Here is a 144179-nt window from a genome sequence, read left to right as displayed (position 1 = left end):
AGCAACCAATGAACCCAAATGTCAGCTACTGTAATTCAATATCAAAATATTAAAATGCTGAGAGCCACCAGTATGACTTAAATAATAAAACCAAAGACATTTCTTTAAAAAGCTGTAATTCTTACTTGAAAAATGCTCAATTACTCTAATTGTATAATTAGAGAATTGGTGGAACGGTTATTTAAAGTCTTGTGTACTTTATGTGCAAGACGATGCTGATACTTGGCGTCTGGAGGGTATTGTTGTTGGATGTGAGTTGGTTTGTTTTTTGTTTTTGTTTTTGGGGGTTTTTTTGGTAATAAAATGAAACTTTGGCAAATATAACTGGCTTTACGGTTGAAACCAGAACCTTGCCTGTTTCAAAGTCTGCACAGATCATTTCCTTTCAAAATACTTGCTTTAAATAGGCCTTGACTAAATTTGATGAGCCAATCTGAATTACACGATCCTTGCCCCGGCCCTGTTCTCTTTGATAGCTTCTGCTGATTAAAATTGCTCAGAATAGCACAATTTCCAGAAACATTAGTGAGGTGAGGGCCCCATAATGACTGCAGCAAGAGACGCTTGTGTGTTCCTTTTTTGTCCTGAAACCCTGTCATTATTGTAAGTCTCCAGAAAGTCCATGAGATGAATGCTAACATTATGGTGGTTAGCATGCCTTTGGTTTCTTAACTCCATGTAATGAGTCTGTTTATATCTCTATTGTACAAAAAAGAAAGAAGGCTAAATCACTGGGTTGGTTAATTCTTTTTCCAGCAAGCCCTCTCCAAATGCTGGTCAAACCTTCTGCCTAACAAGTCTTGTAACATCCGCTCTGCGTGGATTATAGGGTAACATCAGAGAAATAAAAGGTTTGGGTTGCATCTGCACTGCAGAAATAATGCAGTTTGTCATCACTTTCATTGTCATGCCTCAGTGCTATCGAAATTTGGAATTTGTAGTCTGTCGTGGCACCAGAGCTTTCTGAAAGGGAAGGCTAAATATCTCACAAAACTAGAAATCACAGAATTCCATAGCACTGAGCCATGGCAGTTAAAGCAGTGCCAAACTGCATTATTTCTGCAGTGCAGACACAGACGCCATTGGTACTTTTGCACATGTAGCATACTATATAGTTATAGTTTCACGTGCACAATCTGATCCAGTAATGGACTGTATCAGAAAACAGGAATCAAGGAGGTATCCAGCATTAGAGAAAGTTTGTTCTACAGCCGTGGTGCAATTGATGTAAACACCCTGCTTTCTGGTGCAACTGTACATTCCTTGTCTTCCGCTGGCACTTGAAGAGGAGCTTGAGAAGGTTATTAAAGTTGAGGTCCAGCTCAGTCCTATCAGGATGGAGGATATTGGAGGCAGGAATGGATACAATAGTCAAAAATATTTGACAAATGGTCAGAAAACCTTTTTGCATCAAGGAGCCCTGGCAAGAAGAAGCTTGGACTGATGAGAATCTTCGCAGTTTGGGAGTTAGTCTGTGCAAAATTTACATGTGGTTGTTTAATATGAGGATGGATCTCCCTTAGTATTTAAGCAAAGCCAAAAAACCCAAACACCAAACTCTGTAGTAACTTGATCTGTAAAGAGTTAAATATTAGAACCTCGGGCTACAATTAGACTCTGTCCCTTGGACATTTCTTTGCTCTTCTCCTCAGTTTCACTTCTCTTCTCCTCCCAGCCAGAAATAAAAAAAGCATACTTGTTTGCCTGTAGTAAAAAAGTAAGTTTGTTTATTCTGCAGTTATGATGATGAATAGAGCAGGACAAGGATGCTTGCAGCTAAAGGGTGAAAGAAAGAGATAATTTAAAATGGTTTTGGGGAGATCTACCAGAGTTACCCTTCAATTTGCTTGTTTGTTTTAAGACTCTTTATGTTGGCATTTTTCCCCTTCTTTTTCTTCAGTACTTAACGGCATAATATGAAACAGCCCAAGAGGAATAGAAACAGTAAATGCTACTGGGCATCTAGGCTTTAATTCAGGCCTCATTTCTAATTTGCCTAATGCATGCAACTCATGAGACTTTTTCTGGGTTTTGGGGCACTGAAATCAAACTAGCAATGATTTTTTCCCCAAAAAATCCAATTGTTTTCTAAAATCAGTCCTCCATATATAATCACTTTCCCTCCAAATAGCTCTTAAAGACGTTATACAAGGACATACGTGTTTATTGTACTCCCCAACATAAACATAAACATACAGAATTTCTTCACAACAAACTGGTGTGGTAAATGAGGATGTTAACTGACCCATAACCTGTTATGTTTATAGACAGGTACATATCTGAACCCAAGTCTTTCCAGTTTTATTTTACTCTAACTAGTACACTGGTTTGCTTCCAGAAACGCAGATTATAGGACAAGAGATTTGGAGTCTCTTGTAATATCTAAACGGTGGGTTGAACGGTATTATTTAGGTAGACCTCCCAAAAGGAACCTAAAATAGAGGAAGAGAAATGAAGAAAATTGAACTAAAAAAGGCAAATAAAGGATTTAACATGATTAGTAAGCTTAGAAAACTGACTTGATAGAAAGGCAGGACCAGGGTGGATAGAATAGAGTTGGTGGATCCTGAAACAAGAGCACTTGACTCTGCCTCCTTTTGTTGCAATTCTCCACTTATAATTATTGAATATGTATCTAGTTGAAGGAAACAAGATTCTTCTATATCTGTGTTTCCTGCAGTAAAAATATTAATTCATAATGTATTGATGTCACATGAGTGCCTAAGCATCCTAAAGCCAAGTGCCAAAGGTACCCATGTCAAGTGTATGTTCCTTGCTTTTGAGGCATCTTTTGTTTCTTTCAGCTCTTACAATGTGGAGCTATTGCATTTACTTTGATTCTGGCCTAATAATAAACTATATGGCATAAAGGTTATCTCAGTGTGGTGTGATGTGCTTTTATTTTTAATCATTTTAAAAATTATTTTCAATTATTTAATGTTTTAACTATGGATTTTTTGAAATACAATTGTTTGTTTTATTGTTATTTTTTAAACTTTTGTAAATTATAGTTTTTTGTGGGTTTTTCGGCCTATGTGGCCATGTTCTAGAAGAGTTTATTCCTGACGTTTCGCCAGCATCTGCGCCATCTGTGAAGATGCCAGCCACAGATGCTGGTGAAACGTCAGGAATAAACTCTTCTAGGACATGGCCACATAGCCCTAAAAACCCACAAAAAACTATGGATGCTGGCCATGAAAGCCTTCCACTTCACAGTTTGTTTTAACTGAGCATTGTTTTAAATCATTGTAAACTGCTTTCAATTCCACACCAGGAGAAAGGTGGTATATAATTTAAACAGATAGATAGATGATGGATAGACATAGGCTTGCTTAGGAAGTTGGGTCAAAGTGAAAAATTAGATCTGGCAGAAGCACATGTGCCAGCAACACTGCTTTACTTCATAGAATGCAATGACTATTTTCTCCTTGCTATGCCCCCCATAAACCCTTGTTTGTTCATGACAATCTGGCTTCAGAGATTATTGCATTGTATTTTATTCCCACACTAGACACGGGATGTAAATGCACAGGGACGGATTCCATAGCACAGCTCCATCCCTGAGTAGTACTCATCCCATATCCGACCTCTCAAACCTTTTGAAGAATGGAAAGCCCAGATCGGGTACAAGGTGAGTACTGCCCAGGGATGGAGCTATGCAATAGAATCAGTCCCTGTATATTTACATCCCATGCCTGGTGCAAGAATAAAAGCCAGTGCAATAATCTCATCCATCTTTCAAATAAATCCTGAAATCTTAAATGCAGTCTCCACTGTTATTTTATGCCTAGCACTGCAGTTAGATTACAGGGTACTATATGCTGTCACCCTTCTTTCCCCAGTTAACAACTTTCGCCGCTAATATGTTGACTGAGATGGGAAATAAAGTTAGAATTCAATTATAAAAGTTAATTCTAGAAAAAAGAATTCTGTGTTTGAAGTATCAGCTCGGTGGAAAAGAAAATTTATTTCAAGAGACACCATCACCTTCCAGGACCTCCACTGAGCCCTCCGATCACTTTGGCGTACCGCTAAACATTGCTCTTACCTCCTCCTTTAATAGAGGCAAACTCTGGATTCTGACTTGAAATAGGTTATTTCATCTGAGTTGGCTTTAAGTTGGCCCACAGAGTGACAAGAGAATAGAGCTTGCAGTCAGTGCTAATGACAAGTGCAACATTTTTATAGACTAAAGGTCGAGCAATGAATTTCAATTATGGAGTGTCAAGATGCCCAAATGTAGGTACCCGATAACAAGCCTAAAGCTTCAAGCTCCTGCAGATTCCTTCTCAGAATTTCAATAATGCTCTTAGCCCATAGCACATTTTTCATTCCTTTTCTTTTTCCCTTAAAAAAAAAAAAAGCAAGCAAAAAGATATTTTCTTTCCTATAAGAAAATCCATTTTGGTTTCCCTTCAGGTAGAATGGTATAACAAGTAAATGAACCATGCTTTTGAGGACATTGCAGACATCCAATGGGTTCCACCCCCTTGCGCATTCTTTTCCTCTTTGACAAGACAACAAACACCAATATCTCCTTATAGCCCTTTTGAAAGAATCTTTATTGTTACTGACATGAAGGGACAACGCTACAGATAAGCTGTAAGGTAGAACCTGGAAAATTACCTTTAAAAAGGTACAGTTAATTAGTGACAAGTCTCCAAAGAATAAGTTACTGTAGGGTACTGTGATTTTTAAGTGGCATCTTGCTTTCCTGTTTCTCAAAAGTAACTAAAACTATTGCCTTTTCAGTTACCACTGGTACAAAGATGGACTTCTTGATGGCTTATTTGCTTGCTGCTGTGGCAGATCACCTCTCCTGGAGGACTTTTCCCTGCTTGAGACTGCTCCCTCCAGAACCAGGCTCCTGACACCCAGCCAGTTGTACAGCAAAGTATACAACTTTGGAAGGGGATAAAATCTGAGTGCCTGCTATGGTGGGCCAAAGGGGAAGGTTGCCCCTTTGGGTCGAGCTGTTTTGGGGGAGAATGAGGGGAAGGGCTCCGTGGGGAAGGGAGGGGATGGGTGCATTGGGATGTATATAACCTTTAAATAACCTGCCTGCCAGTGATAGCAAAATGTTTGACAAGATAGGCATGGGAGAGGAAGCAGCCCAAGGAGCAAACATTGCAACATCAATGGGTGATATGGCATGAGGAGTCAGCACTGTTACTGGGGGGGTCACTGAGGTTGATGTCATCTGGGGAGTAAACTACATTTTTTGCCACTTCTGTTCCACTGTAGGTTTATAAAAGTGTTGTTGAGTATTTGGACTAGAAATTGGTACAAACTAAGGCGCTTGCTAGACAGGCCCTATGGGGCACCGTCGTCACGTGCGAAGGGCGGCACTTTCAGACGCCCTCGCCCCTCGCATGTGACAAGGGCATCAAAATGGTGGCCCCTGTACATACAGGGGCCATCATTTTGACGTGATGGATGCCTAACGTCCGCACGTCTCAGCGCCTTTATGATGCCGCAAGTGCGCCATTGGCGCCTTGCAGCATCACAACAGCACCACACAAAGAACCCGCTTTTTGCAGGTTCTTTTTGCTGTGTGAGGGAGCCATGCAACAAACTAGGGCAGTGGCAGACCGCCTTTTTGGGTGGTCTGTATCCTGCCTACGTCAAAGAAAATAAGTATTCAAAACTGCAGAATTTCAATGGCCGCATGCTTTCAAATCTCCAGCAATGAAATCAGTATCAGCTCTCATGAAAGAATGTGCTTTAAAGACCATACACAAATGGGACTGAACTCCTACAGAAGAAATGTTTGTTTTCTCTCCAACACTGGCAAGGCTGCAATGACCAAGAATTGTTTTTTAAAATGTGCCCTAGACTATGAGATTGTCAAAATTCATTCTGAAATCGTGGATGGATGATACTGAATTCACCGCAATATTCTGAGAGAAAGAGGAAAACTTTTCCATATTTGATTTCTATAAAACATGGATAGATATATAACATGCCCCCCTTTATTAATCTATTTTATAACCTAAGCCACACATCTTTAATTTTTCAGCATATGGGAATTTGCCACATTTCCCTTGAACATTTTGGTTGCCCTTTCCGCATTTGGCAATACTCTTTTAGTAGTGTCAAGATGGTCTGTTAGAAATATTCCCAGTAAATTTTGGAAGTCTGAAGTTTATCTCCCATAGTATTTGACCCATCATTTGTACATCCAGATATACTGCATATCCATTTCTCTATATTCAGATATGAAAATGCAAAACCCATGGCTAGTAACAGGTAATATTTTGAAGATATTTAAAGTAAGTTAAGGAGGATGAAAAGGGGGGGGGAATAAAAGTGGGAATTGTATGTGTGTGGTAGTAGGAGGAGTAGTTAGTGGGGGAAGCAAAGAGTAACAGCAGGGAACATTACATTTTTGTTTGCAAAGACAAGCTGAACACAAAAAGATATAACTGGAGGTTATGAAGATGACGTTAGGAGATGAGCTTAAATTCTGTTGAGTTGCAAAAGATTATTCCGACATCTGTGTTTCTTTTGAGGTTTTTTGGCAGAAGTCTTCTAGAAAATGGAAAACTTATGCATACATTTCACCCTCAAACATCTGTGCATTGATTTATCAAAATAGCTTCTTTAAAGAGGATGGAGTTTTGAAAGTGTTTATGTCTTTGCTTTATTATTTTTAATGCAGCCAAAGGGTCACTTGTTAGTTTCACCTTTTGGAGGGATTCTTTCCACTTGCTGTATATGCGTAAGCTCCATGATGTAATGAAGGTTGCATTTTGCCATAAACTGAATGGCTTATCCAGGTCAGATATATATTCATGTTTTCCATTTAGGACAGACTAAGCACATAATATGTGAGGAAAGATGTGATTTTAGAGGAAACATGACTCAATTTCTGTTGTGATCTCTACATATTTGCAACAATTTTCTTACTGATCTCTGTTCTTCTTTTACATGTTCAAGATCTCCTTTAGCTTGTACGGATTGTAGTTCAATTTATGTGCCCTCATCCAACCTATTAATGACACCAGGGACTGATTTAGAAGCAGAATTGGGATCATTTCATTGGGTATAGATGGAACAAATAGAGTTGAGCATCATCGACTTCCTACAGGCACTGAATCCCAAAGGATCTCTCCCAGTGACCATGTTTACAGTTTAAATAGCATGCGGGACCAAACCAATATGAAAACACTGTATGTCCTGTTCCTGATGTAGATCACCTATCAGGGTGAACATAGCCATTCCCTGTCCCACCACCAGAAGTGAAGCCAGATGGAAATTTTTCTAGATCAGTGGTTGCTAAATGTTGCTTTCCAGATGTTGCTGGGCTTAGTCTGTCAGAGGTTCCAGCCTATAAGGCCAATGGTTAGAAATTTTGGGACTTGTAGTACAGTACCTTCTAACACAGGCTTGGTAACACTGATCTAAATGAACTATTTCAATTAGAGATTCCTAGCACTGAGATGCTGCTACATAGTCCCCAAAAGGTGCAAATAGCAGACCTTTCCTGAGGCTACAGGATGAAGGCACTTCAAAGGGAATGGTATGGCTTTTGTAAAAAAAAAATCAATTTCTCTCTAGAACTGGTTTTGAGGAAAGTTATGTATTTCACATGGCAAAATTTGATTTAGCACTGGAGAGGAAGAAGCTGATTCGCAAAGTGCTGTTATTTGAATTGGTGATTTTTGTACAGTTAAGAATTGAGAATTCAAAGACAGACATATATCTACCCAGACAGCACCATTTGGGAATCCAATAAAACACACCGTTAGATACTGTATGCGGACATTAATCACAGTAGATCAAATCATGAGATGTTCATCCAAGCAGCATCCTACTGCAATTGAGATACAATGTGAATGAAGATCTCTTTGAATATATATAAACTTGAATCAATTTAGCATCTCTGTACCAAATTTCTAAAAGCTCCATTTTTTTTCCACCCAGGGATTAGTTGCAATGCTTATTGAATCATGTTGAAATCCCAATGATATGAAACTACATTTACACCAGTCAATGTGAGTTATTTGAACGGAAAGACTGACAACCCTTCTCCATCTCCTGCAAAAATAGAAAGCATTGTGGCAGTAGTTATGATACTTCTGTACAAACACTGCTACATTATCTTTTCTTATTTACTGTCATTTATAGTGCTTCCTCAAATTGGGTCACATAGGAGTGCTCTTACTAAAATATAGATATGCAACATCCACAGCATTCCCTTCATTGAAGGTATAAAGGTAAAGGTAGTCCCTTGAGATGAGGGGGCAGTGCTCATCTCCATTATTAAGCCAAAGAGCCAGCGTTGTCCAAGGATTACTCCAGTGGTCATATGGCCAGCATGACTGCATCAAATGCTGTTATCCTCCCACCAATGTGGTACCTATCCATCTACTTGCATTTGCATGCTTTCAAGCTGCTAGGTTGGCAGAAGCTGGGTGACAGGAGCCCACTCCATCATGCAGCACTCAGGCTTGGAACTACCAGCCTTCTAATCCAAAAGCTTGCAAACTGTCTGTTTAATGATCTGCTCTTGAATCTTTCCTGGTATTGATGCCAAGCTGACTGGGTGGTAATTCTTTGGCTCTTCTTTTTTCCCTTTTTGAAGATTGGGCAACATCTTTTTGATCTGCCCTCCTCAAATCTCTTTGGACTTCTCCTGTTCTCCAGAATTCTCAAAGATTATTGCCAGTAGTTCTGAAATTACATTTGCCAGTTCTTTGAATACTCTTAGATGTACTTCATCTGGCCTTGGAGATGAGTTCATTTAGATTAATCAGGTATTCCTGGACTACGTCTTTATTTATTTGTGATGGATTTCCCCTACTCTTCTCCATTTTCCTCAGGCTTTTCCTTTTATGAGAAGACTGAGGCAAAGAAGGTGTTGAGTAGTTGTGCCTTTTCTCTGTCTTCTGTTTGCATTTCTCCATCTTCTTCTGACAGCGACCCTACCATCATTCCTCCTTCTTCCTTTCACTACGACCTTTCCAGCAAACCTGACCTCAATCTGTGCTTTAGCTTCTCTGACTATCTCCTACAGGTGCTTTTGTTTGAATTCCTCTTGGGTGATTTCCCTCTTTTTCCATTTCTTATACACATCCCTTTGAATACTTAGCTCAGTAAGAAAACTGAGTACCACTGTACCACACTGCTAATGCAGAGCCAGTGCGGTTGGAGCATTAGACTCTGGAGACTAGGGGTCAAATCTCTGCTTAGCAATGAAAATCCACTGGAGGACCTTGGGTAAAGTACATAATAACAAGATCATGCATTGGATACCATGATTTTTAATGTCAATTTTAATTTCCATTCCTATTTCTTTAGCTCAGAAATGTGCAGAGTGCACACTAACTGTGTGTTCAGACAAACAGCAGTTCATAAAACTGTGTGCTAAGATGCAGTACCATTGACTTGCCTTTCTAACTGAAGCAGGAGAGGGATAACCTTTTGGCTTTTAGGATTGAAGAAGACTGGCACAGAACTGGCTAAATACAAATCAGGTAGTACTATTTAGGGCCCCTCAATTGGTTCCACTGGTAACGCTGATCCATAGGATCAAGTTTGCAATCTGTTATGTACACTGAAAAACAAATTACCTACTTTTATGTGTACAAAGACCTTTCCAGTGATTAAATGTTTACATGTGAAGTTTCAGGAGTCTCTCAGGGATGCTTCATCTACAAGGTTTCTTTCTTGTTCTGTCTGAAATGGGATTTAGAGGCTCTTAATAGAATTTAGATGGCCTTAATATAACTATATATGCAAACTTTCTTTTGATTTATTATATGGATTTCCAGTTGAATTTTTATGTGACATTAGATCTACCCTGCGGGACTTGTTCAGTTCTGATTGGGTAATGTACATTTCCAATGGAGATTAAGCACAAATGAGCTTGAAATTGATTTATTATAATAAGTGAAATTGAGGTCAGAAGTCTTCATTTGCTTTTTTAATTTTAACCAACTTCATCAGATGAAGGGTTCTGTAATATTTTGCCAGCAAAGAACAAAAGAAAACCAAGGGTACATTTCTCAGTTACACACAGGGAATTAAATATGGGATATTGTTTCAATCTCACATGATTCTTTGTGCAAAAGAGGACTGCAGAAAAGAATAACACCATCATAATTACATCTTTGTAGAAATGTTGCAGTGTTCAACACAACTGGATTTTCCAAATTTTGAACCTCCACAAATAAGGTAATAGACCAATTGGATGGATCTCTAATGGATATTAGCATTGTAAAGAAACATTGCAGATATTAAAACATTTAATTTAAAAATACAGTGGACCCTTGTTATACGCTGAGGTTTGGTTCCAAGATCCCCCATGGATAACAAAATCCATGGATGCTCAAGTCCCATTAAATATAATGACAAAATGCAAAACGCTGTCCCTTATTTTAAAAAATGGAAAATCAAGGTTTGATATTTGAAATTTATACTTTCTTGAACATCTTCAAATTGTGGGTGCTTGAATCTGAATTTTAAAAAATCCATGTATAAGAAGAGCGGACTGCATTTCTTGGAAAGAATTTTGTTATTGTTCTTGTTGTATGCCTTCAAGTTTCTTCCAATGTAAGGTGACCCTATCTCGGGGTTTTCTGAGGCTCAAAGGTCGTCCAATCGTTTTTCATGGCCAAGCAGGGATTCAAACTCTGGGCTCCATCCACATTACAAAAATAATCTGGGATGAATCCTTGTTGGTCACACACATCCCAAATGCAATCAATGCATTTGTGAACACAATACAAAATTGGAACAACATGCCAGTATGCATCAGCGCGGCAATCTATGTCTCCTCAGGACAAAAAAAAAATGAGTATGAATGCCCCTAGTCTCCAGACTCCAAGTCCAATGCTCCTCAGAGTTAGTCAGCATTTGCTTTTCTGAGATACTTCCACCCATTCCTTCTGGCCTAGTCCTGTTGAGCAAGAGAGGATTAATTTCATCAATCTCCTTAATATTTTAAATACTTGAAAACCATTAGCATATCTATCTTTAGTACAGTGCACCCGCGTCATACATGGGTACCTTTTACAAAGCTTTCAGTTTATGCTGAAAGCCACATGACAGGAGAGAAATGGCGCATGTGCCGCGCTGCACACCGTGCCATGTGCCATGCATGAGCCTCATTATTTTCAATGGGGGTCAAGCATACGTACAATTTGCCTTATGCAGAGGAGTCCGGAATGGATTCCTGCGTAAGGCAAGGGCGCACTGTATTCAGTCCAGTTTAAATATATCCAGTTCTTTCAACCATTTCCGAAAAGACTGTTTCCAGTCCTTCAGTAAATTGGTCACCATCTTCTGAACATTTGAGCTTCTTAATGTAACTCTTATAATTTTATGTCCTGAGCACAATATAAGTCTTCTTAGATGAGAAATTCCACAATCAGTTTGCTTTGATTGGAAAGGCAGGGTGGAACTTTACTCACTTCATAAACAGAAACAGCCTGAGAAAAGATGGATTTCGGACCAAATCTATCAATTTAACTTTTAAAAGTAATGCATGGAAGAAGTTATCTGAACACTACCTTATGCTTCCTTTCAATGAGCTTTTGCAATCAATACACTCATCCAGGTTTGGACACTAAGAAATATAAGCTGCATAAGGGGGTGCGGAGTAGTGGAATAGAGTCCTTAATCTATATAGTGAAGTTTTAAAGGGTTTCAGATTATTTTTAGTAACACCCACAAAAGTTAGGCCAAAAAAAAGCCAAAGTAATTTAGATCCAATCTCTTTTCAAAAATGAAACGAACAGAAGTTTTATTAAAAGGAAATGAAGAGGAAATTGAACTTTCATATTTCATGGTGAAATTGTGATGACAGAAAACAATATTCATTGATAGAAAGTTTAGGCAATACTTATTTATATATCCTTTCTGCTATTATTCAGATGGACTCTTTTACAATAGAAGCCAGGATGTTTTCAGTATTGTGGACTTGAAGGGGATTTTATTGTCACATAATGCAATAATACAATTTCTGATATCCCTTGTTTTGAATGGAAGAACTAATTGAAAACCATCAATAGAAGTTGTCGGGGTACCATTTTCTGAAAACAATTTTTATCACAATATGTTAAAGTATTTATATTATTTATGTCTTTGTTTGTTCTGTATAGTAAATTGACAGCAGTTTTTGCTATAGTCCCATGTACCTGGAGCAAGTCTAATTGAACGTAATAAAACTCACCTATGAGTAACATACACAGAGTTGCATTTGACTTACTTGGGAGGAACATCTGTTGAAAATAATTATACTCAACCTCTGAATGGAAATGCATGTTGTTGTTGTGGTTGTTGTTAACTGTTGTTGGGAGCTTAGGTGAACAAAACAGTAATTTTCCCTGAAAAGCCCTAGCAAGATACAGATTTATATGTATACGGCAAAGAACCCTTAATCCCTTAACAATAAGAGAGGGATTAAAACAGAGTCTAGGGTCATAATACAGCTAGTGGAATGCACTCCTCCACAATTTAATGGCTCATCATATCTTGAACCAGGCAGTAAACTGAACTGAAGCTAACATTACTGATACTGTTTATAGTCACATGGACATCACCAAAAGCTCATTGAAGCAGGAACACTTTGCTTCATTCACAGGCAAACATCCATGCTCAATTATACCATAGAATCAAGATATCTGGCACCTTTCATTTTGTCGAAAGGAATCTGATTTTAAAAATCTGCATCTGCTTGAAACCTAGCCATCCATAAAGGACATATGAAACTTTCTGGTCTCATGTCACTTTGCTTTTTAATAATATTTTCTATTTTCCCAAGCATTTTCTAACTCGGAAGAAATTTTTAAGTCATGTGTTTTACGATAATGGTATATATTATGGCCAACCATGAGTCTTAGCCTCAAAAAGTAATGTGTGTTAGGAAAAGAGAATTATTGTAGGAATGAGTAGAATCATTGAATCATAGAATCGTAGAGTTGGAAGAGACCGCTAGGGCCATCCAGACCAACTTCCTGCCATGCAGGAAATCTAAATCAAACCATCTCCTGATGGAACAGTATGAGATGGAAATGTTTGAGAGTTACTGGAAATTTACCTATAGCACCACTGGTGTGCTGCAGATGTTGTGGATCCATGGATGGCTCCCTCTTTTCTAAAGCTTCTTCATCTTCCACAACAGCCACTTTTATAACATCGCTCCATAAGGGTGCTAGGGATATGGAGAGAGAAGGGAAATACAATGATTATTCCTTACACCATCATCCCAGTGTAAATGCTGCACTTTCTTTGTCAATCTCAAGAAAGGGAGTGTGTTACCCTGGGCAATGCAAGTATGATGTTGCTCAATAACTCACTGCCTCAGGACCTGGAATGAGTCCATGCCTGAACTTATTCTTCAACAGGCAGTTACAAACCATTCATTTTACAAAAGACCTTCTCTTGCCTTTGGGGTGTTCTCCTTGAGGGAGAAGTGCTATGAAGTGTCATGATGAGCATCTTCTTTTCAAGACTAACTACTACTCCATTTCATATTTTGCTACTATGATAAAAATTAGTACCAATCCCTTAGATATGACCAAGAAAAATATGTCTGGCTTTAAAACACACATCAAATATGCACACACACTCTCTCTCCCTAGCTCCCAAAGCAACACTTTTCCTCAGTATCTTATTTATTTCACAATAGCTTTTGACAAAATTGCATAATAAATCTCAGTACTTAGGGGGAAAGGGAAGGAGGTACAATTACATGTGAGAGAAGTTTTGCAGTTATGCAAAATGGATGTGTTTCCTGAGTTGGAGGATGCCATGCATCACTGGAGAAAACACAAGGAAAGTTATATTCTTTTGGTGTAATGTCTCAGTCTGTAGCCAAGTCATAATTTAAAATCTTGGGTGACCGAATGTCATACTGTATTTCCTTGTTTAGGTACCCTTGTAAATATTTATCATTTATTCCCTTTCATCTGAGCAATAGGAAGAAACTTGGAATAATCCAGTTATTTTAACAAGCATGAATATATTTAAGAGTGAATTACACAGAGAGAACTGTTTTTACCTCTATCTACTGTTCCACTTAGCAAGTCTAAATTCATAATTTGGCATGGATGTTCTTCTGAACACTACAGAGCTTACGTTTGATTTTTGTTTTTCCCCTGCTGGCTTGGATAAAGCCTATTCTTGAAGGTTAGTATCTAGCACTTAGGGATTCATATTCAATGTAGCCATATAGGTTAAAATAAATAGGTTAAAAGTCAGTAAAAGGGCCCTTACTTAATTCATTTGCAGATCTCTGGCCTTGTTATTTTGGAGTTGGTGGCTAAAACAGCATTTTCTGAAAATAATTTCTTTGTTGGGAATCGATCCCAAGTTCCATATAATCTTTGAAAACTCCCACTTTGCCTCCTTAGCCAGAAACTTCTTAGGCAGCATGCTGGGAAATACATTTTAAAAAGACCACCCAGCTGCTTTGGTCTATAGAACTGCTCAGTAGTTCTATTTTGTCTGCTAGAATATTTGATTGCATTTTTAAGGGATCAAAAGAGAGGTGTTACAGATCAGGTTCCATTGCTTAAGTGTTTGCATACTGTCCCCAGTTTACAGCTGCTATTATGATTGGCTTTGGAACCATGATTCATGTGGTTGCAGTATGTGAACATTTGGCAAAGGGGAAATCCCAGAGAGATGAATAGTGGGAAATTCAGTCCTAAGAGAGCAACTGATGAATTTTCATCCATCACTGGAATGTGCTTGTGGCTATGAAGCCTCACTGTACATAGTTCATGTCTGATTGTGAACAACTTTTCTCATGCTTTGGAAATGGTTATTTGCTATGTATACGTTCCAAGTTTTTCTAATTCCTCTTCAAATTTGACTGAAAGAACTTGAGATTTTAAATAACTGAATCAGGAGAAAGTGACAGCTTAAATAATACAGGCAGGAGGGTATTATTATTATTATTATTATTATTATTATTATTATTATTATTATTATATTTATTTATTTATTTATTTATTTATTGCCCGCCCAATCACAAGGAATCCAGGCGGGTTACAACAGTAAAAATAAAGATAATAAAATAAAATACAATAAATAAATAAAATACAATAAAATTATTATTATTATTATTATTATTATTATTATTATTATTATTTCATCTTTCTCCCAGAACTAGAACTCAAGGCAAGTTTCAATCTTTAAAAAAATACAGCTAAAATACTCAGAAATACTGACAATATTAAAATAATTTATGTTGCACTTAAAAATATGAAATGCAATTAAATGGAAAAAGGGAATTCAAACAATTCCATCAAGAATAGTCCCAACTATAACATTACGTCTGTAGTTATTGATCATTTCCAAGAATCTGCATAGGTATCAGAATTAGTTAGACTGCGGAGGCTCCTTGGTGACACATAATTCTTCACTTTCAAGCCAACTATTATTGCCTTTGAGTACAGCTGGGCAGATCTGCCAAGCTTGATTTCTCTCAGGTTTTCATTTTTATACTGCTCTAAGTTCGTTGCATTCTGGTTTCTCATTAGGATGATTTTTTTAAGACTACATGAATATGCATGTATGCACATTTCCAAACTATGCATGATTTGCATGTGTTCCCTTGTTGTTTGGTCTACTTCCTGTCCTGCTAATGCTTTTGATGCCCTCCATTATGTGTTTCATTAGATTAGCTTTAGTTCTTAGTTTCATCTTGTTTGAAATCGCTGCATTTTATCTTTATGGAAGGATGAATTTAAAAATGCATTAAATAGAAACAAGTAATAAGGGCGACCAATATGAGTGACCACTGTGGACATTTCTGTGGTCATTTCATTTCCAGTCTTCCTTTCCCCACTAGATGGCTGGGATTTTTTGGCTATGTACTGTTTCCTTGAGTAGAGGATTGCAGGATTTTTCAGTGTCCAAGGTGAAACCACCTCAGACAGAAATAAGTGCTGTAGTGTGAAGTCCAAAGGCTTTCATGGCCGGCATCCATAGTTTTTTGTGGTTTTTTTAGGCTATGTGGCCATGTTCTAGAAGAGTTTATTCCTGACTTTTCACCAGCATTTATGGCCGGCATCTTCAGAGAATGAATGAATTTCTCTGAAGATGCTAACCATAGATGCTGGCGAAACGTCAGGAATAAACTCTTCTAGAACATGGCCACATAGCCCGAAAAAAACCCACAAAAAACTATATAACTGCAGTAGTGATTGCCATGCAATACTCAGCATTTGTAGTATTTATTTCATAGAATCATAGAATCATAGAGTTGGAAGAGACTGCAAGAGCCATCCAGTCCAACCCCCTGCCATGCAGGAAATCACAATCAAAGCATCCCCGACAGATGGCCATCCAGCCTCTGCTTAAAGCCCTCCAAGGAAGGAGACTCCACTACACTCTGAGGAAGGAGTGTGTTCCACTGTCGAACAGCCCTTACTGTCAAGAAGTTCCTCCTAATGTTGAGGTGGAATCTCCTTTCCTGCAGCTTGCATCCATTGTTCTGTGTTCTAGTCTCTGGAGCAGCAGAAAATAAGCTTGCTCCCTCCTTCAATTATTTAAACAGGGCTATCATATTACCTCTTAACCTTCTCTTCTCCAGGCTAAACATCCCCAGCTCCCTAAGTCGTTCCTCATAGGGCTTCATGGTTTCCAGACCCTTCACTATTTTAGTCGTCCTCCTTTGGACACGCTCCAGTTCTTAAGGACAAAAGATCAATATGGGATGGAACCAGCACCTCTCTGTCATTTTAGGATGTTGTATTGGCTTAAGAAAATGGTCTCGGTTCAGCTTTTGGAGCCTTCCTCACCTTTCGTGTGCCAATCCTTCCAGTACCTCTGTTTCATTTATGCACTTGCCATACAATCCTCCCACCCCCAGCTGCTCTCTTTTCCCGAGTGAGAATAGATGCATCACACACAAAAGAGCAGATGTCTCCGTGAGTTAGAATTAGAGAAACTGTACTGAATGGAATATATTTGTTCTGGGAAAAATCTGCTCTCTTCTGCTGATACTTATCACTCTTATTAACAGTATCCACTGTGGTACATGATGTGTGAACACTATAGAATATGACATCTAAACAATTTGATTTTCATGCAAATGAGCTGAAAACCAAAGAGAAAAACCAACCAGCACAAATTAATTATTCTTCTCCCCCATCTTACCCTTTTCATTCCCCTCCCACTCTGTTCTCATATCTCCTCTCCCTTTTTATTAGAAGGAGCAAGGGAGAGATCACATCAACGGTTTATGCTGATTTATTTACAGGATGGCCATTTTGTTAACTTGACAATAAGCACTGATAAAATGAAGTGAGTTACTATAAACTCTAATCTGAAATAGTTACAATGCACCTCCTTTTCTTTTTATCTCATGCAGTGAGCCAAAATCTGTTTAGGTTGATAAGAAAATGCTATTTATCTTGGTGTTTTGACATTGCATTGTGAAATATGCTCTTGTTGTTGTGTGCCTTCAAGTTGTTGCTGACTTATGGTGACTCTAAGGAAAACCTATCACACGGTTTTCTGGGGCTGAGAGTGTGTGAGTCACCCTGATCTCCAGAGTCATAGACCAATGCTCAAGCCACTGTACCATACTGGTTCTCTGAAATATACAGTGCGTACCGCCACCACATACATGAGCCCCATTGGATTGATTGATTGGATACATGAGCCCCATTGCTTTCAATGGGGCTCAAGCATACACTTTTTTGCGCAGGGGGCTCCGGAGTGGATCCCCCGCATAAAAAAAGGACGCTCTGTACATTTGTATAAAAATCCCAAATATTTCTATTTCTATTTCTTTTAAAGTTGACATGGCTTTCATTTTATACAAATAACCATCATTTATTCAAGTTTAAGCACCAACATAGCTTTATTCAAATTTAAGTACCAACATTCCTTTAATGCTTTTTTCTGTGCAAAACGACCATGTGTGAAATTTACGCAGAACAGTTCCTGAACTGTGAATAAGCTTCAAAAACGGCATGATTTTGAAAAACCTGTCTTGCAACAGGAAGAAAATTGTGAACATTACGCATTGTTTCCTTCAGGAAGAAATATAGTTTCAAAGGATTAGTTACAAGAATTATTTTTTTTAAAAAAAGACTCTTCTGGAGAAAACACAAAAGTACTGGAGTTGGTTTTTTGTGGGTTTTTCAGGCTGTGTGGCCATATTCTAGAAGAGTTTATTCCTGACTTCTTCTATTCATCTTCTCTAAAGAAGCCAGCCACTGATGCTGGCGAAACATCAGGAAGAAACTCTTCTAGAACATGGCCACACAGCTTGAAAAACCCACAAACAACGATAGATGCCGGCCATGAAAACCCTCGACTTCATATTTGTACAGCCTTTCTAGTGCTGTTTTGTATATGATGAAATGTCCACTTTCGTTGTCCATCCCCTCAACATTCCCATTGAGCTGCATTAGCCTCTGGAGGACTGCAGAGGCTGAAATCAGTTTGTCCGTTGAAAAGTAATGCCCAAATATATTTACACAAACAGTGCATTTGAAAACTGTCTCTAAGCATGGCTTCAAAACTGATTCAATGACCATTAATCATAGGTCTTTTCAACAGCAGTGCAGAAAGCAAAATTAAATATTCTACAGCCATGGTTGAGTCACTTCTCAACTGAGCTGGAGTTATTTGTGTTTCAGAACTAATTGCCCTAAAATTATCACAAAATGTAAGACTCTTACAGTGCAAGCTTATGCATGTCTACTCAAATGTAAGTCTCAGCGAGGTTAACACCCAAGTAAGCAGGTATAGAATTGCCGCCTAAGCCATTTGTATAATTATTGGTTATCATCCTGGCCTTCTGTTCAAGTTTAATGCCAAATTGTACTTGCCAAGCTACCTGGATAATCTACAAACAAGAAAGAAAATTGGTAAAACAAAAATATTCATTGCCTGAGAACGTTAATATTTGCTGTCTCGCTCATTCGTGGCATATTTCCATGTTTTGAGTTTAAAATTATTTTGTCACAAGGATGCACTTTAGTTGATAAATTATCTCAATATTTGCTGGGTTATTAAATCCCAGATACTCAGGAAAGTGCTGGGAAAATGGCTATCTAAAATTAATAGGACTGTACTTTTTCTTGGCCCCGTCTCTACCACTTCTTTATTACTATCTTTACAACTAAGGTAATACAGCTAGCGGTAACAATACTTAATAAAAATGCTTACTCCTTAGTAAAAACAGCAAATATCGCCATAGTTTGATGCATGAAAAGATTATACTACTGCTGTTATTATTAATTCATAACAACAAGGACCAAGTTGCAGCAGCCACTCTTATGGGACAAACAGCCAGCAATGGAGTTGGTGTCACCCTCTCTGAGCACATGAACATTAATAGAGCATGATGTAAAATAGCAAATGAATGTTTTAATACAGATTCATGAGTAATAATTATGACAACAACAAAGAAAATTGAATGTATGTACAAAGGATGTCAGTATTCTAGCATGCAGAAAGTAAGAGATGCCCAAAGTCTGTGAGAAATGTTGGTAAAACTCTTCTTGGCTGTCTCGAAATTCCTTTAATGTTCTTGTTCTTGCCAACTGAGAAGCCATCCGAATTCATTCTCAGTTTCATTTCATGTGACATTTTAGTGGAAAGCCTTGCAGATGTATTTTTGGGTTTCATGCATAGCAAGATATGATGAGAAAAAAATAAAGGAGGGGAAGAAAGTGAACAATAATACAATGCGATTATTGGGGTTTCAAATTGAGAAATCTTTCATCTCTTTGAGGCATGACTGCTGCACTCTTTTTCAAATCTCTGAGATACTTTAATAGTACCTGATGCTTTTTTAGAAGCATCTATGAGCACCTTAAGTAAGCCTTTTTTTTTCTGTCCCTGAGAATGTTAGACCCTTTCTCATTATTAGAATGTGATCCTCAATTTCTAGTCTTTGCTGCCTCTTTTATTTCACTTTTTATTTCCTATGGACCCTAGTATGGAGATACAATAATTTTCTAATAATAATCATTTGTTACAGTAATCCACTGCATTTTCAAAAAAATTGTCGGACCTTTTCTCTCAGATATTATGGCCATCCCTGCTTTACATATGCTTGAACCACCTGAAGCTGATAATCTTCCTTTGTTGCCTCGTGTATTCAATCTATCCGGATGCGAGACTAATGTGCTCACGTCATAAACTACTCTCTAACCTTCCATAAAATCCTCCTCCCTTAAGAGAGATTCTATAGTAGCCCATACATAAATTTGCCTAGATTATATATATATATATATCACATTGAGCTGATATCTCTGAAGCTTTGGAGACAAGTGGGCAGGAGCACTGCCTATCGTTTGTGTTTGTATTTTAAAATTTCCTCCAAAGGCTTATGATCAGTCTGAACTAAGAAATCATTACCAAACACATACTGGTGAAACTTCTCCATAGCCTATACAACAGCAACCAATTCCTTCTCAGTTTGGGCATAATTTTACTCTGTTGAGCTAAGTTATCTTGAAGCACAGGACACTGGTTTGTTGTCCTGAAGCAGTCCTGTGTTGTTGTCCTGTGTTCCTAAGCCATCTTTCAGTGCCTCAGCTTGGACAAGAACTGGTTTCACCACATCAAAATATTGCATGGCACAACTGTTGCTTCTGATTTCCTGCCATCCATTGAAAAAAATTACATTTTTAAAAACAAATTTCTTAGTGGTGCTGTCAACTCTGTCTCCCAAGAAATATATTTTGCTGGAGGCTGTACTGATCCTAAAAATCTGAGCACGCCTTGTCCGTCTTGAGGCAGCTTCATTTCCTGAATGGCCTTAACTTTCTCATTGTCTGGTTGAACTCCTTCATCAATCGCTATGTGATCCACGTACTTTGCAGTGTCGATCTTAAACTGAATATTTTCTTTATAACATCTGATGTTCTTAGCATGTGCTGTTTCCATAACCTGATGTAAAATCTCATCCTGTTGCTCAATTGTCTCTGCTGCTTTGAACACATCATTGGCACACATGTTATATGCCCAAAAGTTTCCTGATTTTTTTTTGTTGTTGAAAAGCTTCACTTGCAAATTTAAACCCAAATGGTAGATGATTAAAACAATACCGCCCCTGGGGCATACTGAATGGACATAATTTGATGAAGATTTGTCCAGTTTCACATTCCAATAGCCATCTCTCTCATCTATAATTGTAAAGATGTTCTTTCCAGATAAAGTGACTCAAAACTTCCTCTACTGTAGGAATGGTATAATATTGTCTCCAAACTGCTTTATTAAGATCTCATGGATCAAGGCATAAAAGCAAAATCTCATTTTTTCCCCTCTGCAATGACAAGGTTACACCACCCAGTCTACAGGGTCTACAACTGTAGATATAACACCTTCATTTTTCATCTGATACAAAGTATTATTTAATCTGTAGTATATTGTAAAAGGCACTCTAGGACATCCCTGAATCACAGGAACCACTGCAGGGAGTGGCATCACTAAGAGATATGGGGAGATTGGGCCACATCAGGTGAAACAGAAGAAGAGATACTCCTGGTGGGGTCCTTCTCCTGCTGTGGGAGATGCAGTGATTTGGCCAGCACCTGCCTCTTCTTCTTCGCTGCCATGGCTCTGTATTTTTTAGACTGTAAGATGCTTTGGGTCACAATCTTGGAAGAAAAGTGGGGCAACAACAACAACAATTTGTCCAAGAGATCAAGGTATAAGTGAGGTTTGATAATCGTGGTCCAAAACACACTGCAGAAATAATCCAATTTGGATTACCTCTTGAAATGCCCTGGCTCAATGCTGGGCAATTCTGGGAACTCTAGTTTTGTGAGACATTTAGCATTCTCTGTCAGAGAGCTCCGGTGCCACAAGAAACTACAATTCCCAGGATCCCCTAGTACTGAGCCAGGGTAGTTAAAGCAGTGTCAAACAGGATTATTTCTGCAATGTGTTTTGGACCTGTCTTCCTCCAGATATCATTAGACATCGTGTTGTTTTGAGTTTGGTTTGGTTTTGACTGGGCAAAGGGACAAATGAGGTTTGACAACTGTGTTCCTCCAGATATTATTAGACATTGTATCCAGGGAGTAGCTGTGTTGTTTTGTTTTCATTTTCCTGATGATATCTGGAGGGACACAGTTGTCAAACTGTGGATCACCATCTATTGGAAGTGTTTTGATTCTGTCTTCCTGCATGGCAGGGGGTCAGATTGGATAGTCTTTGTGATCTCTTCTTACTCTAGGATTCTAGGATTCATCACAATGATGACCACCAACAGTACTATATTACTTTTGATTAATTGCTAACTTTACGAAAACCAAAAGGCATGTCTTTTGTAAAAATAGAATGTTAACTTTCTTTTTAAAAAATGTAGGGCAGCTAAAGAATAGGAGAGCAGTTGTAGCCGCCTAATTGAGAGAGTATTATTTTTAGTCTCTCCAAAGGACCAGTGGCAAGAAAACAATTAGGAGCTTTCGTCAAGTTAATTAATTTTTACTAAGTGTAGTAATCTCAGAGGGTTTGGTTCACCAGAGGAAATGCTAATTAAAAACTCTGATTCTTTGCAAGTCTAATAAGAAATACTAGCTCTGGTAGTGGATGAAACTTTTGCATAAGTGGTATTAAAAGACTCATTCATAGGATAGACATAGAAGGAAATCTCCTCTTTGAGAATGTCAGTTTGGAAAACCTTTGCCCTTTTGCCCCTTTGTCATAACAGTCAAAGAAGTTACTATTTTATAGTGGTTGACTCTGAGTGAATTAATTATTAGAAACTGGAAAGAGATAACATACTACCTAAAGTATTGAAACTGGTTTAACTGGAGACACTTGGGATCCTAGCCCTTATAAACTTCAGTTAAAAGGGTGAAAGTAGGGCAAAGTGTTAGTGACCAGATACCTTTTGATGTTGGGAGGTGGAATCAACCTAAATCTTAGAAAGGCTTCATCATCGCTTGTATCACACACCAACAAGGCTGCAGTATTTACTTCCTAGTTTGGTTCTCAGAAGATTTAAGGCTGAAATCTAAGCCAAATGTGGTCTTAGTAACATGTTTAGAATCTGCTGCCTGAGTAATATTGCACCTCTATTCCAGAATGACAGAGCTAGGTTGTCAAAAAAACCCAACAACAACTCTGCTTTTCCAAGACCTGAATAGAGCAGCTGATGATATTAGAAGCTCTTAGAAGTCTTGTTCATAAGATCACTATCTGGCAGCAAATAACAAGTTTTGGAGTGACACTACGTCAGTGGCCTTATAGGAAATGAAACCGTCAGTTGAACTTAGCAGCCTTCAACTGTCTGGGTACCATTTACTGCCATGAGGTGAGACTAACTTCCCAGGAACCCTTCAGATCTACTTCTTATATTGCTTGACCTGTTGCCCTAGTAGCTCTCACTCCATCAGGATGGTTTAAGAAAGCACCTTTAGTGAAAATTGATGCTACCCAGTAAAGTCCAAGACTGTTCTTTTGAGCAGTTGAGCAAAACTGTTGGAGAGAGTTATGACCACTTCGGAACTACGAATACTTATAGAGCAAGTTGTTTCTATATTCGAAAACTAGTAATAAATTTGAGCCAAACACGACAGACTCTTCAAACAATAAATTACAGTAATGCATTAATGTGCATTTTCTTGATTCTCTCCTTTCACTGTTTTAATCAGTTTCAGATAACATGACCTAAAATTCACCTCCATTAATCCATTTAAATTCTATAATAGAGAGGCGGGCATTCAATAAAATAATTAGTCAGCCTTCAATATACGCATCCAGAAATTTCAGTCGTGGCTGGAGTTTCAGTTCAGAGCATAATAATCAATTCATTTTGTAAACTGTGGCTTAATTGCAAAGTGTAAGGTCTTCAAGATATTCCAGTCATTACATACCTGTGTGGTCATGTTTGCGCAAAGTATGAGCAACATTCCCTGGGATCCTGTTCAGTAGATACAAGATTGTTGTGTGGTTCAAGTCATTTCACCCGTATCATGGGGCTCATGATCTAGTTAATGCTGGGGATTTGCATTTATGGCTGTGAATGATCAACCATGACCACAGAAACCTAATTTTGCAGATCAACCGTACCCCGATAAAAGTGTTTCCAAGGGGCTGGAGATCAGTGTGTTGGGAAACTGCCTGCAGCCCTCTCCCATTTGGAGCACTGGCACATAGTTATGTTGGTGATGTAGGATTTCAGACTGAAGAGCTTATTTAGATTTTGTATTTTTGCTCCTTTTAAGGTTGCCCAAAGTATGCTGATACTAATAGATTCTCAGTCACACCAGATGGTCTCATTTCTATTAGTGCATATGTCCTGAGCTGACTATCAGAGGGAGACACAAGGCCCAAAAGTTGGACTTTTTTTTTCAAGAAAGAAACTTCTGAAAAACTTTAAATGAGTTTTAAAAATATCTATAAAGCCAGGATATATGGCAATAGCAACTACATAGTATTTATTGTAAGGGTGTTAAAATTGCTCCCTTCTCATTATTATCTACATGTGAATCCTGATAGTATGATTGAATCCAGCCCTACTTACCATATATTATTTCCATATCCTTTTGTTCATTCTTATGAAATCATTTTCTGAAATGAGGTATTCTGAATGAAGCATATTTCATTTTAAAACTACACATAATTTATAAAGAATTTTTAAGGGACAACTCCACTCCAAAGGACCCGTAATGGTTTTATAATGTTTCTTTTGTCAAGAAATATCCCATAAAAAGAGAGAGAGAGAGGAAATTCGTGCCAGGATGGAAATGAAACTGAATAACTTCTCAGTTTTCATGTCACTCCAGCATTTAATCACTCCAGTCACTCGGGGAAGGGACCGTAGTTAAACAGTAAAGTAAATGCAGAAGGTCCTATGTCCATTCCTTGGAATCTCCAGTAAAAAGGCCTGCTTCTCTTTTAAAGGGCACTGCATTTAATTGTGTGGGATTAGACCACACTACTAGAGATTGGTAAAATTATGCTTTGGATACAGAAAGTGAAGGAGTTTCTCTCCATCTCCTATAAGACTAGATCTGAGATCATCCAATCAAACTGATTGGCAGAAGGTTTAGAAAACACAGAAGGAAATACTCCTTTGCACATTATAGACGCAGCTGCTGTGGGATAGCAGTAGCTTGGATAAACACCCAGAAGACAATAGAATTCAGAAATCAGGCCTGCAAAAAATTGTTAAAACGTTAATGACTGTCATCCTGTAGCATAGACCAATTCAAACAATTATTGAATGGTGGCTGAATACATGGGTAAATACCACTGACTGGATGGGTCTGCTCCAGTTAGGATGAACAGCATGACATAAGCATATGAGTGATGCACCATGTGCTTCAGGGCACACCAATGCACACCAGTCCATAAGTATTCATAATGTTCATGTAAACTGCACACAGTATACATTAGTGCCAAATGCACAGTTCAGCTTCTTCAGCCTCAAACTGATTATGGCTGTTTTACCTTGGACCAAAATGCCTGGACAAATTGTTTCCATGGAGGAATTTACTCATGTTTAAGATAACAACAGCCCTTGCCTATTTCTCCTCATAAAATACTGAAAATTACACCACAAGTGTATGTGTTCCTTTTGGCTGGCCCTGTATCCAAGCCTCTTGCTTTATCACTAGCCATTACATTTGCTACTCAGATGGTTACTACAACTCCTCAACTGCATTGCCCAAGGGAATAGTGTTGCACTCAGGTGCAACATATTATATTGCTGTCTTCCATGGCAAGTGGGAAATCTGGCCATAGGTGTAAATAGAAGAAATATGTTTCCTGCTTTGCACTATATATAGCATTGCATAGATGCATGAAGGTTAAAGCCCTTCAGGTACTCATAAAAATTCAATGGTAGTAGCAGTTTTTATAAGAAAATGCTATGCCAAAAATGGCAAGTAGTGGAAGGACATTTGCAAAATACATTTCAGACCATTGGGTAACTATATTCATACTGGAAGTATTTAAACAGAGACTCCTTCATATGTGGCCAACCAGCAGCAAAGAAACAAGTGGTCCTTAGGGATCTTCCCTTTTTGTACTGCAGAGTGAGGTGTATATGGATTGTATATGGAGAGACTACCAGTCTGCACTCTCTGTATAGTTCTAACAAAGCCTAACCAGAACCATGAAGCCCAGAGCTTTTCACCTGTGACTGGAAACATTAAGCAACAACTAGAGTGTGTTTGTCCAGTTTCACCAGCACTGCATAGCATCAGTAGTTCCTAAACGTGAAGAAGCACTATGGTTGCCACCTAAGCATATGTTACCATGCCATTCCTATATTGACAGGTCTGGAAAGCCATGGGAATCATAAAATCACTGAATATTAGTTGGAACCACAAGAGTCACCCAGTCCAATCCCCTGCCATGCAGAAATACACAGCTAAAATATTCCTGGAAATGCCCATTCAACTTCTGTTTAAAGACCTCCAAAGAAGTAGGGTCCACCACTCTTGGAGGCAATCAATTCCACTATTGAACAGCTCTTACAGTTCTTCTGTGACTGAAGTCAAGCCTCATCAGTCCTGTAACACCATAAGCTGTGTATGCAGAGCATGTGGGTCACAAATTCATGTACGTTGTCACCAGCAATGTTTGCCTTTGGGACGAGGGATAGCATTGATTGCCAAAAATAGAAAAGAAAGAAGAAGGATGTATGCTCCTATAACATGTGAGGGATCTCATGAACAAAGGTTGGTCAGTAATGGTCCATGCTGATAACCTGTTGGAAGGGACAAGACATTGCAATCCATTAGATTGCACATTGTGGACTGACTTTTATTTTAAACAAGATAATTTTCTGCATAGTAGGAGGTTAGCCCTTGAGGTCTTCCAACTGTAGGATTCTATGACTCTATTCAATAGACAGTAGTAGACTCAAATAGCTTTGGCTGCTACTTGGATGGTGGGCTGCCTAGGTTCTGTAGGCTATATTTCAGAGGAAAGAGAATCACGTTTGAGTATTCCTTGCCTAAGAAAATGCTATGAAATCCATGAGATCACCATAAGTCAACATACAACTTGAAGGCACATATACAAAGACATAAACACAGACTGTATAAGGCTAGAGTCTGGTATAAAACACATTTCTATCATCGTGGCTCATGTAAGGTTTGTGTGCAACACATTACTGGCTTCTGAGACTTCTCTAATGTTTTTTTCATACTTTCAGGCTGAATAAACAGGGAAGGCAGATTCAGATTCTAAATATGTCTGTGCAAGAAAAAGGAAATTGTCACTGCTTTTAGGTGGCCAGCTTATATTTCTCCTCTTTCGGTGGTTATCATTTGTTTTAATGATGTCACCGAAGCCCTTGGGGTTGCATCTACAGCATCATAACGCCATCCATTAATCCAGTTTATTAGGGAGAAATAAAAGTGCTGCAACGCTGCCTCTCCTGTAAACTGAAATTGCATATTTCAGTCTTTCAGCTTCTGAGACATAAATATTTAATTCTCAATCGAGTCATCAGTCAGGTGAGTTGATCTATGAAAAGTTATCGCTCCATCAAAAAGCTTCCTCCAGCTACTTCCAGATGTATTAAGGGTATACAGAAGGCTTCTAAGGAGCTGATGTCAGAACAGGTCTGTTGATTAATGGGTCCCTAGGATATTCTGACACCTTTGTATGGATTGGAGAGATAAGAGACAGCAAGACCCTGCCAGAGTGCATTGCTTTATAGAAGTGAGCCAAAAGGTTAGAAGCATTGTAGAATTCCAGAGAGAAACATTAGACACAGAGTTTTCTCTGGGGCAGGATAATGGACTGCAAAGGCTAGTAAGAGAGTGAAAGATCATTTTGTAGTGCTCAAGCAAAAACCAGAGACAAGACAGATGATGCTAAAGGGTGAGAGGAAAAACAAGAACAAAGAATCCACAGAGAAATGAAGCTTTAACATATATCAGGAATGGGAGAGGCTTCCCCAAACTAGCTGAGAGTGGGCCTTAATCTATTAATGGAGCAAAGATAGTTATAAATAACTTAGCTTTGCAATTGTAAAAGATAGCAATTGGCCCTCCATCACTTAATAGACTTCACTCTTGTAAACACAAAAGCAGTCATTTGTGCTAGATTCTCCTTGGCCTGTTACAGACTGCCAAAATAAAGCTGCTTCGGGTCTCTTTGGAGGTATGCTATTTAAATGATGCATGGGTCCTAAGAGTCCGGAGGTCGCACCAAAGCCACACTCCATTCCTAAGCACTGGAGTGCAGCTTTGGTGCAGCTTCCGGATTCTTAGGATGCATGCATCATTTAAACAGCATACCTCCAAAGAGACCCGAAGCAGCTTTATTTTGGCAGTCTGTAACAGGCCCTTGTTTCATTTACTGGTAACAAGAGCACAGGGATAAAGCATGCATGCCTAAGGTCTCAAATACATTCCCCATATATCCAGGCAGGTCTAGGAAGAACTTCTAGCTGAAATCCCAAAGAGCCACTCTCAGACAGTAGAACTGTAGAATTTCTGCTAGCTAACTTATACACATGCCCTTGAAGAAATATATTCAGGTCTTGATTTGACTGTAACAACAATTTATTACAGCATAGAGCCAGTATAAAAATACCATAGTGACCAAATATCCATGTAGACACAATACAATGTCCATACATAACAGCGAGGGATCAAGAATGGCATAAAACTCTCTGCCATGTGTCAACTGAGAAGAGGATTTGGGGGATTATAGAAATGTTACAAAAAGATTTCTTTAGCATAATCGTTTAAGTATCAATTAACAAGAATATCCACCCATTTTGATTTGATAAAAAAAAATAGAAACTTGCACCACAGCCGCTAAGCACATGCTCCCATTTATATATAAAACATCTTTGGTCAGTAGATAACTTTGGAGAATTTAGTTGTAATTCATTGTTGTTGTTGTGTGTCTTCAAGTCATTTCTGCCTTATGGTACCCGTAAGTGAACCCATCATGGGAGTTTCCGAGGCTGAGAGTGTGTGACTTACCCATTGTGTAATTCATACCTACCTCAAATCAAGCACACACACTCACACACACACGAAAAAGACATTCATGTTGCCAAAGGAGATGTTCCCAATATGAGTAAGGTGTAACATAATCATATGACAGATCTATTTGCAATCATTTTTATTAACACATTGATCTTTACATACTCCATAAGAAACCATATGGGCTGCAGAACACAGCAACAGTTTGTCAAGCAGAACCTTTTAGTAGTACTGTACCTAACTTGGGAAGAATATCTATCCATGCTGGAACAAAATTGGCACAAGAAACCTGAAGCTTCAGCCACCTCCTTGTTGCTAAAAGAGCCACCAAGATTAGCAGTATCCAAGTGTTAGCATTTTCCAGGTTTCGTTTTAGAACAAAATGTTCATCTAATATGTTGGCCTACCAGTTCTTGAGGATGGAAAACAGATGGTCTGCAGTCAGTTTCATCAAGGATCTAAATTAAACCTACTGGCTTATTCTTACTTGAATGAATGAAAGTTGAATAATATGTACTGGCAACCTGTAAAGCTCCTATGATTTTTGGCAGTCTAAGAGTGGCGCATTAAATCTACATATGGCCAACTGCTTCTGTGTGCAGTTCCACTGATTTCAAAGGGGTGATCATAGAGATGAGTTTCATCTATTAAGCTCATAACTTTTTAAAAAATATATTCAAAAATCAAACAAAAAAGTAGCAGCGATAACAACATCGCAGCGTTATGCATATGAATGTCAGAAAAGAGCACCTTAAAATGTTGCTATGTCAATTAAAAGAGAATGAGATTTTTAAAAATGTGAATGACCTATAAAACACTACAAAACATATTAAAAATATTACCAGAGAATATCACAGCTATTGACTTTTCATATAAGAGAAGCTATCGTTCATTGTGCATGCTTCTGATTAATGATGATTAATGGTGTTATGGGTGCTATGATAATTGAATATGGAGGCTGGAAAATTGAGCAGGCTTTAGTTGATAGAAGAAACGAATCCCAAGGATTTATGGTGTCATAGAGTCATAGAAACATTGAATTAGAAGGGGCTTCATGAGCCATCTAGATCAATCTCCACCTAAAACATTCAGAGCAGGTAGCTGTTTAACTTTGATCTTGTGGGAGAGGTGGGATGATTATTATTATTATTATTATTATTATTATTATTGAAAATGTCCAGAGTGGCAGACCCCACCATCCCTCTAGATAATTGAGTCCATTGCTGATCAATGATGACCTAGTTAATGGGATGGAAGTGGCAGGACTTTTAGGTGAGAGTGACTGTGTTTTACTGAAGTTTGTTATACAATGGAGAGGTAAAGCCAAGCATAGTCAGCATTCTAGATTTTAAGAAAACTGATTTTGGTTATCTTAGGGAAATACTGGGGATTGATCCCATGGTAGGGAAAAGGTAAGAAAGTTCGTGATAGACTGGAGTGTCTTGAAAGTGAAATATTGAAGGCACAATTTCCAACAGTTTCAACGAGGAGGAAAAATGAGACGTGTCTACAGAAGTCAGGATGGATGTCTGAAGACCTTTTGTCTGAGCTAAGATTTAAGAGGCACATGGACAAGAAATTGAAAAGAGGAAATATCACCAAAGAGAAATTCAAGCCAACACCCAGCATGTCAGAAAAGATAAAATACAGAACTAGCTCAAGTTTGCTAGACAGGTTAAAAACAATAAAAAGGCTTTTGGTTGTTGTTGTTGTTATGTCTATAGCAGAAGGAAGATCAAGGAAATGATAGGGCTGCTGCATGGAGAAGATGATGAAATGCTACCAAGGTACAGTGAAAAGGCAGATCTACTTAACTCCCCCCGCCCCCTTGGTCTTCTAAAAAAGAGAATAGCGTTCAGCCTGGGAAAAAAGAAGCATATGATGCAGTGGGCAAAATGCAGTACACAATAGATAAAGAGGCAGTACAGGAATACCTGACTACTCTAAATGAATTCTAGTCTCCAGGGCCTAATGAAATATATCCAAGATATTAAAAGAACTGCCAGAAGTAATCTCAGAACCACTGGCAATAATCATGGAGAAATCCTGAAGAATATATGTCTTGTTTTGCCCTTGGGAAGCAAACCAGAAGGCTCAGAGATTTTAAGGAGAGAGAATGTGGCCAAGCTCATCCAAACATCAACTGAGAAACAGAGGTAGTCAAGTCCAGTCCAAGTTTTTTACTGGTCAGTCTTGGTTCCACTGCTATTCAACATCTTTATCAGTGATTTGGATGATGGAATAGAGGGCATGCTTATCAAAGGTTCAGATGGCACTAAATTAGGAGGAGTAACTAATGCCCTTTCTGTGGTGCAGAAAGTTGCCACTTCAAATCGTCCAAGCCATTGTATCCTCCATCACCTTGTGCAGATGTGAGAGCTGGAGTATGAAGAAAGCCAACAGAAAGAAAATCAACTCATTTGAGATATGGTTCTGAAGAAGAATGCTGAGGATACTGTGGATGGCCACAAAGACAAATAAATGGGTTCTAGAACAGATCTAATTTGAACTCTCTGGAATCAAACATGATGAAACTGAGGCTGCCATACTTTGGCCATATGAGAAGGCATGAATCATTAGAAAAGACTATAATGCTAGGAAAGTTAGAGAGGAGCAGAAAGAAAGGGAGACTGCATGCCAGATAAGTTGACTCAAAAGACTATAATGCTAGGAAAGTTAGAGAGGAGCAGAAAGAAAGGGAGACTGCATGCCACATAAGTTGACTCAATGAGAGGCCAGAGGCCTGGGCCTGTAGGATCTAAGCAGAGCGGTTGAGGATAGGGAGGTTTGGAGATGTCTCATCCACAGGGTCGTCATGAGTCGAGGCCAATATTAGGGCAGTTAACAACAACAAAGTATAGTCCTACCACAATGTTGTATTTATTTATTTCTCTATTTATTTTTACCCAAATGCTCTTAAGTCGTCCACACTGATCACTCTTGTGGATTTCTGTATTAGTGAATTTGTCTTTGACATGTAATATTGCTCTTTCTCCTTTGCTCCACATCTATTCTTTTTGAATATTCCCTTCAATTGTAATATTCCAATCATGGGAGCCATCCATTATACCTAGAAGTCAAATTTACCTTCCTGCACTAGGACTTCAAGCCCATCTTGTTTCTTTCCCAAACTCTGTCTGTTGGTGTACATACAGTTGAAGCTTTGTTTGTTCTAACTTATTAATTTACTATCCGTTTGTCTGACAGTCTGGTGCTTAACCCTTGACAGATGGACTATTTTTCAATCAAAGCACTTTGAATCTATTATCTTGTCACATCTTGGTCCGTGTATGTAAGAATCCAACCACAGCATATACCTTTAATTTTCCCACTTTAAACTTAATCTCTCCCCAGTACAGCTAGTACGAGTGCTTTAGCTCTCTGGTTACATTTAGTAGCAAAATCAGGCATAGCTCTTCTTGTGATCTCCAGATTCACTTTCAGCTAATTGTAAAATTCTGTTTTTCCCCCAGAACACTTTAAGGTGATCTCTCCAATAAGAGTTGACAGGCTGTCGTTTGGATGTAGTTAGCATGTTACTTAAGTGGTGGGAAAGAGCTCACAGTAAATAATGTATCTGATAAATGTGGCTTCATTTTCTCACAGATGTACAATACGATGTGACAAAAGAGCTAAGCACAGCAAAGGAGGACATGGATGACACAGTAGAGATGTGTGCTAATGAAGCTGTTATCGGTCCTCATCGACTGCAGTGTCACATATTTACATTATAAAAGAAGAAGAAGCAGAAGAAGAAGGGAAGGAGGGAAGGAAATCCAGCCACATCACTGAAGTTTATAATGACTTCATAATACTTTCAGCAAGAATCAGGCCATTTTCATATTATGAACCCATTCAATTCTTCCAGTGAAATTCTAATATAAAGTAAAGGAGATCAACATCTGGCCTTTCATATGCTATTGGACTACAAATCCACTACGCAGCCATTGGTGATGGATGACAGACAATGCAGTCCAAGAATATTTTAGAAATGAGATAGAACATTTCAGTCCCTATATAATCACACATATTGGTTTGGAGTACCGTATTATTTGTTGGAGGAATTGCACGTCTACATTGGCCACATAGAGTGGGGGTGCCGAAAAGCTCTCAGACCAACCGACATCCCAAAATCTCTGCATAATTCTTCTTCTCCACTGACAAGATGCTGGTCTTAATGTCAACATGGGTGTTGAATCTGCAGTTCAAGATCTCATGCATTTTTGTGTGTTAATTAATTATAATCAAGTTTGTCTCACCTATAGTAGAAGAAATTAGGTTTCTACGAAGATAAAAATGCAATTAACTTGCATAATGAGGTCAGTGTGTTTCTATTAAGGTTTGAGAACTTCAAAAATGCTTTGTAAAATCTGCCTTCATCATTTGAAGGTTTACGTAGTCATAAAAAAGAGTAAAATAATTGGAATTTATAGAAACAGAATGCTTATTCATTACAGAGTCTACACAACAACTTTCATGATCCCACTGAGCTTGTTCCTTTCTTGTTGCAGATGAATTATGCTGTATCATAATTTATTTTGGAGTAATGCAAACCAACTTTCACTATTTTTTGTTCTCAAATGACAGAAAAGCCTTGTAACAAAATGCGGTCATGGGGAATGCTTCTCTTCAGGATTCCAACCAGTTAGTAAGACATACCCTTTATCTAGAATGATCAATTCCATTTCCTCACTGCTGGCTTTCCATTCCACAATGAAGTCCAAACAGTGCTCTGCAGCGTTCAAAACTAAGAATTTTGGAGGTTGTTTGGTGGCTGCCATCACACTTAGAGAATGCACCCCCCCCAAAAAAAAAAAAAAATCTAGTTTGCATCTATTGGTATACTTCTAAAGACTCTGAAACTACTGTCCAATGTGGAATTAGTTTGATTGGTTACACAATGATCCATGCCTGGATAAAGAGTTATTTATTAACATATAAAATAGGGTGGGGAATGACCCGCCACAGGATACCTAGCTATCATGTAAGTCGCATTCTTCCAAGAGGCCAGAAATACCTTTCATAAAATATGAAATACAATAGCAGAGGAATTTGTAGCCCAGACAATAGAGATGCTACTATGCAAAGGTGTTAGAATCAGAGAATCGTAGAGATGAATAGACTGCAAGGGCCATCCAGTCCAACTCCCTGCTGAGTAAAGATACAAATCCAAGCATTCCTAACAGATTTTTAAAAACCTCTAAAGGGGGAGAGTCCAAAACACTCAAAGGCAGCATATTCCACTATTGAACATTTCTTATCATTAAGTTCTTCCTAATGTTTAGTTGGAACCTCATTTCCTGTAGCTTGAATCCATTCGTCTGCATCCTAGTCTCTGGAATAGCAGAAAATATGCTCAGTATAGCATCCCTTCAAATATTTAAACACTGCTGAACCTTCTCTTCTCCGGCTAAACATACAGAATACCTCCTTCTACAACATTCGTGGAAAGTATAAATTCTGGTCTTTACAGGGATTAGAAAAGTTTATGTCACTTGTAGAATCTTGATTTATAAGTAGTATTATGCTTGCTCAGTCGTAAAGCCATTTCTCAAGGACTGTATGATTGACAAGAGGTAAGACTTATGCACATAGCATGACTTTGTTTAGAAGAAGAAATGAATCTAGTGCATACTCATACAGAGCATCAGTGTATCGCTTAAAGATCAACTTCAAACTCATTTTAACCAATGATACATTAGCTATAAATGTATAATATTACCAGCTATTAAAAACCAAGTTGGTAGTTATAAGTACAGAGGTATAATATAAAGCCCAGTAATGCAAATTAGGCATTAGAAACAATGTTTTCCTCTCATAGTTTAATAAAACAAACAGGAATGTAAAAAAGAGTCCTTTTTATTTCAAAGTCTGCTTCATATACTGAAGCACATATTAAAGCAACAGTACAATGCTCATAAAATATAAGTGTGATGTAACATTTCTTACATGTCAGAATACTGATATTTGTATGTATACTAAAAATAAGAATTTTAAAATTGTACAAATAGATACATTTAAAAATGACATAGAAATAGGGCGCCTCCCACTTTAACAAGACAGAGTTTTATATCTGGCACGTATTAGATTAAGATGAAAGTATAAGCAAAAAGATTTACAAGAGTCAGCAGAAACGAGTCGGATGCTCAAGAGACATTATAATTGTACATTGTCCTGTACATACATCATATGTGTTTAAGCTGGCTGAATATTATATATTTCAAGTTTAAAAATGCACTACATAGGGAGTGTCCATAGTTTAAGGCGAAATTACAGCTCAGAACTGTTATTTTTTTCTAATTTGTGGAAGCTTCTTTGACATAAAAGACTTAGTTTTTCATAATACATAAAAAGATTGCCTTCAATTCTAGGATGACTTTAAGAATTTCCCTTTACTTAAATATGTTGTATTACACAAGTGGTGTTCCCCCTTCCCTTTCTAGTGGAAGTTAGGTACCACCTCCAGCCTTTGCCTTTGCGGTGAAAAGGTACTTCACAGTATTGACCACTTTTTATTCATGTCCCTTTACAATTAAAGAACAACCTCCCATCCCCATCAAACTTAGATACTTTATATGAGCCTTTCACTGTTTTATTTTGTATTAAAAAAAATACCTGCTTACATTTTTTCCTCTGATTTTGTTTTTCCCAGAACATTAGAAACAGTTCTTAAGGCCAAATTTGTAACGTTATTGTTAAGAATCGTCTTCAAAAGTGTCTTTGGAGCCATATAAGTCTGCTAGTTTCTTAAAACGAGGTCCCCAGTTTTGTAGATAGTCATAGTCCAAATCAGAATCCGTTGTTGCTGACTCTAAAGAGCTAAGTGAACCAGCCACTGAGCCTCTTCCTTCATAACCGTAGATCTGGATAGAGTCATATGGAGGCGCTGTTGGGTCATTGTCTGCTTCTTGTATTCTTGTGTTGATAAAGTCATCAACATCAACACTGTTTGGAGCGGGTCGAAGCTCTGGCCTTGGCATGTATTGGTACTCCGGCTTTATGTCTTTGCGAGGTATAAAACCATTGATGCCATCAGGGTTTTGCAAAGTAGCAATGTCAAAAGCCTCTGTGTCTTCTTCCCCGCCACCTTCGTCGTCGTAAGTAATAATATTCTCTCGGACATCTTCTTCTTCAAAAACAATTAGGGGTTCTTTCTTTTGACGTTTTAGTGTCACAAATAACACTACAATCACTGAGGAGAGAAATTAGATGATGATGATTATTTTTTTAAAACGAGTTGCATAACAAAATATATAACATCCTAGGGCATTCTACTAACAGAAATAGCATCTGTTTATGAGACTGTGTTTTTCTTATGGAAGGATTTATTTCAGTGTTAGAAAGACACTTTCTGTTTATATGACCATTATTCAAATAATAATAATAACAACAACAACAACAACAACATTTATTTATATCCTGCCCCTCTGTGGGATGCAATTTCAGGAATGAAAGATCCCACTGTCAATGAAGCAAAAACTGAATCCAATCCATTTTAAACAGTGGCATTCAAAATTACCTCCAAAATTAGTGCAAAGTTAGAACATATAGGGCAAAATTAGTGCAAATATATAGAACATATAGGGCAAAGTTCTAACCTAACAAATTTTCTACAGGCAAATATAACAAGTTTTAACCCCTCCGAAGGATTTTGCTAATTTCAAGTTAATCATCCATCTGCTGTTTGTGAGGTGCTTCCGTTGATTTAAGCATGAATTGCAACTACATTTTGTTAGATGGAGCATTTTATTCAGGAGGAGGAGGATGCTCATGAAGAAGAGTATAAAAATGTTGGGATTTCCTTACCTAACAATATCACAATGCAAGCAAGGATAGCAATTAAAGCCCCAGTGCTAAGTCCAGCATTCAGGGTGTAGGCTTCTGGGTTGCAAGAGATCAAAATGCCATTTCCATCACAGCCACAAACTCGAATGGTAAACATGTTGGTGCTGCTCTGTGGAGGGCGCCCACCATCACTGATCACAATAGGCAGACGGTACAACTCTTGCATCTGATGATTGAAGCTTGTCCGTTTTGCATAAATACTTGCAGTGTTATCTGTTTTAAACAATATAATGATTATTTGTTCATAATCCGCTGTTATGACGTTGCAAGCAAAAGTTATTACCTACCTACTGTCTTTCCTAAGAGTGGGCCAAATGAATCACATTCACATATATCAAGATGTTAAAAAAAGCACTCAGATTTGTTGTAGGACAATGCCCAAATTGATCCAATTTAAATTGGAGTGAATATTACCTCTAGACAATCAGAGTTCACACTATACCTTTAATACATTGTGTGAAGTAGCATCCCATTCTGCTTGACTTCAACTGAAGCGTACTCTGTTACTGAATCTATTATTGAATTTCACTTCTTGAATATCATGCGCACATTATCAATATGTGCACTTAACTATGCTCACATTTGTTCCATATCATAATTGTGCAATCATGAGTAAATACAACCTCCCAAGAAAGCAAAAACATTGAGATATAAGATGTAATTCTCAATCATATGACACTGTGCCTTAGGTTCAATGTATCTAAAGCACCAGCTCTTCCACAAACATCCTCCTGTACCATAAGAACTAACAGAGACACTTTTCTTTGCAGTTGTCAAAATAAATATTCCCTGACGTTTGCATTTTCAGTTTATTGCCTTTGGCAGACATAATAGTATTCAAGCATGGGGGGAAATGGCATATATTTAGACATGATGTCACTGGGTGCAATTCCAATGAAGTTAGCCATGGAACTAAATTTGGCTCAACATAGAAGCTAATTTCTAACGCTATCATTTCCTCAGATATTTACTGTTTTAAAGATGTGGACGTACGCCAAACACTACTGGAACATTTGAATAATGTTATTGTTCTAGAATAGTATTTAAATACTATTTTTCTTGTGTAGAAAGATTCTGCTAATAGGGTGATTCTAACAAGCCATTTTAAGGCAGGGCTTGATCAAACTCAGTTAACCTAAACAAGCTTAAGATAACAGTTTAAATAATTGCTGTAAGCACATTTACCACAGGGGGAAAGTATACCTATATTTACTTACTTCTGAACAAATATATTTAAAATTAGAGTTGCCAGATTAAGCCTATTGGAAGTCCTAAGATTTCTAGATGAAAACATGAGACCTAGGAATGATGCCACTGAGATGTCACAGGGGCCAGGCCTTAGTGCAGTGATTCCGAAACTCTGCAGTGCAGTGCTTCCCAAATGTTTCCCTATACAGCTTGGGCCCAAGGTTGTTTGAAAGGCCATATCTCCCTTCATGATTCCACTAGTGTGTTAAGATCATCTGGAGAGGCCCTTCTCTCTGTTCCACCACCTTCTCAAGCTTGTTTGGTGGGAACAAGAGAGAGAGAGCCTTCTCAGTGTCTGCTCCCAGGCTCCTGAATTCCCTCCTTAAAGAGGCCAGGATGGCCCCATCCCTGCTCTCCTTTTGGCAGCAGGTAAAAACAATTTTGTGCTGTCAGGCTCTTTAAACTGATAAGGGCTGGGCTTTCAAAGGGTTGGGTTTTCATAGTTTAGAGGCAGCTGCTGAGAAGGCCCTGTCTCATGTTCCCATCACCTTTACCTGTGAAGTTGGTGGGACTGGAAGAAATGTCTTTCCAGTGGATTTCAGGGGATGGGCAGGCAAGTGGTGATGAGAGCCTATTAAATATACAATGGTCCCTTGTCTTATGCGGGGGATCCGTTCCGGACCCTTCCACATAAGGCAAGTTGCGCCTATGCTTGAGCTCCATTAAAAATAATGGAGCCTGTGCACATGGTGTGCCAGGTCACATGCACCATACAAGAAATGGCATGGGGCTTTCAGCATAAGCTGAAAGCCGCATAAAAGACACCCACGTATGACGCGTGCTCACTGTTTTTGATCACCGAGACCCATGCAAGTTGGAGCTATTCTTTGTTGCAATTTCTCCAGTGCTCTTGGTTATGGGCTAAGACTAAGGGAAAACAAGTATAAAATATTTTGCATGTCTATAACCCCTTTCAAATCATTTGCTTCTCATCTTGCTGCAATACTTTTATGCTCTCAAAGCTATCCCAGAATTAGAACTGGAGCCAAATATGTAGAACAAGTGCATGGTAAGAAGTCATGTTGTCTCAGCATGACACAATGTAAGTAAACTCTCCAAAGGAAAGAGGTGCAGTGTTTTATCACAGCGTGAAATCACTCATTATTCTCTTTGTAGAAAATGCGCTGAAAAAGCTGGCCACACCTCTGACTGTTATCAGGATGTAAACTGTCACTATTCATTAATTAATTATTTTAATTAATTTCAGGGGACTGCTAGAAACACTCTTAAATTATCAAGAACAGTATTCCAACAACAACAACAACGATTCCTTCAAAGAGTTGTGATGGCAGCCTAAACTTTGCAGTTTTAAAATAAATGGCTTCTGTAGTTAATAGAGACTTTTTTTTCTTTTAAACTAGCAAACTCTTTAAGATATTGTTTAAAGATTGCTCTGATTTGCAAATGGAAAAGAGAAAGAGGGAGAGAAACTTTTAACTACTTTGACTTGCAAATTACAAGACTGTCGGAGGGAAAAGGTTACTTGCTGGAAGCCCTTAGAATTCCTACTCTTCAATTTGACTCCTTAGCCTAACCTTTTATAAACACACATAACACTACAGTATTCAATTAACAATACTATGGGCTTTTCACACTCATGTAAAATACATGAATATGTTTAAAAGGGATGTGTGTCAAGCAATGGTGGAGTCAGTAAAAGAACGGAAATTGGAGATTCTTGCCTTAGTTGAGATAAATCCAAATTATTTCAGTGTTTGAGGAAGGGCAGAAAGATGAGATTATATATGCTAGCAAGGTGGCATCCACATCTGCTAAGCTATTAACTGATGTAGATATACACCTTATATAAAAACAGGGTCTTCAAGTGATCTTATTAGGTTATAAAGTATTTCTGAGTTTCCCCCGCAGTTTGTGTTTCTCTGAAATAATAGGCTGAGGTTGCATCTGCACTGCAGAAACAATCTGGTTTGACACCACTTTAACTGCCATGGCTCAATCCTATGGAATTCTGGGAATAGTAATTTGTTGAGGGATCAGAGCTCTCTGGCACTGAAAGCTAAATATCTCACAAAGCTACAATTCCCAGAATTCCATAGCAGTGGGACATGGCAGTTAAATGGGTGTCAAACCAGATTCTTTCTGCAGTGAACATACTGCCTTAAATAAAATAGTCTAAAGGCCAGAGTCTTTGGATCCACAGGGGAGGGCTCCCAGTCCCTGAAACTCTCTTCGACGTACTTTGAAAGATTTTATTCAGTTTATAAGCTATCATTTCAATGCGACGATATTTTGAAATGAGTTTACATTTTATTGTTAGGTCTTAGCTGATTCTTTTTGTGAGCTGCTTTGAGCCTCACTCCAGGAGAAAGATGACACATAAATGAAATAAATAAATAATAAAATAGTAGCAGCCCATAGTAAAATATTTATTTGAATTTCTTAAGAAAAGTCTAGGAAGACTGGCAGGTGGGGGTCCCATCTCAGGGACAGAGCGAATCCAATCTGATTTTTCAGTCCACACTTGAGCTCTCCATGGTGGTAAAAATCCTATCCTGCAAACAGATTCAGCACCTCAGATATCTCTTTTAAGTCAGAAATAAAACAAGAATGAATTCATTATGCCCCTTACATGGAAGGTCCTGGCCTCATCCTCCCCAAAGGAATGTCTATGGTATCAGATTGAAATGTGGGTGGGACAGAACTTAATGTATCTCCACATTTTGATCTTCTCGCCTTCTCACTTTCCCCAGCCTGAAATGCACCCAAAATACAGGATTGCCTTCTTTTCATCCTAGTTATTAGAAAATGCTGGGCTAGGTGTTCCTGAAACCCTGAAAATGCCACAGATGAGATTTAATGAAGAAAAATGCTGTGTACTCATTGCTTAGTTGTATTAAACATTTTCAACTAGAGCTTGCAATCCCAATCCATTACCCACAGATTTATTTTGCATTCACTTATCAGGATGAATGTTGGTGACAACACACTATAGGAATGGCTCTGAGCATCTGTTGCATTCCTTTGCATATTTTCAAGCTCTCTGCCCAAGACAAACAACACCACTTCTGGTGAACAAAAATATTGCTCTATGGTATGAGAAGAGTAGTTTGCTTCTGTTCATTATATTACATCTCAGTACAAACCTCGGTTATCTCGGAGAGTGAAATTAGGCCTGTGAATCGTTTCTGGTGGCAAACTGAAGATTAATCTTGGACCATTGGCTGTATCGTCCTTATCCTTTGCACTAATTGTAAATAATGGCTGTAAAAGAAAGGCATTTGTAAGCATGCTGTGAGTTTAAAAACTGTTTCGTTTCTTTTTCTTTTAATAAACTGATTTATAAGTTAAAGCTATATAGAAACCTGTAGGTTAGAGATGGCCAAAATATGGCCTTGGAGTTGTATTCAGCTTCCCAATGCACCCCAGACACCCCTTTTCTGATCCCCTGGGGTCTCCAGGAGCAGCCATTCACCTTTTAAAGAGGTTTCAGGCTGAACATTTAAAAATAATGGCATCTTGTTCAGTAGTTATGAGACTTTAAGCCAGACTTATGATCTCATAACTTCTGTGGATTCATATTTAGAGTTGTGAATGATCAAATGTGACCTTCTCTTAAGCCTATGATTGCAGCCTGGCAGCATTCTCACCAAAGCATTTCCAAGACTCTGTAGATTGGGTTCTGAGAAGTGCACTCTTTCATTTTCAGGGCATATTGAGACAAGCAGTCCACAAAACACACACACACCACAAAAACTTATAATAATAATAATAATAATAATAATAATAATAATAATAATAATAATATGTTTTATTTATAGACCGCTATTCCGCGATGATCATAGCGGTGTACAGTAAAATCGTAATACAATACAAAATACAGTTAAAGGAGGGAGAAGTCTCGTCCTTCAGGCAGTCCCTGATGTTGCTGGGTCTGCCTGATGGCTCCCTCTGAGGCCAAGATGACAGTTGAGGAGGGAGGGGCCTCTTCCTTCAGGCAGTCCCTGATGTTGCTGGGTCTGCCTGATGGCTCCCTCTGAGGCCGAGATGACAGTTGAGGAGGGAAGGGCCTCTTCCTTCAGGCAGTCCCTGATGTTGCTGGGTCTGCCTGATGGCTCCCTCTGAGGCCGAGATGACAGTTGAGGAGGGAGGGGCCTCTTCCTTCAGGCAGTCCAAGATGTTGCTGGTCTGCCTGATGGCTCCCTCTGAGGCCGAGATGAAAACTACCTTTGAAGCCTGGCAACAACATGACCAAAGTGTTTGCAAAGCACTGCAGATTGGGGTGCTTGTCAAACAGGACAACAGGCAGATGGAGAAATCCTTTGGGGCCTTGCCACAAATACTTGTCCCAGGGCACTCCACAACTGGGAATGCGCTTTAGAGGGCATTTTCCAGTGTCCTAATCTGCAGTGCCTCAGAAACAATTGGAGTGCTGTTGGGCTGCAAAAGTAGGTTTGGGGGAGCACTGTCAATCATACTGTTGGGCAGGCATTATCAAATGAGGGAACTGCAAATCATAATTTTGATAGGGCAGGATCTTTGTAAGATTTTTCACTTTTGGGGGGGGGGCAAAACAAAGTCCTGATAGACATTTTAAAACATGAGCAAAAACTCTTAAAAATTCATCCAGCAGAAGAAGAAATTCTTGAAATCCTTTCAAAAAGCAAGCTTTTACATTCCCGCCTGTGAAAATAAAAGAAGTGAAGTTTCAGATGCCTAATCTATATTGAATGGCATTTTCATTTACACCACACTTATGAATACTGAACAACGTCTTAATTTATCTCTGCCAGTCCTTAATGAAAATTATTTAATGAAAACGTGCGCCAGATGTTACCTCACTGGTCTGTGGTTTTTCACAAATAACTGTTTCATTGGTAGTTGCAAATTCTGGAGCATTGTCATTTACATCAAGGACCTTGATGGCCACTGGAACTTTGGCTTCCTGATGCCGATTATCTGTAACAATGATTGAGACGGGAGAAGGGTGGAAGCACAACATAAAAAGAGCAACGTTAATTCTGTCAAGGTAAGACACTTACACTATTCCTGTCTCTGAACAGGGTTCCTGCACTTTGTGCTACCTGGAGGGTAATAAATCTAATACTATGCAAGACTTTCCCAACCTCTTATTAATGAAATCAAGTCAGGTTCCAAAAGCCCACATATTAATATTTTATTTTACAAACTCAAGTGAAATTGAGTCCTGGCTGGATGACAAGGCTAAGATGCTTTTATTGTTAGTTCAGTCAAATGGACAGATTTATTTTCAGCATGCACTCTGATAGGTAGCATATTCCAGATACCTCATCACTAACTGTAAATTGATCTGGCCACAGGATGAAGAAATACAATGGCTAACCAGGATGAACATCATTGTAACTTTTGTACTCATGGGCAAGAATGAATAATTTAACCATTTTCCACTCAGATGTGAGAAAGTCCTTCGTAACTTCACAGTTCTCAAGGACTATTCCTTCTAGGGAAAGTCCAATTTCCCCAAAAAAGAACACATCATGTTTTCTGCACAAGAAACCTGATTCTGAAAAGAGAATAACATTTCTGTTCAGAAAAAATATATATGTGTACTTCTCATATAGAACGAGTCCTGTACTTTGGAAATTATTGCCCATCCATGATGTTCCTTGTTAGAGTTTGCCAGCATTTGGGAAATGACTTTCTCATCTGGCTTTCAAATATTTATCATTAGACTTTCCAACCCTAATAGCTACTGGACCATGTACCCAACTATTTCACCTACTGCAAGATAGATTCATATTAAGTCTCAAACTGTAGAAATCATAATAAACTCATGAGAATAATCTCTTATGTAGCAAGAAACATGAAATTAGTTTCATAGTCTTATTAGAATCATTGAATCATATAGTTGGAGGAGACCACAAGGGCCATCCAGTCCAACCCCATTCTGCCATGCAGGAAATCTCAATCAAAGCACCCCCAACAGATGGCCATCCAGCCTTTGCTTAAAGACCCCAAAGATTAGAAAGGATTTAGAAAGTAGTGAAATCCCATCATGCTACACAAATCTCTTTTTAAAGAATCATGATTCCTGCACTGGAGATGCGTACTGACTGTCACAATAACAGGCTTTGATCCATAGAAAACTATAAATCACATGCAATAGTGTCAGGCACAGTTTCATCATGGCAGGGCCTGCTACTGGCCCTAAAGCCCCCTCCCTGAAACATTTGGTGGTGAGCAGAGCCAGATGGCTGCCATTTAAATTAACTGAAATGCTCCAGAGCAATATTGCACAGGGATCATGATGCTGCCATTAGGAAGTGTGATGCAGTTGCTTCCGGCAAAGGTTAATTCAATGCAACAGTGGCCTGTTACAGACTGCCAAAATAAAGCTGCTTCGGGTCTCTTTGGAGGTATGCTATTTAAATGATGCATGCATCCTAAGAATCCGGAAGCTGCACCAAAGCTGCACTCCAGTGCTTAGGAATGGAGTGTGGCTTTGGCGCAACCTCCGGACTCTTAGGACCCATGCATCATCTAAATAGCATACCTCCAAAGAGACCCGAAGCAGCTTTATTTTGGCAGTCTGTAACAGGCCAGTGACTTTTTTTTACTACTCCATTCTCTTGCCAGACAAAATGTGTGTGTTACACAATTCATCCCAAACCTAATATGCTATAAGCTAAACAAGGTTAGCATGGGCTGCATTCCTTTTGAGAAAACTAGTAAAATTTCACAGGTACGAAGATAATGCAACGATTAGAGAATTAATCTCAGAAGACTCAAGTTCAAATCATTGCATAACAACAGCGCTTTCTGAGTAATCTCATTGCATCAGCCTAATCTATCTGACAAGATTGTTGCAGATATAAAATGTACACTATCCTGAATGCCTTGGAGAAAAAATAGATAAAAATTAAATATGATAACCATAGTAGCTGGGGTTCCCAGAAAGCACTAAAGCAGGTTGTTAGTCAAAATGTGCTGTGAAGGCTATTTGCCTTTGGGAGACCTACAGTGAGCAAAGTTTGTAAGGCCTGGAAATCATTTTGAATTTGGAGGTTCCTGGGGAAAATATCGGAAGAATTTAAATAGGAAATGATAAGATTTTTCCACCATCATCATCATCCAGGTATCTACACACTTCTCTATCAAGAGAATAATTTTGCTTTGGGCAATAGCTGAATACCAAACTGAAGAGAGCCAATTTAAGACTATATTGACCTTCTCCAAAGTGAAATGAGTCTTTGTTAAAGTGGTCAAAAGCAAAATGGGACCATTCTGAAGTTTCAGATTTAGTTTGGAATACCACAGGGTACTGAGGCAATGTTACTCATGAGCATAGAAGGAGAAGAGAGGCTAGGTGACACTCCCAGAATCATGATGAGAGAGAAATACACTAAAGAAGAATCTTTGATGTGGAGATTTCCCCACATCATCAGATTTGGGGCTGCAAGGCATGAGAGACAGCATGGAACACTGGCATTATTGGAAGGTTTGCCCAGTCCAGCAATTTTCAGGAGTCCAGATTCCATTCCCACCTTTTGTCAGTTGCCTCTGTGGGGAACAATCTGTACTCACAATGTCAGTTTACTGTTAAATAGGTCCAAATCAAAAGCTTTGGAACACATAAAGAAATCCTCAGCTCGAATGTGAAGCAAACTAGGTCTTGCCCAAAGCACACTAAACCAAGGAGCTTCCTATCTGAGACTCATTTCAATATCAACAAAAATCCATCAGTGATACCTTTATTGGCCAACCAAAATGCACAATATACTCGTTGCATTTCAATGCAACTTTGCTATACAAAATGTGTTTCCATGCGTTGTAAAACTCTTACAGTAACAGAGTGCAACAATATAGTGAACCTGAACTCATTGGAACTGTGCATAGTGAATCCCTGTATGACTAATGCACATAGGAAGCCCTTTGGTGTTATAACACCAGTGTTTTAGTCAAAAAGGTAACTATAGTATTTTAAAATACTGTAAAATATTTATGGTATTTTAAAATATGCTTTACTTTTAGAAAAACATAAAGAATAACAAAGTATAATATTTCTTGGGATACTTACGGACTTCAGATGCAAACACTGAAATATTGTGCCAGGCCAATTCTTCCCGATCCAGGTTTTTTGTGGTGGTAATTGAACCATCTTCTGGACTGATACTGAAGTATCTGTCAAGGTCAGTGTGACGATCAATTGAATATCTAAAAGGGAATGCAAATGAAGTAATTAGAAGAAAATTATTCAGTGGCCCCAGTTCACTTAATGTCTTCCAAATGGTATAACATATATTACTTTTAAAATAGCTTAGTAGCAGCATGTCATGAGGAGGAAAATATTAATCAGAGTGAATAAATCATTTCTAGATGGCAATATAGTTCCAAGTCTTCCTAATGTCTACATATGGATATATGAGGGGGGAATTCATAGCTGGGCAGAACTATGTATGACTATGGCTGCAATACTGTTAGTAATATATGAACATGTACGTTTCCCTTATGAAAAGCTATGGCAGATAGTATTTCCCTCCTCCCTCCGCAAGATCGAACTCACAACCTTGTGGCATTTAACCACTGCATCACTTGGCATCTCCAGAAAGTGCGGTCAATATTCAGTTAAGCCATCATCCCCACTCTTAAGCCATGATTCTCACTTTATAAGCATACCTTATTGGGCTGTTTTTTGCATCGGGGTCTTTGGCGTGTACCCTCCCAACTGAAGCACCAGGACCTGCATTCTCCTCCACTTCAAGAATATAAGATGGGGCAAAAAATATTGGGGGCTCATCAGCATCCTCCACAGTAATTTTCACTGTAACAGTGTCCTTGAATGGTCCATTGCTGATGAATTTGGGGTCAATGTGTATATTAGCTGCCTCTACCTTCAGACTATAGGACCTTTTAGTTTCATAATCGAGATGCTGAAAGAAACAAGAACACAGTTTATTAGAATTATTACAGATACTTTTCTTGAAGATACTTACATTTAGGTTATGTTTTTTGTGACTATCTTCCATGCAAAAAGTATTATGTTTTCATGATTATGGATAGTCACATATTAAGCATTCAAGCTGAAATGATTTCTTCAGTTCATAATATATAAAATTTCATAATTTGAAAATTTAACCTTAGATCATAGGTGCTAGAAACTTTTAACACTCCAGATTTATTGGTCCAAAATGCCCACCAGCCCCACTCAACATGGGTAATAGTAAGGGATAGTGATATTTGTAACCCAAATAGAATATCTTGCTTAAAGCAACAGATAGATAAGAATGTTTGACGTATATCCTCTGTGTATCTCCAGAACAAAATATAACAGTCCTTTACTAACATTAAGAGTACAACCAATGCTTTAGCAAGGCACCGACTTTACTGGTATCACAAGACCAACAAAACGACTGTCAACATTTAACTATATGAAGTGCCTTCGTATAGGCCATTCACAATGGTCATAAGTGGCATGAGAACTTTTGGGTTTGCATGCCACACTTAGGGGCTCGACAGACCGCCCTGAAAGGGCAGGCTGGAGCTGCCTAGTTTTCCTCCTGAGGGATGTCACAGCAGCCAAACTGCATGGCCTCCATCCGCAACAAGTGCCATGAGTAAGCCATTGGGACACCGTCACGCGTCAATGATGCAAGCGTGGCACCATGACTTGTGGACACTACCGCTCATGCATCATCGTGGTGGTTCCCATGTGGACAGGAGACCGCCATGATGGTGCCACTGCCCCACCCTAGGGCTCCGGACCATGCAATTGCTCCGCAATCCTGACCCCTAAAATTGGCCCCAGACTGCCGCTTTCTGGCAGTCTGTACCAGGCCTTAGTATCCACCCCCAGAATGCATTTTGCTCCTCTACATTCCATTGGGCAAACTCTGAGGGATTCCGCTTCTATTGAGACAAAACCCATAGGAAGGATCCCATATTGAGTTGTATCCAAATTTGCACATACAGAGCCAGATAGGAATGCTGTTGTCATTTCCCATAGCTGTTGTACTAATGGGAAGAAATGATGTTTCCTGCTTTGTCTCTCAGTCTAGCCCTTGACTAGCTGGTTAGTCATGACTTCAGTAAGCTCAGCCAGGGAGTAGATCCTCCAAGGAAATGTGAAGGAGGGGTTCTCTTTCCAGGCACATTGCTACACTGAAACATTACTTGTAAAAGTGCCTTAGGAGGTTCTCAGACATTTGCAATCCAGGTAAAATATATACAGAGAACAATCAGTTTGCACTGTTGCTTAAAACTTTGGTACTAATGAAGGGTATCTTACTGCTTTTATCTGGTACTTTGCATTAAATGTTTGGTATAATTTCAACAGTGACATCAGCTGTATAATGAAAGACAACTTCTTTTTTACTTGCAAAGCAGAAACCCAATAAGTAGCTTAGTGAGGATGAATTGCTTGACAAGAGCATAATGCAATTCTGCCTAGGTTTGCTTTCTCTCCCTGTTTTCCCCATTTCTTTTTCTCAGCACAGAATGCATTTGGAAGTAATATTGACAGCCAAAATTAAGTTTTCATCAGAAATGCAGGCACAAAAAGAAATCCCTTGTAATTTTCACATTATCAAAAATATTCACACAGTATGTACTGCCAACCTGAAAATGAAAGCTTGATTATAACCAAAGCAATCCCATCATTTATTTCCAAGTTAATATGCAATATACTTTGAAGAGTGAACAGTGTTGATTTCTCAAGTGGAAGATCAGTAAAAGAATAATGTACTTTCTTCACTTTAAGAAGATGTTAAGAAGCTTCTATGCATCAACGATTTCTTTTCATAATCTCTTTTCTTCCATTCTGGCTCTAGGCATTACCAGATAACAGTAAAATGGGATGGTGGAAGTTAATCATAGCTTCATAAACAAATTATCCAAAACTGCATTTGCTGTGATTTTCTTACAATGAGTGATAATCTATGGCTATTATATTTTCTGTGAGGCATGGAAAGAAAATGAAGTATATTATCCATTAACTGGTATGAAAGGATCGCATTACTTACCTTCTTAAGCTTCACAACCCCTTCCTGAGTCTCATAATCTGTTGTAATTTCAAACATCTCTATGCCGTCTCCATCAATAATATTGTAAGCTACTAAGCCATTTTCTCCAATATCTGGATCTTTGGCCTTTACTCTTCCAGCTTCCTCTCCTGGGACGGATGCTTCTGATATTGACATCTGGTAAACACCTAAGCAAAAAGCACAGAACTGTAAATATGCCGTTATTAGTTTCTTTTTAGAAACTACATACCAGTTCCTACCCAAAGGAGTTCACGAGTTAAAATGCTGACACTTCATTGAACATAGCGTTACTGACCAAACCTGACCCAAGAGATTTGTTTGCAAGAGACTAAGGCTAAGAAAGATCTTATCTTTTGTGAAGTCGAAGGCTTTCACGGCCGGCATCTATAGTTTTTTATGGGTTTTTCAGGCTATGTGGCCATGTTCTAGAAAAGTTTACTCCTGATGCTGGCAAAACATCAAGAATAAACTTTTCTAGAACATGGCCACATAGCCCGAAAAACCCACAAGAAACTATCTTATCTTTTGTACAGAAACACATCAGACTTATGGATGTTGAATGTTCAACCAGAGGGATGATGAAGCAGTTCCTACACCTGAGAACAGTGGCACAGCTTAGTGGGCACACAGCAGTCCCTGAAGCACAAAGAAAACTGTCTTTGGTGGTTCAATACGTTTTGCAAGTTGGCCTCCTTCTTGTTTCAATCCTAACTGCAGTTCAGAGGAGCAATTTAAGCATACCCTTCAACATTTCACAGATGAAAACTGGAATCAGTATGTCCAAATAATACAATGTGCCGAAGATGGCAAAGATTACAAATAAGGAAGACACACAAGGTAGGAGAGGGTGCCACAGTTTGCCTTTGCCTTAGCCTGTTGAGAAGGGCAAGACTCCACACCTTCCTCTCTTCTTCCCCTTGATGGGTTAATTGAATGTAGCCTATTTTTGCACTTTTGAATTCATAATGTTGGTTCTATATTACAGTCCGTCCTCGCCTTACGCGGGGGATCCGTTCCAGATCCCTCCGCGTAAGGCAAATTCCGCCTATGCTCGAGCCCCATTGTTTCCAATGGGGCTCGTGCGCAGCGGCGCAGCGGCACACAGGGCGCAACGTGCGTGCGCGCCCATTCAATTGAATGGGACGTGCCGCCCCTTCTGCCCCGCATGCGCCCGCGGCTTTGAGCGCGTATGCTCAAAGCCGCGCAAAAAAAGACAGCGTATGCGGAGGCGCCACTGTACTACATTGGCTTCCAAATAGATTTTAGTTCCCTTGCTTTTGTGCTCCATTTAAAAAATACTAGGTGATCATGGCTATTGCTGTGGCTGCTGCTCCTCTCTCTTCTGACTTGGACTAAAAATTTTAGGAGCACAGTGGGCATAAATGTTGAAATGTCTTTACTCTTTCTATCATAAGGTATTTTATTTTAGATAATCAGATACGAACTGATCTAATATGAACTGATCTCATCTGGCTTGGTTGTATATTGGTTTTCACACTTGGCAAATTCTCAAATGTATCCAAGTATACCCATATACTTACATTATTTTAAAAGAGAAAATGCATTTAGAAATGTATATTTTGAAAGAAATATACAACTATAAGTTAAGTGCAAATTTTCAGATTTTTTAAAAAATCATAAATTGACATGGAAATAGGATGGAAACAACATTTGAGGGAGTAACCCAGGCCATAAATTGTTCAGTTTGTCCATTTCTTCTGCACAAAAGCCTACAAACTCCATGACTGCTACAACACAAATATTTAGCAGAGCTTAGAAAAGTTACTTTTAGGACCAAGGATTTTATAATTCCCTCACAGGCATGGTCAGTGCTTGTGCTGCTTGTGGGATACTGGGAATCATAGTCCAAAAAGTAACCTTTTCAAATAGTGGCATTTTTTTCTATGTACACCTAGAATAAGCATAAACCCTCAACACCTATGGAAATCAAAATTTACATAAAATAGATAAATCCATTGAAAAGCTATTTACAAACTGTTTTCTGTAATAGTTGTGTCTGCTGAGACAGAAAAGAAATCTAAACAGAGATTGCATTTAAGAACAAAGTCCTTGTCAGTTCCATAGTGTGCACAAATTCATAAAAATGGGATCTGGAAAATTTATTTGGTTTCCTTTCATATAATGCATAAATTTCTGTGCGGAAGTGCATATTTATTGTTCCCATCCAGCATAGTCTTAACTGTCTCCGTTAATAGGTTTTCCAGCACTTCCCACAAAAGCAGTCTAGACTGCATCCAACTGATCTCAGCAGGGGAATGTTTTTAAAAAATCATCATCTAGTGTTTTTAAAATGAGACACAAAAGCCTAAAACCTCCCCCTGTGTTTTAATCTTGCCTTTTTAACATGGTTCACTGGGTGTCACTAGAAAATGGCTTAACCCTTTCTTGGCTTAACCCTTTTTAATATGGCTATTTTAAAATATATATATATTAGTGTTGTGGCAGTTTGTGTGATCCATTATGTGCTGTGATAATGAATTCAGTTTGATATAGATATGTCTGCCTCAGAGCATGGGAGCGTAAGCCTCCAACCTATTGCTGGATAACAACTTCCATCACCCCTGATCACTGACTTTGCATCTGGGACACATGTATATTGGAGTTCAACATTTAGAGGCTCCGGCTTCCTCACTTCAGTTGACATGTTTAAGTCATGAAACACAGGACCCCAAATAATACGGATAAGTTCAGTCTGAAATGTAATACCATTTACAAATTATGTATTTAAGGTATGACCCCCCTAACACAGAGAAGACTGATAGTTCATCCACGCCCCTATATTCCAAAAGGTTTCTAGTTCATTAAGGTGACAATCCTTATATTCACATATGTGACTAGACTCTATTACAATAATGGGACTTACATTTGAACAGACATCTATAGGGTAGCACTGCAGCCCTTTTAGAAATTATTCGTAGGATCATAGAGTTGGAACAGGCCACAAGGGCTATCCAGTCTAACCTCCTGCCATGCATTCTTGTACAAAACTCTATGTAATGTAGGTGTGCATGTGTGTGCGTGTAATTTTATATTGATTTGCTTTCATATTTTGTATTGAGTCAGTTCTTATCCCATCCTTTAACAGCAACCACAATTTCAGTGAATGGTCACAACATGTCATTCTATCCTACTTAACTCGGTTATGGCCTCTTGTCTTCACTCCAAGTCAAATAAGCCAAAATACATACCAGGCATTTCCTTGTGTGTTATTACACTACAGTTAATCACTCATAAATTTGATGAGTCAACGTATACTATGTGCCACCAAAAGAGTAACAGTGGATATTTTGATAAGCCTCCCATAGACATCTAGGTGGTTGCTGTGGGAAACAGGATGTGGGACTGGATGAACCTTAGGTCTGTTCCAGCAGGGTTCCTCTTACATACACTTAACTTACTCTGTGGGAACTTTGGCGGGTTGTCGTTGACATCAGTAAGTGTGATCGTGACTTTAGTTGTCCCTGAGAGTCCTCCCATGTGTCCTCCCATGTCTTTTGCTTGTATGACAACATGATATTCTTCCTTTGCTTCTCTGTCCATGTTGGGAAGGGCAGTTCTGATAATACCTTCACATACAAGATGAAAAAATTCAGAAGTTATTTTTTTAAAAAAGCATTCATTCAACATGAAGAATCCAGTACACATCTCCAATGTTTCACAGATGAAAACCAAAACATATCTGTTCAAGCAACATCAGAGTGTGGACAACAGGGCAAAATTATTAATGAGGAAGAACTCATGCAATAGAAGAGGCTGCACAAGAGTTTGCTTTTGCCTGAACCTACTGATTTAATTGATTACAAACTACTTTTGCAGTTCGAATTCACTTTGTAGGAACTGACGTCAGCTGAAGACAAAATGGATAAGTGGGAGGATAAGAGAGAAACTGGGGCATATTTAAATCATCTGAAAAAGTAGGATGCCAGAGGATGAATCAGTGCTGCTACCACCATGGAGAGCATGAATTTGGCATCAAAGACATTCATTTACATGCTCTCCATGGTTCCTCATGCTCAGCGATAAGGAAAGTGCAGCTCACAGTGATGGGTTTTTAGAGTACCAAAATCTCTTCTCTCAAATTGTTCCAGTAGTAGGAGCTTATCACATGCACATTTAACCCAACTACACCAAGGATGCAAGATGCAGGTGGGAATTATTGCATGTAATTCACCACTGATTCCACCAGCCGAGTACAACCAGGTGTGCTTCGGCAGCTGCTTTTCCAAGTCAGAAAGCTCGCAACTTTGAAAAGTGGCCTCTTACAGAGGGGAAAAGATTTTTATCCATGAAACTCACATGTAAGAAGATTTAAACTCTAAGCATATATGGGTAACATAATATTACTAACATTATCCTATGGTATGGACAGGGAACCTCTGTGGCCGTCAGATGTTGAATACCATCAGACACATTCCAGCATAGCCAGAGTTTATGGGAGTTGTAGCCCAACATCTGAAGGGTCACAAGTCTCCTTATCCTGTCTTTGGGACTGGAAAGTCTTTGATGTGTGCAATTCAAGGAAATATTTAAAAGTACCTGTTTGTGCTTCCACAGAGAAGTACGGTTGACCTTCAAGGATGCTGTAAACTAATTTGGCACTGTTTCCATAGGTAGGATCATCAGCATCTGAGGCTGTTACCTGAATAACAGAAGTACCTAAAATATGGAGTGAAATACACATGTAAAATAATAAACCAACAACCTTTTTTTAATACAAAGTGGGGAAGGGTATTATTTTCTAATTCTGTACCGGAAAATTCAAGTCCCATTACTCAATGAGAGACTGTATAACTATGTCCTCAAACAGATGACCCAAAAGGGTTGCTGTTGGGCTGATCTGGGGGCAAGGCAGCATGAACATGATGCACATTCCTGGATCACTCTAAGGCTGCATCAGAGACACCAAAAGTGGCCACGAAAGGAGCCGTTTCTTACCGCTCCTTTCTTATTGCTCCTTTTAACAGCCTGTTTGGGACTGTGGCAGTGGGTCCCCTTGGGACCACAATCCTGCAGTGGTCCTGGGGCAATTGGGGCAGTATTGGCTGCTCCTTTAGCCCCTTCTGCTTCAGCCCATGTTACCAGTGTGTCATAATTGTAGGGAACTGGCTGACCAAATGATTCCTTTAATCAATTATATCCCACAAAATATCTTTTCTTTCCCCTTGGGTTTGCTAACTATTATTTTATTAATATTTGGGAACTCGTTATACTTCTTCTGCCAACAACCTCATTTCTCAGTATTTGGAAATTATATGCACAATAATTTTCAATATCATTGGAAAAGTACTCTGACTGAATTTCTACAAGGAAAAATGTTCAGGATCAACTTCTCAATTGATGAATTCCCACATAACTGGGCAGCTCTGCTTATGCAGTTCCTTGCACCACTAATCTGTAAAGCCCTGTGAGGTGCTGCTGCTTACAGGTGGTGAAGAAAAGAAATGAAGAGTTTATTCAGATCACAAGGACTCAGCTAAGTGGGAGGAAGAAAAGCATCCATTTTCCTTCCCCTGGGAGCCCAGAGCAACTGTACTTCATGATCCGAGTTCCCTAACCCTTCCCACTAATAAGAAACAGCAGGAGTGAACTGTCCTATAGTTTTACAGCTTCTAAGGGAGAGGTTTGGGGAGGGAGCACAAGAGCAACTGACTAGTCTCCTGCTCACCATCCAAAAGGACCATAAATGTATGTAAGCTGTCCTTATGCAGGTGCTTATCATTAAAGGGATGCTGGCCATACCGTCCTATTCTATTGCATCCAAGAGGTATTACACTGAGGGATACAGTTGTGATGTGTGTGAGAGGAGATATCTTCACAGATACTGGGGTGAGACCAATTCAAGGGCAGAGCTGACTTTTTCTACAATATTTCTATGCCCCATTGGTTTTCCAAGAACAAGTCTAGAGCTGCTCACAATTATTCCAAATAATGGTTATGCTTGAATAAATCTAATTCATTTTGCTTGGAGAAAGGTAAGTAATGTACTTGTACTGAGTTTAAAAAATCTCTAAAAAGGATGTGACCTTCACTATGAGACATGCCAATATATTTACTTAAACATTACATTAAAACAAATAAACAAACAATAAGCCAAGTTGTTTGAGCAGTGGAACCACATGAAAGATAAAAATCAAGGTAAAACTAGTAGCAGGATATAATCAAACTGAAAATAAACTGAGAACCATTGTATTGAACCTTTAATAAAATACCTGGTGAAAAGAAAAAGTATTCACTCAGAGTCAAAAAGAACATAATAAACGTATTAGGGGAGTATCTCCAAAGAGATTTTCTCATGATGGGGAGCAACCACTGACAAGATCCTATCTCTTGTGGCCACCTGACTCACCTCATTTTTCAGGAGTACCTGGATATGGGTTTCAGATGATGACCTCTGGATCTAGGAGATAAATATGGGAGGAGATACCTTCAGCTCCGCAAACTGGACTTATCTATCTTTTTAATGCACTTTTATTTGGGCAGGATGTCTTTTCACTTGAAAGCCCTTGCGTGAAGTGCTACAGACAAGACACTACTTGACCTCCTGATCTGTTATTTGTTATTAGTAGCCTAAATATCCATATCACACTACGCTGTTATAGAGCTATTATTCCTCTTTAACTGCTGTGGTGGCCTCCTATGAAATTCTGGGGTTTGTAGTTTAGTGAGTCTAAGAGCTTTCTGGCTGGGAATTCTTAATTGTTCTTGTTGCTAATTGCTCTTGAGTTGGCCTCAACTCATGGCCACCCTGTGGATGAAACAACCTCAAGACCTTGTCCTCCACTTCTCTGCTTAGGTCCTGCAGATTCAGGCCCATGACCTCCCTGGTTGAGTCTAACCATGTAACATGCAGTCTTCCTCTCTTTCTACCTCCATCTATCTTTCCTAGCATTATTGTCTTTTCTAATGAATCATGCCTTCTCATGGTGTGGCCAAAGTATGATAGCCTCGGTTTCGTCATCTTAGCTTCAAGGAGCATACAGGATCAATCTATTCTAGAACCAATTTGTTTGTCTTTTTGGCCATCCATGTCCCTCCTTAAACCCAGGATTTCACTGGAAGCAGCCGCAGCAGTTAAATTGGAATACTAGTGCTTTAATAGTGTGGTGTGATACTGTCCTAAACTGTAATGGATCATCAGTTTAATCATGACTCTTCAGGTGCTTCAACCTGTAATCATGAGGCTCATAATACATTCTTGTATTACATACCTACGTTGGACCTCTCTGGTACATTGGCATGGTAATTTTCGTGTAGGAATTCAGGAGGGTTGTCATTGATATCTTGAACTTTGACAATGAATTCTGAAGGAGGCTCCAGCGGTCGGTTGGTATTCCTGTCCACAGCTTGTGCTGTTAACGTATATTGAGCTCTTTCTTCCCGGTCCAGTGTCTTTGTTGCATGGATGTTCCCTGATTTATCATCAATAACAAAAATGATTCCTGCTCCTTCACCTGAGAGAATGTATTTGATGTTTCCATCGCCAGAATCAATATCCGAATGAAGCTGCAAAAGGTAAGATATGCATAAACTTGTGTTTGAAAGTCCTATGAATACTGGCTGCAATAATAAGTACATAGATTGATGCAAACAATCCATATGTCTAAAAAATGCTCACACAGACATTATAAATTATAAAATATACATTTGATTATGTAAAATATACAGCTGGATGATAGGTATAAACATAAACATTTTTGTCAACATCACAATTTGAATTTTCTGAGTCTTTCGCATCACCTGCGCCCATATCTAATACAAACAAATACATAAATAATATGCAAGCTAGCCCATATTTTAAAACTTTCAGGGGCAGGCTTTCTTTCAGTCCTACCACCATTTGTAGATTTATTGTCTCCTTCTCTCCTCTCTTTCAGCCAACCCTTTCTATTTAGGTAAAGACCTTTCCATTTAGCTATAACTTTGTGTGGCAAAAGGTGTTTTGAATATTCTGTTTTAAACTGTTTTAACTATATCCTTTTAAACACAATTGTTTGTTTTTCAACTTTTGTTAAAAAAAAATAAGATTTTATCAGGGGATTCATTTTCAATTTTTGTAAGCTTTTTTGTGCTGGGAGGAAGGTGGAGTATAAATAAAACAAAACAAAAGGCACAGGAATTTCTGTGGCCGCATCTGAAATGGATAAAACTAGAATGTAATTTCCAGCAACCCAAAGAGGGAATGCACAAAGCACACTAAGGATTAATTCAAAATGCATTTAGATTTTTATTTTTTCCCCCTTATCAAGCAGAAGGTAAAACTGATTAGTAGTTGTTGAGATTTAGAGGAAAAAGCAAAATATCTTTTATGAAAGGGTTCATATTCATCCGATTAGTATTATACAATTTAACTCTGCCACCTCCCAAAAGGAGATCTATGAATGGTGGAGCTGCAACAAAGACCCACATATTGGCTTCTATCTAATTTCCAATTTCTTTGCTACTTAATGCTCATTGTGATATTTTAATGGCTGGCTCTGAAGCAATTAAATGTATTAAATGAAATCAGAGCTGTACTTCCTTAAATTCCACAATGCTGAAGGTAGTGACTCCAAGAGCTGCAATCAATATGGTGATATAGATTTGGGACTTTCTTGCATTTTATCCACCTTAGGCTCGTAAAATGGTGAGAAATGATTCCTCAATAGGTCTTCCCTAATTTCCCTGAGGTAAACAGGGTAGTGCTTTAAAACATTTCAGGATACTTTATAGTATTCCTAGGAAAATGCATTGCATTCCGGGTAAAGTAAACTTAAGGTTTTTGATAACGTGAGGGACTTCAGGTGCTGTTTCTATTATTCCAATGTAGGGATGGGTGAAAATGTCTATATTCTACATGACTGGAATAGCTATACTTATCTGATATTTGCCAATGCACACAGGTGAGAATCTTTCTCAGTTTCTGGTTAAGAACTGATTGAAATTTGAAAAGCTTTTAAAAAAATCAAATGTAGGAGAAACTGACAGGTCCATCTCTATTCTATTAACATTGAAATGTTTGATTTTTTAAAAAAAGATTGTTTCATAGATCCATCGACTCTTAGAGCTAGATGAGATCACAAATGTCCAGGAATACATAACTAAAGCACCATCACAAGATATCCATCCAACCTTTATTTAAAGATCTCCAAAGATGGAAAAGTCCATCAACCTCTGAGGCAGTCTATTCCATTGCTGAACAGCTCTTAAAATAAAATAAAAAAAGGGGGGGGGAGTATTTCTAAGGTCCTCCATGGGATTATACATAAATAAATAGTTTAAATAATTTTGAAATATTTTTTGTGACTAGTTTTTTTTTCCATATCTTTCTAACCCATTTTATTTATTCACTTTATTCTACCACACCTTTTTATTTCAAGAGACTTTTACAAGCTATCCAATACTGGCACTGAAATGTGAATACAACATATTTAAAAAACCATAATTATTATAAACACTGGAATTGACGTCTAAAGTATTTTGATGGCACAGGCAGAATAAGATCAATATCACTGCTCATTTAAATACTTGGTTGCAGGTTGGAATAATTCAGTAGCATGCAGAAGATTCAGAATTTCTCCCAAAACAGGATCCAAGACCGCTCTCAGGATGCAGCCTCCATAGTTTTGAACTACAGAAACAAATACTCTGGCCTGCTACATGGCAGCTCTTATGGTCATCGTACAAATAAAAAAGGTTAATATGGGATAATATGGGTTGTCGCAATCTGGGGAGGTCTAATCCATGGATTGCTAGCCAGTCAATGCAGCAGGTCGACTGTATTATATCTAACCCAATTTGAACTCTCTGGAAAAGTAGAAGTGCCACAAACAAACATTAAAAGGAACTTCTTACTGTTCCTAAAGTGCTGAACATATCATTGAAACACGGACACTAGCTTACCCTGCCCACTAGCACAGGATCTGGCCCCGTATATTCCTCTATTACAAAGAACTGGTTCCACACCCATCCTCTTTTTGAACGATGAAGAACTTGCCCTTCTTTTCCTTTTTCATGGTGTCCATGGAGCGATGGCCTTGTGTGGTTCAGTTTTTCCGTCACCATGGCCAGGCTGTAGCACAGCGTTCCAAGACAGATAAGAGCAGCATGTAAACAGATGTCCTCCTTCATTTTTGGTTAATGTATAGGCACCGGAGTATCTCTGAATAGATCCTTTCCACACACGAATTCACCCCAACAGTAAAAAGGAATAATATAATGCTCTGGAAATTTTAGATGTTGTTTGCTGAATCCAAGATGTTAATTCTCCTCAGGGACATCACTTTAATCCTGTATAGACTCCAAATTATTTCCTAGAGAGAGAAGAGAAAAAAAAATTTCCTCCCTGTGTCATAGAATCATAGATCGTAGAATCACAGATTTGGAAGCAGCCCTACATGCGTTCAAGTCCAAGCCGCACCCAACATAGGATTTCCAGCAAGAGCATCTCCAGTAGTTAGGTATCCAGCCTCTTTTGTTGACGATGTCAAGAGAAGGAGACCTGATTACCTCTCTAGACATTGGTTAACTTGCTAAACTACTCTTATTGTTAAGAAATTCCTTCTAATAGTCAATCAAAATCAATTCTCCAGTAATTTAAAATCACTTGACATGGACCTATGCTCCAGGGTAGGAATTACCAAACCTGCTCTCTCCTCTTTGTGACAGCCCATGAAGAGTCCAACCATGTCACCTCTCATTCTTCACCAGGCTGAACATGCCCTGCTCCTTCAATCTTTTCTCATATGTTTTGTTCTCCATATCTCATATCATCCTTGCTGTCTGTCTCTGAACTTGGTCCAACCTGTCTATATCCTTCTTAAAATGAAGCACTCAGAAATGAATGCTGCACTCCAGATGAGGCCTGACTGGCACAGAACATTGGGGGACTATATAGAAATAATGGAGCATGTGTTACTGCAATGTTTGTATTACAGAGACATCTGCACTAGCCTCATTTCACCCATATCCAGGATGCACAGGACAATTTTATACTTTCCTGTTGCTTTCAGACACTAATCCCACTGTAACATAGAATGTTGTTAGGTTCTGTGCAGCAGCATTTAAATTTCATCAGATGATAACTGATGCTACAGACCATACCTAATGAATATTCCTCTGTAAACAGATGGCCAGGATGCTCTACATACTATTTTTTAATATTTTTAATGTTTTAATAATATATTATTATTATTATATTGTGATCGTAATATAAGAATAATATTTTAATCTTTTATGTCTAATTTATGCTCTAAACCTGTTCTTAATTGAATGCACCTTTGTGCTGGTCTAATAATAATAATAATAATAATAATAATAATAATAATAATAGGATTTATTTATATGCCACCCAATCACTGGGAATGTAATCTATGCCTGTAATAAAGATTTATTCTATTCTGTTCTGTTCTATTATACCATTTAACCCAGATGGTCTTAAAGAATTGGAAGTCAAGGATGCCAAACCTTTGCCAAATATGGTGCCACAAGATTCTTATTCCTGACAAAACTGCAAACCCTGGATTCCATAACATAGAAGCATGGCAGTTAAAATGGTGTCTAACTGAATTATTTCCACAGTGCAGATGCAGCCTAAGAAAATCTCTAAGACCAGAATTCAATGAGAAATTTCCTATTGTTAAAGGTATAGCCAACAGGGCATCATTCAATCAGACGTCCACAGCTATGTTTGACTTCTGAAATAGACATCTGATAATCCAGACATTGGATTGTTTAGTTAACTGAGGAATGTCATAGTAGGTGCTCCTACTGTTTATAAAGAAAAATCAAATCAAAGAATCTGTGGTCACACCTTAAACATCATAGGACGCTGACTCCCCTAGACAAGTATGTAAAAACAAATACATACAGTTCTTCTCATGTTTCTTTTGAAGATGATCCAACAAAAGCAAAAATATTCTTAAGGCAGTGATTCCTCATTATGTCCACATAGCCAGAACATAAAACAGAGAGTTCTTGTTTCCCAATTATCGCCCAAACATAAAGCAACAGGAAGTTTCCAAGTAACATTAGTTGCGCTATGTGCATCTCAACAGTTCAGTGGGCCACAAGAGCAGGTCTGCTGTCAGAAATTATACAATGTTATATATGAAATGTAATAGATCAACACCTTTCCATACTCTCCGACGTTTCACAGATGAAAACTGGGATACATGTGGGCAAGCAGTATCATAGTGTGGTCAAGATGGCAAATATAATTAATGAGGAACAACATAGAAACTCGGACAGGTTGGACCAGTTGTTTTTGGCCCGAGTCAAATGGGAAAGGCATTATTCTACCCTCATATCTTGTCTTTTTTCCTCCTGCTGGGTTGAATGCTGACTACTTTTGCTCTCCGAACTCAGTTTGCAGCTATCAAAGTAAGTTGGGGATAAAGGAAGAAAGTGGGATGAAGATAAAGAAACTGGGACAGTTTAAAAGCAGCTGTGAAAGTAGGACAGCAAAGGATTATTTGGGGCTGTCCATGTGAAATTGGGGCAATTGGTAGGTATGCCTTTCCCACCTTTCTTCTAATTCCATTGCTGAGTCTTAATGGCCATCTGAAGCTATGTTCAAAGGAATGTTTGGGGGCTGTTCTCATCTCCTATCTCTTATCATCTGATATGGAGAAAGAAGATAAGAGGAAATGAAAAAAAAAATACTCAGAATGTAAAAGCCAATTTTCTTCCAAAGATCATTACTTTTAAATGATGGCATCAACAACAAGAAATAAAACATCCCTTACAATACCCAAAATGTAGCCTAACTTTATTACTCTTATATAACATACCAGAAAAGCCTTTAGAATAATAGAGGCATGTAGATATATGGAATTGTTTACTATCATTTGTTCAAGCATGAAGAACTAAATACAAAACATTAACCACACATCTAAGCCATTATCTTTAATTTACTAATTAGGGCGTAATGCAGAAATTTCTTTTCCTGTAATCTCTTTACTTTAAAATGTCTCTAGGGAGGAAATGGACCAATATCTTATTCTTACTAAATTCAGCTGGTTGACATGAACACAGTACCTAAGGGTTGTTGTTCTTTTAACCACACATGTTCCATTATAGAAACCACATGGTTAGCCCAAAGTTCAGGGTCTTTTCAGCTGAATAACAATGATGTGTGTCCTCTTTTCACCAATTTCCCAGAAACCACTGAGGCTTTGCAAGCATTCCTATTAATCTCTTTCTCTCTCTCTCTCTCTCTCTCTCTCTCTCTTTCTCTCTCTCTCTCTATTACACACACACTTAATATTATCCATAATCCTAATATTAGGGACATAGGAAATTCCATCAATAGAAGATGAATCTTGCTGGATAGGGCTGGTTGAAGATACCTTCCTGCCTCAACTTGTACTGTTTTAAAGTCCTTTTATCGTTTTAAATTGTATTCTATTTTTTAAAATTAGTGATCTGTTTTAATATTGTAATATTTTAATTCTAGTCTAATGGTCACTTTTGTACATCTTTGATTGTACTGTGCTTTTAAATTGTAAGCACGAAAACATGAAAAATGGATTTATGCTATTTTCAACCTAATCAACAAGGAGCAATTCATAGATCACCATCAGTCAAAGTAGGCAGCTAACAATTCATATAACAACATTGGGATGGGAGCAGCTCTGCCTTTCCTCTTCCTTCCTCCCTTGCTGAATTAACCACTTCTGCACTTTCAGCTCTTTTTGTAGTGATTTAAGGCGGAATACAAACCGCCGCTTTGCAGCGCTTCCCCGCCGCCGCCGTTTGCTCCGCGCGGGAGCTGCAGCAGCCAAACCGCGCGGCTCCCGCGCGGAGCAAAAAAGAAGCTCCAAAATGGAGCTTCTTTTGGAGTCGCGTTTGCGACGTAGCGAGGCGCCAGGGGCGCACTCACTACATCACAAAGGACGCGACACGTCTGGACGCTATGCGTCCAGTACGTAAAGATGGCAGCGCCCATGTGGAAGGGGCGCCGCCATCTTGTACGTATAGGATACGTACTAGGGTTAGGGGGGTGCGGAAGCACCGCCCCTTCCTAACCCTAGTACGTATCCTATACGTACTATATGGCGGTTTGTATCCCGCCTAAGTAAACTGCAGAGGGGAAATGAGAGGAGAGAGAAATTGGGACATTTTAAAAACAGCTTAAAATGTGGGATGACAGACGATAATTGGGACTGCCCTTCTCAAATTGGGGCAGTTAGATGGTATGAAGGCAGTAGATTAAAACCACTGGATTACCTTTCCATATCTGTGGGTGGTTTGTTAAAGCTAAATGTACACAATGAATGTCAAGATTAAATCCCTTTTCACTTTGCTTTAAGTAAATATTATTTCTAGATACAGTAGAAAGCATTCATTTTTAAAATATCTTAGGGGAAAATGGTAACAAATAAATCATAGAGAAGCCCTCAAAGAGCCAAGACATACATATATATATATATATAGGATAGAGTCTGGGAAACTATGCCTGGTCAATGGTGTATTTAGCAGATAAATTCCCAACAGTAACAAACAAATTTTCAAAATAGCTTTATTCCATACACAGTAAATTCATGCTCCATCAATGAAACAGTCCTTTAGATTTGTCTAACAGGCATGTCTGCATGATAAATTAAAATAGTAGTGGTTCCATGGTGATACATATTTAGCAAGACAGATTTCCAGGGTGCGCTATAGAATGACATTATGATGGATTGCATATTTCTGGGACAGTTTGTAGAAATAGTGGGGATTTCAAGGAAACATGCAAACCAAATAATTTAACCTCTCTTTATGTAGAAAAATAATTAACTGCATGGCAGGAGACACAGAATGACTTAGCAATATGTCCCAATGAATGTAGTGGGATTTCTGAACAGACTAGCAATGGAAACAATATTTGAAAAATGGTAAACACCCCCCGAATATTTTTGAGTGTCAAAACATCTGGATGTCAAGAATCTAGGACTGATGAGAGTCTTAGCAGTTTGGTACAGTCCATGCAAAAATTCGGCACAGAAAATAATATTTCTACATAGAAATATTGTTTTCTAGCCAAAAGATCCACGTGTGAATTTTGTGCAGAATAAGTCATGCTTTGCCAATAGCCTCTTTTAAACGGGCTGATTTTTGAAATTTTCTTACAGCTGGAAGAAAAATACTAAAATTACTCATTGCTTCCTTCAGGAAGAAACTTGGTATAGAATTACATACCTATAATAGACAGATACAAAACTGTTGTTGATCCACATTCCATATAAAATGGAACAAAATCATACAATTTTCTGATTAGTCTCAAACTTTTATGAAACTATTCAGGATGTCAGCCTAAATCTAAATATGAAGTTTCTTCAAAATGAGGTGCCATATGTGCATTCTGAAAAACTTTTTTAGGATGAGGTGCTCAGGAAGACAAATCAGGTCCAAAACCTTCCTACAGTTTTTATTTGGTTCCATTACAAAATATGCAATGTCTGTGAACATGTGGATTTCTATTTAATACCAGTCAGCCAAACAAATGATATAGGCTGCATTTAGTGAGTTAATTTAAAGGAAATGCTTCTGGTTGCTAAGGATCTTTATATTTGTGCAAACACATTTGCAAATATTCAGGAATGCCTCAACAAATTACCCTATTATCCAAGTCAGACCTTTTGTACTTGGCATCAACCACTGTATTTGTCCCAATCTTCTGTTCAGCAAGCTAAAATATTATCAAAAGGTGTTTAAATAAGTTTGCCTCCCACTGAGATTTTTATGAAGCAAAGGAAAAGCAACTATTTCAGTCATCTATTAGCTATTAGAAGACTTGCACTTCCCCACTTAAGTGTCTCTACTATTAAGTGTTTTAATATTCTTGGTAGCATGGTTTGAGATATATATACACACACACACACACACACACACACACACACACAAAATCACATCACTTCAGGCCACTTCTTCATAGATGAGAAGAAAATAACTTTTATTTACATGCAGAACTTATGACAGTATCTTTTTTGGTATCTGGTTCTCAATATCTATATCTATATATAGATACACACACACACACACACACACACACACACATATATATATATATATATATATTTTCACTGGTTACAAGTTGACTTTGTTTCAGTTCACTCAATGACTTCAATTATACTTCAACTGTGCTTTAGTTCTTTTCACACACCTTCCCCTAAAGCTCATTCATTAGTAGTATAAATCCTATGAATCTCTAGCTTTAATCATAAGTTACAATTCTACATAATAATGTGGATCTGAGCCTTCCCTTTAATGGCTCTCCGCTGCCCAAGGAACTGATCACTTTAAACAGATTTCATAGGGCTTCTGTGGTGCTTCTGAAATCTTTCCTCCCTTACATAGGAGTCTCAATCCTATTAAGGTTAAACTCTTATCTCTAACTGCACCTTTGGCAGATTATGACACACTCTCCAGTGGTGCTGGACTTCTTTTGTCCCTTTGAAATCTCTCTACACTACGTGGGAATCTGAATCCCATTAAGGCACCTAGATACTTCTAACTCCATGTCTGGCAGTTACACTTTCTGAGCCTTTGGGGAAGGGAATGCCAAACCTCCTCTGAGCAAATCTTGCCAAGAAAACCCCATGGCTTTAGGGTCACTCTAAGTTGGAAATGACTTGAAGGCACACAACAACAACAAACAAAGATTCTCCAATGGTGGTCTTTAAGCTCTATTTGGATACTTAATAGAAAGTCAGTGAAACAGTTCAGAATATTCCATTTACTTGGTAGATAAAGACCATTTTAACCTAAGATGGATTCTCAAATAGGCTAATAAGGCCCTCACCCAGGGCTCATTATTTTCACAGTATGGCATTTGGTACTGTCTACTAATCCCTTCCTTAAAAATTAAAATACCGATCAAAGAAGAAGGCATATCTTCTATGCATTCTGGATTGCAGTTTGTCATTTTCATAATACTGAGATGTTATAAAAGAAATATATGCATATGCATATACAGTCGACCCTTTGAACTCGCAGGGGATCCATTCCGCGAATTCAAAATCTCACACATATACAAGACCATAGGCTTGAATGGGGCATGGGCACACACACCCCCTTGGGATTCTGTGGATTTCCAAATCCATACATTTCAAGTCTACGGACTTGGAGGGGCAACTGTATATGCTTGATCTGTAGAGCTGATATGGAGTCAGTTTGAGAACAACATATCTATTATATACTTTAAGGACAGGAGTGGCTATATACTCAAACATACCCTTACACAGAACAAAAGAAAGTGGAACGTCCATGATTTGAGTGCCCTTGTGTTACACTCTCTGTTGCTGCTTAAAACTTCTGCTCTTGGCATTTCTCCAACAGAGCTTCTATAAGGCTTCATAGACTGACATATAATTGTATGGTTTTGATGTGCTCAGTATGTACCTTTGCATTTAAATCTCTTAATGGATTAGAGTCATTATTTTAAGTCTCTGTCTCCCTCCTTTTTTTTTAACCTGGAAGATCTCTTGGGGTAGCTTCAAAAATCCCATTCTGTGCACATTTATGAATGGAAATCTTAATCCCATGCATTTAAGAATTATCTCTCTGGGCTTCATATTGGATAAATGTATAAATCTGGTTATCCCCAGCTGTTCCTGAAAACAGCATTTTTAAAAGTCGCTTTCCCTCTGTAGTTGGTTAGACATTTTGTATTATGGAGCTGACAGAATAAGAGATGATTTGAATATTCTGTTTTCAAAGAAGGCAAGCTTCTTCCAAAAAACTATTGGGGTGATATTAGGGCTGTCAAAAGATTAAAAGTATTCAGTTGATTAATTGTCTGTCATATAACTGATTTATTTGTTAGGTACTTTATTAAGTGGAAATGCATTCAGTATGTATTTTAAGACATACGGAAGATATATAAAATACAGTAGTTAGTGTTCATCAACTGATCTGTTATGGTTGGATGATGTTCGGTATTCTCCTTGTGCCTAGCTACCAGTTTGTTTCTGGGCACAATACAAAGTACTGGTCATGATGTATAAAGCCCTTTATGACTTTGATCCATACTATCTCAAAGACCATATCTCCACATATGAACTTGCCAGAGCTTTAAGATAATTAGGGGAAGGCTTTTCTCAGTCTCACCACCATCACAGACTCGTTTCTTGAGGGCACAAGAGAGAGTTTTCTCAGTGGTTACTTTCATCCTCTGGAATGCCCTTCCATGGGAGGCTAGGCTGCCCTCCCTCCCTGCTTTCCTTTCATTTGCAGACCAAGACTTTCAATATGTAATCACTCTCAGGGAGATTTCTTATTGGAATGCATTGATGTGTTTATTTATGCTTTTGTATTTTTTTAATTTTATTGTAATTTTATACTATTTAAATGAAATTATTTTAATTGTTTTGGCAAGTTGTTAACCAATGTTAACTCTGAAATTGGAACAAGATTTTTCCTGTTCAATGCAAGGTGAAAGAGAAGTCTGGATCGGGTATGGGAAAGCCAGGTCAGGTACGGGACGCTTCCTACTTGGACATGGAAGCATGTGATAAAATCTGCCTATTAAAGTTTACAACCCATGTCTAGAGTGGGAGAAAATATCCCCCCAAATATTTGGGGTCAACTTATCCACGGGTCAATGTAAGTAATGTATTGCAATGCTTCTCCTTCTCTGAGTAAAGTGGAAAAAGGTAAGAGTTTAGTTCATCCTGGAAGCACCCAAAAGAAGCATCAACCCCTTTTTACTCTTTCCACCATGATGCTGCTTCTGGCCTTTTTTAATGTTTGGGTGGGAAAATGGCAGTGGTGGCACCTCTTTGGTGCCTTCCCTCAAAAGAGTACCAAGAGGATTTGGGCTTAGAAGGATCTGAATAAGGCATTTCTGTATGAAGACAGTAAACTTCATCCTTTACATCCTTTGTTTCATTCTCTTAATCCTCAACTTATTCATGAGTCATATCAAAATCCATACTTTTGGCCCAAAACTTGCCCTTGGCTTATACATGAGATCGACTTATAGTTTGGGCTGTGTGGCTCATATTTTCAATGTGCTGAATGGAGGCATCTATACCGTGCTTTTGGATTGTGTATACAGAGCTGCCATACGAGGAGTTAACCAGAATTGTCACAGAGTTTCTGTTTCTCTGGTTTTAGTTTAATTTTCAGCCATGTACAGTCAGTATCTAGGGCAAACACATTCTAGAAGTGTAAAGGAAACAAAACAGTCCAAACTAAATAACATGGAAACAGCCTTGGGAAACACTAATACCGAAAGGTTCAGGAAATGAAAAATGGTTGCAAAAGGAATTTTGCGTTCTTTTGCTACCCTCTGGGAGATGCACTTGAGATAAATGTGATACAAACTGTCTGTCTTTAAGCATAAACTCTGCCAGAAAGAGAAAACAACCAGCCTAAGTAGTCTTATTAAGGGATAGAGTGATTGATGGTATCATTTGAAATAATGGCTATACTCTTGGAGTTTATTTTAAATAATTATTCTGCACTTTGCAACTTGGAACTAAGTGGAAAATTCATAATTTACTGTATGCTCAAAATCCAATATCACCATAGCCTTTCCTTCCTCTGGTTCCAATACTCTTACTGTTATATAAGCGAGTAGTTAGATACAATGCCTTCAGGGGGAAATAACCAAAGTCAAGAAACTGCCAATTATTATATGCCGTGTTCACATTTTAAGCCCACTCTGGATGCTTTCCATTACAAAGACCTCACATATAAGAAGGCTAAAATTAACCTTAGCCCCTTTCTTTTCATTTGCAGCCTCATGCCAAAATTAATCTACCACATTTCGCAGTCAAAATAGCAGGCTAATTTAAACACACAGCAGATATATTTGCCTTACATCTAAACCCGCACACAGTGCTACCAGTTGTATCATCTTTTGCAATAATTGCCATTGGGGTAATGATATTTTTGCTATCTTTTATTTATGTGTGTGGCTGGAATAACTAAGAATTTTCCTCCAGTGGACAATCTCAATACAATTAACAAAAAGAACCCAATAATAATCATCCAACAGATTACAAAGGGATTTAAAATAAAACAGTCTGAAGAAGCATTAAAATTGATGTGCTTGTATGTGAATAATTTTGCATGTGAGTAAGAGGATGAGGGACAGGGGCCCAGATATTATCAAGTGCAACATATGGGAGCCAACATGCCATTCATCACTGCCACATCCACTCCTTGGAGGTAAAATCATTCCCAGTATCTAAAACCTTCAGCATTAAAAAGCAAGATAGAACAACTCTGGCTATTTTCTGAACCTAACAAGTAATTGCAGCAATTTTCTTTCTGCTGTGTGAAAATCTTCAAAATCTTTAATACCATTTGCAATTTGGAACTTATTCTGCACAAAATTTACAGGTGCTTGTTTTGTGCAGAAAACAGAATTTAGGGCATGGAAAACAGTATTTCAATGCAAAATTATTTATTCCTGCAAAGAAAATGATGTTTTCTGCACATAAAAGGATGTTTCTTGGGCAAATCAACCATGTGTTAATTTTACGCAGAATAAATGCCTCTTTACAGCACATTCTCTTCAGAAAAACAGCATTTCTGCACATAGATTAATATTTCTTCATTAAAATATTATTTTATATGCATAAAATGCTTTTTTCCACACAAAACAACCACATGCAAATTTGGTGCAGAATAACTTCCAAACTCAAGAGGTTCTCACCAGTCCAGGTTTCTTCTCATCAAGGTTTTTCAACACTTGAAATACCTGTTTTTGACCAGTTTTCAAATATTTTTGGAATATTCTTTCCATCCCTACCATCCAGTGAGTTAACACAACAGGAAACCAAGCAATCAGTTGACCTAGATTGTCCTTGTGGTCTCTTCCAACTCTATGAGTATATAGTAGAGTGGGCCCTTGCCTTACATGGGGGATCTGTTCCGGACACACACACACACACACACCCCGCGTAAGGCGATTTCCGCCTATGCTCAAGCCCCATTCATTTGAATGGTGCTCGTGCGTGGCAGCGCGGGAGCATGCAGGGTACCATGGGCACACGCCCCATTCATTTGAATGGGACGCGCCACCCCGTGCGCCCTGTGTGCTCACCGCAGCATGAGCGCATACGCTCAAGTCCGCATATAACACGGGCGCACTAAACTATGATTCCATATCAGCTGTACACTATTATAGAGGGTGATTGGCAATAACTGTATCAATTATCTGTTCCCATTTTCCCATAACAGTAGTGAGATCAAGGCTAGGTCAACCAGAAACTTCTCAAAAGCATCCAGCAATCCCTCAGATTCCATCATTCTCTGGGGATGAATCAGCTTAATAGGTCACTATGTTTCCACAGGGAAATCTCAGTTGCTGGTCTAAACGTCTCTCTAAGAACTGGTCTGAACTTTCCTCCCATCCAAGTCAAGCCACAACTTGCCAAGTTGGCGGAGCCAACAGGGTAGGAATGCAATCCTTTATTAATTTTCTTCTCAAAGGAAGCAATTAGTAATTTTAACCATTTTCTTCCCACAGTGAGAACGTCTTTGAAAACTGTGCCCCTCTCAAAGACTATTCACAATTGACTAATGTCAATAAAGGACAAAATTCGCAGTTTGGGAGTACTCTTGGACTCATCCTTACAACTGTCATCCCAGGTGGATGCGATGGCCAAGAGTGCTTGGTACCAGCTTCGGCTGATACGCCAGCTGCGTCCCTGTTTGGACCAAAAGGACCTTGAAACAGTAGTACATGCACTGGTGACCTCTCGGTTAGATTTCTGTAATGCGCTCTACATGGGGCTACCTTTGTACCAGGTCCGGAAGCTTTAATTAGTGCAAAATGTGGCAGCCAGGTTGGTTGCTGAAACATCTAGGGCAGACCATATAACCCCGGTATTAAAATCTCTTGACTGGCTGCCCATTAGCTTCCGGGCCCAATACAAAGTGTCGGTTATTACCTATAAAGCCCTACATGGCTTGGGCCCGAGCTACTTGAAGGAGCGCCTTCTCCCACATAATCCGCCCCGCACTCTCAGAACATCAGGGAAATTCTTATTAGAATGTCCGAGAGTGAGGTTGTCAACAACTCACAAGAAGTCATTCACATCGACAGCACCTACTCTCTGGAATAATCTTCCTGATGAAATCTGAGCCTGCTCCACTTTGGATGCCTTTAAAAAGGCTCTGAAGACATATTTATTTCGACTGGCATATCCGTCTGACTCTTTGTAGTCATTACTCTTGATAGACTTGCACATCATTGACTGAAAAGACTCTTGGCTGTGTGTTTTTATGTATATTGAGATTTATGGATTTTATATTTTTAATCTGTATGTACCTATATTCTTGATGTACACTGCTTTGATCATTGGAAAAGCAGTATATAAATAAAGTATTATTATTATTATTATTATTATTATTATTATTATGTATCCTGTGAAAATTCATGTGGTTATTTTGCACAGAAAACAGTATTTTCTGCAAAGAAGCTTCTATTTTCAACACAAAACTATTACAATTGTGTAACAGACAACCCAATAAACTGTATAAGCCCAGCCTGAAGCTTGCTTGAACATATCAGGGCATGAGTGTGTCCAACAAAATGAGTTAAGGCAGACCTATGGTTATCATGGCAGCCAAATATTCTGAACCACTCACTTAAAGTGGTCCTAACATGAATACTGAAATCCATTCAGATGGTCAGTGTCATGTGCTTCTTTATCTCTATTCACAGTCAGATTATTTTCACATTTCTAAGTAAAATAGGTTTGATGGCTGAAAATGACTTCCTGGCTTTTCACTGCCAAAGCATTTGCCCAATATATGTCTGGATTTGGCAGTGTACATTATGTACGTTGCCCTGTCAATGTTCATTTATCCAGATATAAAACAAGTAGAAATGAAGAATGCAATGTATTAAATTCTCACACTCTTCATTTTGAAAAGAAAGACTATGTGACAAGACTGCTAATGTATGTAGAAAGAGAGTGTTTACCTATTAAGAGGGATTAATTAAATGCTGCAAGAATTAATTGGTTCTCTGCAGTTAGGTGAGGCAACCTTTTTAATGATAACAAGCCTTGCACATTTTAGATTTTAAACCCGGCTCTACTCTCCAGGCAAAGCAACGATATTGCAATCATAATCGCTTCCTTTAATGAAGTTTATTCTATACAGTGCTGGATAAAGCCATCTTGTTACTTGAGATGGAACAGCAAAAGGCATCCCACCCCCATTACATTGACATCCAGGTCAAGCTGCTGCCAGCCAAGCTGCCTGAGCCAAACATAAGAAATGAAATAACAAATTCCTTCCTTTCCATGTCAAATGACAGTAACTATTTTGCTTACCAACTAGGAAATGACCAGACCACAGAATTGTGTTCTAAAAGACCACTTCATTAACAATTCTTTAGCACTGAACTTTGCAGGGGACCCAGCTGAGGCAAGGACAGCCTGACATTCAATAATGTTAGGAAAGGTAGAGGGATGTGGAAACAGAGGAAGACCATATTCTAGATGGATGGACTGTGTTAACAAAGTCACGGGTCTGAATTTATAGGACTTAAACACAGCAGTGGAGGATAGGTAGTCTTGGAGTATTTTATCTACAAGGTCTCCATGAGTTGGGATTGACTTGAAGGGAGTTAACAACAACAACAACCAGTTATGACATGAGCATAGCAGTGGGCAGGCTGCTGCAGAATTAGGATGCATAGGCAGTTAAGATGAGACAAGAAGGGGGCATAACAGATGATGTGTCAAGGCAGAATCATACTATGGCCACAGATAAGTTGAGACAGGATCAGGACGTAGGTAAGTCATAAGTGGATCTGTAAGTGAAGGTAAGTAAGGGCCCCTACTTTTGCCCTTGGTCGGTGCTGCAGCAGCCACACGCTGTGGCACCGACCCGCTCCCTCAAAAGAAGCCGCTCTAGGCAGCTTCTTTTTAGGGGCTTCACAGGTGTACTCGCATGCCATGATGATACCCCTTACGCGTCATGTAAACGGGGGTGTGCCAACATGGCACACAGGCTCCGATAGTAGGGCTGGGCGCATGTGGACGCTCAGCCCTACCGAGCCCTACTTTCAGGCCCAGGCCAGTGCAAAGCCCTAAGTCAAGAGAAATAAGAAAGCAGGTGGGTTACAATCCAGCAACCAAAAGTGATCCCCAATTGGAATCAGTGGAACTATAGGCCCTGGCAAAGGAGCATCCAAGCTCTACCTGTTCCTTCAGGAAAGGCTGAGCACAATCCCACCATATGAATCCAACTCAGTCTTCAAAAGCCCCTTTCCTTGCTGCTATATGTGAGGCTGGAGGAAGAGCTGCTCTTTCATGTTAAAGCAGATACAGGTGGGGCCTGTTTCTCATCTTACCCCACAGCCAGTCCACTAATCTATTTCTTTAGCCTGTCCTCCTCTGCTCTGGTCCTGTGAGGTGAGCTCTTGGATGCTGGAAGAGTACAGTTAGGATTTCTGGTCTATCCTCAGAAGATCTGCTGTTATCCAACACTATTCAACTGTCCAGAGGAATGAAGCAGCAGCCACTATCTCTCTAAGCTCTTCTCCTCCCTGGCTAAAATGTAGGGGGATTTTCTTCTCTGTTGCTTCCCTCTATGAACTTGTCATCTCTGGTGCTCTTTGCTTCCTCTGACCTTTCATCAGCTACCTCCTCTTGCTCAGCATATGTTAGCTTTTCAAATGCCTGCTTACACTCCCCCAGAGTTTTCCTTATGCCAGATGGCTTGTTTAAAAGCATTTTAGTAATAAAAAAACAACCAATGTATTCTTGAACAAGAAACACCAGATATATTCATAAGGTTAGTAATTCCTATAAAAAGGTCATTAAAACATGAAAACTGCTTTATTTCCACCATTTTTCAGCCAAGGCTGAGAAGTACATCATGCCATAAATCTGCATGAGATGTCACAGGATAAACAGCATCAGAATTATTATTGACTAAGTCAAAGTACAGAAGTCATCTGCCACAAAATTATCTAACAAAAGCCTGGTACAAGCCGCCCCAAAAGGGCTGATTGGTGGCAGCCTGTTTGCCTGCAAAGGGGCACTACAGCAGCCAAACTGCTTGGCATCCCTCCACCCCAAAAAGAACCCAGAAAAACTGGGTTCTTATTAGGTTGGCACACACATGTCATGCGTGTGCCATTGGTGCACTCTTGATGTAAGCAACGCGGAGCAACGTGTATACACTGCATGTCTCTTTCATCATGATGGCGGTGCCCATGTGGACGGGACGTCACCATGATGCCACTGCCGTTAAACTCCAGGGTTCGGGAGCATATGGTTAATGCACACTCCTGAATCTTATTACTGGTGCCGACACGCCCCTTTTGGCCCATCTGTCTCGTGCCAAAGTTTAATTTTGAAGCTTTGTTTGCCTTTTTTGCTTGCTCTGTGATAGGTGTTATCAAATCATTTCTGAATTAATGACTCACAACAAGAAACCATCATAAAGATTACTTGTTCTATATATTGTCCCTCCTTCCACCCTTTGCATGAATCAAATTTGTCCACATTATGCCTCTCTCCTTCTCAAGAAAGCGACAACAACCAGGTGGGAACCTGACATAATAGGCTAGCACATGGCCTTGTGAAACATTTCCTGCAGTCCTTAATCTACTTTTTCCTAAGGCTTTCCTGTCTTATTGACTCTGGCAGAGAGAGAGAGAGAACCAACTGGCTATTCTGAGAAATAAAATATTTTATATATCCTCTCATTCTCTCATTTTCACATTGGAGAAAGAGTCCGCCATCCTCCAACAAATTCTAACAATCTAAATCAATTAACTCATTAAAATGTAGCTTTAAATTCAGCATTAATCTGGAAATCTATGGAGTTCAGCTTCGTTAGCAAGAAATCTAACTAACTGATAAATTAATGAACCAATTCATGGATATTTCCAAGCTTCCAGTCTTTGATTTCAATTTAAGCTCTTTGCATATATGTTTATGTATTTGAATTATACACAAGTGTGTGGCCATTTAGAAATGGCTACTTGTCACTAGAATATTCAGTTCATGCACTTGGAGGCCCACAAATCCAGCAGCACTGCTTTTCCACACCTCTGCGATCACAGAAAATCTGTTTATTACTCTTCTAGAAGCACATCTTTACTTTTTCTACCTTCCATACATCTGAACAAGAAATTCCAAGAGGGATTAAAGAACTCTAGGACTTGTAATTTCTTCAGATGCCATAAAAGGAAAGACACATCTTTTGTAAAGCTCTCCGAATATGCTTTACAGTGTGCTCTTAGAATCTGCTAGGGCATGGTTACCAAAATCCACGGATGCCCTTAAATAAAATGGCATAGTAAAATGGTGCCCCTTATAAAAAAAATGGCAAAATCAAGGTTTTCTTTTGTTAATTTATATTTTAAAAAATATTTTCAAGTCATGGATGCTCGAATACATGGATACGGAATCCATGAGTATGGAGGGCTGACTGTAAAACTCATCTATAAGTCTAGAAATGTTAATTAAAAAATTGGCCCCAAAATCTGGGTCAACTTATCCACAAATCAATATTAAGTACTCTACTTTAACACTTATCCAAAGAAAGGAATCATCATCTTCTTTGAGTAGAGCGGTGGAAGGCAAGAAATTAGTCCATCCTGGGAATACCTACAAGAAACACCAGCTAGGTGTTATGCCTGCCAGAATTTGGCAAGTTCTTTGGTATCATTTTCCTTTGCTTTGTCCTGTACCAAATTGTACCTGTTTACAGCACTCATTGCTTGGTCATAGAATAAAACTGATTACCAGCTGATTTTGTATCCTTTATATAGCCAAGAAGGCAACAAGTCTTTGTAGTAAGTCTTCTGTTTTATGAAAGGTAAAGTAATAAAATATCTTTGAATGACAATAACTTAACACAGGGACACAACTGAACAGAGAGCGCGAGACAGGCAAACGTCTTGAACCATCTTCTGCTGCATCATTTTGCTTATGCTGCAAGAGTGCTACAAAAACGGCAGTCATGGTTTGGCTATTGGCTTCACTGCACTAAGTCACAATGGGATCTTTGTTCATCTCTACTTGGTACCATTTGAACTTCATGATTCATTAAACTGGGGGCTGCTTCCTGTAAGGGCCTCTTTTTCTCCTACTTTTTAAGGCAAAAGGTTGCAGGAAAGAAAAACAGCCCTATTGAAAAAACGAAAATGGACTGTTGGGAAAACGAAGACTTGTATAAATTAACACAAACTCTGGAGCATGAATTATGACAATTGAACCAAACTATATGTCTTCTCTTTGTTAGGTACAATGTATAACGACAGAGAGAGAAAACAATTTAGAGAGGACAATTATCATAAATGAGAATCATTTAAAGATTCCCTGTTGGAAATGCAGGATATAATTTTGTGCTATGAAATCAAACAGAGCAAGGGAAGATGCTTTGGGATGGTGGTGATGGCTTTTCAACTACATCTTTACAGAAATGGTTTCTCAAAATTCCCCACCCCATTAGTGATGTTGAGGAATAGTCACGTATGTGCAGTAATGATCTCAATGGGATCCAAGTTTGTTGTATTTCCTTTCTTTTTGTAGTTTCCTAGCAGCTCTCTCAGTTCATTCAGTTCACTAGTTTGTGCTTATTTGTTTTCCAATACATTAAAAGAACACCATTGTGTGAAGTGTTAGGATAGCACAGAGAGCTGGAGCTTAATACAGTAGATCTAGGGGTTGTGAGGTTTAGATTCTTGTAAGGCTTTGATTTCTTTGTCCGTGGTTTTGTGTGTGTGTTTGTGTGTGTGTACCTATATATAGATGTAAAGATAGATAGATAGATAGATAGATAGATAGATAGATAGAGATATATATCATTCCTACCACAATTTCTTCTAGCTATGTGAACTCAAGAAAGGAAATTGCACACCAGCTTAAACCATTTAGGTAAGATAAGCAATCCAGGAACAGAACTGGAAAAGTTAATAAAACAGAAAAGACACAGAGCAGAAATCCTGTGGCATCATATCCAGCAGGTCCTGGAGCAGCAATTTTCAAGGTATCTCAGAATTTCATTGCACTAACAACTAACATCCGGCAAGTTCTGGTACTGGCTAGAGTTTGAGAAGCTTTGAGCTGGACAGGAGGAGGTGGCAGGGCAGAGAGAGTCTGCAAACAGCTGCTCCAAAGCATCAATAGGGCCCAGCTCCTTTCTGTGTCTATTTCAAGGCAGTGTCCTCAACCTGAGATCCATTTATCTGAAGACCAGAGAAATAAGCCAGAGGCCAAACCCTAAGATATGGTAACTCTATGCAGAACTTTACATATCTATCTTTGTACCAGTTTACCAAGCTGAATATAGCCCATAAGCCATCTAATATTGCCTGCTAGGTGGTTGAGATCTATTTATGCGCTCACAAGAAGCCAACAAGGTTTGAGGTTTATTGAACAGCCTTCAACTTGGTGTCCTATCAAGGAGGCCTGGCCCCCTACCTCCTCTATTTGCAAAAAGAAAATCTTCCCCACTGATCAGATCAGATGCCAGACAGTCTACCACTGCTGAAAACACTGAAAACAACCCTCTATTGTGAGTAATGAGGATTAATTTTTATTCAGGTACATGGAATTCAGAATGGTGCCGCAGGGCAGTCATAATCAGTTATTGTTTCCTTGCCAGCTTATGCTATTAATTTTTTGGTTTGTTTTTAATGAACTGTCCAGCCTGCTTTAGCTAAGGGAAATACTATGGAGCTGCAGGATAAATAGTTTGTGACAGAGTTTAATTGAAATGTTGGCATTACAATAATGGAGGGTGGTTGGAAAGAGAAGCAGTCAAGAGAAAAGTGGAGACATCGTACTTCACACATACATCCTTATAGATTTTTCCAATTCCAAAGACCCCTTCATGGTTGATGTTTCAGATTCAGAGATATTCTGTGGTTTTACTAAGAATAGACAGAGCCTTGGGAACACAAGCTGATCATGTTAGTATAAAATAAACTGCAGCTTCTAACTATAAATATCTATCTATCATTTGCTTCAGTTTGGTGTTGACAAGATCTGCAAAATTCATATTTTTTCCCTATTCACATTGGAAAGAACTTTAAGGTTGTTATTTTTTCCCCCAAATTAATATTGAAGAAAGAGAAACTGTCAGATTTTATAACTCCTGATAACAGTTAGCAATTGGGCATTATTTCACCCGTGGTTCTTTTGAGAGGTCATGAGGTCCTTTTACACATTTCAATGTTTTGTTCTCTAAAGCACTGGATGCACTTTACCACAGCAGGGAGAACCTATGCATTTAAGGCAGTTGTGTTGTGGGATACCATTGGCTTCCCAGGGAACTTTGGAGGGCTGCACACATCCCATACTGTGCTATCCACTCTCAACTTGCTTTTAAGAGTACCAACATTTTTTAAAATATATATATATATATATATTTAAACCAAAGATGGTCCCCAAGTCCCCCAAGAGCCAGAGAGAAGGGAAGATCTTGTGCTATGCAGTTCAAGCAATTAAACCAACAGAATTCAGATGCTTTCAAATGCTAGAGTGGGTTTTCTATTAGTATCTCCAGTTACTTGTTTCTGCTGTAAGCCTTCAAGCCGTTTCCGATTTATAGTGTCCCTAAGGTGAACCTAACACAGGGTTTTCTTGGGGATATTGTTCAGAAGTGGTTTCCATTTGCCTTCCTCTGAGGCTGAGTGCAACTTGCCAAAGGTCATCCAGTGGTTTCTATTGCTGAGTGGGGATTTGAATCCTATTATCCACAGTTGTAGCCCAAGGCTCAAACTATTTGTGTCCATAGGGTTACTTTTGCCAGGGATCTGCTCTCTGCCACATTTAACATTTTATAAAATGCAAGCTCTTTCTACCCTGGAAATGAAGGCATTTGCAAATTTTGTCCCATTGTTTAAAATGAGTGGAAATTCTCCCTTAACTGCACTGTCCAAATTTTACAGGTGTAACTATTTTCACTGTGGCGAGGACCATATTGTACATTTCCATCATGAACACAGGAAGCCATATTTCACTTCAACTATTGCTCCATCTATCTCACTATCATTAACTCCAGCTGCAGCCTTCCAACATTTCAGACAAGTTTCCAAGCATTACCTGGTAAACCTTGACTTCTTCCATCCATAATAATAATAACAACAACTAGGCCTGAACTCAGTCAGCTTTTGAAGCCAGAGAAGATCAGTTTTATTCCCAATGGTATAATGGTATAGTGCCATATGGGAGTTGAGATAACTGTAATGCAATAGAAATGTTTTGTTGTTTTAAACTCATTATCTCTAAATGATGTGGCATCTAGAGTATTTGATGTTTTTAACTTGTTACCTGTTTTATTGAACCCTTTCATGTATTGTTATCTATTATTTATATGTATTATGCTATTATTTCTTAGATTGTATGCCATGGGCAGGTTTACTCTTATCTATGTTATTGTTTGTATGTACAGTGCTGTGTAAATCTACAAAGCTACATAAAATAATAATAATAATAATAATAATAATAATAATAATAATAGAGCATTCCTTTACATATTCAGATTTTCATCCTTTGCATCTTCATTTATACTGGTCAGGTTATGATATTTTCTTTCTATAATATCAGCTGCTAAACCCTTATTGATATGCACAGAAGCACATAGTTGGGATCACAAATATTTCTGATTAGAAATTCTAGACAAGCCTCAAAAAATAGTCTAAATAATTAGTAAATTAATAGAGGCATATTAAGACCAATCTAGAGAAATCAGGAAAGCTGCTTTCAAGGCTCATGCACACATATTTTAATGATGTTTGCTACATAATATTTGCCATTTTCCTCTCACCTTAATATAAGAGATGTATTTGCTATTTCAAAACTCCTCACTCCCTTGGGAGAGTCTCATTTACCTATGGTGAATCATCTTTGGATATGAGTTAAATTCATGGATGTGTAAAATAACTGAGCTCATGATCCTGCTTCAGTGGAGATAGCTATGACATTACGCCACTGTTATAGTTACTTCTGTTAATACTACCTATCAAAAACCTACCTTACAAGCTAGGTAGTGCCCCAGCTTAAAGGTTTGCAAAGTGCTGCAAATATAGGTACATATTTCCAGTGCTTTTCTAGTTATGGGGCACATTGATAGGCAGCAGTAAAGACCTCTTAGGTTCTTTCTGCAGCTATTTCAATGCACTGTGTGATCATGGAAGCACTGCAGTCATTATTCCCCAATGTCTCAATACTGGAAGCTGTTAGATTGGGGCATTAATGACTATAATTGTGACCTCCAAAAGTTGGCAGATCCTAAGTCCACCTGATGATCTCATAAATATTGAACCAGATGCCAGTGAATGGATACTGAAGATCAAGAAATATCCGGAATGGGCAATAAGGTAAATATTATTAAACTGAATTATTTTTACCTAAGGAATCAGCTTTATAAGTATCCAACAATGTCTATGTAATCATGTTATTAAAGTTTAGTGCAATCATATGAGAAATTACCTTTGGAACTAGTATTTCTAACTAAATATTAACATCTGGGCACAACCAAAATTGCCAGGCAGAAAAAATTACAGTGTAGCCTAATGCTTCCCACAGACATCCATTCAAATTTTGACTCGTCAATAAAGAATTGATCAAAAGCATTGATTACACTCATTAATAGAAGAATAGAAGGCTGAAGCTTAGAGAAAAATAATGATTAAAAAAGATTATCCTAAAGAATAATTTTAAATTTCAAAGAATCAAGTTCAAAACCATGTCTGATAGAGGAAGCAAACAGTTCCAAACATTAATTTCCAAGGGGAAATGGGCATCTTTGTCTAGTGGTGCCTCTCCCAGGAAAATAGCCATTCATCAATACTAGATTATGAACAGAGAATCCTAATCCAGTTCTTTAGTTCCATGGACTGGACAGAACCAGACCTACATGGTTGTGTGTGTTGTTTTGTTTGTTTAACCTCTGTATTCTGCAATAGGAATGACTAGGTATCATGAATCTTGAACAGACTGATGGAACATTTTTATCTGCATTTTTTTTTAATCAACAATCATTGTTGCCTTTAAATATTTCCTGACTACTCTTTGATGACTGGATACTGAAACAGGAAATTTACATTCCTGAGGGTGAAAGCATTTCAGATCAGATAACAACAGAAATGAGACAGAGAAGTACCATATGGACAACCAGGTTCACATCCCAGTCAACAAAAGTGCTGCTTGTTTGTTCATCTTTGCACGGAAGCCATTGAAATTCCATTGTGGACATGCGAAATTGTTTGGGAAGCTTCTTTGATCAATCATTACAGTCACTAGCTTTCATGTGTGAAAATCCATGAGATGCTTCTCAGAACTAGATTGTCTGGCTCAATGTTTTGGCCTTGTTCTTGACAAATCTGAACAATTCCTATTCTTCACATTGTTTTTTGATTTCTCCAAGTGTGGGCAACATCTCTAGGTTATAGTGTGGCAATCCTACATCAAGCGTCCCCCCAAATATTCATCATCCCATCATCTCAAAGAGCTCCATTTGGCATTTGAAGTCACCTAACTCCACAACTTGCAACAATAGGTAGTGAGACAATTTGCTGGTCAAAATTGGTGGTGGCTGCTGCAAGGAGTAAAGGAGTCTCTATCATATCCTCCATCTCACCGAAAAGGTGCATGCATCCAGTGCAAACAAATTGCATTGTCTACAGAGAATTAGGGTGGTGAAAAGCATAAGTTCTTTGGGTACAAAGTACAAAAATCAGTTTCCTTTAGTAGTTTTAAAGTATGAAGAATGAATGAATGAATGAATCTTTATTTGTATACCGCTATTCCAATGATCACAGCGGTTTACAATCAGTTAAAATATGACAACAACAAATCCAATAAAAGAAATCCCCCCACATTAAGCAATAAAATACAACAATAAAATATCCATCATTCAATCACCTCTTAAAACCAATTAAAACTAATAACACCAGTAACCCCAAAGACATCCATTACATTACAATTACAACAACATGAAAGGAGAAGAGTGGAATTAAGGGACATGGGGGAAAGCAAGGCGGAAAAAGTGAGTCTTTAGGTTTTTTCTAAAAGACTCTAGGGAGGGGGCTGAGCGGAGCCGAAGTAGAAAAAGCCCTATGTGCAGACATCACATATCTCATATCAGGGACTCTCAAAAGCTGTTTCCCACCCGACCGGAGAGTGCAGGGCGGATTGTATGGGGAGAGGCGGTCCTCCAAGTACCCTGGGCACAAGCCATTTAGGGCTTTATAGGTTATAACCAACACCTTGTATTGCACCCGGAAGCAAATTGGCAGCCAGTGTAGGTCCTCCAGTACCGGTGTTATATGACTGGCTCTGGAGGTACCCGTAACCAATCTAGCCGCCATGTTCTGAACCAATTGAAGCTTCCGAGTTTGGTACAAGGGTTGCCCCATGTAGAGCGCATTACAGAAATCGAGTCGAGAGGTTACCAGTGCATGTACCACTGTTTCAAGGTCCCCCCGGCCCAGGTAGGGTCGCAGCTGGCGTATCAGCTGAAGCTGATAACAGGCGCCTCTGACGCTTCCCAAAAGATAGCAACTACTACAAGGAACAAAGAAACACTGAAAGTAAAGCCTGTGATAGTTCTGTGGTGTTTCATTGTGCTCTGCCACTGATTATAATGTCAGTTTCTGAGCTTTGGTTTGAGCACACTCTAGACAGTGAGGTGAGAGATCAAGTTTTGGAACAATAACATTTTCAGAGAATAGGACAGAAAATGGGTAGCAAGTTGTGGGCTCTTCATCTGCCATGGTAGATCACAAGCACATTTTGATGTTCTTCAGTTTTGAGAAGCTCCACTAGCCATTGGCAATTGTAACTGAAAATGTCAGGAGGATTTGTAGTGGTACTCTGATGTTTAGTGATCATGCATGTACTTCAGGGGATCTCATCATAAGCCTTTTCCAGCACATAGAATGTGATGGAGAGAGCCCAGCTTAACATAAATATCTGCAACATCAATGTTGGAATGATTCTTATCAACGAGGATGCTGTGTTAGATCAACTGTGGACAAAGTTAGATCATCCATTGACAAAGTAGATGCAGAGTGGGAGGCATGCTCCCTGGACAGATTTTGCAGCCCTTGGCCCTTCATGACTTCCAAGAGTGAACATCTTCTTTGGGAAGAACTGTTTCTCCTTTATAAGAGGAGAATGTCATTTAAGAAGTTTCCAGGACTCCCGCACATTGCTGAAAATAATAATAATAAATCCATATTTTGGCAGTCTTTGTAGCTTTTGGAGAGTTCCTTGTCCAGAAAAGAAGGTCCCCAAATTGCTGCAATTGCACCCTATTGGTGTAAATCCATACAAGGGTCAGAGGCATATCTTCTAGTAGCTTTTCAAGGTTTTAAGATAATCCCCTCCAGGGGTATTAAATTCCATTGACAAAGATTGTGCATATGAAACTACCAAACTGGGAAAATTACTGCCAAAGGATACAAACAGAGCTTGTTGGCTTAATATAATTAGGCATAAGTGGCCAACTTTGTACGTTGTTCACGTTAGCCACCATTATCATAATAATGTTTTTCAGCAACAGTTCTCTAAGCCTTTCATTAGATTCATGAACTGCCCTGCATCCTAAAACATGTCCCTTTACAAACATCTTGTTGCCATCTTCATCAACATATCTCACTGTTCACAACTTCTTCACAAACTGTCATCATATGTGCAGTTCAACATGGCAAAATAATACCTTGCTTTGAACAATCTGTTCTGTATGTCATCTAACATTCCTCATCCATAAGGACTATTCATTCATTCTGAATGGTTTCCCACTCTAAAAAGCACTAAGCCTCTTTTGAGATATTCACTACAGATGTTCACCTATGACCACATCATAATAACTGCTGTGTGATGGAGGGAATTTGACTATTGTTCTGTGTGAGCAGCTTATTCAGAATGCCAAATTGTATGATACCAGTAAGACCACTATGCGTTTCAGTATGCCCCTCCAGGGCTGAATGTCTTGATTATAATCCACAGACACTCTACCTTGATAGATTTGTTCAGTCTATTCTGAAATGCGTTTTTCTATGTACTTGAAGCATGTGGTGCAATGCTTGGGTGACTTTTCATACTGTATAACAATTCCACACGAATGCTTCCACTCATTGGTCCTGGTGTTCTCAAGTGAAGAATCGGTGCAAGCATAGGAAGCTTCTTGAAAGTTTTTACAGCAAAAAGATATGTTGGTACTAAAATAGACAAGGCAGAACCTTTTTTACTTTCTATCCACTGCCTAAAATGTTTTTAAACAAAATTTTCAATGTATTATGCTTGCTTCCATCTAGCAGAAACACCAATTTCCTCAATTTCACTTGGCCCACTGGAAACCCCTGTATTTATGAATTCAGGCTGAAATACAGGACCAGAAGTAAGGTTGACAGGTTCGGATTCTTTCCCTTTTACTATTTCACTAGACCTGTCAGCTCCAGCATGAATGGAACTTGGATAATCAAATGTATACTACAGATATATTTGGGGTGAATGGTCCTTTTTCATTTAAAAAAAGCAGCAAGGAAAGAAGGAGGTACAACCTGGAACATTGTAGTATATGGTGTATGTCTTTTGGTTAGTGAGGGAACTTTGGAGCAGAGATTACAGGGCAGAGACTTAGCACTGGATCAGGCATGCACTGAAGACAAAATAAAAAAATATTCCTAACTCATTTACTGCTTATGACCAAAGGTCATTGCAATACATTCAGAAGACAGGTCCAAAAGCACAAGCAGATATATGTGATATACAAGCATTTATTATACCATATGGAAGCACAGAAACACCAGAATATTATTTTCAGTATGTCAAGAAGACTTTTGAATAACCCAAAATTGTATTAAAGAATTTGTTATTCACTCTCGGCCCTTTCCATAAGGGCTGCAAGGGGAAGCCTGGGAATAGCACATACTCTCCAACGTTGGTCATTTCACAAAGTCAGTCTAGATTAACTCTTGGCCATCCCTCTTTTCCGTTGCTATAAAAATGTTCCAGTTTCTCTCTTCTTCTTCCACTACCCCCTTTTGTCCTTTGCTTGCCTCCACCAGTGCAAAATGAATCTAAAGTGCAGGGGTAATATTCTTTGCATTAAGTCAGCAAGGGGAAAGGTGAGAAGAAGCAGAATCCTGTCCTTTCCAATTGATTCAGGCAAAACAAACGGCTGCAGCCTCTCCTAGCTTGTACAGTGGGCCCTTTGTATACACAGGGGATCTATTCTGGATCCCCCTGAATATGGCAAACAACGTGGCACCTCAAGTCCCATTGATTCCTATGGGTGCACGATCCTGTGTGTGCACCATTTTAACTCCCCAGGCTTGCTGTGCACAGAAGCTTAAATCCATCTATGGCAATCCCACCTATGGCACAGGTGTGCTGTATGGTTTTTTCCCCTCATTAATAATGTTTGCCATCTTAACCATAGTCTGAGGTTGTTTGGCTATACCTGTCCAGGTTTTCATCTGTGAAATGCTGGAGAGTATAATAGCACAGTATGTTGCACTGCTATATTTCCTACTCCTGTAAAATCCATACACTATCTGTCAGTGATGCTTTGATAATGTGTCCCTGCATGGCAGAGGGTTGGTCTGGCTGGTCCTTTTGGTCCCTTCCAACTCTATGATTCTATGAGTCAACAAATCTACACCTAAGTAACACTGCAAGGGCCTGTGTTTAGGTGTGGAAGTCCTGGAACCATTTTCCCCTAGGCCCACCAAAAGCAGCCCCCCTGCCTCTGAGTTAAAATTGCTACAGTATCACAATTCTTGGCATATGGATTAAAGTTTTCATAAAAGAGATGCACCACAAAGATTACCATCAGTCTAGGATTCTTCTCATCATTACATTTTTGTCTGTTTTTGAATATCTCCATCCCTAATGAAAGGCAAGAACAACATCTTACCAGAACTGAAAATAAACCAAATATCCTGTCAAGACATTTATATAAACTGGAATTGAGGATCAATAAGCGTCTAGTAACTAGTGCCTGTATTAGTTTTTCCTCACCTCTCTACTAGTTTCTTCTCCCTTTTTTTAATAGTGGCATCTATAGAAGCCTGATAATATGCTTCGGTTCCTCACATATTGACATTTCAAGGCTGTGATCTTTCTAATGTCACCAGGAAAGAAAGAAAATATATAATCAAAATGAATGGATCTGTATGTACAGTTTTCAGTGATGGGGCTGCTACTTTTTCATTGTTAATGATATGATCTTGTAATTATTCTAGAGAACACAGAAATAAGCATCTCTGTTTGGCATGAGATTAAGAAGCATTGCCGGGGGAGAAATTCAGTTGGTCATCTTAACCAATTTAATCTGAATTTCCTGGGCCAACGCACAGACAAGAATGCAATTGTCCTCTAACATTTCAAATTTTCAGAATTTTGCAAGGTAGTTCTCTGATCCAACGCCGTTGCCGCTGCCAAAACTGGGTACAAAATTAGTACCTTGTAGGTAATGGCACTTAAAAAAACAACGTATCAAGAGAAACAAGCTGGCAAACAACCAAACACATGGATACGCTACCTCTCCTGCACAAACACTTTGCAACACTGATATGTCATCTAGTTGAAGGGAATGGAACATATTAAAGTTCAGTCCCCATAATTCCTGGCAATGGGTCATACAGACTAGGACTGGTGGGAGTTGTAAAGCAAAATCATAGAATCATAGAATTCAAGCACCCGTAAGTGCCATCCAGTCAAACCCCTGTCTTGCATGAATACACAACCCAAGCACTCTTGGCAAAGGGCCATCCAGCCTCATTTTAAAAACCTCTCAAGAAGGAGAATCTACCACTCTCCAAGGCATTGATATGTATTCAGCTTGCTTACCTTGGTCCAGTTATTCTGTCTATCTTTAGCCACCAAATATGTCCATTGACCCTGAAAAGATTTTGCTGCCTTTCAAATCTCTACATAAATTAAAAGGATGCCCATTGGTTTAAGTATCAAAACATGTTCAAATCCTTGATAGTATGATTTATCTAAACTGGCAAATGAATGTCGCACACACACTCTCCTGTGCAGATAGCTAGCTAGATTTTTTTTCTCCCAAAGGGATATCACAATGCACAGGCCATTTAGCTGACAGAAATAAGATTATCAACACTCAAGGACATTCTGAGCAAAAATGAAGTAGCTGTCAAGCAGAACATTACTGCCCTGACTATAAAACAATATGAATGAGTCAGCTAAGCACTAAGCCATGATGTCAAAGGCTTGTGCACTGCATTATGAGCATCAGAATTCAGGCAGGAATTTTAATGCTGCTAAGGAGACGGATACTGGCATGATATCTGTTACAGTCAATGTAGAAAAGGTTGGACATGTCTAAAAGTGAACATTTTTAGGTTTCAAGAGAATGCGTATGCAATGAGGGAATATCATGAATCTGCAGACTAAAAATAAAGACCAGCCAGCACAATGGAGAAGTGAATGGCTGCAAGATAGCATGATTTCCCTCTCATTTCTCATGGCTGTAATGTCTTTCAATTCCTAAGTTGGAATCATTGTGGCTAAATTGTCTTTCGGTGTGGCCATTTCACCAGGTGAAATTCTGTCAGGACATACTCAGAAGTAATTGCAAATCATGCCTTCATATGTACCATATGTACTCCATATATACTCAACACCTCCACCTGCAATGATCCCCTCCCTACACCATCTACCTATCTTCAGGCTGAACACCTGCACTGATCACCAGTCAGCTGTATTGTTGCAGTTGGCAATAACAAATCTAAGGTTTGGTAGTAAAGTGCAACTTCTTCTTCATATACTTCTTTTCCAATTCATTTTGCATTGCATTGAATCATCATTTGTAATACTCTATATTTTTCAATCTCATTAATTGACCGAGATATTCAAGTTTTCTGGGAATGTGAACCTTTTATCCTTAGCCATTTGATAACATTTAAGGAGTGAAACTGTTATGCACCATTTTGTCTTTTGTGTCCAATTACTATTATGACTATCTTTACCACTAGTATGTCATCTTGAATACTCATCTTAATCACTCAAGATGCACAATTTTCCTAAACTCTTTGAAGTCTAGGTGCAACCAATAAAATTATCGGTGGTTGTTATTATTATTATTATTATTATTATTATTATTATTATTATTGGACTGAAGCAAAAGGTTTGTCCAAAGAGATTGAATGGGATGTTGTGAGGAGATGGAGTTCAGGTTGAGAGTACACATGCAGTTTTGTCAGCTGAGACAAAGTTTAGGAATAGCCATCCAGCCTAAGAGGAGGAGGCTGGTAATAGTTTACATACCATTCTGAGAGGAGTATGGTAATAATTATATATAAGACTCCTTGCCAACCTGGAGGAGGGAGCTTGTGAAAGTTCAGGAAAAAAAGTTAGCAAACGATACAAATGAAACAAAGAGAGCCAGGAATGAGAACCAGACTCATAATGTTGTATTTAAAGAAAACCACTGAAATAAAAACAATTTCATGTTGATCCAGCGCCTGAACTTATTTTGCCAGGGGACTTAATGATTCCCAGACACATACCTATAAAAACACAAGCACACACATACTTCGGTAGTCATATTATTTCCCTCGAGACAATGAACTAGTGAGTTCTTAGAATGAATGGAGCCTCCCGGGCAAGAAATGCCAGGCACTGGGTTCTGTCACACCATGATTTGTAACTCATAAAAATACAAAAAATAAACTGTAACAAATGCATACCATCCCTGATCTATTATAAATTTATCCTTTTCTTCAACACCTTTATTTTGTGTGTTTCTGGATTTTTAGGTTCTCTTCAGTTTTCACCAAATGGCACAACCAGACTACAGTACTCAACCAACCTGCACCAGGAGATGCACCAGGTAACATGAACACACCTGATCTGGAGTGGGTCTACACTGGCCAGAATACTCCAGATTGGTCCCAAAGTATTCTGTTTCCATATTCTATATTCTTCTATAATACCAGGACAAAAGCCAAGAATCTAGACTCCTTGTAGAATATGAAATGGCCAGCCAATGTCATCCAAAGACAACAACATCTTGTAAAACTAACAATTTATAGAATGAGCTTTTATGGATTATCTTCAGATGCATGGAGCGTTTATCAAGAAGTCCAGGTATAAATATAGTATAACTTCTGAAAGGTAACATTTCAGAAACTGAGGTCACAGTGAAATTAAATACAGAATTATTAACAGTGACTATTTTAACACTAACTCTGAGCCATTTTAAACTATTGTTGATATTAAAAACATCCTTAGTGCTAGATAAGGCAATTGACACAAGTGGTTTGGTAAACATTCAGTTTCGTTGGCAATATATTAAGGCTTCCTAATGAACTGTAACTTAGCATTGTTTTATGCTAATCTCCTGTTGAAGTACTTTTGCTACCAGACAGGCATGAGCAACTGCCAGAGATTACTTACTTAATCCCACTCCCCCAAAAACATACCTCCACAGGGATCACTGGAAACAATTTTGCCACATTCCTAGCATTTTCTTGGCCATTTAAGGCCTCTGAGAGGTTTATTTCCCAATAGCAAGCCAATGTCTGGGTCATTTCTTGTTGGAAATAGGCTTATCCAAACCTCATTCAAAAAAGGCCGGAGGGAAAATATGAAATTACTCCCCGCACTGCCTTGAAGATGTTAGAAGATATTTGGAGCTGATTTTTAAACCACTTTTGAGAGTCCCTGGGGGGCACAGAAATGAGCCTGGTGGCCTTTATGCAGCAATAGGTCCCATTTCCCCTCTCCTTGCTTTAAAATTAGTAAGACAGTATCCTACAGGGTTCAAGCATCCTTCTCTTAGACCATCATAGAGAGCAGAAAAGAAATTGCAAAAGCAAAAGTGAGACTGAAAAACATCAAGAAATGTTATGATGACACGGGCTGCATCCACACTGCAGAAATAACCTGATTTGACACTGCTTTAACCGGCATGGCTCAATACTATGGAATTCTGGGAATTCAGTCGCTCTGCTCTGGTGCCACAACAAACTACAGTTCCCAGAATTTCATAGCAGTGCCGAACCAGATGATTTCTGCGGTGCAGATGGAGCCACTGTTACCCTGTGGAATATGAACATGGCAATATTTTCTGCATACATTGGCTTTTCAAGTATAAAGTTTTGTGATCTGACTTCTTACCTTCACCCATTGGCAACCAATGCTGACTGAAGTACCACATTCTGCCCATTTCAGTAACTCAGCAGTACATGGGGAGTTTTTAGTTCTGCGCTGCTGAGTATCCAATACACCAACTTTTCTGCAAAAGACAAACCATAAAACAGTTCAGCTGAAATGCCAAGTAATGGTAAAGGCATGTTGAAGAAATAAAAAAAGGATTTGTAGAGATGGAAGCACTCCTGTACACCAAGATTAGAATGGACACCTAGCCAATACAGACATATTACTGGGGGAAGACAGTTCCACAATTAAAGTGACAGAGGCTGTGTCAATATTCCATTACCTTCAAGACCAAACATAAAAGAAGATGTGCTCTGGAAGCAAGGAAGGCTATAAGAAAAGGTGGGGATGAAACAAAAACCATTGAAAGTCTCTGTGCAGCCAATTTGGATGTTCTGCTGGCTCAGGGATTCTTAAGCACTCTGAGGCGAGTTCAAAGAAATCAGGTATATCCCTACACTGAGCAGAGTCTTGGATTAGATGTTCCTATTCTCCCTCTATGGGCCTGAACAGACAGGCCAAAATAAAACTGCTTCGGGTCACTTTGGAGGTATGCTGTTTAAGTGATACATGCATCCTAAGAGGCTGGAATAAAGCTGCTTCAAGTCACTTTGGAGGTATGCTATTTCAACGACACGCACATCTTAAGAGGCCAGAAGCTCTGCCAAAGCTGCACTCCAGTCCTTCTGGCCTCTTAAGAAGTGTGTGTCATTGAAAGAGCATACCTCCAAAGTGACTTGAAGCAGCTTTATTTTGGCCTGTCTGTTCAGGCCCTATGATAATAAATATCAAGAAAAACATGGACCTCTAGCACCAGTGTTGACTATGTGTTGAGTTCCTCCTTGTAACATCTCTAAAAATGTGTTCTAAGTCATGATTAATTCCCTTTAAAATATGACTCAAACATTGATCAGAATGGAAACTGCAGTCAAAAAAATATGGCCTGTTACAGACTGCCAAAATAAAGCTGCTTTGGGTCTCTTTGGAGGTATGCTGTTTAAATGATGCATGCGTCCTAAGAATCCGGAAGCTGCACCAAAGCTGCACTCTAGTGCTTAGGAATGGAGTGTGGCTTTGGTGCGACCTCCGGACTCTTAGGACCCATGCATCATTTAAATAGCATACCTCCAAAGAGACCCAAAGCAGCTTTATTTTGGCAGTCTGTAACAGGCCATATATGAAAACTGGGAATGGGGAGGGCAGCTATGAAAGAACTAAATGAGATCCTAAAATGTAAAGATATGCAACTGAACACTCAAAATAGAATCACCCAAGCCATGGTATTTCCCATCACTATGTATGGATGTGATAGCTGGACAGTGAACAAGGCAGATAAAAAGAAAAATCAACTCAATTGAGATGTGGTGCTGGAGAAGAATGCTAAGGATACTGTGGACAGCCAAAGACAAACAAGTAGATCATATAACAGATCAAAGCTGATCTCTCCCTCGAAGTCAAGATGATGAAACTGAGGTTGTCATATTTTGGCCACATCTTGAGAAGGCATGACTCATTAGAAAAAACAATAATGCTAGGGAAGATAGAAGGTAGTAGAAAAAGGGGAAGACCTCACTCTATATGGCTAGACTGAGACAGGGAGATCACAGGCCTGGATTTGCAGGATCTAAGCAAAGCAGTGGAGCATGGGGGAGAGGGGGTTTAATGGAGATGTTGTATGCACACAGAGTTGGGGTGAATTCAAAGGCAGTTAACAACAACAACATAGCCAATGATAAAGACTGAGAGTTAGGAAATTTACAGTTTCTGAATGTTGGGCCATGGCCTTAATTGGCATCATACTACAGAGGCATAGACTTGAGGTTTATGCAATCCACCTAGAGGCAGCTATGAAACAGCTGTCAAGAAACAGAGATTGCCTAAATATAATAATAATAATAATAATAATAATAATAATAATAAATTATTTTTATCCAGCCTCTCTGCACAAGGCAACCGAGGTGGCTTACAACATTAAAAGTTATACATTACACATCCCTCCACTCCCTCCCTCTCTTAAAATAAGATGAAACAATTTACAATTAAAAGCATATTAAAAGTAAATAACAAACAATAATTAAATAACCAACAAATAAAACATAACAACAGCCGATCAGGGTCAGTATACTGGTTTTTCTTTTTGGTGGCTGGGCGTCTATTCAGGAAAGGCCTGCCGGAAGAGATTTGTCTTAACAGCTTTTTAAAAGCTGTTTAAGGTGGTTATATGATGGATCTCACCCGGCAGGCCGTTCCGTAATCTGGGAAATTACCTGTTGCAGTGCATGGAGCATGTGTTGGAATAATATGGATATACAAAAAGTGTTTGTTTATATAGAAGGATCCGATGTCTCCCTTTGCTAGGACCTTCCACTTGTTCTAAGCCTAGAGGGATCAGTGGCAGAAGACGTCATTTACTATTTAAATATTTAAATTTAGAGGAAAATATCCAGGGATGTTTGCTTAGGATGGAGGGGGCATTGTCAATTCATTACAACTTCCTCAGGATACCTTCTCAAGAAGATTCACTGGGGAAAGATATTAGAAACTTCATTGATCATATTCTGAATTAGCACATTTGTTATACTTCTGCTCTTTTAGATAACAGGCACAGGGGTTGTTCCATATCACCATTTGCAAGTTTCTTTCATCAGCTAACACAACTTACCCTATTTCAGTTTGAACTGTTCAAACTTTAATTACTACAAACAGGAGAGGAGAGGGACTTTAAGGTGACCAATAAAGTGTTCCTGTTGTCCAACTCAAATTTATATAGTGGCTCCTTTATCCAGACGCTTAATGAGATTATCCCTTTCCCTTGTAAAATAAACCATGTCTTAATGACAATGTTTATCCAAAATGGCAGCCATAGCAATTTTGAAACTACTGGTAGTTTATATGAAACAAAAAGAAAGAGAAGGGAGGGCGGTCAAACACGCTCATTGTCCGCATGGTAATTCCTTCACAGAGACTGATGCTAAATGGATAGTCATGGGTCCCAAGAACCAGCTGAATCCTGCATTGTCCTTGCATGATAAAAAGATTAGAAGCTGAAAAGCAGAGGAACCGAATCTCACAGCTTCTTAGCCTGCACACTGAAAGGACCATTGTACCATCCTCATAAATCCTCAGCTCCCTAGACACTTGACAACTAAAGCAATGGACAATAGAATTCTTGTGTTGAACAAAACATTCCTTGTCTGCCAAAGGGCTTATCTGCTTAATTTACAAATGTCTTTCATTGTCCCCAAATAATTCCCCATTAGAAAAACTATTATAAGGAACTAACTAAATAAATATTTACAGCTTTGTGGTAGGTTTGCTAGCATGAATGCATCAATAAAAAACAAAACAAGGAGCATGAAAAAAATGAAACTTCTGCATGCTCCCACCTTTTTCACATGTGCCTTTGCACCATGTATCAGGCTCCGCTTTACTGTGTGGAGAGCACTAAAACTCACACACACCAGGAATGGAAAGGCAATACTTGCAATGCTATAATATATGAAAAAGGTTTCTGCATATGACATGTATTTCAGTAATTTTGTTGTAGTATGTTCACCAATCTCACCCTCCTTGCATTTGAATTCTCCTTTGCATGGTGCAGACGTCTCTCTCTGTTTCTACCTCTGTCTCTCTCTCTCTCTCTCTCTCTCTCATTCTACATGCAGTTCCCTGGGCCTTTTTCTTCTTCTTTGCACACAGAGTCCCTAAGATAAAGATTTGTTTAGGGAAAAATGGGGAGGGGGAATGCCTCTCAATGGGTAGTGGTGGACAATTTTGCCATGTAGTTTTACTCCACTGGGCTGCATTTTAAACCAAGGGCAGGCCATTTTTTGTTTTTGTTTTTGTAACATGAAATACAGTGGAAATTCATTTTAGATCACTTCCTCTCCTGTGTCAAGAATAGCCTATGGGCCAAAAACATGCTGAAATTATGCATCACATTTGGGAATATTTGAGGACAAAATTTGTGGGTGCCCCCAATTTGGAGGGCAAAAAAGGGTTGTTTGCTTGTTTGTTTGTTTGCTTAGAATCATGGAATCATTTACTTGGAAGAGACCACAAGGGCCATCCAGTCCAACCCCCTGCCATACAGGAAATCCAAATCAAAGCATCCCTGACAAATGGTCATACAGCCTCTGTTTAAAGACCTCCAAGGAGGGAGATTGCAGTGCCCTCTGAGGGAGTGTGTTCCACTGTCGAACTGCCCTTACTGTCAGGAAGTTCCTCCTAATGTTGAGGTGGAATCTCTTTTCCTGTGTCTTATTCTCTGGAACAGCAGAAAACAAGCTTGCTCCCTCCTCAATATGACATCCCTTCAAATATTTAAACAGTGCTATCATATCACCTCTTAACCTTCTTTTTTTCTAAGCTAAACATCCACAGCTCCCTCAGTCATTCCTCATAGGACATGGTTTCCAGACCCTTCACCATTTTAGTCACCCTCCTTTGGACACGCTCCTGTTTCTCAACATCCTTTTGAATTGTGGTGCTCAGAACTGGACACAGTGTTCCAGGTAGGGGCTGACCAAAGCAGAATACACTGTTTCAGGGGCAGTGGGATGTAGTCCTCTAAGGCCTCCTCTGGGGATGATGTGTCCCCCATCCCCTAACTCTTGTCTGCCGTTCCATTAGTAGGATGTATATTCTTCTAGAGTTATTTTTTGTTGAAGAATCTCAACAGAATGCATAGCACTGTCATTTGGATGTTAGCTTTCTTTTCAAATGATACAATGAGTAATTTAAACAATTTTCTTCTCAATGCGAGAAGACAATCAAACAAGGCAAAGAAGATAGCCAAAAACTGCAGTTTTTATTATTATTCACTGTTTGGGACTTTTTCTGTAGATATGTATATGTGCTTGTTTGTGGTGAAAAGAGCATTGTCTGTGAAAGAAGCAGACATTTTTGCACAGAAAAAAAATATTTTATGGATATTTTCTCCACCTTTTGGAAGTGGACATACTATTATCATGGGAAGCAGAAACAGAAAACTATGACAGGTAGCAACACCTCTAAGGCAGAGGAACCAAGATCATTCATGAATGATCAGGGCAAAGAAAGGATGCAGACAAAGAAACAGTCCCAATATTAGAGAGTCAAAACACCTTGAAAATATCCCAGGAACAGGCATTCCAGCTATTCTATTTCCAGCATTTCCCATCAGCATTCTCTAGCACATTTTGTCTTTACCAGGCTACTTATTTGCATCTCAGCCATAACAGTGGTTTCGAGTGATTTGGAATATTTTTGAATCATCAGAATTCCCAATTTAAAAAAACAAAACAAAACACTGTTGATCTTATAATCCTCAAAATCATCCATATATTCCTTTCCTGCAAACTGCAAGATTTTACTAAACCTCCCCCTCCTCCTCTGCCTCCCCCTCCTTCCTCATTCTTTCATTCCTGACATATTCAGGGTCCTATTCTTGCTTTCCGCTGGCAGATCTCCATGAACCCACTTGGCTGATTCCAAGCTTGGCAGGGAAAAACTAATTACTTTCAGATAGGCTTAGCTGGGTTGAACATATCCAGGGCTCAATGAAAAGTCCCCAAGTGACTGCGATGGTTGAGGATGACCTCCTTCAATTTTGGGTTGATGAGAATGCCTTGTAGTTGAGACTCTCATGCATTTTGGCTCAACCAAAAGCATCAATGAGAGTCAAAAAAGTATGTGGGCTAATATGACTGAGGAGTTTTGTTATAAATAGTATGTTCTCTGAAGAAAGGAAGTACATGTTCACAAATGCATAATTGATTATATTGTCTGGCTCCTGCACATTAAAGCTGGTGTTCAATGCGTCAAAGTTTATGAATTATTTGATTGTCTTTTCATCTGCAAAGTGCAATACAGTGCACCACCAGCAACAGCAGCAACTACTACTAATAATAATAATAATAATAACAACACTAATACTAATACTACTACAACATTGTCACCATACATTCCAACATTTTACAAATGAAAATCAGGCTCCAGGTAGCTGATTATTTATTCCTGCACGACAGGCCCCTGTGCTCTTGTCCAACTCTATGATTCTATAATTCTAGCCAAGAATCATCAGACAGTAGTCAATATGATGAAAGTAATTCATTAGGAAGAACACAAGGAGATGGTGCAGCAGTTTGCTTTTGACTGAGCCTATTGGGAGGGGCAAGATTTCATTTTCTCATCTCCTTATTAAACTTTAAATGACTTTCCCAGGGGAGAAGAATGGCATGAGATATACAAGAACAAACAGCCAGTCAGTGTGAATTTCTTCAAATAAAAAAGTGTTTCATTCCCAGAAGGAAACTCCCTTTGTCTGTAGTATGTCAGAAATTTCCAGCTCCAGCTCTCACCATCATACCCCTTACTGAAGGGATTGTGCTGATTTTGATCATGAGCAATCTCATGTCAGGAAAGTGCCTTTGGCTTCTCCCATGCTGAGTCATCTGTACTTCTTAACATTGTATGGCTGGTTTCTTGCACTAGAGCGCACCTTTTTGGCTACCTCCTTAAAACATCCCTTTTTGATATTAATTTGATATCCAGAGTCAAAGAATGGTGACTGAGGACTGGATCTTGGTGACTGAATACTGGATCCTGCATCATCTTTGGTGATGTAGAACTCCTACTCCAGTATTAGAAGAATAGCCCTCATTTTGGTGTTAATGTACTTCATGGATCTTCATGGAAAGATAGAAATGGAACACATCTGTGAATGGCTGTCAGATTGATTTCGTAATCAGGCTACAAATTTTATCAGAGTCCTATTGCCCCATTCATTGATAAAGCCTAGCATCATCTCTCCATAGTCATAAATGGTTGTTAAAATGAGCAGAAGAGGATGTTTGTGTTTATTCCACATTGTCACCATGTAAAGAAGTGGATGAAAACAGTATCACATCCCCTTCCTTCCCTTTACTCTCTCATGATAAAACAATAAGCAAGGTTCTATTTGCTTGATGTATGTTTTATGGGAGGCATCTTTAAGTGGAGGCTGTTTTAAATGCTCAAGCCTCTCTCTTTTTTGATGTTGATGCCTTCAGAAAGCAATAGGCAGTATATATTGCTGGGAACAAAATTCTGGTTGGTAGGAGAGGCAGAGAGATGTGGCATGCAAGTCTCAGCAATCAGTTTCAGTGCTTACTTCATCAGCAGCTAATCTAAGGATTTGGGGTATTTTTTTTATAGGATCTGAAGCATGCTGCAGAATTTTGAATCAAGGCTGCTTTTAAAGTGTGCCTCTCAGGGATGCTAGAGAAAAGAAGATTTATATTCATTAATCCTGACAGAGAGAAAAAAGAGAGCGAGCATAAGCATTTCCAAATTGGTTTGGGATAACAATATGCCCAAGCCAAAATTGATTCTGAGATGATCATTTCTGTTGATACATTTGTAATGAATCCATATTACTGCAGTGTACCAAGGAAAAACAAACAAAAGTGACAAATAATAGAGAAACTAAAAAGATTATGCATGCTTACCAAGCTGAACTGGGTAAACAGAATTTGCAAAGAATCTAGGCTACAGTGTGTACATTATAAACCTACATGACAAGACTTTTTCCATATAAAATTTGGATCAACCTTTCCCAGCCTGATGTACTCCATGTATTTGGGACTACCGTTTCTATCAGCCTTCCAAGTCTGATTAGTGTGATAAGGGATTATGGGAGATGTAGTTGACTAAAACATCTGGTGAGGGCAGAGTGGAAGGTTACTTTAAGGGCTTGCTCACAGTGAAGGGACATCTTAGATTCTGATTCTGTAGTGGTTGTAGGTAGTAAGACCTCTTGATCAAGAAGGTTTCCATGCAGTCCCCCTACCTTCATGTGTTTCCTCTTTTTCACTATCACTTCCAAGTGCCAAAGAAAGTGTTTTATGCAAACAGAGGAAGCTACTCCTGTTCTTGATTCTCATTACCATCATTGCTTAGACCAGAAGATACAGAAACAAACAAAAACAACCAGAGGTTTTCACTATTAATAAGAATCCCTTATCAGGGTGTAGATTACAAAAGAAACCCAAATGTTCTAACTCTCTGTATTGGCACTTACTAGAAGGGATTGTTAGTAATATATCCTGGAGTTCCCAAACAACTTCATCAACCTTTGTAGTTTATTCCAGCACAAAACGGCGTGCGTTTGCTGTGGCACCGATCTGGAGCAGAAAGGGCCGGTGTCTCGCTGACCCTTCCTTGCCCGTCTGTACAGGACCTTAGTCACCATGCCTTATCATTCAGGTTATAAAGGATGTGCGTGTGTGTGTGTGCATGTTTGTGAAAGAATGAGAGAAAGAGAGAGAGAGAGAGAATTAGTGTTTCCCCAAATTTGTTGCTAACTGTCTTTGAGGCAGCTTCAACTCATGGCAACCTTGTGAATGAGATGTCTCCAAGAACCCTTGTCTTCAGCCATTCTGCATGCTCAGGGCATGCTTCCATGATTGAGTCTCTCCATCTGGTATGCAGACTTCCTGTCTTCCTACTGCCCTCCTCCTTTCCTAGCATTATTTTCCTGGCACACATTAAAATAAAACACATGGCCAGTGCCAGTTCTCAGAGTCACCAGCACTAACCTTTGTGTTTTCCTGCCACCTGCAGTGAGTTACCTGTTGATAGCAATGTTAAAAGCCAAGTTATAATGTGACAGAGCTGTGATCTAAGTTCTTCCCAATGCACTGTCATTTTGATTGGAACATTATGGTGAATCAAAAGGCACTTCCAAGACTTCCCCACTGGTGACCATCATTTTAATTTCCTGCAATGCCTGGAGCAACACTGTGTTGGGGGAATGAGCAAAATTTAAGTGATAGTTTCCAGATGTATGTGTCCAATGCAATAATGTGGAAAATTCAGACAAGGACACTCCCTTTAAGCTCTGTTTTCAAAAGATTTATGTGTATTTTAAACTATCCTACTAATATTAAAGGGAGGGGTTGGATGTCAATAATATAGCACATGCTTGACATATAAACGTTCACTAGTTTAATTCCCAACATTTCTAGGCAAAGTCAAGAAAGCAGACTTCCTGAAACTCTAAAGAGACACTGACAGCCAGGGACAATAATGCTGTGCTAGTTTAACCAATGATCTAATTCAGTACTGTATATATTTGCAATGTGTCTCAGCAAACCTTCTGCTGATTCATGTAGTTCTCTGTTTCTTTAGTCCTAGTCCAAGGCATTTTACACCCTAAGGCAAAGAACAACATCCACTCCCATTTCTTTTACAAAGGTCACTTGCCTGGGCAGATTAATCTTTCTGCAACACTGACACAGAGCTGACTGGTGAATCCATTGCCATGGTGGTCGCAAATCCACAATTCAGTTTCATGCCTGCTCTGCTAACAAATGTTCTGAGTTGGATGGCAGCTCTTCCTGGTGATACATCCCATACCAACAGAGATCCAGCACTAAGAGGACTCCTATCAACTTGGATCACCTGCAGGGGGGACAGTCATGAAATGGAAGATGGATTTGTTACCCCTATAACAATGGATTACTTTCCTGTTCCTGCACTGATAACAGGAGAGAAACCAACCACCACACTTGAAGGCATGAGGTTAGTTTAGAGGCAAAGGACAGGCTTTGTGGTGCCACACCGCTTCCCACCAATTCCTTGCTGTCACTTCTTCACATCATGCCTTCCAGTATTTCACTGATGAAAGCTGGGATACATGTGCCCTGGTGGCGCAGTGGTTAAATGCCTGTACTGCAGCCACTCACTCAAAACCACAGGGTTGCAAGTTCAAGACCAGCAAAAGGGCTCAGGCTTGCATCCTTCCAAGGTCGCTAAAATGAGTATCCAGATTGTTGGGGCAAATTAGCTTACAGTTGTAAACCGCTTAGACACTGCTTAGGCGATATGAAGTGGTATATAAATTAAGCTTGTTTGTTTGTTTGACTAAGCAAGATGAGATAGTTGTGAAGGTGGCAAATGTTATTAATGAGGACGATGGTAGATGCTGGAAGAGTCTGATCAGTTTGCTTTTACCTGAATCCAATGAGAACCAGTGTGGTGTTGTAGTTTGAGCACCGGACTATGACTCTAGAGACCAGGGCTCAAATCCCAGCTTGACCATGTAAACCAGTGGTTCCCAACCTTTCTAATGCCATGACCCTTTAATACAATTCCTCATGTTGTGGCGACCCCCAACCATACAATTATTTTCATTGCTACATGCAAATATGTGTTTTCCAATGGTCTTAGGCGACCCCTGTGAAAGGGTCGTTCAACCCCCAAAGGGGTCCGGACCCAGAGGTTGGGAACCACTGATGTAACCCCATTGGGTGGCCTTGGGCAATTCACACTCTCTCAGCCTCAGGGGATACAAAGGGCAACCTCCCTCTAAAGAAACTTGTCAGAAAACCCCATGATAGCTTCAAGCTAGGGTCATCATATGTTGGAAATGGCTTGAAGGCATGCAACAACAACAACAACAACTATTATTATTATTATTATTATTAATGTTTATTATTATCCCGCCTTCCTCCCAGTACAGGAATTCAAGGCAGCTTACAAGTTTAAAATAACAATGGGGAAAGACAGGATCATGTCCCAGGCTGCAAATTATTGCTGTCAGTGAATGCTTCCTTTTTGCATCACATCGCAATGTTATCTTCCTTATATGATCTGTTGAAGGTTTTCTTCTGCTTCTTTTGATTGGCCCAAAATACTTCCTAAAGTCCCATTTCTCCCCAGAACCAAATTGGGCCAACCTGACACACTCCAAAGCTAGTATAAAGCTGTCTGATTTATTTGTCTATTATCAATTATTTAAAAGAAGAAGTTGATATCAAATAGCCTAGCTCAGCATTCCACCTATATCTAAAAATGGATATGGATAACATTAATAACAGTTATGATGTCACAGGAGCACCAAATATAGCCCACACTAAATAGCATAAACTACAAAAGCTTTAGTTTGGGGAAAATATGCTGAAGTTACTGAAGTCAGCAGCTGGTAAGGCTGCAGTCTCTCAAGTGGATAAAGCAGTCCAGTTAGTAGCAAATTAAAAATAACCCTTAAATTCTCCAAGAATTCCATAGGGAATGTGAGTCATGAACTTCTCATTGATTTTAATTTAAGTTCCCGAGAAGTTTGGTAAAGCCTGTGTCTCCAGTGATCCTTTTTCAAACAAACAATTGGCAGTTTAATAAGTCATGATTTCTAAATCACATGCCTACACAGGCAATCTCTAATGATGACTTAGTGGCAAGCCAAGGCATGGAGGGAAGTGGTGGGAGGAGATAAGAATGGAAAGATTTATTTTCCATGGCTGGCAGGAGAATCTTTCTTCAGTACTGGTGATGGGAAAACATTCTCCACTCGCCTTCCCCTTAAAAAAGGAGGATAATTTAAGGTGGCATAGGCAGGATGCTTAGAATGCAGCTCTCTCCTCTGGTATCTTATTGCCACCTCTAAATATCTGTCACCATACTCTCCAACTGTCCCGGTTTGCCAGGAACAGTCCAAATGAATCTTCTGGGATCTTTAGCTGCTTTTAAAATGTCAAAAATTATTTCCCTGCCTCCCAGTTTCTTTTTTTGTCCCAGGGCTTATGTCAATTCCTGCAAACTTGTAACACCTTTGAGACTAACAAAAAGAAAGAAATTGACAGCATGAGCTTTTGTAGACTTGAGCCTACCCTATGCATCTGAGGAAGTAGGACGTACAAAGGCTCATGCTACTTCTTTCTTTCAGTATAGGGTTGTGCACTCAGGCCAAAAGGCCCATGTTCCCTACAGCCTCATGTCATCCAGTTCAGATGATACAGGCCAAAATCCTGGGGTCAGGATTGAGCCCGATCCTGCCAGATGAGACACTGACCCAGTGGATCCAGCCTGATCTTGTCCCCTGGGTCAATTTGACCCCTGTTTTGCCATGGAGTTTCCTAGGAACTCTGCAGCACCATAAAGCTGTTTACACAGCCCTCTCTACTTCTTATATCACCATACTGTCGCTGGTATTGAGAAGCCCCCTGTTGCCGCATCTGATGCCCAGCCATGTGGATGCAGCCAGGAGCTCCATTTCCACATCAGACACAGTGATGGGGGGCTTCTCAATATCAGCAACAACACAGCAAGGTATGGTGTGCACACCAGTCATCTGTCCCAGGTCAGTGCGAGGGGACCAACCCAGGTGAACACAAGGCCCAAAATGGCCCAGGTTCAACTTGTGCTATTCTGGCCCATCTGCTCCATGCCACAGTCTCCAAGGTGCTACAAGATCTCTTTGCATACTGATTTTCCAGACTAAAACAGCCATGTCTTTGAATCTGGCCACTTTGAAATCCCCAGGACTTAAAAATGCTGACTTTGGCAGGTTACAAACTGCCATAAGGGACGTCCTTAGGATGTCCCATTTTGAAAAATGGGAGTCTCTTCCAGACGCCCCTTACCCTGTTATGGACAGAGTCTGTAGCAAATGGAGGCGGCCGTTCCACACGGCCGCCGCCATTTTGACGTAATGGACGCTCTGCGTCCGCATGTGGCGCCCTGGAAGTGATGTTGCAAGTGCGCGACTAGTGCCTTGCGACGTCTTTTCCGGGGGCCAGGAAGGAGCGCAATTTCCACGCTCCTTCCTCAGAGCGTCCAGGACCCACGCGGTGTGGCAGCTGCGGCTCCTGGACGCTGCAAGCGGCGGCGGCGGGAGAGCGCCGCTTCTCGGCGGTATGTAACCCACCTTTGATTAGATCATGGCCATTTATCAGATACTTTGGTATCAAAATAGCAACATCTGATTCCATATTTACAAACAAAGTCATTTCCTTTTACCTCCAGGCTCCCTGCTGTGTTCATTTTTCTTGTTGTTCATTATATCATACAGCTCTGAAATGGAACACTTTGATCTCCTACATGATAATGAATGAGTACAAATGACAGGTGTTCCTTACTTTTGCTTTCATAGCTCTTTTCATATAATTATTTAGCTGCAACCGTTCCACAATTTGTTCACAATCTGAAGATCAAGCTTCTGATTTGAGCAAGTTTTTATTCAAACATCTTCTGCCCTGTATCATACTGTGCTTGTTTGAAGAGCAGTATTGAATACAAAATGTTGTGAAGAATCTGTATAATAACTGGTCTTTAAAACATATGCTTCTGCAGAATAGATTTCCCTCCCCTCTGAGGTAAGCTATCAGATGTACTTTCCTACTTTGATACATATTATCCTACTATCTTTTTTAGTTTTCAGTGGACTTAGTGTGAGCAAAATTCACGTCTGGTTGTTTTTTGCAAACAAAAAACATTTCCTGCACCTTCTGCGTAGAAAATAATATTTCAGTGCAGAAATATTAACTTCTGCACAGAAAATGCTATAGCTGATGGGGGGTTTTTCTGTATAAAATTGGCACATAGGGCCTTATCACACAAGAAGCAAAGTGCCCAAATCCTATGGATAAATGGAGTTTAGATCCCAGGACTATCCCACAAAAATGGGATTGTTTTCAGTCTAATTGAGCATTAATGCGACATTAACCCATGCAGAAAGTGAGCAAAATCGCGCCACTTTTTATTTTGGGGATTTTCTCTAAATTAAAAAGCAGCATGATTTTGCAACTTTCTGCATGGATTATATGTCACATTAATGCACAATTAGCCCGACATCATCTGAAAACAATCCCACTTTTGCAGGATATTCCCAGATTTAAACCGGGATTTAAAAATCATGAAGTTTTCTTGGCAAAATTTGTTCAGAGATGTTTGCCATTCCCTTTCTCTGAAGCTGAGAGGGTCACCCCAAGGTCAACAGTGGGTTTCGATGACCGAGACCATCTTCCAGGATCCTAGTCCAACACTAGAAATCATGTCCTGAACTTGATAAAGATGGTCCACTGATCCAGGTTTAATATTTATTGTCTCTGTACCCCTATAGATTTCCTTGACAAATCAGAAGACCAGAAGACAAAGTCCCAGATTCTTAAGTCCTTCCACAAAGATCCATTATACCGGTGTGCTATGTTGCAAGCAGAGGCTTCCTTAGCTTCTTAGTGTATTAGGTATGGAAAAAGTGCATGTGGATGAGCTCTGGTTTTAGTAAGTACATTGCAGATAATGGAAAAAACTTGGAAAGGTATTATCTTGATCAGTCCAAAATAGTCATTCTTCAGACATCTCCTTAGGCTTAATAATACCTCTTTAATATTGCTGCATAAATAATTCAGATCTTCTTCATTAACCTTCCTGGCAGCTGCCACGGTTGAGATCCTCAAGAGGCTGTGAGAGCTTCCCTTCCTCAGAAGATGAGAGCATTTGATCTGGGCTTGTAGCCTTTTTCCCTCTCCCCACCTGGTAATTATTTGTGGATGGAAAACCTGAGAGCCATGTATTTAAAAATTATTTTCTGGTGTCCTGAGATGTACTGCTGCAGCAACTGAGGACTTTGGTTGCAATACCAACCAGCAGAAACACATAACCTCCAGTGTGAAAAGAGGGACAAATATGGCTGAGCCACATACAGTTGTAGACAAATGAGTGTGGCCCCGCAACAAGAGATTACTGAGTGTGTGTGTGTGTGTGTGTGCACAAACACAATTGAAAGGAGGAGTAACACAAGAAGGGGTAATACAAATATAAATCTATGGAGCAGCAAGTGAAAAAGGATGAAGCTAAGCCAAGCCAAAGGAAGCCCTGATCAACATGATCAGGAACCCTCATAAAGCAGATTCTTCAATTTTGCAGATGGCTCTAATCACATCCAAAAGATCAGAGATGGGTTCTGTGTGGGAGTACCTTGCTCTTTTCTTTCTTCTGCTTATGAATTGTTTGATTTGGATTACACAGACTAATTCTTCTGAATCCAACAATCCCTCTGGGAATGGATCAGCAGGCTATAAATTGGAGCAGCAAATATTATCAAGCTTTTTAACAACTAAAACCTCAGGAAAGTTTCAGCCTCTCCATTGGCTATCCATTTTTTTAAAAAGTGATATGAATATTGAATTATAAGTACCTACTGTACTTCTTGGCTACTTTCCCCCCTCTCTCCTACATTATTCACAGGAATTGGCCCAACTACTAAGGGAATACACAGTGAACAGGAGGATATCATGCCTGGATATGTAGCCAGTTTGAGTTCACTGCAAGGGAGAGCAACTGACATTGAAAGCAAACATATTAACAGTGTTGCTGTTTTTCCCCACAACTAGCAAAAATGCCCCTAAGAGAAAAGTGTTTCTTCAGTCTTGTCAGAAAAAAATATTCACATAAAACTATATCCAATTTGCTTGTTTCTTACTTTTAGATATGTGGTTCTGTTTTTTATCCGCTGTCGCCTGACTCTGTGCTTGCCATATCAAGGAAAGATATTTGCAGAATATTGGGTATGGTTTTGCTTTGAGATTGCTTTCCTCAAGCTGAATGTTATTGACTGAGCAGAATTTGCTCCCACTCCCTTCTCCAACCCTCATTTGTTTTCGAAATTAACCACTGACATCAACAGATTGGGTGCAAATTTCACATCGCTCCATGACCTGCCTCCACTGAAGCACAGGGAATCTTGATAGATAATTATCTCGTGGAAGCTGAGAGTCAGTACAGTGAAAATAATAAGAATAATACAAAAATGTCCCAAATGTCAAATCCCTTACTTGCTACTGCCAGCGTTTGTTCTGAGAACAGAAAACAACCCCCCATTCCTGTCTGTACCATAAGATGGAGAGGACAGAGCAACCCTTGTTCACCTGTTTCTTATTTATGTGATATCTAATTGTGCAGGGAAAATGGTATCATTTACGGTGTATATGAATTGTCTTCCAGGGATCTGCAGCAATTCATTTAGTTACATGACATTTCGCATTTCACATTTCCCTGCTTGTCCCTCCAGAGTTAGCAGTATCAGCCACAGCCTTGATACTCTCCTGATCTGAAAGCAAGGGCTCCCTGAAAAGCTATTAAAAGTTGAAGATTGGTGTGTTTCCTGAACTGAAACAAGATAAAGGTAGAAGTATGGTTTCCTCGGGAGTTTGTTTGGGACCTCAATTTCCATTTGAACTGAAAGGGGAGCTGGCTACGGATTCTAAACACAAACACACAAGCCTTATTTCTGCCATTTCATCCTAAACTGTGGAACCATGCACTTGATTTTAAATAGGCCATAAACTTCCTAATCTGCATGTGTGCATTATCATTGTCATTCCTGTTATTCTCCATTTTCCCTCCACTTTGGGACTCGGGGAAGCTTATAGCAGTTAAAGCAGTCATAGGTCCAAAACACACTGCAGAAATAATCCAGTTTGAAATCACTTTAACTGCCCTGGTTCAGTGCTAGGAAATTCAGTGGTAGGATATTCTGGGAACTGTAGTTTTGTGAGATCCTTAGCCTTCTCTTTTAGAGGGCTCTGGTGCCACAATAAATTGCAGTTCCCAGGGTTCCCTAGCAGTGAGTCAGGGCAGTTAAAGCAGTCTCAAACTGGATTATTTCTGCAGTGTGTTTTGGACCATAGTTATAAATTTACTATATATAAAAATTAAAAAGCAACTAAACTATCAGAAAATTAAAAAAATAAAACCAAGTAAAAACATTGTACTTTGTGGCTAGGTGCCTCTGAGTTGTTCCCAACTTATGTCGACCCTAAGACAAACTTCTCATGGGTTTTTCTTGCAAGATGTGTTCAGAGGAAGTTTGCCATTGCCTCCCTCTGAGGCCAATTGTGACTTGCCCAACATCACCCAGTGGGTTTCATGGCTGAGCTAGGAATCGAACCCTGGTCTCCAGAGCTCTAGTCCAACATTCAAACCATGGCGGTGCATATGTTCAAAACACAGAGCATTTTAATAGAACATCTAAAAGTCCAGCACACCATTCAAGTCCATTTTTTGCCTTAAAAATAATTTTCAAAAGCCTGCTGGAATAAAAAGGTCTTCACCTGCCTGTGGAAAAACAACAAGGAGTCAGTTTAACCTCTCTTGGAGGGGGATTACAGAATTTGGGAACAGCCATGAAGAAGTCAGTCTCTTGTGTTCCCACCAGATGTATCTGTGAGACTGGTGAGACAGTGAGAGGGGTCTCCCAAGAAGATTTCAAAACATGGACAGGTTCATATTGGAGAATATGGTCCCTAACCTGGACCTGAACCATATGCATGTATGAGTACGTTTAAACTGAGGCCAGTGTGGAAGCTAAAGAATTTATGAAGGCATTTCTTTACATTCTTAATTTTGCAATACCAAGAAAAGTGATCTAATAGATTCAGGAATCACAGGTTCAAATCACAGGGGTTTTTAATTTTATTTTATTAGTAGAGATACTAATATCAACCACCACACCACCAAGCTTTACCCTCACTCCCACCCATGGCTTGCTTCCTTGCAACCTAGATGTTCTACATTACTAGTCCATTATATAACTAGTATTCACAGATAGACCTTTCCCCCCAAATTGGCCCAGTCTCTCTCATATATATTCTTGTCTACAGACAATCAATCAATAGCACAACTTCAGATCATTTTTAAACAATTATAAACAATGGTAACCAATGTCAAATGAATCAACACATTCAACATTTCACCTACAGTTCAAAGGACCAAAACTCAAGTGATGGAGCTTGTTCATTTGCATTTCATTACAGAACCTCAAATAGTTGGATGAAATCTTTTGCACCAACATTGGCATCAATACAATCTTTCAGGGGAGACATTCCACAGTCACAGAAATAGGAATGAAACTTTCTGGGATAGTATATATCCTTTTACATAATAGAGAGTTGGGCTTTCTGTGAAGTTTCTTTTGGTCAATTGAGAGTGAGCTCAATAGGAAAGTGACTCTTCCTCAAAAAATCAGCTCCCCTCTTTTGTTTCCACATCTTCTATTGCTCTAGCCCATACATTATTTCCCACCATTCTTAAGAAAGACCTCATGATTCAGAAGCTGGATAAGTTTCATCTGTCCACTGAAACCACCACTCAGGATACAGAACAGGAGAGTGACCCCAAAATCATCAGATGAGACATTCCCTGATACAGGGGTATCTTTTCCAAAGGTTTTCCCCATAAACTGTTCAACTTGGGAAAAGCACTTGTCCTCTCTCCACACATTGGTATTTTTTCATAAACCTCACATCTTCCTTTCCCCTTTAAATTGGTGGGAAACTTTGCAACAGCACCAATCATATAAGTTGTAGAAACCTCATTTTAGTCTGCTAATGAAAAGTCAGAAGCCAGCTGGGTATCTGTGGGTGAAAATCCCACTTTCCCTACCAGTATCTGATATTCATCACTTACTAGTGCGTCCAGCTGTTATCAGTAGAAGTCCAGATAGCTGCTTATGTAGGATTTTTCTCCTTATCATTCATAATGGATGTGTGTGTGTATGTTGGGGAGGATGTTGCATGTTAAGCTGATAATACAATTTGGGTTGCAAATAAATAGGTCACAGCTGGCAGATTTTGTGCCCAATAGAAAAAGATGAGGAAAGAGGTTAGTGAGCATCCTGAGCACTAGAGTAGGGGTGCCAATGTTCACAGGTTCTTTGACAACAACTTCTATTGTCTCATTCCAGTATAGCTAATGTGATGAGAGTTGCAGTCCATCAACATCAAGAATGGCCACAACAGAATGCTCACAGAGAATGAAAAAGACTTATTTCTATCACTGAAGACATCAGGAGGTAATTGGGAATCACATTGTAATATACCTGCTTAGAAGCTTTGTATGTGTTGACAGATAAGAGCTAAAACTTGGTGACAGAAACATGCTAAAGTTATATGGTTAAATCCCTGGTATATCCAGGATGAGTGAGGAAATGCTCCTGTGTGCCTCTCTGTAGAGTTACTCCTAGCCAGTGTAGACCAAATTTTGCTAGTGAGTCAATGTTCTCATTTAGGATAAAGCAGATTCCTATTTTCCAGTATCTCAGGGTCATCTGCTGATGCAGTGGTTAAATGCCAGTACTGCAGCCACAAGGTTGTGAGTTCAATCCCAGGCAGGGTTCCAGAGTCCGCTCAGCCTTCCATCCTTTCACAGGTCGATAAACTATTGGGAGCAATTGGCTTTCACACTGTAAACCACTTAGGGAGTGCTAGTTCACTGATAAACAGTATAGAAATGTGCTTGATATTGCTACTGCTATCCAATTTCATACTTCAAATGGGAAACTAAATATTGCTTGATTGCAGCTCACATCATCCTTCACTATTGAAGAACCTGGCAAGGGCTGATGAGAGATGTAGTTCAAAAATATCTGGTGACTCACACACTGGCCATCCCTTCTTCATGTTCCAGGATTCTACCTACCATATTCACTCGACTATAAGTTGACCTCAGGTATAAATTGAGGGCAGGTTTGGGGGCCATAATTATGGATTTTGATACGACCCATGGATAAGTTGAGAGTAAAACTTAAGGGCATATAACAAGTCCCATTTTATAGAGGAAAGGATGCAGCAAAGAAAAATGTCAAAGAACTTATAAAATTCTAACAAGCAAGACTATTGTGCTCACCCTGAAGGCTGGATGGATGAGATAGCAATGGGAGGTCAGTGCTTGCAGGATAGATTACATTCTTGCCTTTCTCCAGGGGATGATTCTTTCTTTAATAAGAATCATAGAATAGTAGAGTTGGAAGAGACCGCTAGGGCCATCCAGTCCAACCCCCTGCCATGCAGGAAATCCAAATCAAAGCATCCCTGACAGATGGCCATCCAGCCTCTGTTTAAAGACCTCCAAGGAGAGAGATTCCACTACACTCCAAGGGATTTTGTTCCACTGTCGGACAGCCCTTACTGTAAGGAAGTTCCTCCTAATGTTGAGGTGGAATCTCTTTTCCTGTAGTTTGCATCCATTGTTCCGCGTTCTAGTCTCTGGAGCAGCAGAAAACAAGCTTGCTCCCTCCTCAACATGACATTCCTTCAAATATTTAAACAGGGCTATCATATCACCTCTTAACCTTCTCTTCTCCAGGCTAAACATCCCCAGCTCCCTAAGGCGTTCCTCGTAGGGCATTGCTTCCAGATCCTTCACCATTTTAGTCACTCTCCTTTGGACATGCTCCAGTTTCTCCACATCCTTTTTAAATTGTGGTGCAGAGTTAAGGTACAATACTTACATTGACCTGTAGATAAATCAACTTGGTTTTTTTGGGGTCAATTTGGGTCAGTACATGTATTCTAAACAAGATACACTATGACTGTGTTTGAACAACAGCAGCAACAATAACAACGTTCTATGTAAGACTCTCTCCCCATTGTTTTCCAAATGAAAGAAAGAGAATGCTAATTAAAGTTCTGCATTCTTACATAAAGCTTTTCTAATCCAGAGATCCAAATGGAAAATCTTGGACTCTTTCTGGATTTGTGATTATCTGTAGACTCTGGGCACACAGATCCACAGTTGGATTACATTGATCTGTACAAGTCCCACTTTCATCCCAAAGAGATATTATCAAGACTCTATATATTTCTTAACTGTTGCTCAAAAATCTTGCAAAACCTTGTTAAGCACTTGTTATCTTTTAAAAAGGACAGTTTGACCCTAATAGGCAAAGCGAAACAAGGAAAATTTGTTATATTTTGCTTTGTTCTTTAAAACTGAGAGAGAGAGAGAGAAAACAAAGAAAACATCCAGGTGAAATAATCATATTTCTTTGAAATCATAACAAAACAAAGTATCAACTTTTTGACTCACAAACTTTCCCAATCCAGCCCTGTCCAGTACTGGCTTTATCGATCCAATTTCACCCACAACAGATATTTCAAACTAGCACTTTCCCCATGCTCTACTTGTTTCCTGATGTGGCACTCACAAGATTTGTACATTTTTGCTCAATCAGCCTTCTTTTGGTTGAAATAATTGAAATCCCTTCTGGGCATCTTGCTGTCACAAATATATGGCACACTTAGAAGGGGGCATTTATGATTCTTGACAGCGTAATGGTGTATGAAAGGAATGGATGGGGACTGCAGTCAGTTTTTCAAATGTAATTTAGTGGATAAGAACAAGATTTGTTCTGTTGTGCAAGCACTGTTTGGGAGGGGGATTATTTGCCTGCTTTTCTCTATTTTCAGTTTAGCTGGAGGAGAACATTTTGGTGGGAGATTTCTCAGAGCTGGGGAGATACACAATTAAATGTGCACACATGCATTGTTGTTGTTGTATGCCTTCAAGTCTTTTCTAACTTAGGATAATCCTAAGGCAACACTATCAAAGGGTTTTCCTGGCACGTTTCTTCAGAAGGGGTTTGCCGTTGCCATCCTCTAAGGCCAAGAGAGTGTGACTTGCCCAAGGTTGTCCAATGGCCGAAGCAGGATATGAACTTTGGTCTCCAGCTTTCTAGTCCAATGCTCAAAACACTACACCATGCTGACTCACATATCTATCCATAATTTGGTGTAGGTTTTTTTATTATTATTATAAAACATTGAACTTTATGTTTTGGAAGATAGGCATCCATATACTTGTTCAGTTTCCTTCTGCCTTCCTCTAAGGCTGAAGAAAAGTGACTTGCACAAGATCACCCCAATGGGCTTCTATATTCAAGAGGGGAGTCCAACTCTGGTCTCCAGAGTCCTAGTCTCAAACCAGTACATCACTCTTGCATTCGAAGCACATATACGCCTCCCTTTTCCTTCCTGTACACTGGCTTTGCATACTTATTTCCTGAGGATAAAATCCCATGTGCCTGATGAACTGATCTGTGCCCCATGGAAAAAGGAGTTACAGTGCAAAGTCAGACCAAATCATGACAATAAGGCTCCATGGAAAATCTTTCAGTATCACCATAATCCAAGTATATGCACCAACCAAAGAGGCAGAGGAAGAAAGAGCTGAGACACTCGATGGAAGTTCCCTGGGCTGGTATGTGAGATACTTACTAAGAGACATGGGTCAAAAGGCAACAGAAGAGGTGGCACAATTCTGCTTTGTGGCTATTAAGACCCGGAAGGCTATAGCAACCATCACAATAAATATCCCATCATATGGCAAAAAGGATTATATTCAAAAGAAAGTCTCTCGAAGATAGAATCGGGTTTCCAGCACAGTATAAATCTATTTTCCTTCTTGTCCAGTGAATAATCCTGACTCTTCATTTTCCAAGATGTAAAACATCAAGGACCCGGCAACAAATCTTTCCAATACTTATGCTGAAACTCTAGTGGCCTTGGGAAACATGGATGCATTATTTACAAATGCAATGCAAAAACTACCACATCTCAATATGTCTGTCCTAGATTACAACTATAGTAATAATATTATAAAAATGAGGAGGGGGAGGGAAATAAAGGGGAGGGAGGCAGGGGGAAAGTCTGTTTTCACCTCACTACGTAAGTATGTCACCCATGTAATGAATATAAATAAACCTTGCAGTCTTAATGCTTAGATTATGAGCTCTGCAGACAGTGCATTAAAAATCTTGCTGCTGCATAAAAGCAATAAGAGGGAAATTATGTTGATGTGAACATACTCAATGGATTTGGAAGAAATGGGGGGGAAAATCCACCTACTTCATTATTTCCCCATTTTTTGAGGGAAGACTCAGGATTATAATGATAAGGCAAAATAGAAAGTTACTGGTGTGGGTTGTTGTTGTTGTGTTCCTTCAAGTTGTTTCTGACTTATGGTATCCTTATCATGGGTTTTCCTTGGCAAGATTTGTTCCAAGAGGGGTTGTCATTGCCTTTCTCTAAGGCTGAGAGTGTGTGACTTGCCCAAGGTCATGCACTGGTCATGCACTGGGTTTCCATGGCCAACAGGGGATTTGAACCCTGGTCCCCCAGAGTCCTAGTCAAGTACTCAAACCACTACATGTTTCTCCTGTCTTCCTCCTCCTTTTCCTTGAGTGTCTGGTCTCTCAATATCAGTCAGCAAGACTAACATTCACACCTCCTTGCAGCTTTTGATACTGTGCCATCCAGATTTCCTAAATGCTCTTGCTTCTTGATGCTTAAATGAACACACAGACATTACAGCCAGGTGTATACATCACCTCATTAGCCAGCAGTGTCATACGACTGGAGAAACTGCAACATACACTGTTATTATGCTCCTGTTTTTAGCAGTGCAGATGGAGGCTAAAACCCTGTGTCCTCCTTTGACTGGGAAAATGCACATACATACTTTCCCAACATTTGACAGATGAAATCTGGGGCTCATGTGGTGGCACAACATCAGAATGTGATCAAGATGGCAGAGGTAATTAATGAGGACCAGAACACAAGCTGAAAGCGGATGCAGCATTTTGCTTTTGCTGAAATGGAAAAAATTCTGTGCCCTAACAGAATACTTACTTAACCTTGTCTACCCAAAGCAACACTAACCACAGCCAAGAAGGAGATATCAGCTTACCCAAGAGGTTGCAGAAGTACCAAAATTGAAAAATAGAAAGAAAAGCACTGAGAGAAAGGGACAGAAACTGATACTATCAAACATGCTCAGCGACCAGGGAAGACTTTGTGAATAATGGATGGAACACAGTATATAATAAGAAGGCATGTTTGGCTGGCAAGCTGTCTAGAAACTTGAAGAGTGCTCCTTCTCACTGCTGTAGATCCTACTTGTAGTTACAACATTTAATATTATAGCACTATTTAATTCTTAGAGCAGATATCTTGTCATCAGTTAGTGAAGTCAAAAGTTCAATATTGACTTTTTCCCATTTTGTCCTGTCCAGACTTTGCAGAGCCACATAATACCTAGTGATGCCTTTTCCTTTTTCATAAACAATGGAGATTATCAGATGGGGGAAAGGGACATCCTTGTCCCATCCTTCCCATGCAAACATGGGAAGGACTTTCAGATGACGTCGCACTGATCTGGAAATTGTCCCATTCAAGAAGCACAAATGGTTGCAATTGTGCAAAGACTTTCATATGATGTTGCGCTCATCCTGTAATTGTCCCATCAGTGAGGTGGAGTTGTCCCATCCTTACCCTTCATTTTGCATTAACAGAAGAACCCATTAATGCAATTCCACTTCACTGACAGGTTTATGACAGGATCAGCACGTCAAGTGTGAATATCTTTCGCACTGTCACAGACAAGGTACGGATGGGCTTTTCTCTTATCCTCCATTGACTCAACCCTTCAAACCATATCATTCTTTATAACCTTTGGAAATGTCAGATATAGTACAGTCAGTCCTTCATATCCATGGGTTCTGCATCCACGGATTCAACCATCCATGGCTTGAAAATCCAAACCCACCCTCCCCCCCCAAAAAAATCCAAAAAAACAAACCTTGATTTTGACATTTCTTAGAAGAGACATCATTTTACTATGTCACTGTATATAACAAGACCTGAATATCCATAAATTACTGGACCTATCAGTAATTAAACTGGCAAGGCAGAAGCTGAACAACAACCAGACTCACAGCCACCCATACACACAGCATCTAATGAAAAGCAGAAACAAGCTTAATCTACTTTGTAAAATATGTCAAAATAGATTTACTTGCAAATTACGTATGCATAATAAAATATGTGGTCTAATGAAGGAAAGAGAGAGAATTAGAAATGGCTGCAGGTTACAGTAATTCAGGAAGAGAGAGAGTAAAGCAAACAGGAAATCTGCAAACATGCAAATTAGTAATTAGTGAGTATAGGCATGGAATAAAAAAAACCCTCCCATTTTATTTCTTCTTCAGATAAACTCCTGAGTGTTATAAATCAAAGGTATTATATCATCTCCATCCCTCACACACACATAGAGACCCAAATATATACACCATTAGTTTAGTTGACGTGTTTGTAATGTCAAAAATCTGGTCCAATGGTATCAGTTGCGAGATTAATGAGTGCAGGTGGGAAGAGACTAATGATTTCATTTATGTTGTGTATGTTATGATTTCATCTTTGTTATCAAAGGCATTTTTCACTGCACATTGTCACATTTATATCCTGCGACCAGCAATGTATCTACTGCAACTTCAGTTTCTATTCGTTGCTCAAATATATAGATAGAACGCCCCAGGTTTCCTGTATAAAGAATCTCCACTTTTTAAAAATGAGCTTGATGGGTACAGATTACGTCTTCGCTAGACAAATGAGAGGTATGGAGGTGGCTAAGAGCTTTATTGCACACAGGTTGTGTAGGAATTGCAGATAAATGTCATTGGGAATCAAGGGTAAGTTGGAAGAGAAAGTGAGGAAAGCTGAACAAAGTTGGGATGGCAGGCATCTTGCCAGAACATTTGATATTCCCCTGAATAAAATGGGCCAATGGTCTGCCTCACTATAGGGCAAGCTTTCACATTTCTCTAAAGCTGGAGGAATAGAACAGTGGAAGAGGGGAAACAGCTTGCTCCTATAGTGTTTGCATTGAACCTCAGCTTGATTTTAGCCTCCCTGGGAGTTTATCACACTAGTGAGGCCCAGGGTTCAAAGGTTGGAGAAACGAAGAGGTCCTTTCCTTCACTCTTCCCACCTAAGAAAGGCTTTCTCCTGGCATTTCCAGGGTGGGCAGGTGGAGAAATGTAGCAGTCTTTTCCCCTCACTCCTCCTGACCTCTGCCATGACAGGGGCGACAGCACGCATGCCCTCTTGATGCCACAGATTCGCCACCTAGGATCTAAGAGACTCAGGTTGCCTCCAGGTGGATTTAAAAACAAATCAACAATGGAAGTCTCAGGGTTTGTTCCTGTACAAAGCAATTTTAATTTGGAGATACACATTTACTTCATTGCAAAGTATTTACTTCATTGCAAAGTATTTCCTGGGAGCTACCAGCATTACCAAAGATTTTTCATTCTCACTTTCCAGTATTTAAATGAACCCAGAATTTTTTCTAAAGAAAATGGATTTCCACTTGCCTTGTGTGCTTTCATATTCTCAGAGCTCACCAAGATGGTTGCCACCAGAATGCCACAATTTCTGAAATGTTGCACAAGACTTCATATGAGAGTCTCCTAAGTCCCTGCCCAGCGCTTATAACAAATACTGGCCTATATTTTGTGAGGGTTGAAGAGAGATCTATGTGAACTGTTTTGGATGCTCAAAAGTGCAATGTAATTACTTCATGTTATGATCTGTGAGATGGCATCCTTGTCTAGTTTTTGCTCCCATTATCAGTATATATATATATATATATAGAGAGAGAGAGAGAGAGAGAGACACATACACACACTTATAGATTGGAGACATATGGTTTCTGAAATTCCATCAAGAAGAAAAGGTTAACTACAGAAAACGACCTTTACAGCCTTTAACACAACCTTTTGTAAAGATGTATGGTCATGATAACAGACATCTGTCACATCTTTGCAAGTTTCCTAGTTAGCATTTTTTGCTATCCTGTTGATTATTTCAGACAAGTTCTGGTCCAATTTGATTAGGAAATTAAAGTTATTTAATGCTGTTTCTCTGATAGACAAATATGCAGATTGGACGTTTAACACAGTTGAGACCAAAAATTTGTAGGGACCTGAAAAGTAGGTCGGTGCTAAGAACAGGAGTGGAATAGGCCAACACTGTTATTCAAGTTCAACATAGTTTGCAAATGCCAACTCCTAACAAATCCTTTTTACCTTGGCTCATATACTAAATTAACCATGTTATTAAGTATTAATTGAATCATACTGATGAAATTAACTTTAACAAATTTTGATTGTGTTTGGAGTGTAGAGAAGAAAAATCTAATATTATTTTAGTAATAATAATAATGATAATTTGTGTGAAAATGCCTTCATCCTGAAAACATTGCTAGATGTCCTTAAGATCCTCTTCTTGTGCTGGCAGAGCAAGAACTACTATATCAATATAATTGGACTTTCCAGGGATGCAAGTATGATACATTAAGTTGGCAAGGTGACAAAGTCAAAGAGTATTTTCAAAACCTATCAAGTACTTAAACAGAGGATGCATGAACCACTTCACATATTTTAAAACTCATTTCTGTATAAACAACTGTGCAAAAACTGATTTCCCTTTGACAAATGGTATTTAAGAGAGAGAGAGAAAGAGATTTTGCTACATATATTGGATTCTGGGTTTCCTTCTCTCCTGGATTTCCCTCACTCTTCTATGTTAATCCTGAAATCTGACTATAAAAACTCACAATCAAAGGCAAATGTGGTGGGTTTTATTTTATTTTTTATGGTGAATTCTGAGACAAACAATAGTAATGAAATATTGCAATGGAAATTCTGTAGGAAATGGAGAGAGCACATGTCAAAAATACTAAATCCTGCTGAGGACCAAATCATGTTGTAACATAACTAATAAGATGCAGATAGGAAGTCCGACATATGGATGGATGGGTGGATGGATGGATAAATGAAGAGAGATCAAAATACAGTTAACTCTATAGATTACCATAAGATTCCAGTGATGGTGAACCTTTTCGAGGCCGAGTGCCCAAACTGCAACCCAAAACCCACTTATTTATTGCAAAGCGCCATGTCCCTCTGGCTTTCTAGAAACAAACTCTGGCAAACTCTGTGCTGGGACGATGGCACATGTGCCCACAGAGGGGGCTCTGAGTGCCACCTCTGGCATGCATGCCATAGGTTCGCCATCATCCTTTTCTGACCAGGCTCTCTCCCAATGTTACTGAATGACAACTCCCTTCAGTCCAAACCAACATGGTTGCAAGAACATGATTGTCCCAGTCAACAGGTCAGGTATGATGGAAACTATAGGCCAACATATCTGGAAAACTTTGAACTGGGGAGGGATGCAGATGAATATGTAGTCCAACATTGTAATCCTGCTTGTAATTCAGTATGCCTAAAAAGCCACATTGACTTGGAGAAGTTTTGAACAAACTACCATTGTGGCTTCCTTTGGCGAAGCTCCACTACCTCCTTGTTTCCAAGCATGTTATATTATTATGTTTGTTAATATACCAGGAGAAAGGTGGGATATTGAGTACACTGAGTACAATTAATTATGATTTAATATGCATTTATTCAGAATTCATTCATTCAGACTAATTGGTTGCTTCTAGTGTAAGCTTTTATGGACTCCAGTCCACTTTGCCAGATGCATCTACCTGAAAGCAAACGCCATTATAATCAGTGGGATTTGCTTATAAGGAGAAATGTACAGCTTGTGATATTTGCCTACTTACTTGGAAGTCAACCCAGTTGAACTCAATGGGACTCCATCCTGAATCAACAGCTTTGCGTTTACACTGTTAAATCGCTTAAAAGCATCTAAAATGATTATGTCAGCAATTAGTTTCAAAGCTACAAAATAAACTAGTCTGAATCTCTCTTTTAATTAATTTTTAAAATGGCACAGAAATAATTTAGTATCAGTCACTGGGGGAGAGGGGAAGAACACTAACATTTAAATCTATTTATCATAGCAACCGGGGGACGAATTACATTTTAAACTATTTCCATACTTAAGCAACATGTTTAAAAATAAAATGTTGGTTCCTGAAACTCAATCTAGATCTTGCTTTCCCTTTTGAAGGCACATCAGTCTGGGTAGATCACCAACAGAACAAAACTATGTATCACAAAAATCAGTGGGTTGGATTCAGATTCATTAAATAAGTCATGATTCACTCAAATCTTACTGATCCCAGTAGATCTTGTTCTAAATCTGACTTAACTCTGGTTCCAGCCTATTATCTGGAAGATCCATATGCATGGCATGCAAATATCTGTTCACTATTCTAGTTTCCTTTCTGGTTTTTACATCTTGCCCCAATTCTGTAGTTCTGGGCAGGTTCATTGTCTTTGTCCTTCGATCCTGTCCCCATTCAATTTTAATGCCCTGCTACAGTCTTGAATTTGCAGACACAATCCCAATTAATCTTCTGTCATCTTACTTTTTCGGCTGCTTTTAAAATGTTGCAGTTTCTCTCCTCACACCTTCCCTCTTTGTCCTCAGCTCACTTCAGTCTCTGCAAACTGAGTTCAAAGTGCAAAAGTAGTTAATTCAGTCAACTCAGCCATAGAATCCTTGAATCATAGAATTGAGAAGAGAGGAGAAATGAAATTGCATCCTTCTGCAGCTTCTCCTAGCTTGTGTGCATTTCCTCATCAATAGTATTTTCTGTCTTGACTGGACTCTGATGTGGCTTAGCCACATGTGTCCTTGTTCTCATGTGTGAATTGTCAGGAGGATATGAATTTTCAGTGCTTTTCACATCAAGAAGTAAAATGCTGATTTAGTTTCACAATAGTGTATCACAGACAAACCAATGGCTTTGAGACCTCCCATTTCTTCCCAGAGAACAATAAATTGACTTCCTATTTTCATATCACCAAACTGCTTGCAGAAAGTCCCATATTCAGTTTAAAGGATCAGGTAATATACAGGTAGGCAACTGACGAGGACTTGAGGATTTCTTTTCCCCATGAATGAACTATTTACTTGCTTGTTTGTTTGTTTGTAATGCCCTTGCAAGGTCTCTGGGACCAGGCTATAGAAACTGTTAACTCAGGGCAGTGGCATAACTAGGGGGTGCAGGAGTGTGGAATGCATTGGGTGAATCTGAGACTCTGAAGACCTGCCACATTGCAATAGTAGAATTAGACCACAGTCTCAAATAGCCATGGTAAAATGCCATTGGATCTGCATCTGCAAAACTGCATCATTATGTAATGATGAAATCTCCAGTTAATTTTCTTTTAATTGCTAGCTTATTGAAAATTGATTGTTTCCCCCCCTTTCCACTAGGAGACTTAGGTCTTGGTCCTGCAATCCATACACATGGATTCTAGCTATTAAAAAGAAGTATACCTTCCATATTTTGTCAATCTAAAGAAATTTGGGTTTTGACCATTGAAGGAATATGAAGCAACAAAATCAGCATTTTTAGTAAAGCCAAATCTTATTGCTGGTATCCTGCACAATGCTAGATTGCCAAATAGCCATTATCAGAGAGAGAGAGAGAGAGAGAGAGAGAGAGAGAGAGAGTGTGTGTGTGTGTGTGTGTGTGTGTGTGTGTGTGTATATATATATATATATATATATATATATATATATATATATATCTTGTTCACATGTGGTGGACCTGCAATAAGGCAAAAAGATATTGGAAGCAGATAAATTGTGAAATAAAAAATATACTTGAGGGCCAGCATGGCATAGTGGTTGGGGCACTGGACTAGGATTCTGGAGACCAGGGTTCAATTTCCGACTTGGCCATGAAACCCACCTAGGGCATGTCACACTCTCTCAGCCTCAGATGAAGACAATGGCAAATCTCCTCTGAACAAATCACACCAAGAAAACCCCATGCTAGGTTTGCCTTAGGGTTACCATAAGTTGGGAGTGACTTGAAGGCACACCACCACCATAACAACAACAACAAGATACTTAAGATAAAGGTGTTTTAGCCAGAATTATTTCTGTTAGGAGATGATAGACTGAGACTACATGGAAAACTGTTGCAATACTTGATCACAGCAGTGGGAATACTGTATGCATGGATGTGGAACTTGCAAAGAACTACATCCCTATCATATGCCACCTTGCCTCCAAAACTGGGACTCAATGTGGCTTGCAAATTGAAATATTACAATTGTTAAAAATATAGAAAAACTCATAATTAAAACAGAATTAAATTATTTACAATATTAAAATAATTTATAACATACACTTAAAAATAATAAAAACCTGTTAAAAATAGTAACTTGAAGGCACACAACAACAGCAACAACTCTTTAGAATCTTTCCTTAAAAACCTTCAGTTCTAAAAGTCTGTTAGAATAAAATAGTTTCCATCTGCTAATGGAAGGACAGCAAGGGAATCATTCTAGCCTCACCAGGGAAGAAATCACAGAACCTAGGGGCAGTCACTGAGAAGGCCCTATTCCATGTTCCTATCTGCCATATCTGTGAAGATGGTACCATATCTTACCACTAGTTTGGCTTCTTGGAACTAAAGTCCAAAACATATGGAAGGGGAAAAGATGTTCTCTGCTCCTGTTCTAGATTATGCTACCAGTTCACAAAGGGGCAACACTTGGCCTTAAAAATAGCTGTATTCCAGTCCTATCCAGTATGCTTTTCTATGCAGAAAAGCACAGTGCCCGTGCAAACATGCTATGTTGAAGAGTTTCTGTACATAGGAAACTTTTTGATAATGGTGGGTTCAGTTAGTAGAGCCAACAGAACTATGCCTCATCTGCCATCCACTAAACCAGGGACAGGAAACTTGGTGCTCTTCCACATGTTCTGCATCACCAGCATTGATAATTGTAGTCCAGCATTATCTGGGCATTCAAAGTTGGGAATCATTCTAATGACAGATATGACAGGAATTAGAATATTAGGTTTTAAGATGACTTTGATAAGGTTGAACATTAGGAACTGGGGAACAAATTCATTATCACTTATGCTAATAACTTCATTCATTTGATCTATTGTGTTAATCATTATCTAAGTCACTGTTTTCCAGAGCAGGCCAAGGGATTAACAGAGAATGGCAGAGGTTGTCCCCTGTATGTTTTGTTATTAGCATCCTCAGAAATGCTATTTGGATCATTTTAAAAGTGTTTTCTAACTAGATTGTTCCCTGGGGATTGTGTAACTTCATTCCAGAAACTATGAGGCTGGGAATGGGTAGCTTGAATTATGGGCTCTCATCTTGCCACTTGTTCAATTAACTTTTTTCACTAACTGCATCCCTCTTGTCTTCTTTCCAACCTTTCTCACTCCCACAAACATGCACACATTCCACTTGCCCTTCAAATACCTTATTTGTTATAAGTTCATGAGGAGTGATATTAAGAGTCGGTAAGGAATGATGTTTTGATTTCAGCTAGATGACACTGATCCTCTTCAGATGTAGCAATAAGTGGCTGGGTGCAAAGATTAGTCAAGATGGAGAAGTCTGAATCAGAATTCAGTAAGACTCTAAGCAAATGGAAAACTTTTTTTCCTGCACAACTGCACAGCAATCCAACAACAAATCTATGTAATGCATTTCCGCCAACCTTCAACCTTCTTTTTGTTGGGCCTTCTTGTCTTACCGAATCTACCAAGGGAATAACTAGCCTTCTAACAAATTCACTAATGCTCAAAAATGAATGATCTCCACAGGAGGTGCGATTGATTTCAGTGTTACTCAGAAAATCTAAACCACTAAGCCAGGTAATTAGAAATATTTACCATGTTAATCTTTAATTATTTCCAAACTCTGTTCTGAAGACTATAACCACCAACTCTTGGATAAAAGAGTTGGATAAAACCAGCTGGATAATTTCTATACGTTATTTATGGGCTTTTCTTTTCTTTACACTGGCAGTCCAGAAAGGTAGTCTATGCAGCCATTCCGTTAGGCACTCAAGTCAATATTGCCTTACAGTATTTCACCAAGATGTTTCACAATGGAAATTACACAAACAATTCCAGTGAAAATTCTGTTGGGTAAGAACTACAGAAGTTATTCTTTGTGGGTTTTTTGGCCTATGTGGCCATGTTCTAGAAGAGTTTCTTCTTGACGTTTCGCCAGCATCTTTCTCTGAAGATGCCAGCTACAGATGCTGGCGAAACGTCAGGAAGAAACTCTTCTAGAACATGGCCACATAGCCCAAAAAATCCACAAAAAACTATGGATGCTGGCCATGAAAGCCTTTGACTTCACTACAGAAGCTATCTCAGAGGTTGGCGTTTACAGGAGTGATCATAGCTGATCTTGAGTAGAAGGCTCAGAAATAATCTCTTGCTTCTTGGACTACCATTGTCCTCACATGCATCTGAGGATATATTCAATGTGTTCATAACACATGATAACAGGAGAAGAACCATGCTCTTATCTGTCAACTATTGTTTTATGATGATGGCGGAAGACATGACAGGAACAGAATCCTCCAAAGATAGGGCTTTTCAGATGTGAACATAAGAAGCTTGTACCAGGTCAGACTATTTGTCCATCTAGCTCAGTACTGTCCAGCAGCAGCTTTCTGGGATCTTAGACACACAAGACTCTTTCCCATCACCTGCTGCTCTATCAGTTTAAAACAGAAGATCCCAGGGACCAAATCTTAGATCTAGTGCATGAAAAGGATGTGCCTTACCATAAAGCTAAAGCCAATCCTCTGTCTAGGAATTCGGATGTGGGCTATGCTTTGGAGAGCATAACACCTATCCACTCTTGATTATACGCTTTGTTTGGAAGAAAGCAAAAGGACTGACGATGTGAGTGGAACTGACATCTGCTTCATTCCTCAGACATTCTTGGAATAAAGAATTCCAGGGGTTTTCAGAGAACTCCAGTCTGGGTAATATGATGCTGAAGGTAACACTAGAAAGTCTGACTAGAAAGATGTTAATCCTGACAAACTGCCGGAGCATTAGCCTGAACCATAGTGAGATTGAATTCCATCTCCCCTGAGAGGTCGAGCAATGCAGGTGGTAACAAAACAGCTTTTCACAGTGGCCTAAAAAGCAGATGGGCCACAAGCTTCCACTTAGAAAAAGAGCATCAGCGCCCTCTAGCGCATCCAAGGATCCACTCTTTCAGAAAGGGTTGCTAAATATAGACAAGGGCATGATTTCTCTGCTAATATCGCCTAAAGGCAATGATGTGTCTGGCAGTACCTTTCAAAAACACCCGGCCGTTTAATAAAATCAGCTGTAACAGGTTTCATAGGCATAGCAGGCACAGTCAAACCTATGGACTCTCTTTTCATAAAATCCTTTGCAGTACACTGAACTAAAACTATTTTAACAGATCTTGCCACATATTCATAGCCTAACAACAATGACTCTGCGGCAGTTGAAGACAATGTTTTAGATTTCTAGGCCTATTTTACTATTTGTACTCTGATCCTATCCTACATATATTTACCCAAAGGTGACTGCAATCCAACTTGGTGGGGCTTACTGTCCCATAGGCATAGGAATACAGCTTCCATCATTCTTCACCACTGGCTATGCTGGCTAAGGCTGCTTGGAGGTACAGTCCAACTACATCCAGAGGACCACAGGATTCCTGTAAGGGACTTTTTGAGGATATTAATGGGCAATCTTGATGCAAGGTTTGAATTCGTGAAACCCCCTCCATACCTATTCCCAGACAGTTTTAGTTTAAATGCCAGATTCAAATAGAAATAGGCCCATTATCAGTATCATCCCTAACTCAAAATCCTATGGATGACTGCCTACTCAGGTACCCAGAAAATACTCCTTATAAGTGAGACGAAAGGCAAAATTTAAAAAGGCACAGTAAAGCTCAGTGACATATAGACTGTGGTGGTTTGTGAGCATACAATAATAATAGAAAGTCATCTGATTTTCCATCACATTTCAACTCCACAATCGATCAAGAAGACCAACCATTGCTTTATAGTTCTCTTTTCTGCAAGCAGGGTTCTTTCTTAAGCCTATTTTCATGAGTTTGGAAAAAGGACCCCCCCCCCCCCGCCTCCTCTACAACTTCATTGCACTCTAACCAAATATTTTTGCTCAATTTACAAAGGCCCTCTTGCAAAAAGATCTCCTATTAAAACAAAATGGAACTGTTTTCTTGAGACTATACATACATACATGCTTCCATCCATCTATATAAATGGAGAGAGCCTCCTTCCTTTAGTTTATCCCTTTTAAACAGATAGCATCTGTCAGTAGCCTGAACTCCAAACACATCTTTTGTTAGCCCCAGGCCCTCCTATTTGATTTAAGAAAATGATGTACTAATTGCTGTTTGCCAGACAAATGGGAAAATGCATGATTTATAGGTTGAAGGAGGGGTTGGGACCACAGAATCCCTCCTCCTCCTCTTCCTCCATTATTCCATACTTATCCCATCCTCTATATTTAATTGCATCACCGAAAAACAACAATTGCACCACCAAAAAACAAGCTTTCCTTTCCTTTCCTTTCCTTTTTCAAACCAACTGTACCATTGGCCTTTCCATCTAACCCACCTACAACAAGAAACCACCTATCATAACTGCAAACAGACATCCCCCCCCCCATCTATTGACATAGCTCACTGCCACTGTTCCTGCGCTAATGAACTTCGCCAAAGGTGCAAACTTGGTACATTTCTGAAAATGCTGAAACTCAGGAGCAGCCTATAAATAGCCTACGCCTGTCACCGGATTCCTCTTATTTGCATTATTGGGATTGTGGCGGTTTTAAAATAGAAATTCTGTGATGCAGATCAGTAAGGCAGAACATATTAATCATAAGGGAGGAAAAGTCTTTCCGTTGGGTGTGAGCGGTCTTTGTTGCATTTTTCTGTGTTTCAGCGTATGGGCTGAAATTCCGCCTCTTCCAACTTTATTTCTCCTCCTGCGCCATTAAGGCAAGCTGCTCTCCAACTGTACTCAAAGTTAGTCCAACTGGGGTGCTGAGCCTCTCCAAAATATGCTGAAACAGCCTTTTGTGTATGTGTGTTTGTGTACATTTGTGTGTGTTTTCCTTTAAAGAAAGAGAGAGAGAGAGGAACAATAGCACTGCTCTTGCCTGCATTAAGGTTTATTTCACTGCCTTTTTAAAGACCATGGAACTGTGCTGATGCTGTACTCCACAACTGTGGGACCCAACAGAAAACAGCTGCACTTTTGTTCTTCCTCCCTTCTGGAGGAATGGAAATGATTATCGGAACAACAGAGCCTGGAATCCCAATGGGGTGGCATTCAATCAAGGCACACTTTGGATTAATTATTGCACAAGACTCCCAGCCCAGGACTAGTCGGGAGGAAAGGAAAATAATAACCTGAGGCTCCCTAATAAGAGCAATAGGTTTGTTCCAAACGCTGATGGAAATGCTTCCAAACAGGAAAGGGGAGGGGGAACTGAGAAACAAGGAGCAATCTTTGCTAGGATGGCCAGCACAGCCTCCCTAAATGGGTCTATTGAGGCCTTACTGCTTTGGTTTCATTATGAAGCCATTAAACACACTGGATTTCTTAGCAGGGCATCAATGGCCCATGGAGTCCTTCTTATTGTGTCATGGAAATGGAGCAGAATGGAGCAGAATAGGTTGCATCCACACAGCAAAAATAACCCTGCCACAGCTCAAGGCTATGGGATCCTGGCCCTTGTTGGGAATGTGTGGCCTAAAGTATGGGGTCTCACAGTGGCCAGAATTCCATAGCATGGAGCCATAGCAGTTAAAGCAGGGTCAAACTGGATCACTCCAGCAGAATGTGGAAGGCAGAGGAGTGGGTGAAATGATTGGTTCTCCTTTCCTCCAAGTTAAAGGTTGCTGTTTTGTCTGAACTGATACCCTCTTTGTGTGTGTGTGTTGCAGAAGGGATTCCTTTGTCCTTGCTGAGTCAATCATGTATGCTGTTAGTGCAACATTCCTGTTTATTTCTCAAAAAGCAACAGTCCCAAGAGGAGAAGAGGAGGAGAAGATCAGAAAAGGAGGAGGAAGAGGAAGAAGAGGCTACTTCAGGATCTTCCCAACATTCCTGTTTATTTCTCAAAAAGCAACAGGATCAAGAGGAGGAGGAGGAGGAGGAGGGGAAGAGAAGAGAAGGAGGAGGGCTACTCCAGGATCTCCCCATCTCCTTCCTCTGTGCCAACTGGCTTCTCTCTGTTGGGTGCTGGCCAAATCAATCTCGAAAGGCATGGATGATGGATTGGGCATGTCTCCAAAAGGTAAAAAAGGTTCTTCGCCCAGTGTGATGTCAGCCTGGAAGATGGGCTCTTGGGAGGATGCCACATTCTTCTTCGAAATGGGGCCATTTGGCAGAAGGGACTGGCAGCAACCTCCAGAGCCTGATGGATGTCCCCTTCCCTTCAGCTGGCACCCAAGAGCCCAAGGATGTCACCAGCCAGGCCAAGCACAACAAAGATCCCCTGGGTCTGGAGGGGGTCCCTTAGGTCTGTTCTTGCAAGATGCCAAGGGCTGGAAAACCAGAGCAGTGCCCTCCATGGATCTGGAGTGAGGACTCCGCAATCCCAGCCATTCAAACAAACACAGGCACAATGCCAAAGTTAAGATATCTCTGTGTGTGTTGACCTGTTTGAAGGAACATTCCTTCCACAATACAACATTGGGCTGCCTCCGACCGCACTGCATAAATGATCCAGTTTGACACCACTTGTAGTGCCATGATTCCATGCTGTGGAATTCTAGGGAGGGGAGCTTGCTGGGGCAGTTCACACAGCATGGAGCAATGGCACTGCAAGTGGTGTCGAACCGGATCATCTCTGCAGTGCAGTTTGTCAAAGCTGCTGCTTATTAGAGCCCTGCTCCGACTTAAGGACTTTCTGGCGCAAAGCAGATCCAGATCAAGGCTCCTGAGAATCCTTAATGCGGACAGATCCGGATCGCCTTCTGAAAGGGATCCTCACTCCGGAGTGAAGTTCAAGCCTTGGTTGCAGGGCTATGGCAAAGAAGACTCCGAAAACCAGAAATCCACTTCCCCCAGAGAGGAAAACAACAACAACACAACAACAGCAACAGCCCAGAAATCTGGGCGAAGCGTGTGAGGTCGATTAGGTTTCCTTCCTCAACACACACAACACAACACAACACACAAACACTGCTTTAAAGGGGGGGCAACAATGTTTTTCCTTCATGGGGTCAGTTTCTTTGGCGCTCTAATGCTTCCTCTTCCTCCAACCTCCTCCAATAGATAGATAGACAGATAGACAGACAGACAGACAGACAGACAGACAGATAGATAGGCAGACACACACACAGATAGACAGACAGATCTCACTTTGGCATGATGGCCGGCCGCGTCCTCCTTTTCCAGGACACGTCCTCCATTGCCACCTCCACTGGCAGAGAACCTTCCCTCCTTCTCCTCTATCTCAGTCACAAAAGGGGATTTTGATGGATTTCAGATGTGGGTCGTTTTCCTCTGAGTCCAATTATTATTACTAGTAGTATTAGTAGTAGTATTAATCGAACACTAGCCTCCCACATCAGTTTCGAAAGACGAATCAGATGGAAACACACACACAAAGCAGTCTCTTCCGTTTCAAAGGACAGAGCTTTTAAACTGCTCTGTGTGTGTGTGTGTGTGTGTGTGTGTTTCCTAGGGGCCCATCTGATTCCTCTTTCGAAACTGATGTGGGAGGCTGGGGTTCCAATAATAATAATAATAATAGTAATAATAATTTTCCTTGAATGCCCCACATTTTATACATTGCTCGCAGTAGTATCTTCCTTAATGGGCTCCCTTTGATACAATGTTGTTGTTCCTCGACTGTCCTACACTTGATACAATGTTATTAGTAGGATTCCTTGAATGCCCTCCATTTGAAACAATGTTACTTAGTAGGATTCCTTCGACGTCCTACATTCGAGGTAATGTTGTTATTCCTTGAATGTCCTACATTTTATATTATTATCATTGAATGCCATACATTTAATTGAATGCCCTACAGCATCATCATCAGTATTCTTTTTCTTGAATGTCCTACATTTTGCACATCACCATCATCACCATCATCATTCTTTTTCTTGACTGTCCTGTATTTTACACATCATCATCATCATCATCATCCGGTGTTATTTTTGAATGTCCTACATTTTATATATCATCATCATCATCATCATCATCATCTATCAGTATTATAAGTTTCCTTGAATGTCCATTTTATACATCGTCGTCATTATCATCATCATCATCATCATTTATCAGTATTATTAGTTTTCTTGAATGTTCTACAACATCATCATCATCATCATCATCATCATCATCTCTTGGTCCCAAACACCTCTCTCCTTCTTCCAGGAACCTCAACGCTTCGCCTCCCCTCTAGCCTTCTAGGCTGAGCCCCAACCAGTCCTCCTTTTCCCGGACGAGCCCTTTCCCACGTCGACCTTCTCTCTTGGAGGACTCCCCCTCCATGCCCTCCATCCCGAGCAGGACTAAGAAGTACGGATAGGACAAACAGACGATAGATAGATAGATAGATAGATAGATAGATAGATAGATAGATAGATCTCCTCTCCCTGCCTCTTGGTCCTGCTCAGGATGGAGGGGTTTGAAAATAGAAATGCTGTGATGCAGATAGGAGAATTTAGTCCTGCTCAGGATGGAGGGCATGGGGGAATATATGGGGAGAATTTGGCTATTGCTCAGAAAGGAGGGCATGGGGCTCCAATAGATAGATAGATAGATAGATAGATAGATACGGGGAGAATTTGGTCCAGCTCAGGATGGAAGGCATGGGGGGAGTCCTATATATAGATCTATATGGGGAGAAGTGTGGAGAGGTTTCCTTCTTAGGGTCCTGTCCTCCATTTTGGAGGGTCCTCTATTTGAGGGGGAGCGAGGCCAGAGCCTCCAAAAGACCACCACCACCACCACCCCAAAAAAAAGAGAAAAAAGAGGGTTCTGCAAGCAGCCCAGAGCCTGGTCTTTATGGAAGAAGGGACAGACCCCAGCTTCTTCTATCTCTCCCTCTCTCACACACACAGCTCTATCCCTGGGTTTGGTGTGGGCGCCATGGAGGGCCAAAGGATGGAGAGGGGGGGCTTACCTGGCATTTGGAAGGGTCTCCTTCTGCTTCTCCTTCTTCTTCTTCTCTGAGGAGGAGGAGGAAGGCAGTCCCATTCAGCAGCTCCTTCCTTTGCAGCGGCTGCGAGTTGGTGAAAGGAAGGAAGGAAGGAAGGGGAGACGGAGGGAGGGAGGGAGGGAAGGAAGGAGGGAAGGAAAGAAGGAGGGAGGAGGCAAAAGGGAGGACCAAGCCGAGAGCCTGGTCCTGTCTCTGAGAGGGAAGGGCAGGGAGGCCTCGCATAGACCCCCCTTCCCTCAGGACCCCCTTTTTAGGGGCTTCCCCCCCTTTCCCCTCCTTTTTTTAGGGAGCTTTCCCCTCTTTATTCCCTCCTTTTTCTTCCCTGAAGGAGGAGAAGCCAAAGGGACCACAGCTCTGGACATGAAAACAGGGAAGACCTTGGAGGAGAGAATGGAGGACAAAGCTCTCCCAGCCCTCGCAGGAAGCCTTCTCCTCAGGCTGCGTCCTCACGGCGCAAAGCATCCGCTTCGAGCACGGCTCCAAGGCTATCGCAGCCAAGGGGCCAATGCATGAGATCCCAGGATCCCCAACCCACCTCCTGGACATAGATGGGCTCCTGCTTCTCCATCCAAAGGGGGGGAGAACCAGGTTTGGTCCTCCTTTGCCAGGACATGGCCATCATTTCCACCTTCTTTCCAGGAGAAGTTCCATCCTGTCCTCCATTTTGAGCATCTCCATGGCCATAATTTTCCAGGACATCTCCATCATTTCAACCTTCTGTCCAAGAGGGGCTCCATTTTGAACATTTCCTTGTCCATCATTTTCCAGGACATGTCCATCATTTCATTCTTCTTTCTAGGAAGGGTTCCATCATTTCCTTCATTTTGAGCAGGTCAATGTCCATCATTTTCCAGGACATGTCCATCATTTCAGCTTTCTGTCCAGGAGGGGTTCCATCATTTCCTTCATTTTGAGCATGTCAATGACCATCATTTTCCAGGACATGCCCATCATTCCCACCTTCTGTCCAGGAGGGGTTCCATTCTATGCTCCATTCCATATTCAGTTTTGGGTATCTCCATGTCCATCATTTTTCAGAACATGGCCATTATTTCCACCTTCTGTCCAGGAGGGGTTCCATTGTCTCCTCCATTTTGAGCATGTCCATGGCCGTCATGGCAGTGAAAGGTTACATCTGCAGAGCAGAAGCCATCCGGCTGGATACCATTTTCATTGCCCTGGCTCAATGCATTTGTCGTTTTTGGGACACCTTCTCTATCAGAGAGCTGTAGTGCCACAACAAACTACAGTCAACAAAATTCCATAGCATTGAGCCATGGCAGTTAAAGCGGTGTCTTCTCAGATAATTTCTGCAGTGCGGATGCATCCCCAGACATGCTCAAAATGGAGGACATTGTGGAATTCCTCCTGGGCAGAAGGTTGAAATGGAGGACATGTCCTGGAAAGGGAGGTCACTCTGGATGGTCACCTGGTCCCCCTGGATGGAGAAGCAGGAGCCCAGCCATTTTCAAGGGAAGCAAAATGGAAATCCTTTGACCTCAGATGCTGCCATCCACCCATCTCTGGCTTTAGGATGTATGTGTGTGTGGAAAGTCACCCACTCTTTTCTCTCCCCAGATGCACAAGGACCAAAAGATGTGCTGGGGAAGTTGGAGGCAGTCCTCACATGCTCAGAGGTCATTGTCTCTCCTGTCAACCTGCTGAGAAGATTCAGCCATCCAGCCATCCAAGCATTTGTCACTTTAGCAGTCAGGGACATGGATGCAACTGTGAAAAGGGGAAGGCAATATCTGCTTCTTTCTCCTCCATCCAGTTTCATCCATTACCTTGAGGACTAGAAGCTTTGCTTGAGTCCTCCTTTCCTGCATACATCCTACATTTTTGCCTTCTGTCTAGGAGGAATTCCAAAAAGGGCCACCATTTCAAGCATGATGAAGAAGCATGGATATTGAGTGTTTTCCGCTTTTTATTTTGGCCACATTCCCACTTACAATTAAATTGCCTTGCGATCCGAATCGATGGATCAGTTTGGCAGCGGAGCATGGTTCACACTGCATTTGCCCCAATCACATTTTCTTGCTGCAAAATAAAATAAAATAACCAACTTGTGGTTCACATTGATGAATGAATTGATTCAAAATGGACTGCTCCGGCTGGCCAAAGGGCAAATTTAAATCGATTCTGATCTGTATCTGGTTCATACTTGCGCAGAATGGATTTATCCAAAAAGACTTGGAAAAACCAGGGTCAAGAAGAGCTGGGTTACATAGGTCTAGCGCATTGGCCCCCTCTCCGAATCGCTTCAGTGAATCGGTTCAAGTGTGAACCAGGGTCATTTTAACCGGTTCAAAATGATTTGCGATCCGGTTTAAAAGGTAGTGGGAATGAGGCTTTTGTAATGGTCAACATTTTTTAAGCTCCTACATTTTGTGATGCCTTGTCTTCCTTTGTGGTGAGGACATCTGGCCACCCTGTGCAGAGATTCTTATTGCTTTGAATGAGCCCCCAGCTTCTGGGCACCTAACATGCCAGTTGTTCCTTAAATCTCCGGTATGCAAGGCCTTTTGACTCTGTGGGTAGTATTAGGGTTTAAGAAGATAGGGGGAAGGGAACAGAACTAATTCAAATATATAGATGTAAACAGATATGGGAGGTCCAGATGGTAGTTCTTTAGATGAAAGTGCTTAAGGGAGTTCACTGGGAGAGGAAGGAATGTGTCTGGAAAGCAGTTTTTATGAATGCATTTCTCTTTGGGAAGAACTGTTTTAAAGGGAGTTGGTCAGAACTTCAGCATGTTTGTAGGGCCCTTTTGCATTGGTTCCGAAATAAGTTTTTAAAGTGTTCATGTCCAAAAGCTTCCCTAAGACATGTGCTTTATTGAAAGCAGACCCTGTCAGATGCTTTCTGTCTGATAGCATTGCTACTAAAATCCAAATGAATTTTCCCAATAACCTCAGCACAAGTCGACTTACACACACACACATGCAAGGCCCCATTTCTTCTGTGCCAAAATGAAATAAAATAAACATTCCAAAGTCAGGGGATGGAAGGCATTCTATGCAAATCAGAAACATATGCTTGAGTCTGCCTGATCTGTATGGCGGGTTCTGATTTGAGGAGTTTGGTCTCATATAGTGTGGATGGAGCGGGAAGTATTCAAGAGATAATAGCAGCAGGAATGAGGAAAATGCAGTGGGAAGAGGGAGGAAAAGGTATGCAGTCAGTTCTCTGTACCTATGGATTTTTTCTCCATGGATTCAAGCATCCACAACATGAAAATATTTGTTGAAATATACAAATGCCAAAAAGCAAACTTTTTTGGTTTTGCCATTTTATATAAAGGGAATCATTTTATTATGCCATTGTATTTAATGGGATTTCAGCATTTGTGGATTTGCGTATCCACGGGAGTCCTGGAACCAAACACCAGGGGATACCAAGGGCCCACTGTACGAATTCCAAAAAGCAAACCTTGATTTTGCCATTGTATATAAGGGGCACCGTTTTACTATGCTGCTGCATATAATGGGATTTCAACATCCACGGATTTTGGTATCACTGAGGGGTCCTAGAACTAAACCCCAGTGGCCCACTGTATAATTTCTCATGGCCCCCGTGTACCACTGTATCAATTTTGGTAGCCAAGAGGGGTCCTGGACCCAAATCTCAGCAGATACCAAGGACCCACTGTATACTCCCTTGACAACTGGATTCTGAAGACTTACTGCTGTCTGGTAAACAGGCAGTCCATTTTAACAACTGGCTGATGGAGCGCCTTCAACAGTGATATAGTAGAGCTCTCAAAGTGCCAGGAATTTTTTAAGCAGCAGAAATGATGTCACTTACAATCCTCCTCAAGTTTCCTTGTTATTTTTACTTTATTACATTTTTCTGAATTTTAAAATGTAATAATACAAAGCAAGCAGGAAAAAAGGAGGGGAAAAGAGGGAACGGGGAAGGAACCGGGGGGGGGGGGGGAATCAGGCTTTATAAATGCTTGCTTCCATCTCTGAGATCAGTCCAAAATGCTCGCGTGACTATCTCAGCTGACTGCCAAGATGGTGCCATGAGGGTACAAGGAGTAGTCTTCTCAAAGCTGTGGAATACCCTTCCTGGAAGCTCACCAAAGCAAGAGCCTGGTCTGTTTCCAGCAGTGCTGCAAGTCATTTCTATATTTTATGTGACTGAAAACAAGAGCTCTAATCTCACTCCTTCTTGTACTCATTTTGGACAAAAAATGTCTCAGGAAAATTGGCAGTAACTCGAGTCATTATTACCAGTTTGGTACATACTCCAAGCTTGGAGAGAATGAGAAATGTCTTAATCTTCCAAAGCAATGTCAGTTGTCTCACAGGCAAACTAAACTTGCTTTGACTGTACCCCAGAGTACCTCTGCTGATGTATGATAAGCAGAAATAGGCTTCAAACACTCCCTCAGTGCCTTGGCCATCCATCCATTGGGAATACAGAAAATTGGAAATAGGGATGACAACATAAACAGCCCCATTCAGTACATGTTGATTAATATGCAACCATAATCACATCAAACACAAATAAGAGAAAGGAATCAGCAAGTTAAGAGGATCACCAGGTTTTGCAGAATCACTTTTTAAAAATCAGAAAGACAGATCAATGAAAAGTGAGAGCTATGAAATGAAGTCCATTGACTGTGGTGAGATGTTAGCACACCATGCAATACCCCAAGCTGTATTTGGGTTCTCTATATTTCATATTTCATCTCTGGAGCCAGCATGTTCTTAAGAAATGACAATGACCTTTAGGAACACCAAGCCAGGTTCCTGGGGAAAAAGGAGCGAGACCTGAGGCATGTGCTCTTCCAGATAATAAGACAATCAAATGTAAATGGGTGTATTAATCATCCGTATTTCTTCTTACATCTTGAGACAAAGGATCTTCATGCACCCAAAACAGTATGCCATCCTCTCTGGTTGCCCCAGTTGTGTTGCCAGTCAAACTACTCTATCCATACAACTTGAGGATATCCTGATCCAATTGTTGGTTTTGCCACACTAAAATTAAAGCCATCAAGCAGTCTGGGGTCGCATTGTGAATTCCTGGGCAAGGACATCCAGCCTTTGTTACCTTACAAGATAGCCCATTGCTTGGTGCTAGATTTCAGGTATAAATATTGGTTCCATGAAACTATGTAGACTCTGCCCGCTCACAATATGCATACAGTTGTCCCAGGCTGAGCTCCAGGTATGAAACTGTGCCGCCTTCGTCCCCAGACTGAGCCACTTCAGCTTTCCATGATTTGGTCATTGGACACATAATTATCACCGCTTTGCAAACCCCTCAAAGTCTGCTATTCTATTTCCATATTTCCATTTTGAGTAGCTCTGAATGCTCTGTCCATGTGTATTGCTATTTGTGTGTGATTACACTCTGCATTTTTCTAAATAAAACCCTCTTAATTCATCCATCCTGGAGTCCACCTCAGCCATTACTGTTATATACATGTGCAAAAGGTCCTAATGGTTACCCAGCTTCATGCAAAAACTAATTTTCACAATAATTAAAGTAACACTTTCATATTTGGTGGGGATCACCCTGCCCCCTCCCATCTTTCTTTGGGTAATAGGGAGCAAGATGAGGAATAGATTAAGGCAATGAAATGGAGCTTCTTGCAAAAAACATGGCTGGCTAGAACCAGAAATAGTGATACTCTGAGCAAATCTAATAATCTCTCACCAATTGATATGTTGCCTAGAGCTGATGGGAGTAGTGCTTCAATAATATCTGGAAGGCTGCATTTTGCATGATGTAAAATGTACACATGTAACTTGGGCACAGTCTGTTGGGGGATGGATAAACCTTACCCCAATGTATCCAATGTCTGGTCTGAGACTATGTTTTGTCTCCTTTCAACTATACTTCATGATGGCTCATTTGCTTTGTCCCATGGAATTATTAACACAGAGAAGTGTCTAACAGAGCCACCTTTACAGTATCTGCATCAACTTACTTCTTTGGATGGATCTCTACATGTACTTCCAAACATATGAAATATTCATTTCAGAGCTTGGAAATAATTGTGAAACACATTAAGGATATAACTACATTACATTATAACTGTAACTTAACAAGGGAGAATTTCACTCCTTATGAAATGTAGCTGAAACAGTTCAATCGGTATACGATTATCAGAATGCGGCCTCATTAAATGGCAGAAAGGGAATATATTATTCAAGTACTGGCTCTTGCTGTATCTTGCGTTGCTGACTCACTGAGTTGTGAATGTTGAAGCAACAATGAGGTGAACAGGAGGACAGTATAATATGCACCATACGCCAGCAACTTGCATAGATTCATTTTTAAAACAATAACAAAGTAGTTTTTGAAAAAATGCAAAATTAAGCTAATGTGGGAAATTGGAGCTTGGAACTGTAACTAGAATTGAATGCTTTGAAAAGGAACATTCGAAGCTTTATTCTCTTTTCCCAACTGTGCATACAGATGTGCATATGGGCAACTATGCTGATCCAGATTTTAATAAAGCCAGTTACTCCTCACTAAACATAACTAAAATTGCTAACTAAAGATTTGCCAAAGAAAGGAAATTCAAGTATAATTATATAATATATAATGTCTGTCAATGTCTGTCAATTTAGATTTCTTAACCCCCATATATATATAGTCTGTCTTGAAATTTGAACTTTTTTTACAATGGAATGCTTGCTGTTGTTGTGTGCCCTCAAGTCTTTTCCAACTTATGATGACCCGAAGTTGAACCTATCATGGAGTTTTTATGGTACGATTTGTTTAAAGGAGGTTTGCATTTCCTTCCTCTGAGGCTGAGAATATGTCACTTGCCAAGGTTACCCAATGAGTTTCATAGTTGAGCTGAGAACTGAACCCCAGTCTCCAGTGTTGTAGTCCAACTTTGGTAGTTCTTTGGTGGTTTTTAAGCAGAGGCTGGGTGGCCGCCTGTTGCGGGTGCTTTGATTGTGTGTTCCTACATGTCAGGGACAGTCCTTGAGGTCTCTTCCAACTCTACAATTCTAAGTCAATGTCAACCTATGGTGACTCTATGAATAGGAGACCTCCAAGTCACCTATCTTCAACTGCCATGCTCAGCTCTTGTTTCTTTGGCTGAATCTATCCATACAGGATGCAGTCTTCCTCCTTTCCTATTGCTCTCAACTTTACCAAGTATTACTGTCTTTTCTAGCGACTCCTTCCTTCTCATGATATGGCCAAAATATGACATTCACAGTTTAGGCCTCTTTGCTTTTAGGGAGAGTTTAAGTCTCATTTGTTTCAAGATCCATTTATTGGTATTTTTAGCAGTTTACAATAGTTGAAGAACTCTTACCCAGATCACATCTCAAATGAGTTGATTTTCTTCCTCTCAACTTTTTCACTGTCTAGCTTCCATAACCAAACAGAGAAATGAGGAATACCTCCCAGTAGGCTCAGCTAAAAACAAATTGTGGCAGCCTTCCCCAGCTTGTGTGTTGTTCATCATTAATAACTTTGGCCATCTTGACCACATTCCAATGTTGCTTGGCCACACATGTCCCAGTTTTCATCTGTGAAATGTTGAAGGGTATACTATTTTGTCTCGCAGTATGTTCTCAAAGTTGCAACAAGTTTCTATGGGAAGCCCACTGGCAGGATGTAAGGGTGAAAACAGCTTTCTGCTCACACTCTCCAGCATACTGTTTCTGAAGCTGGAAGGAATATATTCTCAATTACATAGTCATGTTAGTTTGTTCCAGCAAAACAACAAAAAGCCTCATGGCACTTTGATGGAAGGAACGTATATCCATCATGACTAATAACCAATGACAGCCCTATTTTCCAAGAGGTGATGAGGACTAGTTTAATTCCATTCTCCTGGCAGCAGCCAGAAGATAAGATTTATATACAGAGGTTGCACAGCATCAGTGCCAAGGCTGAAGACCAGGCAGTCAAAACCAATATAATGCCACCTGCAAAAAATAAAAATAAAAATTAGGGAGAACATGGATGGGGAACCATCCATGTTCTAGAACTTCAGAGTACTAAGTAGAACTTATTATTATTATTATTATTATTATTATTATTATTATTATTAATATTGAGAGAGAGAGACTAAGATATAAAAGGTAGTATAAAGATAAAGTATTCCATTGACATGAATGTCTAGTTGTAACTGACTGTAAGGGGCAGATCTCATCTCCTTTACTAAGCCAAACAGCCACCATTGTCCAAGGACTATTATTATGGTGGTCGTGTGGCCAGCATGATTGAATCGAATACTGTTACCTTCCCACCAAAGTGGTTCCTATTTATCTATTTGCATTTGCATGCTCTTGAACTGCTAAATTTGCATAAACTAGGACTAGTGACAGCAGCTCACTCCATTCTGCAGCACTCAGGCCTTGAACTGCCAACCTATCTTCCAATCATCAGAATTGGCATCTTAACCACTAAGCCACTGCATCCCTTATAAAAGGTAGTCATGGATAGTAAATTAAAGGATTGCAATGGCCAGGATCCAATCTGGGGGAAGGCTGGGAGTTGAATTGGACTCAGTCTGCTTGTTGTGTGGCACAGCCAGCAGTACTGTGGTGTCTTGAATCTGATGGAGTTTTTGTCTGATTCAAAACTGGACCAAAATAAGAGTGACCAAGGAGGAGTATTTATTAGCCAAACATGACTTGTGGCAGTTTGAATTGATTTTTCCAGGAATCCCAGAAACAATGGGCTTCCCACTTGGTTGATGGTTTTAACTTCAGAGTTGAAAAATGAATATTTTTGGCCGATGGCAGTGACACTGATTTAATGAAGCAGTTGTAAGATCAGGACAACCCCAAGGAGTTTCAGATAGGATGGAGTGTGGGAAAATGCCATACTGGTCAGCAGAAATATTGGCTTAATGCTTTAGGCTGAAAGACCTCTTTGTTTGTGACCTTCAGGAGGAAATGCACATGGCAAGGGGTTGGGAAGCAGCAATCTTCACTGCCATTAGGTTTACACATGTTCTAAGGTCTATGTGACCAGAAGTTCACTTAAATGTCATCATGACCTTTCCAGATTCATGCTTTTTGTCTTCTCTTTAATGGCTATTATAACAAAATATATCAAATATTTATACCCCAAAATAATGTTGGGTGTGGTAACATAGTGTTGAAACAAATTAAAATTTGTGGCTTTATCACCAATGTGCTGGTAATAACAGGAATAGAATGGGAATCTGAGGAGGGGTTATGAAATACAAAGATGGGAAGAGCTATAGGAAACCAATGGCTTGTTACTGCAATATTTATCCTGTCTAAATCCACTCTTATCTGTATGTTGAAAGTGTGTTCCATACCACAATAAAGCTATAGTCCCTACATGGGCCAATCTTCCATCTGTTCATCCAGCATCCATTTGGATTACTTATTTATTTATAGGGGCAAGGGATCTGTGTATGCATTTCTCAGATAATGCATTAATGAATGAATGCCCCTGTTGATTAAAGCTTGCTTGTGCAATGAGGTTTGTTCAGGTTTTTTTCAAATCTGCACATGTTGTCAAGTGTATCCTCTCTCAGAAGATACTGTAATCTTAGCAACATACTGGTATGCAATTCTGGTCTCTCATTGCATTCAGTTCCAAACAGTTCTTGTAGTTTTTCCTTTAAAAATAAGAAAAAAAAATCCAGTTGCCTAAAATGCCATGGTTTCTAAAAATATGTTCCTCTATGAGAGTGTCGCATATGTTGAAGTCTAGGGAATCATGCGGCCCTCTCAATGTTATTGGACTGAAATCCCCATCATTTTTCACTATTGGCCATGTTAGCTAGTTCTGCTGCATTTAGTGATGTAATAGCATCTGGAAAGCTGCATGGTTTCTACCCCTGACTAAAGCTAACCAGGAATGTAGTGAATCGTTTTTTTGTGGGGGGTTTTGAGCTATGTGACCATGTTCTAGAAGCGTTTATTCCTGATGTTTCTCCAGCATCTGTGGCTGACATCTTCAGAGAATGATATATACTGTGTGTGTGTGTGTGTATACACACACACATACACACACACACTGCTGGCGTGGAGGAGTGTGGGATATACACACACACACACACACACACACACACACACCACACTCTCTTCCATGCCAGCATTCTCTGAAGTTGGAGCCACAGACGCTGGCAAAACGTCAGGAATAAACTCTTCTAGAACATGGCCAGATTGCATGAACAACCAACAAAAAACTATGGATGCCGGCCATGAAAGCCTTCAACTTCACAATGTTTTGTTACAATCAATCTATCCCTTACTTGTCCAGATATATGGTCAGAGGGAAGTATGGTATTCTAAAGCAAATGCTACAGTTAACTCACAGGTCTTTTCTATCTCATACACTCTCAGAGTGACATATGTTTCAGACATAAACATGGGAAGTATGTATGTATGTGTATACATATGTATATATATACACACACACACACACACATATATATATATATATACTTTAAACATGATATATTTATGTGTATCAATATGTTTAAGTTAGGAACATCTGTGATAACAGATTTCCAGACCTGAATGAGAAAGGTGAGTTGTCTATGCCGTAGTCTTACATCTGCACAACTTGAATGTAATTTTAAAATTCTGCTCCTTACTTTCCAAGTTAATACAGTTTTATCATTTTTATTTAAAAAAGAAAAGAAAAAACCTACAAATAGAAAACAACAGCTGGCTGGATTCCAGCAGATGAAGGCCTCAAGGTAACTAATTTTTCTCATGTAGACCTTTCTTTTAAAGAAAACAATTCATTGTTCTCTGTGGAAAATAGGTTCATTTTTTTAAAAAGAAATCAAAATGAACATATTATTATATAGCTATTAGATTGATGCTATTAACTGTTGATTTTTATGCCAACTTTCCATAAAGTAAACTGCATTTAGGGCATCTCATGATATATAAGGTAAACAATGAATTACAGAAATATATCAAATTATTAAGGAAGTATTCCAAACATCCGAATACCATCATTTCACTCATTATAATGACAATGCATTAGTAAGGTTTCATGTATTTAAAATGTCAGACTAAAAGACACTGCTGTTGTTGCGTGCCTTGAAGTAATTTCCAACTTATGGGACCCTAAGGCAAACCTATCATGGGGTTAAATCTTAGCCAGATGTATTCAGAGGTTTGCCATTGCTTTCCCCTGAGGCTGAGAGAATGTGACTTGCTCAAGGTCATCCAATGGGTTTAATGGCTGAACAGGGAATCAGACCCTGGTCTCCAGAGTCATAGTCGAACACTCAAACCACTATGTGATGCTGGTTCTCACAGCATGAGATACTAGCCAGTGTTAAAGTGGACAGAAAGACCATCCACAACCAATCCACAAAAGGAGATTGTAAACATCAACAAACTGTTTTGTCAGTCTGCTTTGGCTATCCGTTAGCTGAGGACATGCCTTTGTCCTTACACAAGAAAAATCTTCAAAGTGTTGTACTGTGACTAGGACTTGGAGGGTTGGAAAACTGGGATTCCTTCTTTCTTTCTTTCTTTCTTTCTTTCTTTCTTTCTTTCTTTTAAAAGCAGGAATGCTGGCATCTTCTGCCACCTCCTGCAACTTGGACTTTCCTGTTCTCTGTGAGCTGAGCTGCAATCCTCATTAAGCTGGAGGGGGAAATGAATTTTCCACTGCAACAGTCTACAACTCTGGAGATCAGGGTTCACTTCCCAGCTTGGCTATAAAACCCATTGGGTGACCTTGGGCAAGTCACATGCTCTCAGCCTCAGGAGAAGGCAATGGCAAATCTCCTCTGAACAAATCTTGCCAAGAAAACCCCATGACAGGTTCCCCTTAGGGTCACCATAAGTCTGAAATGACCCGAAGGCATGTATGCATGCACACACATGTGCGTGCGCACACACACACACACACACACATATATAGCTTGTACTGTACTGACATTTAGTTAAGAAGAAAATTATCCTTTGCCCATGAGCACAAAATGCTATTATGGTTACTTAATACCTATATTTTTAAAAATGTGCCACGTCAGGAGAGAAAGAAGCTCAAGTTTCTGGCTGTAAATAATATCTTATCTAAATAGGAAATCTAACTTTATGACCCATGTCTCTAAAAGCCCATTATCAAAAGCAGTGATGCATTCAAAAGTATATGAGGTCCACCTTACAACACATTACTTCAGGTTTGCTTTTTAATTCTTCAGGAGAGATATTAGGTTATCACTGTATAAAAGATTTCATTACAGACCTGGCCATCTGACACTGGCATCTTGACGAGATCTGTATTTGTTTGCTGATAAGAGGCATTAACTGCAAAATGTATTTTGGCTTGGGTTCCCACCACCTCCACATAAGTAGACCATTTAGGGTTGGGAATTGACTAGCATAAAGGACAAAACAGTATTCATTCCACACATTGCAATCAGTTGGTTTGGCAACTGAATTTTATTTCCTTACTGGCAATGGGATAGTGTCTTTCAATATACCTGAGACAGCAAATTAGTTTAGAAGGTTTAGATGTCTTCCAGTGAAACAGAATGGTTGGGGGCTTAGGAGGAACAACTAGCAGGGTGCATCTATGCCCTGAAGAAATGGCCTCTTTTTGCCTTTTGAAACAAATGAAGAATAAGACCCAGCCAGTTCACTATCAGAATGTTTGAACTATGGCCATACCTATTTGCATGAAATTTAGTGTGCTTCAGATTTATGCCTTCTTACACTCATCCACAGAGTCTCCATGGGTCGAGATTGATCAAGTTCATGTGGTTAACAACAACAACAAACACATGGTGGATCAGGCTCTTGTCCCTGTATTTACTTTGATGTAAGAAAGAAAGTGAGGTTCATTTTCATACTGCATTATTTAACCCAGCATATAGATTAGTTTGCAGATATTTTGTGTACCTGATATATCCATTGAATTTCCTTTCTTTCTCTTCCCTAAAGATGGTCAAAACACACCATTAACTCCAGAGAAAGATAGGGTATGATTTTAGCATGAAAGTAGAATGCATGCTGTATGTTGGGTTGGAGTGAAGCCATATGCTTGACTTTTACCCCTGGGCTAGCTTGGGGAAGAGTTACTTTGCAGTACATGATATAGATCAGTGACTCATCCTGAACATCTTTTCCCCCCTTCTTTGCAAGAAGCAAAGTGGCCATTGCTCATGTTATTTTAGTCGATTCCAGGGTCAGCTCAGCTACAAATCCAAAGACCTTTCAAGTAAAATCAGAAATAGGCTAATGTGCAATGCTTGACAGGCATATTTGTTATTCTAGAAGTCTCTTGCTGCACTGTTTTTCTCCAGCTAGCATTCCTAAAGAAGGAATATTTCCCCTCCCCTTTTTCCTCTTTCTCTCTCTTCCCTCCCTTCTTAACCCACACCCACAGATTTTTCTCTGCAGCCACTGTCACATATTGGAGCTTTTATGACCAATGAATATACTTTAACAAGCCTTTTCTTTTTTCTTTTTGAGAAATATATTTTTTTATGATTTCATAACAGCTGGGCTTAAAAGCACTGTTTATTCTTAAACATATTTTTAAAGATTGTTAGACACATATAATATGTAAATATACCTTCCCACATTTGGAAACTGGGCCACATAAAGCCAAGCAACGTCACAGAGTGGTTAAGAAGGCAAAAGGAAGAACAGGAAAGGCTGCAGCAGTCTGCTTTTGCCTGAATTTACAGAGAAGGCAAGATTCTCTTCCCAGTTTTCCTAGATATACTTCTTTTCCTTCTGTCTTTCTTCTCTATAACTGTTCTCCTTTAACCTAAAGAAAACCTAGAGACCATGACTGCAATATGTTGAATGTTCAGCATATTAAAGCACTATAAACACAATAAGACTTGCTTCTGAATAACCATACTTTGAGAAGATTGCCCTCTTAGTCTATTGTCAGCATCATCATCAACATCATCATCATCATCATCATCATCATCATGCCCCCTTCCTCAATAGTGGCATTACTAATAATGCTATTAGTAACATTATTATGATTATACTGGCTATTATTTGGAGAATGAAGGATGATTCTACAACATGACTACAAAAATGAAGACAGTCTATTAAAAACAGAGATTGAAAAACTTTATCTTCATTTCGCAACATTTCTTTGGCGGGGCCACAACTCTCATGCTTTAAAAGCTGTGCCTGCAAAGACGTTGCAGGGGGAAATGCTTATTTAATGCAGAATGTAGAACACATAATCTTCAACTATTTGAATGTTCAAATATTTGTTAGACATTTGTTTTTTATTTGAATGGCATGCCGTGAGTATGATTGATGCATAATAAATAAATGACATCAACAAGGCCCACCCTTCTGATATCATCATCATCATCACCACCACCACCATCATCATTATCATCTTTCATCTTAACATCACTAAGACGACCCTTTGTGACATAACCAGGGCTGGTCTTTAGGAGTCAGGTTTTAGTTCTAACATCTTGGGTCCCTTGATGCTTTTGGCCTGCTAAACTTAAGAGTGTCCACAATTTTAATTTTCCAATATGCTCCAAGGTATGTTTGTCAGAGTCTAAAACACTGGTCACTTCCCATGGGTGCTTGTTGCTGATACTATCAGTGGAGAAGCTATTATGGGAGGAACCTTCCATTTTAAAATATAGGATGTGTGCACATTCAGTTTCCAAAAGAAAATAACAACTGTTCAGTGTCTTGTGCAGACTAACATTTAAATAGATAAATGAGGGTGTCATTTGAATCCTATGTTATGGAACCTTTGATTCTCATTTCTCCCACAGCTGAACATCACTTTTATATTATAACCTGGACTGTATAATTAATGGCTTTGCTTATTTGAGCACACAACAAAGGGATG

The 144179-nt window shown here is 39.5% G+C and overlaps 1 protein-coding gene across 2 annotated transcripts; it reads right to left on the bottom strand.

The window, feature by feature from the left end:
* Window positions 1-34735: 34735 nt before the first annotated feature.
* Window positions 34736-129559, bottom strand: CDH11 (cadherin 11). Of its 2 annotated transcripts, XM_089476900.1 has the most exons (13): window positions 129354-129559; window positions 90034-90151; window positions 58862-59271; window positions 56191-56485; window positions 53519-53638; window positions 52381-52548; window positions 48941-49128; window positions 46599-46852; window positions 46000-46136; window positions 42781-42902; window positions 41090-41207; window positions 36699-36950; window positions 34736-36084 (listed from the first exon to the last, which is right to left on the bottom strand). In XM_089476900.1, the coding sequence occupies exons 3-13, from the start codon at window positions 59087-59089 to the stop codon at window positions 35588-35590; spliced, it is 2379 nt and encodes a 792-aa protein (XP_089333026.1). In that variant the 5' UTR covers window positions 59090-59271; window positions 90034-90151; window positions 129354-129559; the 3' UTR covers window positions 34736-35587. The 2 variants fall into 2 exon arrangements, with proteins under 2 accessions (XP_089333026.1, XP_089333027.1); XM_089476901.1 differs by lacking the exon at window positions 90034-90151.
* Window positions 129560-144179: the final 14620 nt, after the last annotated feature.

The sequence above is a fragment of the Sceloporus occidentalis genome, unplaced genomic scaffold, assembly GCF_023333645.1.
Source record: "Sceloporus occidentalis isolate IW3139 unplaced genomic scaffold, rSceOcc1.0.p SCAF_10, whole genome shotgun sequence".
Lineage (NCBI taxonomy): Eukaryota > Metazoa > Chordata > Lepidosauria > Squamata > Phrynosomatidae > Sceloporus > Sceloporus occidentalis.
The sequence above is the reverse complement of the archived record's forward strand: the minus strand, read 5'-3'. Positions and strand labels throughout refer to the sequence as shown.

Excerpts from the sequence above, each read along its gene's own strand:
- CDH11 (XM_089476900.1), bottom strand. The coding sequence starts at position 59,089 with ATGAAGGAGGACATCTGTTTACATGCTGCTCTTATCTGTCTTGGAACG. Across the intron at positions 53,639-56,190 it reads ACCAGAGAGGTCCAACGTAG|GTACTTCTGTTATTCAGGTA; the intron begins GTATGTAATACA and ends TCCATATTTTAG. Across the intron at positions 46,853-48,940 it reads GGGTTGTGAAGCTTAAGAAG|CATCTCGATTATGAAACTAA; the intron begins GTAAGTAATGCG and ends TGTTTCTTTCAG.